This window comes from Bos javanicus, chromosome 7, assembly GCF_032452875.1.
Source record: "Bos javanicus breed banteng chromosome 7, ARS-OSU_banteng_1.0, whole genome shotgun sequence".
Classification (NCBI taxonomy): Eukaryota; Metazoa; Chordata; class Mammalia; order Artiodactyla; family Bovidae; genus Bos; species Bos javanicus.
In genome coordinates, this window is record NC_083874.1 from 18,311,774 (window position 1) to 18,454,151 (window position 142,378).

The 142,378-nt window shown below is 47.8% G+C and overlaps 3 protein-coding genes, 2 long non-coding RNA genes and 2 other non-coding genes across 9 annotated transcripts; 6 read left to right on the forward strand and 1 right to left on the reverse strand.

Annotated features, from left to right (window-relative positions):
• Positions 1-441: 441 nt before the first annotated feature.
• LOC133250825 (scaffold attachment factor B1-like) lies at positions 442-61,319 on the reverse strand. The gene is given in 38 exon segments (XM_061422520.1): positions 442-728; positions 909-960; positions 1,323-1,423; positions 1,712-1,830; positions 3,235-3,277; positions 3,734-3,871; positions 4,630-4,917; positions 5,923-6,029; positions 7,632-7,720; positions 7,877-8,016; positions 8,322-8,404; positions 8,483-8,632; positions 10,279-10,373; positions 11,152-11,201; positions 11,626-12,136; positions 13,087-13,114; positions 15,557-15,615; positions 16,438-16,648; positions 16,729-16,793; positions 26,515-26,599; positions 30,912-30,954; positions 31,377-31,514; positions 32,608-32,838; positions 34,538-34,644; positions 36,751-36,839; positions 36,996-37,135; positions 37,441-37,523; positions 37,602-37,751; positions 39,398-39,492; positions 40,271-40,320; positions 40,745-40,874; positions 40,877-41,254; positions 42,206-42,233; positions 44,719-44,777; positions 48,238-48,442; positions 48,523-48,587; positions 57,833-57,917; positions 60,992-61,319. Coding segments are annotated over 38 exon segments (4,782 nt in total). The 5' UTR covers positions 61,181-61,319; the 3' UTR covers positions 442-625.
• LOC133250834 (uncharacterized) lies at positions 4,917-7,417 on the forward strand. Its single transcript, XR_009737434.1, has 2 exons — positions 4,917-5,397; positions 5,649-7,417. It is a non-coding gene; the product is annotated as an uncharacterized LOC133250834 (long non-coding RNA).
• Positions 24,269-24,341, forward strand: TRNAE-CUC (transfer RNA glutamic acid (anticodon CUC)). Its single transcript has one exon. It is a non-coding gene; the product is annotated as a tRNA-Glu (tRNA).
• LOC133250833 (uncharacterized) lies at positions 30,389-32,480 on the forward strand. The gene is made up of 2 exons (XR_009737433.1): positions 30,389-30,672; positions 30,964-32,480. It is a non-coding gene; the product is annotated as an uncharacterized LOC133250833 (long non-coding RNA).
• On the forward strand, positions 55,395-55,467 carry TRNAK-UUU (transfer RNA lysine (anticodon UUU)). Its single transcript has one exon. It is a non-coding gene; the product is annotated as a tRNA-Lys (tRNA).
• A 235-nt stretch (positions 61,320-61,554) lies between the features above and the next one.
• SAFB2 (scaffold attachment factor B2) lies at positions 61,555-91,245 on the forward strand. The gene is made up of 21 exons (XM_061422522.1): positions 61,555-61,850; positions 62,960-63,044; positions 67,011-67,075; positions 67,164-67,367; positions 69,601-69,663; positions 70,363-70,390; positions 71,306-71,816; positions 72,244-72,293; positions 72,801-72,901; positions 75,473-75,622; positions 75,711-75,823; positions 80,144-80,274; positions 81,565-81,656; positions 84,287-84,423; positions 85,427-85,717; positions 86,634-86,774; positions 87,874-87,916; positions 88,788-88,918; positions 90,336-90,448; positions 90,570-90,636; positions 90,866-91,245. Exons 1-21 carry the CDS (start codon positions 61,665-61,667, stop codon positions 91,008-91,010), a joined length of 2,847 nt encoding a protein of 948 aa, XP_061278506.1. The 5' UTR covers positions 61,555-61,664; the 3' UTR covers positions 91,011-91,245.
• Positions 91,246-112,642: 21,397 nt separating this feature from the next.
• Positions 112,643-121,505, forward strand: TINCR (TINCR ubiquitin domain containing). 3 transcript variants are annotated; one of them, XM_061422552.1, is made up of 3 exons: positions 112,673-112,980; positions 116,601-117,025; positions 118,494-121,505. In XM_061422552.1, the coding sequence occupies exons 1-2, from the start codon at positions 112,721-112,723 to the stop codon at positions 116,671-116,673; spliced, it is 333 nt and encodes a 110-aa protein (XP_061278536.1). In that variant the 5' UTR covers positions 112,673-112,720; the 3' UTR covers positions 116,674-117,025; positions 118,494-121,505. The 3 variants fall into 3 exon arrangements, with proteins under 3 accessions (XP_061278535.1, XP_061278536.1, XP_061278537.1); XM_061422553.1 differs by lacking the exon at positions 118,494-121,505 and adding an exon at positions 115,964-116,075 and having other exon boundaries at positions 116,601-117,769; XM_061422551.1 differs by lacking the exon at positions 118,494-121,505 and having other exon boundaries at positions 112,643-112,980; positions 116,601-117,769.
• Positions 121,506-142,378: the final 20,873 nt, after the last annotated feature.

Here is a 142,378-nt window from a genome sequence, read left to right on the forward strand (position 1 = left end):
CTTGATGGGGACAGAGTTGTAGTTTGGGAAGAAGTTCTAGAGATAGACAGTGAGAACAGATGTATGACACAGAGAATATACACAATGCCACTGAATTATACCCTTAAATAGTTAAAATAGTAAATTTCATGTGTATTTTTACCACACGAAACCCACATGGGGCAAGCATCTCATATATGGCGGCAGAATGTGGGCGATGGGATAAACACTAGACCCCCAAGGAGAGACAGATGGCTGAGATGCACAGCCCAGACAGTCCTCTGAACTCTGGGCCTGGGCTCATGTTGGGTGTGCTGCTGGCAAAGTGCTTCTGGAAAATCCAACAGTCCCTGAAAGCTGCCCCCTTCCAGCCTCTTTCCCTGAAAGAAGAGCTGTGGCTTAACATCGATGAGTGCAATTTCATTTTACTTGAGGTAAAAAAAACACACACAATGCTTTAAATAAAGGGTACTGGAACAGAAACACATTTATTACAAAAAACCAAAAAAAAAACAAACAATTTCACATTGTATTGAGCTACAATATGGCAGGAGATTAAAAAAAAATTATTGTACACAGTTTAAGGGAACTCTTAACAGAACATATTCTTGTTGCCACGTGACGTGTAACACAGGAGCCCAAGCACTTAATAGCGGCGAGTGAAGTGGGCGTCGGTGGGTCTGCTCCCAAAGCCACCTCGCGGGATCACGTGGCCCCGAGAGGCCCCCCCAGGGGCAAAGCTGCCGCGCCTGGAACAAAGGCAGATTGTGTTTGTTTCCCCTCAGTGGGCTCTGCCCTGTGCCCAGTCTCTTTGGGGCTTTCTTCCCTCCAGGGTGGCACCACCAAGGGTCAAAGGTATACCCTGTGAGCAGCAGTGACACCCGCCAGAGCCTACAGGCAGAAACGAGACCAATGATGACAATCCTTACCCGGACATGCCTCCCCGGTTCATCATGTGACCAGACATACTCCTCTCACCACCTACAGAACAAGAAACACTCTTCACACAGTGCCCTGGGGCACAGGACACAGAGATCAGAGGACACAGGGCTCAGACTCAGGGCTCCAGTCCCTGTCTTAAGACCCAGGTTCCTGGTGCATACGTGAGCACATGGGTCACACATACCCACGGTCCTCGCTAAGTCGAGGCAGAGAGAGAGGCGCTATGGCACCCACAGCACCCCTCCCACCCACTCAGGAGCCCCCAGGCCCGCCCACCCACCCACCCAGTGCAGAAAGAGGTGGGAAAAACAGAGTGCTGCTCCCACCCTCAGGAGCAGGGGTGCCTCTAGCTGCCTGGTGCTTCTGCACAGACGCTGCAACTGCTGAGAACCGGCCCTCACCTTGCCACCTCCTGTGGTCCCTGTCCATCAGGCCTCCGTCAGCAGCGCCCTGCCACGCACGGTCCTCCTCTATTCTGCGGCCGTGGTCCCCCCACTCTCGTCTGCCCCTTGGAGAAAGACACCTCTGATTTGGATTGCCCCCACCTTGGCCTTCCAGGTCAGCAACAACACTAAGTTTGGCATTTTGTGATCCCAGCCCTCTGAGCAATGGAGGGCTGCAGGGAATGGAACTGGCACTTGGTCCAAGGCTCTCCAGAGACTGGAAACAGCCTGGGCTGCAGAGCGTACACTCAGCTTATCTCCAAGACCAGGAGTCCTCAGCTGGATACATCAATTAGGCCAGCTGAATGTGAGGCCCTGGTGGGGACCATGGGACATGGGTCACAAACCTGGGTGGAGGAGGGAGCCCCCGGCCTTCACTCATCCTCTTGTCGGAGCCGTAGCCGCCCCAGCCGTCACGGGAGTCGCGACCATGCCGCTCTGGTCCTCCGTGGCGTTCAGGGTAATGCTGGATGTGAATGGGCCAAGATGAAAGATTTTAGTACAACCCTGGATCCCACGGCCTCTGGGCAACAAGTTAATAATAACAAGGACGGTAACTCAGACAGAAGCCCCTGTAGGTCTGAGACAGTGCGAACAGGCACTGTATACACCTTCTGGGGTCTAGAGGCCTTCAGCTGGCATGACACAGCTGCACCCTGGAAATCTGCTCACATCCTGGGCAGAAGTGCTCGTGGAGCCCAAGACTGAATTAGATGCTCCCTAACCAGCAGGCAGAGATTCAGGCACCCATGGACCAAAGGGTGGAGGGGTCAAGTGGCTGACCCACAGCAGGAAATGATCACGATGTGCCAGGTGCCTGCATGCAGAACATAATCATGGAGTCACCAGGGATAAACAGCCTTTTGATTTCAGGAGGGCACTGTCTAATCAGATGACAGAAGCCATCCATGTTCAAGAGCAGCATGGCAGGACTGGATAGACACACGCAAGTCATCTTATTTAACACCCCCTGCTCCCTTACACAGCTGGAGAAACAGGTTCAGGAGGAGTGGGAGCACCAGGACGTGACCCTGCTCTGGATCCCAGAGAGGGACATGTAACTACCATGATGCTGCTCAACGTGTCCATCACAGGAAACCCAGGACACCAGGGGCACATTCAGCTGTGTGTGAGATGTACCTCTGGGAGGAGAGAAACAGGAATCGGGAGAGGGTCATGAACTGCTCCTGAGGCGGCAGGAAAGGCCTCAGGAGCTTGGCCACTCCCAGCCACGTTCTCAGGCTCAGAGGGAGGTGGACAGTATAGCAAGATGCTGGGGTCAGACAGCACCAACCCCCAGGGTGGCGACTCTGTCTGCCTAGTAACGCCTTGACCATACCTTCCCTCATATTTTCCATTCTCCAAGGAACCCACTAAAAAGTCAAGGCTCTTTGGAGAAAGTTTCTCAAGCTAAATATAAGAGGAAAAAAAAAAAAAAGGAAAAAACCGCACTTGTTTTCTAATGTGTTAACGCTGCTAAAGAAAAAATGCGTGGGCAACCACTGACACTCCAGGTGCACCTGGAGCCCACATGAGGCATCACATCTGGCTAGCACCGTGGGTCACACCAATGTTCCAACAGACCCTGGCAGGCTCACGCAAAGCTCTCCAGCACTTTAGTACCCATGTAGTCACAAAGATGTATAGAACCTCAGGGTCAAGGCTATACGAGGCTTCAGAATACCTGCTTGAATTCTGGGCCAGCACAAAGTACAAGCTATTCCTTCACGCTGTTGTTCCACAGGCTGCAGGTGCCACACTCCCTTACTCCTCATCACTCTAACTTGGGTGGAGGAGGAAGCAGGCATGTCAAAAAAGAGAGAATCAACTGTACAGGGAAAATAGGCTAAAATCACAGCTTCTGCCTTACCTGTCCTTCTCTTTCTCCCATGATTGACCTTGAACCTTCTCTCCTGAAAAAGGCAATTCAAATGAAATCATGAGGCGGAATATAGGTTGGACAGATCCCCAAATGGAAAACATTTCCCAAGTTGAACTCAGGTAATTCACACACACACACACACACACACACACACACTGCTGGTTCAACTGGGCTTGAGACCTAGAAGTGCCACTTGAGATCTTCATTATGAATGGACCAAAAAAACAAAAACAGGACAGGGAATGTCCCTGTGGTCCAGTGGTTAAGACTTGGGCTTTCAATCAAGAGGATGGGGGTTCCATCTTTGGTTGAGGAGCTAAGATCCCACATGCCATGGAGCAATAAAACCAAAACATAAAACAGATACACCATTTTAACAAATTCAAGACTTTAAAAATGGTCCACACACAGAACAGAATGAACCAGGGCAAAAAACAAACAAAACAACAAAACCCCATGAATTAAGCGGCCAGGGTGAGTGGCTGACCTGTCAACGGAGTGGTCAGGGTAGCGGCCCCGGTCCCTGTGGTCAAAGTCGTGGAAGCGGTCCTGACGATTGAAGTCAGAGTGGTAGCGCTCATCCAGGGCTGCCCGCTTAGCTTCCGGCCAGTAAACATCATCTCGCCTGGGGTAGGGGGGCGGGAAGCAAGAAAGGTGGGCATACATTTCTCCTCCTTAATGGATGACCTCTGTGGAAGCTGGTAAACTAAACCCTCAACAGTCCAACTGCCCCATCACTTCAAAGAATGAGAACTAACTTTATCCATAGAGTCTATTCTCTGCTACTAGAGGGGACAGTGCCTGGAGGGGTGATGTGGAATGTGACTGAAAAGCTCCATTCTCTTATCCAACATACCTGAATCCCCCAAAGAGAAAGCTCAGGTCTCCTTACAGGAGGGGATCAGTGAAGTGGATGTCAGATCCCTTCTGGGAACCGCTCATGGTCACAAGGGTTGGCAAGTCTATTAGGACAGTTAGTGCACTAATTGTCCTGCCCCGTGCAGATTTGACTCAGGAGACACCCAGTGCAGAGGACTATTAGGAGCACTTGCAGTGTAGCGGTTCAAAACCATTTATATCACTGCAATGATTTCAAAGCCTGGAAAGTGTGTGTGTGTGTCTATCTGTGCTGGTACTCAAACCTAATGATTTAATAAGAACCACTTTCACCCACTGTTTCTCAAACAATCTCAAACCACCTCAGGTTTCCATATAAAGTACAGAATATCAAGTTAAACTATAGCAAATACTCATATGCTTTTTTTTTTCCTTGTGCTTCTTTTTAAACAAAAATCACTCATTAACAGGGTTCTGGGGAACATGGCAGAGTTCTAAACGCCACGGGCCACCTTAGGGGTGGCAGTGTGCTGTGGCATGGCTTACCGCCCATAGTCATAGGGCCTGCGGACGGCGGGCCGCCGCTCCTGCTCATAACGCAGCTCCTGCTGGCGCCGCAGCTCCTCACGCTCGTGGTGGATGCGCTCCTGCTCACGACGGCGCTCATGCTCCACCCGCCGGCGCTCCCGCTCCAGCCGCTCCCGCTCCATGCGCTCCCTCTCTAGGCGGTGTCTGTGGAAGGCCAGCCTCTCTCGGGCAATGAGCAGCTTCTTACGTTCCTGCCGCTCCAGCTCTGCCTGCATGGACTGCTCACGCTCGCTATGCTCACGCAACCTGCAAGCAAAGAGTAGAGGCTGCAGGGATCCCTGAGCTGCAGCAGTGCCCCCTGGTGGGATTGGGGGTGCCCTTGAACTGCAGATAAACTTAGTAACAAGCAAGTGCCAGAGGATGGTGGAGTCAGAAGGTTGTACAGGACCCACCCTCCCTCCCGGCACTAGGCTGAGACACTGACAGCCCAACTTTTGCAGAGATACTGATGATGCCCACCATCTACTTCCCTCCAATCTCCTGTCCATTCTCTACTCTGTTTACTGACAGGGAATAGTACCAGCAGAAATGCCTTATCTAGTCTTGTTTTCTGTTTGTGTCAAGGACAAATATTTCTGTGATTTCCTTGCTTCAGGGACCATGTCTTGGACCCTGCGCATCCCCATCCAAAATAGAATAACACCAGGCTTTTGGGAAGGAGCCCATGAAGTGGAAAGGCCGAGATCACCTCTTCCAGTGCATTCATCTGCATGGTCCTGATCCTTGGTAAGACTCAAAGATGTTTTATGACCCTGCTGAGCCACTTCTGTCAACCTGGCTATCAGGCTAATTTTTGTTTATTTATGTCAAATCACCTTTATTCCTATCTGTCACATATCTTTGGTCTTTCAGTGCTCAGAAGGGAAATTTTAATTTAGTCAACTCCTTTATAAATTTTTAGTCATTTCAAAAGGTCAAACTCAAATAGATTTACTTTTGCATCACAAGATGAATTTAACTTTTATGTTTCTGTGCAGCCAGCAGTTTATGTTGACGTGGGCGTCAGTAATGTGAGCCAGAGACCCAAATGATGCTCCGAAGGCACAGACCAGTGACCTGAAGCCACTGAGGAGAGAGCCTGTCCTTCTCTCAATACTGGAAAATGTCATGATAAATATTTTTATCATGTTAAAGTAAACATGCATGAGGGTCGGTTTCATTCATCTATTTGCCAGTTACTTCACCAAAACTGTACTTCTGGCTGATATGTGTGTCGCCCAAATCAGTCAACATCCCTGGATCCCAACTCACCTGCGAGACTCCGAGTCTCTCGACTTCCTCGACTCTTTGACTTCATCAAAGGAAACAACAGACCGCTTCTCTCTGCTGGCCGATTTGCGATCCTGGCTCTTAGATACCTGGTTCACCAAGAAGCATTGACAAGTTAAAGCAGGAAGAATCAACTGTGTCCAGGTCTAAGCATCCAAGATCAGAAATGAAGCTGAACAGCAAATGAAATAATCAAGTAACACTGTATTCTCTCTGGAGAAATCTGATCTTGGCTCACCAAAATCCAGTCATAGACTCACTACCAAGTTAAACTGGAATCCATTGCCTAATTTCAGTAGTCAACATTGAAAAGAGGATTTTCTCAGAAACTTCATTTAAGATAAAAAAAAAACAAACACAAACTTTTTTTCATTTTGTCAAGTGCATCCAAAACACATTCTTTAATATTAAACACCCAGTGGTGCCTAATCAAGGCCACTTCTGCCATGTCTGAGGATTCCTTATTTGTGCCAAGGGCATTAATTTTTGATATCTATTCATCTTAGCCCTTGAATCCACACTTCGATTTTTCCATTTGACATCTTTTGTTAGAAAGAAGGGAGAAATGATCTGATACAGTAAAATATTTGAACACAGTGCAGATATGAAATGCCATACACAGAACTCGCAGCTTGTAATTGGTCCACAACATTCATGAGCTTAAATTAAATGGCTAGTCATCTGGCCAGCACAGGTTAACATGGCAGGCCTGAGGCTAGTGGTGGGAACTTTGGAATTCAGAGTACCCTCGCCAACAGTTAACTGGCAAAGATGGCTCACTGTGCCCTGACCATGCAAACGATGGTTTATGCTGAACAACTGCTTTCCTTCTGGGAGTCAGGAGAAGGTATGTATGTGACCAGCCTCAGTAAAAAGCCTGGGAACTGAGGCTGTAACGGGGCTCCCTGGGCAGAAGCATGACCCTTGTGCTGCTGCACTGTCCCTGCTTGGGGAGCCATCTTGGGAAGGAGACCACAGGGAGCCAGCAGAGTGCCCTCCAGACTCTGGGGCTTTCCCCACCTGCCTGGCTGTGTGACCTCCCTGCATCACTGCAGCCAACCTTAGGTGTAACTACAACTATGTGCTGAGCCCAGTGGACCCTGAGTGGCTCTGGAAATGTGGGTAGTCTGGGGGACCTGGGCCCACCCACATCCATCCTAGTTGTAAGGCTGTCAAGAGTTGAATTATGAACATCCAGAGCTGCCCGTGACCCTAAAACAGCAGGCAGAGTGAAATGGTAAGAACCTGAGATGGGGACTCTGTGGATTCTGTGGCTCTATGCAGCAGCGTCTGCACGGAGACAATGCACGGAATGAGTAAGATGGAGATTGGGCGCAGAGGCAGCCGGAGGGCCGGCTCTGGCAAGTGTGGGTTACGAATGCACGATGGAGAGCTGCTGAAACCTGAGACCGGCAATGAACGTGGACTGCTGTGCCCAGATGCAGGCAAATAAAGCCAATCACATCCATAAAATGAATTTCAAAATAGTTCTTTTTTTTTTTTTAAAGGGCAGTAATTCTTACCAAAACTATAAAGGAAAGCCTTTAAACCTTCTCAATTTTAAAGTTCAAAAAAACCCTCCATTTTCAGAAGACTGACAAGCTTTTCTCAAATTACACTCAAGAATCCCCTAAAACACACAGAGAACTGTCAAAGGAAATAAATAACCCAGGCAGGAAAAGAATACTCACTCGCTCTTTGGATCCCAAGGTTTTGACACTGATAACAGGCACACCTTTAGATTTATCCATCACCACTGTCCGCTCAGTTCCTCGGCTTCCTATAGGAAGAAAGGAGTCAGGTAAGAAGGGACACCTCGTATTGAGAGAAAAGTACTCAACTTCAAGGAAAACAAATGTAGTTTGTGTTGCCCATTAACCACACCAGCCAGGAACAGAAGCCAGGGTGCAGTCTCTCACACCCACTGGTCAGCTACCTGACTTTGTGGCTCGAGAGCGCTCTGAAGAGCCAGGTTTCTGATCATCCTGGTCTTCACTCTTCTCTCCACTCCCGTCTTCACCCTTTTTAGCGTCATCTTTTCTGTCAGCTTTCTCTTCCCTCTTGAGGTTGGCAGATCTGTAAATGGCATGCAGATACAGATATGTGTGAGATGAAACACTGAGGGAACAACCCAGCCAAGACTCCTGCAATGAGCACCGAGTGAGGATGGGGCTGCCTCGGAGGCAACCACAGGACGGAGAACATGCAGCCTAGGAGAGGAACTCGAGACACCTCTGAGGACTGGCGGGAAAATCCTCCAACAAGTGCACAGAAGGCAAGAGGGTAAAAGCCTCACAGCCTTTCCCACCCATGGAAAAGTGAGGAACAAGACATCAAGAGAAAGGTCATCTTGGCCATAATCCCCTCGAGAAGACTCATACCTGTCAGTATTGCTGGATTTTTCTTTTTTCCCCTCCCCTTCTCTTCTCTCAGAGCTTTTCTTCCCAGCAGGTTCATTTTTCGCCTAAAAAAAGAGAATCAGGTAGAAGTATTACCTTATTTCCTAACGTGGCTAGATCCCAGGAGGAAAATGGCCCCTTACTTTTTCCACTGAGATCATCTTCCCATGGAGCTCTGTTTTGTGCAGGTGGTTGATGCATTTTGTGGCCTCTTCTGCCGTGGACATGGTAACGAAGCCGTAACAGCGTGCTCCAGGACTCCGGGCATTGGTCACAACTTTGGCGCCCACCACCTTGAAGGAAAACACATATGTACATCTCAGACACGAAGCCCCCACATAGACCCCTACATTGTGGTTCATGCCACTTCCAAGAGATGCCAAGAACAGGTGGACAACAAGTGGCAGGTAAAGGATGTGGAGGGCAATCCACATCCAATCTGGCTGCTCCTACTCCATCATGGCTGTTTCTCTAGGGGACCAGGATGACAGTGAGGTGGAGAGAGGAGAGTGAAGCTGAAGGCAGCGTCCTGCCAGAATTCCATTAATACTATGCAAACCTTGAAGGGAAATGTTTCTAAATATGCAGCCAGCCAGTAAGAAGACATACCTATAGAAGGAGAGGGACATAGGACGGGTTTACAAAGAGCACTCTGGAACGCAGAGCCCACCCTATTACTCACAAAACAAAATTCGCGGGTATGTTTCAGGTGCTACAGATACATCCTCACGTGCTAGACGGTAGTTAATTGACCCAACAGCAGCAGCAAACTAAGGCTGGGTACGCCCATTTACGAGAGAAGGCCCATGGCTCAGGAGAAGTCCCAGTGTGTCAGGGGCCATCACTGGTATTCATCTTTATTGTGCCACATGAAATCTGAGCCCGGAAGTACGGATTCCCAGGAGTCTGGCCCCTATTCAATCCACATTAAGCCTGCAGTGTACCCAAGACACTGTAGTCTCCAGATGGACACTTCCCTGCAGAGCAGACATCTGCTCTGAGGGCCACTGGAGAATCAAGAGAAGGGTCCCACTCCGTAATGCAGATGTCCAGGAAGTTTTGAGTTACTGTGAGGAACATGTCAAGCTTTGTTTTCCTTGTTAGTTCCTGAACATCAACAGCCAAGATCAAAGATGTTGGTTTTCTCCGTTATCATTTCTGAATCCTAACTGTGAATGAGGGCCTGTGCTAAATCTTACTTGGCAAAGCAGACTGAAGACAAGGAGGTGTGGGCATGGCAGCTTATCTGGAGGTGAGTCCAGGAAGCACTGGAAGGGGCTGGGGGAGAAAGGAAGAAGAGGCAGCACTCAATGTGTATGTGTGGGGGCCCCACCTGGGCATCATGTCCACCTTTTCTGGGCGGAGGAGGGAGAGAGGGAGACAGGCAGGTGTGGCAGAGGTGGCTACAGTTACTCTGCCTAGCCGGGAAAACACGGAGCAGAGGCGGGGCTGCCACAGCTCTGAGAGCCCCAAGTGTAGAGACAAGACTCACATGGGACTGGCAACATGCCCCAGGCACACCACTCTGTGCTGCACAGCTGAGGCCTACAGCTGCTCACAGGGGTCTAGTTGAAAGATCTTTTGTTCACAACACATATCTACCGCTTCTCTAAACACTATGACTCACAACAATGGGCTGCCCTGTCCTCCCCACCTAACAGCAATCCCCCAATAGGTTTAAGGCCAGATATGGACGCATTAAGTTATCAAATGATACGGTGGATTGGAGCCAAGGAAGCACAAGATATACAAAGTGGATGCGGGCTCTGGGAACTCCCGCTGGCCTCACATCTCTTTCAGTGAGGGTGGACCGGCCACAGGCCTGCAAACCTGTGAGTTCAAAGAACCACACGGTGTCAAAGTCCTCATTGCAGGAGACAATGATCTACACGTAGAGGCCGTGTCACATGAGCTCACAAGCAGCTTTGTTGGCTCTTACCTTCCCGTACTTGCTGAAAAGATTTTTCAAATCTGTAGCTCTGGTGGTAGAAGAAAGTCCACTAACCCAGAAATTCCTTCCACAACTGCTACGACCTATTTTAAAAGAAAGTTCCGGTCAAAAACAAGATACAGACAAAATCCTGAGTCTTATGTATCTTAGAATCATTCCCAACCAGACACTCTCCCTGCTTGCTCTAGAGGCCAGCAGTACAGAGAAGGCTGGGGCTGGAGGCCAGCCTGCTGTCCTGACATGAGTTCTAGGGCTGCACACAGGGTGGATAGAACCAGTGGCAATGTCCCTTAATGACTGGTCAGGGCCCACTGGGCCCGTGGCTGGGGTAGCCATCAGCTACCAGATGGCACCACCCATCCCAGTGAGGTGACTTTGGAATGTAAGACAGAAGCTGTCACCGTGGAGCCTGAGATACATCCTCTCCCCAGCTTCTGGCCTTCTTTGAACACCGGTTAAGGATGAGTCTGGAGCAGCCAGCAAAACTACTTCTCAATCAGCAAATTAATAAAGGGCTCTGGTGTCGATAAATCTGCCACACCAGGGACCCACCAAACCCCAGTATCTGAAAACTCAAAGCATTTTCTCCATCTGCATGTGTCACTGTGTCCAAGAAGTTCACAAATCAGAGAGAAAGTCAGGATGGAGGAGCTCAAAGGACTCTGGCAAAATCAAGTGTCCAAATCAAATCGAAGTGACAATTCCGCCCTGCAACCCAGAACCCGCACAGTGAGGAAGCAGGTGGCCAGAGTGGAGAAAGGCTTTGAGACAGGCTCACAGGCCTGTGAGGGGTAAATGGGCGTGTGACGGCTAGAGCCGACTAGAACCATCGCTCCCGGGGGTGCCACCCTGCTGACTTACCCTTCTCCTCTTTGGAAAGCTTTTTTGTATCCGAGTCATCTTCGACAGAACTAGAGACAAAAGACAATGTCACTCCAGAAGGAAGAAGCAGAGAGGAAACTAACTCAAAATTATAAAATATGTGCTGAGGTTGCATACCTACCCGAAATTTAGTTCTGAAAAAAATGATACCCCTACAAACGTGTATGGGAAATCTGACCTAACCATAAGATTTCAGACCCACAGGAGTTAATTAATTCTGCTGGGCTAAAGATAATTAGGAAGAATTAGAGAAAACAACCATGATAGGTTGAGAAAAGAAAAAAAGATTATGTAATCAGCTTAAAATACACAAAGAGAAATCAAACATTCTTTAGAGGTAAACTACAATTGCATCAGTCTGGCTGGCCAATTGCAGAAAAACAGCTCATGTGTGTCATTAAACGACCAATGAAAAGGAGATAGCGTCTGGTCTAAAACTGAGAAAAAACAAACCTCATTTTCTGATCAGCGCCCTCACTGGCTGAGGACTCTTTAGGAGCCGGAGGGACTTCATTACAAGCTTCAAAAGCAAACTTCTTCACGTCTTCTTTGCTATCCCCCGGGTCCGGGCTTGAGGCTTCCGGGGGCGCTTCCGCGGCCTCCTCGCTACAGGCTTCCGTGTGCTCTGAGGCTTTACTACTCTGCTCAATTGGCTTCTCTAGCCCTACAGGCTCACAGTCCGTCCTCTCGTCATCGCCTGTCTGCTCCACGGGCTCCCTTTTCACTACCGCTAACAGGGTGTCTGCCTTGCTCGACTGAGCGTGTGCTGTTGACTCGTTGGCCAAATCTAAATCACCCTCCTCCGGATGGGCGCTGTCAAAAAGGTCCTCTTCCTCCGCAAGTTTTCTGTCTGGCCCCACGCTACTTGTTTCCTGTGCAAATGGCTGCTCCAGCTCGGAACCTTCTTCTTTTACTGGCTCAGATTTACAAGTTTCCCCCAAAATGTCGAGTATTTTCTCATTTTCTACGGATTTAACAGGAATAGAATGGCACAAGGTTTAATTACCAGGGAAATAAAGCAATCACAAATGCGGAACTGGCACGGCGGCCACACTAACACGAAGAGAACTGCTAGCTACACAGAGATTGGAAAACCCGCGGGTACACACACTCAACACTGGTTACACTACCTGCACTCCGACCGACTACAGAGTAAGCCTCTATGCTACATGGAAGAGAAATGAATGCATCCCAGAGACTTATTTAACCCCCAACACCTTCTGGCTGATTCTTGACAGTCTTCATTCTGTCGGCGTGTATATATGACTCTTCCAAATTTAGCTTCCAAAGTCCAAGTTGCTTAACTCAGTGTATCACCATTCACTGAACAGAGCTCAATTTCCAAATTTCTTTGAATTTCTTTTAACAGAACAGTCCGACATGAAAACCAGAATCTCTTCCATCGGTGCTCTGAGATATTTGTAGTCCAGAAAGTGAATAGTATTTGTTTGGAATTCTTATGAAGAAACTTTTCCTTCTTCTGGAATCCAGTTATGTCTCAATGCTTTAAAATGTTATCTCCCTACCACTGCCTGCACTGCCTGAATTAAAAGACCACAAAATTAACACACTGCCCAATATCACAAGATCTGTTTTGTGGGGTACAGAGGTATTATATTTTGAGAGGCATCCAAACTCTCTCTGTATCTGTTTCAGTGCCGCGTTCATTTAAAAAGGCATGAGATAATCTCATCTCACCAATACGTTTTACAAAATGAGAAATCAGCCACTTTCACAGATCTGGTGATATGGCTGGGTTTCCAATCTCTATGATCCTGGTATATTTTGGATCGTAAACCTTTAAAACAATGTATACTATAGTAAGATAACTTTAATATTAAAGAATTCAAACAGAGAAGGCGGAAAACTAGAATGATTCCAAACCCCATTGCTAAGTTTTTCATTTAACAGTACCTGGCTCCAAGGACGGTTCTTCAATTTCCTGCAACAAAAAACATAAATAAAATTGTGCCAGATGGATGAAACTCAGAATTTATTTATACCCCAAAGTATAACAACTAAGAAGGGAATTTTTAAAAACACAGACAAGGAACCTCACAAATGCAACAGGCGAAGAAACCTGCTTGTTTCAGGCAAGAGCCTGCAGGGGAGTTGGTACCGCACTTCATCCACCTCGGACCCAGGGAACTGTTTCCGTGTTTAATGTAGTCCTGTGCTTTGCTGCATTTCCCAGCGCCTGGCAACATTATCACTTTTAATGGTGAGGAACCCATCACATGGCTGTCTTTTTCAACTGTCTTAAATGCCTGGATAGCTGTGCTTTAGTTTTATACTTTTATTGTCTAGCAGAATACCAGACACATTATACCAGATAATCATTTCTCACTAATGCACTATTAGTTTCCAAAAATTGCAAAGATCAAAGGGAAGAAGGCATGGGTGGCTTGACCCATGTTCTACATGTGCACCGTGGACTCACAACACACACATGCCCACCTACCTGGTCAATCGAGTCCCTACAGTATCCCGTGTACCTTCTTCCTTATCTCTTCCAATCAACAATCCAGCAAGCCAGATCTAATTCTTCAACAACTTTCAAGTCCTTCCCAGGAAGCTGTTTTCAAGTCATACCACTCTTACTCCTCACCAACATCAGCGCTTGATTTTACTACCCCCATTCCTACCTCCTCCGCAACGGGCTCATCTGTACCTCACCCCACATCAGGCCAAGTCCTACACATTTACTGCAGGGACTATGTGCTCACAGAGAGCCCGCCCAACTAAAGGAAGGGACTTGCAACGTGTGGTCACTGGCCCGTGTTCTCTCTGTTCAAGGGACAACATTCTAGAATTCCAGCCAATTCTGATAAGCAATCTAGGTTCCAGGCAGAAATTTAAGCACTTTACATAAACATATATTAACCAATCATCACACAGCCCTAGCAAGTTGGTTCTATTAGTATCATCCTTCTTTTCAAAGATCAGGAGTCAGGCACACTGTGGTTCACAAACTTGCTCGAGGACATACAGCAGAGCTAAGATCTGAGCCATGGCTGTGTGACTTGAGTCCATTTATCAGTCAGGCCCACGAATCGTTCTGTTTATACACAGGGAGGATTGCAACCAACCTCTCTCCTCGTGCATGAGACACCACAGGTGCTTAGCATGCAAGTTACATGCACATGAATGGCTGGCACAGTCCACTGGGCAGTGACCTGCCATCCTGGGGAGCCCTAGAAAACGGGTCACTTTTATAACAATTTCATTTACTGGTAATCAAGTTTGTTTTTTTCTCCATTTCATGCTGGGAATTAAAGATTCTACACGGAAGGAAACAATCATTTTAGGCAGAACGATTCTCTCTTAACTTTCCCTAGACAAAAACATATACATTCCTATTTGTCTCTGAAAGGGGCCTGTATGTACTGTCCTGACCAGATAATGTACACAGGACTGTTAAACCTGAGGAGACACTCAAGAAAATAAGCCTGCTCCTCCTTTCCTTTCTGAGTCAGGAACAGGCTTTGTCTCTGCAGCTGGAGAGACATCAATCTGAATGGTGAACCAAGTTTCACCAAGTTTTCTTGCGATCTGTACCCTCCTGGAGGCTGGCTTGTGGCTCACTAGTAACACACCCGGCCTGTCTGGCAGAGAGAAATGAAGGTGGTTTCTGAAAGGTGGTTTCCAATTAATCAGCATAAGTTACATTATTAAAACAGTAAAAAAACAAGGACTGGCATAAGCCTTTTTTTCATTTCCTCAAAAACGTTCTGAAAATCAGATACTCAGGTTTATTTCAACCGTTTAAACCAACATCGGCTGACAGAAAAGGTAAAAGGAAACTTAAGATCCATATTAGTGCCAACTATACTTAAAAGTTTACCCACATCTTATTTGTTATTTAACTTTTAACACAGGTGGTAGTTTAACCTGTGTGTAATAGCCAATATGCTACAATCATCAAAAGAACTCTGTACTTTTTGAGGACAAACTTCCCAAAGGGAAAATCAGAACCCATCTTTCCCAGCTATGACGTCAGTGCTCTGGCCACTCCACCGCACCCTCCTGCACTTTTGTCCGAGCCCCATTCTTCTGTCCTGGGGAGGGGGCGCTGCCCTTGCAGTCTCATGTCTCACCTAGGAGTACTTCTGCTGCAGAGGAGGTCCTCCGGGACAGACCCCCATGGTTTGACCTGTTACTGATCAAACTAACAAGAGCCCCCCAAAAGTCCCGAGCCGAAACAATGAGCAATTCTCAACAGGCACATTCTATTCAGGAAAGTTGAAAGCAAAACTCCCTCTAGGAGGCCAAAAAAGGAAACAGACCTTGCAGTGACTTTTAGTGGGGACTGTATCAGAAGTGGATTCCAGAAACTGTAGTCTAACCTTTCATTTTAAAAATATTGAGCCATACAACAATTTACCTGTAATATTGTGAAGTCAGATGATGAAGTATCTAAATTGTTTATACTTTCTTTATCCTCTACCTGTAAAATAAACGGAGAATAAAATTTCCAATACCAATAACAGAAATGCCTTCAAAGATGTCTCACGGCTTCTATTTTTTAATCGCCTTTTCTGTCTGAGAAACATTCATCCTTTTGGAAATAACAATCCACTGAATTAATGGCACGAGAAAACGCAGGGTATGAGTTAAGTGCATAGAATCTGGAATTACCTTGGCTTTCATTCTTATTCTCATGAGCTACTGCCTGGAGATATTTACCCTGTACCTTTTTACCCTCCTATTTTCCCGACTGAAAAATGGGCATAATAGCATCTATGTATCTGTGGTTAACAGGATGAAAGGAACTAATGCCTAATGTCTGGCAGACAGAATTCAGTAACTAATACTCACCATAATTGTATTGTGCCCTGGATTTCATCCTAACACAATTAAAGCTAAGGCTTTAAAAACAAGGCCACAGTATTCGAAGACTGACTAGGCAGGGTACCAATCCAATGACAGCAAAAGACCAACTTTCCACCTGTTTTGGTATTTCAGACATCACAGCTATTACATCACAGAGTAATCTCCTATAACAAGAAGGCTAGAATAGTGTCCTCAAGATGCTTAATGCCGCACTATTCAAATGGAGAGCAGATACAATTATTCCTCACAAGACACCATTTTTCAATGAAGCAAAGTGTGCCTTTTCAGACTCATCTGTGATGTGAATGGATCAGCCAAACATTGTATTGAAATGGCATTAAAAGAACATAATTCCAAATTTAGTTACTATCTGTTACACTGTTTGAGGAATTTTTACATTTAGGGTACATCCTAGAGACCCTGCCGAGGTACCTACAGCATGTTCTTGAAGCTGCTCTGGAAGCTCTTTCATCTCCCCCTCCACAAGCTCTCTACTGTCAGACAGGGACTCCTGGAGGTTTTCAGCATCATCATCTTCCACACAGTCTGCAACACTCCCGTTATCAATCTCTGCTTCATCCAACACACTGATATCCATCATGTCGATGTCCTGTAAGTTCTCCAAACTGGTCTCAACATCCTCCTGTGACAAAGAAAAATAAAAGCATCAGATGACAAGCCCTGGTCCATGTACGGAGCTGATCACTGACGAGGTTCACATACCTGTCCATCCCCAGAATTTTCCTCTAGCCCATTATCTTCCACACCCTCTTCTTCTGGTTTGCGTCCTGGAGGAATAATTTATAGTGTGAGATCAAAGATATGTATTTTTCAGAAGTGACAACTTTCACTTTTATACACCCTAAGCACTACAGAAAGACAACCTAAAACACCTGTGGGACTTCTCCGTTTAAGAACACAGTAATCCAGGAATAGTTATATCCAATCTGGATAAGGGAGTTACCTATGACCCCTAGTAGAAGTGGTTCTGTTTTTATTAACTAGCTGTGCAAGTACGAGGCACTAGAAATGGATTCTTAATAAGGTGGAAGCAACCACACCTTTTCCAGGCCTGCCCGTCATGTTAAGTGGCTTTGGTTATGGGGAGAAGAGTATCACATACAAATGTGCTGCTGTGGGGAATTCCCTGCAACTCCAGTCGTTAGCATCTGTGTTTTACTACAGATGTTTCAGGTTCAAAACTTGGTAGGTGAACTAAGATCCCACAAGCCTGGCATTACAAAAACCAAACAAAACCCAAACTAACAAAAAGCCATACAAACCAAAACAATCAAAAAAGATCATATTTGCTGCTTTTTGGTTAAGGAATGTGGAACATCTTTACCCAGAGACAACCACATAAAAGGAAAACACAGAAAAGCAAAAAGAAAGTAAATGCCTTTCAGAATTTTACCATCTAAAAGTTAGTCCTGGAGCTATCATACAGTGGGCCAGGGATATCCTTCCATACTGTGCTACGAACATAAAATACTCTCCTTTTAAAAATTGTGCTGCCATTTTACAATCCTTTCACTTACTACCTTGTGAATAGCTTTCTATATTCTTTCATAGCATTATATGGTTTGTGTGAGTATGTGCACAGTCGTGTGCGACACTATGGACTGAGGCCACCAAGCCTCTCTATCCAAGTGATCTTCAGGGAAGGATACTTGAGTGGGTTGCCATTTCCTACTTCAGGGGATCTTCCCAACTGAGACTGAACCCGCATTTCCTGCACTGGCAGGTGGATTCTTTTTTTTTTTTTTTTAATATTTATTTTTAATTGACTGATGATTGCTTTACAATTTTGGTTTGATTTCTATCATACATTAACATGAATTAACCACAGGTGTACATATGTCCCCTCCCGTCTAGGTTATTACAGAGCCTCAGTTTGAGTTCCTTGAGTCATACAGCAAATTCGCAGTGGCAATCTATTTACATACATTAGTGTATATGCTTCCATGCTACTCTCTCCCTTCATCTCACTGTTTTCCTCTTCTCCTTTACCCTCTATGTCTGTGTCTATTGGCAAGTGGATTCTTTACCACTGAGCCACCTGGGAAGCACCATTTTTCTCCAAATTAAAGATGAATTTCTTAGGTACTAAGTGTTTATCTAGTAAGACATCACTTTGCACACGAAGGTCCAATTAGTAAAAGCTATGGTTTTTCCAGTAGTCATGTACAGAACTGAGAGTCGCACCATAAAGCAGACTGAGGGCCGAAAAAATGATGCTTTTGAACTGTGGTGCTGCAGAAGACTCTTGAGATGTCCTTGGACTGCAAGATCATCAAACCAGTCAATCCTAAAGGGAATCAAGCCTGAATAATCACTGGAAGGACTGATGCTAAAGCTCCAATACCTTTGCTACCTGATGTGAAGAGCCAACTCATTGGAAAAGCTGGTAAAGATTGAGGGTAAAAGGAGAAGAGGGTGGCAGAGCATGAGATCGTTAGACAGCATCACTGACTCACTGGACATGGACTTCAGCAAACTCTGGGAGATAGTGAAGGACAAGGAAGCCTGACTTGGTGCATTCTATAGGGTTGCAAAGAGTCAGGATGACTTAACGATTAACAACAATCATTTGTACCATAATTCAGACTTTAGAATTTTCTTATACCATGTGTTACTTGATTTTTCCATATTCTAACTTCACTCATGTTTTCTGAATTCCCCCCCCCCCCCAGAAATATTTTAATTGCAAATAGCCTTGGTAGTTGGCTGGGAACCTCAGTATCCTATGGCAAAACATGCCTCAAGCTTCAGAAATGTCTGGAACTCAACCTAGTGGTCTTTATAAATATGCTAGGAAGATATACCAGCAACACTTCCACAGACTTGTACCATTCTAGAATATGCACATTGGCTTTTGCCCAATTCCATTGAGTTAGTAGGAAAAATCTAAGTAGACTACCAGAAACTTGCCACCCTTTCTACTGTCTTTCTCCCTTTCACAAGAAAGGCAGCAGGTTTTCATCAGGCAGATCCAGATCTCACTTCAACTAGTACACATAGGTACAATGCAGCCTGAAGCCCTCCCAGGGGAGAATTCTCCCAGGTAAGAAATGCCCTAACAAGCAATGTCAAGAGGATGTGCAGTCCTAAGAACATCCAGTCTTCACTATGGAAAGCACACCCCCATCGGGATGCTAACCAACAACCACTATTTGGCAAAGATACCCTGCTTTCCAAAGATGAAAAACAATGTGTCTCAATGAATCCAAAATTAATGTGAATGAGAATTACCACTGTGGCAAAAACTAAAGCAACTGTTTTTGGTACTACTAAGAGAAAAGGCACCCCTCAAATTCTTCCTCCAAAGAGTAAAAACGCCTCCCACATTCGCAATCTCCAAACCACAGGCCCATGCAGCCTCACAGTTCTTGTCTCTGTAACTTTCCCCCATTAAGCTTCTACTTCAGGGAGAATGTCCAACTCAACTGTTAGACCTCTCTGCAGACTCCTGCTGGGAACTCCCCCAGGCCCCAGTGTGGCTGGCTGCATGTGGGCAGGTATTTTAAAAAATCTGATTACACAAATACATTCACACAAGTATACTCATTAAAAGATTCTCACCACTTCATAGTAAATTTCACTTTACTAGTAAAAGATCCAGAGAAGGCAATGGCACCCCACTCCAGTCCTCTTGCCTGGAAAATTCCATGGACGGAGGAGCCTGGAAAGCTGCAGTCTATGGGGCTGCACAGAGTCACACACGATTGAAGTGACTTAGCAGCAGCAGCAGTAAAAGATCCACCCTCATAAATACATGAAAAAGTTCTTTTTCATGTATTTCATGTAAAAAGTTCTTTTCCTTTCTCCCCGTTGCACTTCTAAGAGGTAACCATTGTCGTCAGCTTGGTGGCCCTTGAAAACATCTTGTGGATTTACACAAATACCATTCAAATGGAAATGAACTTGTTATGTAAAGGAATCACACTGTGTATATATACATATTCTGTAACTTGCTTCTGTTAATAAAGGCCTTGGAAAATTGTCTTGCCCTATACGTTGACTCACCTCCACGGTTAGTTTCACAGTTTGGTCACCCCTGTCCAGAAAGCAGCTTTATTAATTTACCATCTCCAATAACTACTCACTTCCTCACACCCTTGTCAATGTGGAATATTGAGAATTATGTACCTATTTACCAGTGTAATTGGCAAAAATGATAGTCATTATTATTTTTATTTGCTTTCCTTCAAGAATTTTTCTTTTTTGTATATAGGCCTTGTTTGTTTTTTCTTTTATCTGTGACCTGTCTATTCATGAAAATGAAGGGGAAGTGTTAGTTGCTTAGTTGTGTCTGACTGTTGTGACCTCGTGGACTGTAGACTGCCAGGCTCCTCTGTCCATGGGATTTCCCAGCAAAGAATACTGGAGTGGGTTGCCATTTCCTTCTCCAGGGATCTTCCTGACCCAGGGATTGAACCCAGGTCTCCTGCATTGCAGGCAGATTCATTACCGTCTGAGCCACCCGGGAGGTCTCTTTTCTGAACTCAATTGGCTATTTTCTTATTAATTTGTAGGAATATTGAATGCTTTCTGGATGTTTATATGCTGTAACATTTTCTCCCAATTATATCTATTTATGGTATCTTTCATTAAGAAAATCTTAATATTCTACCATTAAAATGAGAGCAAGAATGCAACAGTTTTTCAATTTGAGTTATTCTTCTGTATTTTCTTTTTGATGAATATTAGAACAGACAAATCTCAAAGGTCTTTTAGGTTACTTTGAGGGGAATTGAGAACCTTATGCTATCAAGTCATCATATCTAGGAAAACTTTCTCAAAATTAGTTATGTTACACTACTTAAATATTTCCTTGTAGCTTTACCTATTACTTGAAAATACGGTACCTATTTTTAATGTCCTCTGGCAATACCTTAAGTCTTTGACTTGAAAATGATGTTTCATTGGCACATCAAAAACAAAGCAGACAATTAAAACCAGTTAGCAAGTTTTGCAAGTGCACTGTTCATATTAGCCATTCCCACCCCCCAACATTTCTTAAGCTGTCATTGGCTCATTTTGGATTGCTTCACTAGTATTTAATTTCATGAGGTACATGAAGACTAAAGGACCTTAGAGACCCAGCAGTGGCCAAGAATTTGACACCTGCAGCAAAGTCAATGCAACAGCACCCCACTCCAGTACTCTTGCCTGGAAAATCCCATGGACGGAGGGGCCTGGTGGGCTGCAGTCCAGGGGGTTGCTAGGAGTCGGACACGACTGAGCAACTTCACTTTCACGCATTGGAGAAGGACATGGCAACCCACTCCAGTGTTCTTGCCTGGAGAATCCCAGGGACGGGGAGCCTGGTGGGCTCCCGTCTATGGGGTCGAACAGCATCGGACACAACTGAAGCGACTTAGCAGTAGGAGCAGCAAAGAGTAGGACTTCCATGGTAAAGAATTCGCCTGCAATTCAGGAGACCCCAGTTCATTTCCTGGGTTGGGAAGATCCCCTGGAGAAGGGATACGTTACCCAATCCAGTAGTCTTGGGGTTCCCTGGTGGCTCAGTCGGTAAAGAATCTGCCTGCAATGTGGGAGACCTGGGTTCAAGCCCAGGGTTGGGAAGATCCCCTGGAGGAGGGCCATGGCAACCCACTCTCTTCTATGGATTTCCCTGGTGGCTCAGATGGTAAAGAATCCGCCTGCAACACAGAAGACTTGGGTTCCATCCCTGGGTTGGGAAGATCCCTGGAGAAGGGAACAGCCACCCAGACAAGTATTCTGGCCTGGAGAATTCCATGGACGGAGGAGCCTGGCAGGCTACAGTCCATGGGACTGCAAAGAGCTGAACACGACTGAGCAACTTTCACTTCAGCAAAGAGTACACTAGCACTCTGCAAAAACGAAGAAGGGCACCTGGAAGAGATGGTTGATTCCCAGTGCAGGGCAGGGAAAGCAAACAAGACACTGAGCACCCTTTTGTGCCACAAAGTGTTCAAAGAGCGATGTGAACATGTTAAGAAGATACTGGGGCCAGCTTGCAGGAGTCTCACAGCCAGAATTTGAACATCAAAATAAATAATAATCACAAAGGCTTATCACCTACTGAATAGGAATCTCTAAATTCACACTGATAAGTGGGGGAGAAGTGCAAGTTACTACCTCTTATGGCAGAAATCCAGCACTAGAGATGGAATGATGAATTTAGAAAATCACCACTGGACAACTCAGTGGAATGCTGACACTAGTGGAGGGTGAAAGGTGGTATTTTTAAGTCTCTGAGTATCCTCCCCATAGATACAATTTCAAACTCTCCTGTGGAGAAACATCCAACCAACACCACCTTGAGTTACCTGCCCAAATTGTCAGGATGTGCCTCTAAGGAGGACACATAACAACAGAGGAAAAATAACACTTCCAGTGGTATTTCTGACAAAAGTGTGTGATTTGAACCTAATCATGAGGGGAGGAAAAACAACACCAGAAATACCCCCCAATAAACCCAAACTGAAAAACAGGCTTCAAAATAAGTGGCCTGTGCTCTTCAGAAAATGCTAATGTCACAAATACAAACAAAGGCTTGGGAACTGCTGTAAATTAAAGGAGAGCAAAAAGATGTGCCATGACAACTGAAGGCAAAAGACCCTAGAATTTCTTTCTTCTGAGTTATGAAACATTACTGGAATAAATGATTAAATAAGGTCTAAGCTTAGATAACAGCATTATTCCAATACTAATTTCTTGATTTTGGTAACTACGTACATAGTTATGTAATATCCTTGCTTTTAGAAAATACTGTAGTATGTAGGAGCAAAGAGGCACATACTTGCAACTTATTCTGAAACAGTTCAGGGAAAAAGGGAAAAATATATATGTATTACATTTGTTTTATCCTTTTCTTTCTCCCTCCTCCCCTCCCCTCCCTCTCTCGAGAAAGAAAAGGATAAAACAAATGTATTAAAATGATAGCATTTCGGGAATCTGGGTGAGAATATATGAAAATGTCTTGTATTTTTCTTGTATCTTTTCTAAGCATGAAATTATGTCTCCCAAAAAAAGATACACTGTACATTCATATTCAAAGTTTTTATGGATCCATGCTTTCATTTATCTTGGCTAAAGACACAGGAACGGAATAATTTGGGATGTATTAATATTTCAGTTGAATTTTTAAAAACTTTTATGTGCCAATTTTTCTCCCAAAATAATTGTATCATTTTATATACTCCACAGCAGTGTATGGGAAGTTTGTTTTTCTATGTCTTTGCCATTTTAATAGTCGTTTTCTAGTATTTCTCATCATTTTAATTTTCATTTCCTTGATAGCTAAACCTAACAATTTTTGATGTGGTCACTGGCCATTTACTTATATTCTCTTGTGAAGCATCTAGTCAAAATTTTGCCAATTATTAAAATGTATTTGATTGCTTAAAAACATGCTGCTGCTACTGCTAACTCGCTTCAGTCGTGTCCGACTCTGTGCGACCCCAGAGACGGCAGCCCACCAGGCTCCCCTTTCCCTGGGATTCTCCAGGCAAGAACACTGGAGTGGGCTGCCATTTCCTTCTCCAATGCAGGAAAGTGAAAAGTGAAAGTGAAGTCACTCAGTCATGTCTGACTCTTAGCAACCCCATGGACTGCAGCCTACCAGGCTCCTCTGTCCATGGGATTTTCCAGGCAAGAGTACTGGAGTGGGGTGCCATTGCTTTGCTTTTCTAGTTAAATTACTTTAAGTGATCTATTAAACAAAGTTTTGGTGTAAAACTAGTTTGGAAGCTTTCTAGGATTCTGATTAAAACCATAAGATTTCAAAGTATTTTGAGTTTGTTCAAACTGAACAGAAGAAAAAACTCTTATTTTCAGTAAAAATCTTAATAAAATTTAATAAGGCAGTTGTAAAATAATTCAAGAGAACTTATAAAGTAGTCCTATTGAATATGAAAAAGTACTGTAAAACTTCAGAATAGAATGACTGCAAGCATCTAAGAAACCAGACAGAAAAGAGTTTGTATTGGGAATTCCTGGCAGTCCAGTGGTTAGGACTCTGTAAGCTAGGGCCTAGGCTCAATCCCTGGTCAGAGAACTAAGATTCCAGAAGCCACACAGTGCAGAAACTCACGCCCAGTTTTTTTGCTTTGAATGGTTCTACTTCCCGTGAAGTTTCAGAACAGGCAAAACTAATCATCTACAGTCAAAGTAACTATTCCCCCCCCCCCCCGCTCCCCGCCTGAGGGACAAGCAGGGATTATGACTGGGCAAGAGCACTAGGAATTTAGCAGAAATGTATCACACTGGGACTTCCCTGGTGGTCCAGTGGCTAAGACTCCACACTCTCAATGTAGGGGACCCAGGTTCGATCCCTGTTCAGGGAACTAGATCCCACATGCTGCAATAAAGACCTGGTACATCCAAATAAATAAGTAATAAACATTTTAAAAATCCCATTATTCTAATCACTATTTAACGTCACATCATATACAAAAATAAATTCCAAATGAACTCAAAATAAAACTATTAAATACTACTCTGCAGTGCAGATTTCTTAAAAAAGTAATTTTAAAGCAAAGAACTGCTTTTTAAAATACAACATAAAATCTAAACCCAAATAAAACAGGTTAATGGCATTGCCTGTATTAAAGATTAAAACTTGAAAGACAAAAACATCACAAATTAGTTAAGTCAAAACAAACTAGTTAAGTCAAATGAAAGACTGGGGAAAAAAACAATCGACATTTTACAGAGAGAGCACTCTCAAAAGTGAGACAAGCATCAAAATGAGCAAAGGGCATGAAGAGACAATTGAGAAAATACAGATGGCCAATTATCAGAAATTTTCTAATCTGTGAAGAAATGTAAATGGACACTTTACCTGTGGAGAAATTCAGACAGATACAAGGAAAATAATATTTAGCATTAAGCAAGAATTTAAAGTAACAGGTACCTGCCCATGTTGCTAGTTATTAACCAGTAGAGCCTGTTGGAAAGCCACTTGCTAATAACTATTTTAAAAATAAATGTACGTATCTTTTGACACCAGAATTCTACTTCTCTCAGTTAACAAAAACATATTGCTTCAACAGAGGTAACTGGCACATGGACATGCTGAAAACCGGAACAAATAGTCTAGTGATAAAACTGAGGAGCTCAACTGTAATACAAAGGACGAATACTTAAGCCATTAAAAGAATGAGGTCTTTTTATTTTCTGCATTATTGAAAAAAGTAAATTAAAGGATGTTGTGTGTAGTATGGATTTTTTTTTTAATGGAAAGATAAAACCACACTGGGTTTCTGGTTACATCTTTCCGCATTTGTTTTTAGGTAACGGTAGACACACAGAAAAGTCTGGGAAAACATGCCTACTTTTAATAATGGATCGTCTCCTTTATTTAATGCACATTTATGTTCCTAAAAACCCTAACACAAGGATTTCTTTTTCTTAAAAACAAAAACAAACAAACTCCACAGGCTATATCCTCTGCCTGCCCGCCCCAATAAACGTTTTTCTCTGATTTTTCAGTACTCTGCCCTGGCAAAAACATCGACTTAGGCAAAGTCAAAATGTACAACAAACCGTGGGCCACACAAGTGACGTCATCCAAGTGATGACACTGACTGCTATTCTCCCAGAACTAATATACCAAAGCGTGGTCCATATTGGTGCCTGCCTCTCAGACATTTCACACCCAGGTCTTCACCACTGGCCAGGTAAAAATATTTCATTTCGGGGCCTGAGCAATAAAACTTTCAATTACCCAGAGAACTTTCAGGATGGCCCAACTGGCTGGTTTTAGCTGATTCTTTCTTAAACCATAGTTGAATGTCACTGAATTCAATTAGGAATTCAATTTATTGAGTAAATACTAGCAGGAAAGAAGACAATGAAGAAGCAAACCCTGTCCTCAACAACCTACTAAGGACACAAGGCAGGATGATGTCAGCATTGAAACTCAGGCCAGGGCAGTGCAGAGGACCTAAGGAGAGAAGACTTGCTACTGGTGAGATCAGAAGTTGCCTCTTGATGAACTAGGACTCAAATGCAGACAGATGGGGAAGAGGAGTGGGTGGAGTAAACCACACGTCTGGGACCTGATTGCAGGTGGATGTAATAGAGGAAAGGTGGTAGGGGCGGAAGCGGGAAGGGACCATCTGGGGCAATGGTGAGGGTCATTAATGCCATGTGGAATCTGGCTTTTATGCGGTAGGCAGTTTCGAAAGCAGCATCTGTAAAAGTGACAACTCTGTTTTGGCCAGGCGGTATTTAAAAGGCAAGTTATTTTCCACAAGTCAGAGCAATAGGTCTGAGACTCAAGTAATCCTAAACACTCTCTACCTCAAGAAGGTTAAGACTCTGGATAAGCAACAGCTGCCGAGAAACCTACAGAAGAAAATAAGTAAAGGTGTCAGTACCTCTTCCACGCTGAGACTTCCCAAATCCCATGGAAACACCTTCATTCAAGGTGCATCAAAGATTCACAGGGCAGTCCACAGGCACATTAGCAGAGGAAGCCAGATTGAAAGAAGTTCCTAGCATCACCCTCCATACCTTTGCTGGATCTCTTTGATGTCTTCTTATTTCCTTCAGAGGTAATTTCAATTTCATCAGGATTACCTCCCTCATCTTCAATTGCCTAAAGGGAAGGGAAAAGAAAAGTTCACCCAAAAAGGCAGCACACAGACTTGACTTCCACAGAAGCTTCAGGGGCTGATCTGGAAAGGGTCTCTCCCCACCTATTCATTCCATCTTTCTGCTGCAGCAAGGGCCCCAGAGGCAGACCGATTCTACCGTACTTTGGCTGCCTGGTCTCAGGCAGGCTTACTTAATTGTTCCGAGTTTGTTTTTCACTCTGGCATGAGGGACTAATTAAAGTTCTTACCCTGGAAAGCTGTCATGAAAATTCTTGTTAGTCACATAAAGCAAGCACTTATCAGACATCTGACTTATTTTTAATATTATCACCACAATCTGACAAATCCTAATCCTGGGTCCAAAAGAACTCAGAAAGGGAGAAGCAAACTCACTAATTACCTATGACGTCACTCGGCAATGTGTTATTAGACCCTCCCTGATCCCCTCTCAATTCCACGCCTGAATTAGCACCATCTGGACAGAATATGGGATGTGCAACGGATGGGACATTGCACTACCTCATCCTTCACAAATCTGACTCCTAAGGTCTTTCTCTCAACCACTAGGGGACCTGCTTCATTGGACACAGAACCCTAAGGATTTTTGAGTGAGTGCCGCCTCCCATCCCAAGACTGTGTTGCTCAGTTAAGCAGCTCCCAGGCTCGCTCAGCACCGTGAAGGCCACTAAGGAGGCACTCAGGAGGAAAAGAAACAAAAAACCCCCAACCCCCACAAAACAAACAAACAAAAGAAGATGTACTGAGCCTGTCAATGCTGATATCCCCAGACACCAGGCCTCAGATTTTAACTTTTGGAAACCTTTTCTGAATAGTCTTGGGAACCCATGTTCTATTTTTAAATCAGTTTCAAATGCTGTTTTGTTTGTAAGTAGTTTCAGAAGTCTTAAAGATTCTCAGGAGTATTCTAGCTTGGTAAAGTCTAAGTTCAGAATGAAGCTTGGGGGCTCCACAACTAACCTGTACCAGGAACAAAGAAAACCTCTTCTCTGAAGCCAGAGCCAGAAGAAAGATTTGGAGTTATGCCCTGGCATGAAGAAGGGCTCAAACAGAAAGTGCCTTACCCTCTGCCTGGAGACAAAAGATTCCGGACCACCAGCAGCAGAAAACAACTACCTCGGACAGAAAGTGGACCAGTCTGCCTCTCAGATGGTCTCTAGGTGTAGTGTTTACAGGGTCGTCCCCAGGGAGGGACCGCAGGCTATGAGTCATCGTTATAGGCCTTGCCAAATTAGACTGTTGTCTCCACCTTTCCCTGTTTTGCTTTTCTACAAAAATAAATAAAACAGAAAAGAGACAAAACACTCTGTGACAGAAGCAGAAGAGAAGAATTCCGGTTACTTCCAGACTTGCTCGGGCAGAGTGGCAGATGGGTGTATACACTGATGGTGTTTGTGTATTTTGAGCACATCCCTAATAGAAGAGCAAGAAGGAATGGATTTCTCCTCTCAGAGATCCTAGTGGAGATCATACGAGCGTCAACCACCAACCTGACAGGGAGGTTCAATGCTCTATCAACATCAAAGGCCTGTGGATTATCTGGGGGAATAATGGCTAAAGCCCTCCAATTTGGCTTTGTTGACAGGAGGCCCTGAAGCTAGTAACACGGATCACAGGTCCCTGGGTGCCAACCATCCCCTCCTTGCATACTCTCCAGGTAAACACTTCAGTGGTGAACTGCCTGCCCTGTCGTCTTAGACGGGAGTCAGTATCCATAGTTAAAGAAATATACACTAGAGTTACAAATGCCCCACTGACTCGGGGCAATAATAACTCGTCACTCTCAAGCCTGAACTTCCTCAACCGGATAATAGAAAATTACCCTCACTTCCTCTAAACAGAAATTAATAAATAAAACCCGGATCCTCTGTTTGTGAGGCAAGAGAGGGTGGAATGAGTCACAAACTGTACTGCTTGGGGAAGTAAGGTGGGGGGAGGATAGGTGACAAGGCTTAGAGATCACAGAGGAGAAGTCCTGGAACAAGAGTTGAGAGACGGTGAAACAAAGAATTCACCAGAATCAGACAGCACAAGGCAAGCGGAAGAGCACAAACTCTTAACTCCCTACTTTTCAAATGCATCCCTCAGAATCCCACCTGGCAAGAAGGCGTCAGAATCCCCAGTTTGCAAATACCAAACAGTGGTACCTCCGGTTGTTACAAGAGTTTAGGGCTTTCCTCATAGCTCAGTTGTTAAATCATGTGCCTGCAATGCAGGAGTCCCAGGTTCCATTCCTGGGTAGGGAAGATCCCCTGGAGAAGGAAATGGCAACCCACTCCAATATTCTTGCCTGGAGAATCCCATGGACATACGAGCTTGGCGGGCACAGTCCATGGGATCGCAAGAGTCGTACACGATTTACCGACTAAACCACCCCCACCAAACAGTGATACAGAGAGAACAGTCAATTGTGGCAGCGATTGCCCCTCAAGCGTTCACATGTATCAGGCAGCGCGCCAAGCCCATTTCATGCCATCTTACTTAAGCCGAACGCGAAAGAATTCTCTTTTGGACACAAGGAGAAACAGGCCTAGAGAGAGTTAAAATGTCTTCCACGCTCAAGATCGAGTCACGGAGACTGGCAGAGTCCTTAGGTTCTGAAGTCTAACTGTAGGTTTCATTTCTAGTCTTTATTACAAACAGCACTTTCCCTGCCAGGCTGAGCCCCCGAGCCCGTGCTGGCAAATCCCTAAGCCATTCCCCCCAACCCCGCTCCCAATAAAATACCCTTTTAATACGGTTACTTCGTAAAGTACCCCCCTATTCTCGGCTTCTAGGCCCTAATGGATTAGGCAGCATCTCTAGCTCCAGAGGAGGCCCCGCAACCAGCACACGCTCAGAAAATCGCCCGGCCTGGGTTCAAATCTCGACCTCCCCTCCCCGGCCGAGTGACCTTGGCCGAGTCCCCTGACTACCCGGGCGGAGCGAGGATTTCAGGTTCCGCGTCCACTTTTAGACACTGGGATAAAAGCAGCCAAAGGAAACCCTAAAAAGCAGGGGCTGATGCGGATAACACAAGCCCTCGGCCCATGTCACCCGCCACCTCGAACTTCCCCCGTTCGCGTCGAGATTTTCTTGTTCTCGCTCCGATGCAGCGCTGGGCTTTGAACTTGGGCCCGCCGGGGTCGGCGATCTCGCTCGGGCCTCAGAGAAGCGGGGACAGGCCCGGGGCAGGCCGCAAACGGACCCCGAGGCCAGGAGGCCCCCCGAAGCGGCCGCCGGGGTTCCCCGGGCCACCTCCCACACACCCCAGGGTCCCAGCTCTACCTTTCTAAGCCGTTCCATCAAAGCGCTCTTGTTGCCGCTCGAATCCAGGTTCCGTTTTTTCAGCTCCGCTCGCAGATCGATCACCCTAAGGTCGGTGAGGCGCCGCGTCCCGGTCTCCGACGAGGCGGAGCTCAGAGCCGCTGCGCCCGCCGCACCAGAATCGCCTAAGCCGGACAGAGACTCCGCCATTCCAGGGACCCTGGCTCCACCGACTACTTCACAGAGAACCCGGCCGGGTTTACCTCGGCTTTCAGCACAAAATGGCGCCGCCTGCGAGAGAACCGCTCCGGCCGCCCCTGTGCGACTCGCTTCTGCGCAGGCGTATCCGGCGCGGGTTCGACGCTCCCGGCCGCGTCTGCCCATGCGCGGTGGCAGCCCTGGGAGGGACGCACGCCGGCGCACTACTTCTCGCCGGCCTCCCGCCGAGAACGGCCGAGGCGCATGCGTACCGCGGTCACACCGCCTGCCGGCTGCGGCCTGGCGCCAGAGCTGTTCAGCTTGATCAGGCCCGTCGCGCAGGCGCGGCCGGAAAAAGGGGGCGGGAGGAATGGAGTGCCTTTTCCTCTCAGGCGGCGCCATTTTGTGCTAGAGCCGCTACAGCTGCTGGCGGTGGGGAGTAGTTGGTGGAGACAAGACACCTAGGATAGTACTCTGGAAGGGGCCGCCGACTTTGGAATGGCCGCTTTCGTCTCGGAAATCGGGACGCGACGGCTTGGCGACCTGCGGGCGGAGCTGAAGCGGAACCTGGACACGGGCGGCAACAGGAGTGTCCTGATAGAATGGCTGTAAGGTGAGGCGGCCCGGGGGCCCGGGGTGGCGCCAGAGGCTGAGGAACTTCCCCGGCCCTAACTGCCAGGGACTGCGGGGCCGGGCTGTGAGACCCAGGACTGACACCGCCCCTCGCTGTGGCCGGCGCCTCTCTCCAGCCGGGGGCCTCAGAGCGCTGCTCCCAGGGCCGTATGACAGATAGAGGCATACACAGAATTGAAGAATTGACTGTACTGGCTACAATCACAGCCCCTAACTTACCTGTTCTTCTCTTTCTTCCATGATTGACCTTGAACCTTCTCTCCTGAAAAAGGGAATTCAAATGGAAGCATAAGGAGAAAGACAGGGAGTCAGATTCCCGAATGGAAGACATTTCCCGAGTTGAACCCAGGTAATTCACAAACTGCTGGTTCGAGTGGGCTTGCAACTTAGAAACCTAGAACCCAGAAGGGCCGCTGGAGCTTTTCGTCATTAAGATTGAGCTTGGACCAAAAAAAGAATGAGCCAGGACTGGAATGTCCCTGTAGTCGGGTAGTCAAGGCTTAACCTTCTAATGAAGGGTTGGGGGTTCCTTGGTTGGGAAGCTAACACCCACCCCAAAAAACCCAAAAGGTAAATATTGTAAAAATTCAATAAAGACTTTGAAAATGGTCCAGGTTAAAAGAGAGAGAGAGAGAATGAACCAGGACAAAGACATGCATCAGGTGGGCAGGGTCAGTGGCTGACCTGTCAACTAAGTGATCAGGGTAGCAGCTCTGGTCCCTGTGATCAAAGTTGTGGAAGCAGTCCTGGTGGTCGAAGTCAGAATGGTAGCGCTCATCCAGGGCTGTCCGCTTAGCTTCTGGCCAGTAAACATCATCTCGCCTAGAGAAGCAAGAAAGGAGGATGTACATTTCCCCCTCCTAATGGACGACCTCTGTGGAAGCTGGTAAACTAAACCCTCAACTGTCCAAGTGCCCCATCACTTCACAAAACGAGAACTAACTGTGTCCATAGAGGCCATTCTCTGCCACTTGAGTTGCGAGTGCCTGGAAGGGTGATATGGGATGTGACTGAAGGGCTCAATTCTCTTACCCACATGCCCAAGTCCCCCACAGAGAAGTTAGGTCTCCTTACAGAAGGGGATCAGAGAAGTGGGTGTCAGATCCCCTCTGAGAACCGCTCACAGCCACAAGGGTCAGCCAGTCTACTAGGACAGTTGCCCCATGCAGACTTGACCCAGGAAACATCCAGTGCAGAGGACTAGTAGCACTTGAGATATAACTGTTCAAAAACATTCTATGATCTTCACGAACTCTCCCATCAATATTTTGTAAAATGCACAAAAATCCTAAGACATCTTAAAAACCCTTTACAGAAGTCTCAATGTTATATTACACAGGGACAGATTAAAATGAACAAACGCACACCATGCAGCCTCCCCCAAGTCACCATCCATGTGGAAAAGCTCTCATAGGATCAGCCCTAGGATTATTGCCCCAGACTCCTCACAGCAAGGTCTGAAACAGGCCTTTCTATTTTAGTATTTGTATGTCACAACAGTATGTCTGGGGAATTAAAATAAACCTCATTAATAGAATGAACCAACACAAATCACTACAATGATTTCAAAGCATGGAAGGTTCCCAGGAGGTACATTTTGGTCCCTGATCACCTGACCAGCACCCTGTGTTATGTGCTGCTGTGGGGGTCTGAACTTCCTCGGGGGGCTGGGGGGACAGCCTGTACTGGGACTCCAACCTAATGATTTAATAAGCACAACTTTCACCGTTTCTCCATCAACATCAAACCATCTCAGGTTTCCAAATAAAGTACAGAGTATCAAGTTGAGCTGTAGCAAATACTCGTGCTTCTTTTTAAATAAAAAGCCCGTGTTAACAAGGCTCTGGAGAGCAAGGCACAGTTCTAAATTCTACGGGACACCAAAGAGGCGGCAGCGAGGTGCGGTGTGGCTTACCGCCCGTCGTCATAGGGCCTCCGCTCCTGCTCATAGTGTAGGTCTTGCTGGCGCCGCCGCAGGAGCTCCACGCGCATGCGCTTGCGCTCCAGCCGCTCCCGCTCCATGCGCTCCCTCTCCAGGAGGCGTCTCTGGAAGGCCAGCCTCTCACGGGCGAATAGGAGCTCCTCGTGCTCCTGCCGCTCCAGCTCTGCCTGTGCGTACTGCTCTCGATCACCGAGCTCTCGCACCCTGCAGGCGAAGAGTAGAGGCTGCAAGGGCTCATGAGCTGCAGCAGTGCGGGCAGCGCCCTGGAGTGGGATCAGGACGGGGAGGCGGGGGTGGGGTGGGGTGGGGGGGTGGGAGCCTAGCCCTGAAGGTACACTTGGTAACAAGTAAGGGCCAACCGCTGGTGGAGGCAGGCTGTGCAGGACCCCGCTTCAAGCGAGGGACACTTGACAGGCCTTTTGCAGGTGACACTGATGGTGCCTATCACAGTCTCCTCCTGACTCTGCACAGCTGCCAGGTCATCTGTTCATCTTTGTGTTTACAGACACAGAATTGTACCAGCAGGAATGTCTAATCTTCTCTTTATTATGTGGCTGCCTTGCTTCAGGTACCATGGCCTGAACCCCATACATCACCATTTGTTCAGGTGCACTATGCTTTTGGGAAGGAGCCCGTTGAGTGGGGAGGTGGGGGTCCACATGACCACTTGCAGATGTCAGCCTTCTGGCTGTTCCCAGCCTCAGGGACATGGCTGCCCTGCCCCCATTATCATCCACACAGGTTCAGGTAGGGGGCTGTGGTGTTACTGGGTCTGGAACACTCTCCAGGCTGACTTGCCCCTGAACACGCCTCTCCCACCACCACAAGCACCATCTCCCCTACTGTAATTCCCATCCAACCCACAGATGGAAAACCAGTCTCACCGCACTTTTCATCTGCATGTTCCTGATCCCTGGTAAGGCTGAAAAGCCCCTTCTGTCATTCTTGCTATCAGATTAATTTTTGCTTATTTATTTCAAATCATCTTTACTCCCATCTGTCACACATCTCTGGACCTTCTCTTTGGTTTCTCAGTGCACTGAAGTGAAATTTAAATTTAGTCTACTTCACCATTATAAACTGTCAGTCCTTTCAAAAGCTCAAGTTCATAAATTCACTTACTTTTGCATCATGAGGATAGCTTTAATTTTTAATTTTATGTGCAGCCAGCAGTTTATGTTGACACTGTGTCAGTGATGTAAGCCAGCCACATGACCTGAAGCCATTTTGGGGAGAGATTGTCCTTGTCTCACTATGGGAAATGTCACTTTTATCATGTTAAGTCCCCACATGCACATGATCTATTTGCCAATTACATCATTTCAGTGAACTATTTGTCAGTTTCTTTACCAAAACAGCATTTTTTCTTTGCTTGTTGCCTTTGCTTGTTCAGGAGAAAATTCTGTATCATGCCCCGTTTCTCACTCTTCTACTAGAATTTTTACTAATGGTTTTAATTTTTTTTTTACAAAAAACATTAACTGTTGCTCAATATAATTGATACGATGTGTTTAGTTTTTTAAAATTATGAGGATATTGTATTGGGCTTATTGAAGGGTGGGACCTCTCAGTTTTCTGACGGGGTCTGTGCCACTGTTTTTTCCCTATTGACGGGTTCTGCAGCAAACTTGGTATGTTGTGTTAACTAGCTCCAGGGAGGCATTCCATCTCCTTGTCATTGCTACCTCCCAGAATCTTGAGAATATCTACCTGAGAAGATAGTTTGAAAAAAAGTCACAAGAAGAAAGCCTGTACACAGGACATCTGTGAAGATAAAGCCAAGGAGCAAAGGTTTAAAGCAACATTCCGCCCTCCGGGACATGAAAAAAATCCTCCCAGGATAGAGTTATCACCAGTCTAGGGCAACACCCAAACCAGCCATCATTCCTAGATCCTGACTCACCTGCATGACTCTGATTCTCTAGACTTCTTGGATTCTTTGACTTTATCAAAGGAACCAACAGACTGCTTTTCTATGCTGCCCGATTTTCGATCCTGACTCTTGGATACCTGGTTTACCAAGAAGCATTGAATAGTTAAGGTAGGAAGAAATCAAATGTGTCCTGGCCTAAGCATACAAGATCAAAAATGAAGCTGAAGAGTGAATGAAACAATCAGGTTAACACTGTTTCTCTCCAGAGAACGTCACCTTGGCTCACTAAAATCCAGAGTCACAGACTCATTACCATTTAATTCTAAAGTGGGACCCATCGAGTACTTTCAGTAGTCAACACGCAAAACAGGATTTTCTCAGAAACAATCCATATATTAGAAACAAGCAAACTTCCTTTCACTTTCTCTTTTCCATTCAAAACACATTCAATATTAAACACGCAGTGATGCCCAACTGAGGAGGCCGCTACTGTCATGTCTAAGGATTGCTGAGTGCATTCATTTTTGAGGTTCTTCTTAGCCCCTGAATGTACATTTCTATTTTGCCATTTTACATCATTTACTATAAAGTAGTTAAAGAATTTGCCTGCATTTCAGGAGACCTGGGTGGAAATCCAGCTTCCCAGGTGTCTCAGTGGTAAACTGCCTGCCAATGCAGTGGATGCAGATTCCATCCCTGGGTCGGGAAGATCCCCTGGAAAGGAAATGGCAACCCACTCCAGTACTCCTGCCTGGAGAATCCCAAGGACAGAGGAGCCTGGTGGGCTACAACCCATGGTATCCCAAACAGCCAGACATGACTTAGAAACTAAAGAACAACAAAGGGGAAAACACTCTGACACAGTAAAACAGTGGTAGAAACACAGTGCAATAATGAAATGCCGTAACAGAACTCTCAGCTTGTAACTGGTCCACAACATTCATGAGCTTAAATTAAATGGCTGGTCATCTGGCCAGCACAGGTTAACATGGCAGGCCTGAGGCTAGTGGTGGGAACCTTGGTATTTAGAGTACCTGAAGGCAATGGCACCCCATCCAGTACTCTTGCCTGGAAAATCCCATGGATGGAGGAGCCTGGTGGGCTGCAGTCCAGGGGGTTGCTAAGAGTCGGACACAACTGAGCAACTTCACTTTCACTTTTCACTTGCATGCACTGGAGAAGGAAATGGCAACCCACTCCAGTTTCTTGCCTGGAGAATCCCAGGGACCGGGGAGCCTGGTGGGCTGCCGTCTATGGGGTCGCACACAGTCAGACACGACTGAAGCGACTTAGCAGCAGCAGCAGCCAACAGTTAACTGGCAAAGATGGCTCACTGTGCCCTGACCATGCAAACGATGGTTTATGCTGAACAACTGCTTTCCTTCTGGGAGTCAGGAGAAGGTATGTATGTGACCAGCCTCAGTAAAAAGCCTGGGAACTGAGGCTGTAACGGGGCTCCCTGGGCAGAAGCATGACCCTTGTGCTGCTGCACTGTCCCTGCTTGGGGAGCCATCTTGGGAAGGAGACCACAGGGAGCCAGCAGAGTGCCCTCCAGACTCTGGGGCTTTCCCCACCTGCCTGGCTGTGTGACCTCCCTGCATCACTGCAGCCAACCTTAGGTGTAACTACAACTATGTGCTGAGCCCAGTGGACCCTGAGTGGCTCTGGAAATGTGGGTAGTCTGGGGGACCTGGGCCCACCCACATCCATCCTAGTTGTAAGGCTGTCAAGAGTTGAATTATGAACATCCAGAGCTGCCCGTGACCCTAAAACAGCAGGCAGAGTGAAATGGTAAGAACCTGAGATGGGGACTCTGTGGATTCTGTGGCTCTATGCAGCAGCGTCTGCACGGAGACAATGCACGGAATGAGTAAGATGGAGATTGGGCGCAGAGGCAGCCGGAGGGCCGGCTCTGGCAAGTGTGGGTTACGAATGCACGATGGAGAGCTGCTGAAACCTGAGACCGGCAATGAACGTGGACTGCTGTGCCCAGATGCAGGCAAATAAAGCCAATCACATCCATAAAATGAATTTCAAAATAGTTCTTTTTTTTTTTAAAGGGCAGTAATTCTTACCAAAACTATAAAGGAAAGCCTTTAAACCTTCTCAATTTTAAAGTTCAAAAAAACCCTCCATTTTCAGAAGACTGACAAGCTTTTCTCAAATTACACTCAAGAATCCCCTAAAACACACAGAGAACTGTCAAAGGAAATAAATAACCCAGGCAGGAAAAGAATACTCACTCGCTCTTTGGATCCCAAGGTTTTGACACTGATAACAGGCACACCTTTAGATTTATCCATCACCACTGTCCGCTCAGTTCCTCGGCTTCCTATAGGAAGAAAGGAGTCAGGTAAGAAGGGACACCTCGTATTGAGAGAAAAGTACTCAACTTCAAGGAAAACAAATGTAGTTTGTGTTGCCCATTAACCACACCAGCCAGGAACAGAAGCCAGGGTGCAGTCTCTCACACCCACTGGTCAGCTACCTGACTTTGTGGCTCGAGAGCGCTCTGAAGAGCCAGGTTTCTGATCATCCTGGTCTTCACTCTTCTCTCCACTCCCGTCTTCACCCTTTTTAGCGTCATCTTTTCTGTCAGCTTTCTCTTCCCTCTTGAGGTTGGCAGATCTGTAAATGGCATGCAGATACAGATATGTGTGAGATGAAACACTGAGGGAACAACCCAGCCAAGACTCCTGCAATGAGCACCGAGTGAGGATGGGGCTGCCTCGGAGGCAACCACAGGACGGAGAACATGCAGCCTAGGAGAGGAACTCGAGACACCTCTGAGGACTGGCGGGAAAATCCTCCAACAAGTGCACAGAAGGCAAGAGGGTAAAAGCCTCACAGCCTTTCCCACCCATGGAAAAGTGAGGAACAAGACATCAAGAGAAAGGTCATCTTGGCCATAATCCCCTCGAGAAGACTCATACCTGTCAGTATTGCTGGATTTTTCTTTTTTCCCCTCCCCTTCTCTTCTCTCAGAGCTTTTCTTCCCAGCAGGTTCATTTTTCGCCTAAAAAAAGAGAATCAGGTAGAAGTATTACCTTATTTCCTAACGTGGCTAGATCCCAGGAGGAAAATGGCCCCTTACTTTTTCCACTGAGATCATCTTCCCATGGAGCTCTGTTTTGTGCAGGTGGTTGATGCATTTTGTGGCCTCTTCTGCCGTGGACATGGTAACGAAGCCGTAACAGCGTGCTCCAGGACTCCGGGCATTGGTCACAACTTTGGCGCCCACCACCTTGAAGGAAAACACATATGTACATCTCAGACACGAAGCCCCCACATAGACCCCTACATTGTGGTTCATGCCACTTCCAAGAGATGCCAAGAACAGGTGGACAACAAGTGGCAGGTAAAGGATGTGGAGGGCAATCCACATCCAATCTGGCTGCTCCTACTCCATCATGGCTGTTTCTCTAGGGGACCAGGATGACAGTGAGGTGGAGAGAGGAGAGTGAAGCTGAAGGCAGCGTCCTGCCAGAATTCCATTAATACTATGCAAACCTTGAAGGGAAATGTTTCTAAATATGCAGCCAGCCAGTAAGAAGACATACCTATAGAAGGAGAGGGACATAGGACGGGTTTACAAAGAGCACTCTGGAACGCAGAGCCCACCCTATTACTCACAAAACAAAATTCGCGGGTATGTTTCAGGTGCTACAGATACATCCTCACGTGCTAGACGGTAGTTAATTGACCCAACAGCAGCAGCAAACTAAGGCTGGGTACGCCCATTTACGAGAGAAGGCCCATGGCTCAGGAGAAGTCCCAGTGTGTCAGGGGCCATCACTGGTATTCATCTTTATTGTGCCACATGAAATCTGAGCCCGGAAGTACGGATTCCCAGGAGTCTGGCCCCTATTCAATCCACATTAAGCCTGCAGTGTACCCAAGACACTGTAGTCTCCAGATGGACACTTCCCTGCAGAGCAGACATCTGCTCTGAGGGCCACTGGAGAATCAAGAGAAGGGTCCCACTCCGTAATGCAGATGTCCAGGAAGTTTTGAGTTACTGTGAGGAACATGTCAAGCTTTGTTTTCCTTGTTAGTTCCTGAACATCAACAGCCAAGATCAAAGATGTTGGTTTTCTCCGTTATCATTTCTGAATCCTAACTGTGAATGAGGGCCTGTGCTAAATCTTACTTGGCAAAGCAGACTGAAGACAAGGAGGTGTGGGCATGGCAGCTTATCTGGAGGTGAGTCCAGGAAGCACTGGAAGGGGCTGGGGGAGAAAGGAAGAAGAGGCAGCACTCAATGTGTATGTGTGGGGGCCCCACCTGGGCATCATGTCCACCTTTTCTGGGCGGAGGAGGGAGAGAGGGAGACAGGCAGGTGTGGCAGAGGTGGCTACAGTTACTCTGCCTAGCCGGGAAAACACGGAGCAGAGGCGGGGCTGCCACAGCTCTGAGAGCCCCAAGTGTAGAGACAAGACTCACATGGGACTGGCAACATGCCCCAGGCACACCACTCTGTGCTGCACAGCTGAGGCCTACAGCTGCTCACAGGGGTCTAGTTGAAAGATCTTTTGTTCACAACACATATCTACCGCTTCTCTAAACACTATGACTCACAACAATGGGCTGCCCTGTCCTCCCCACCTAACAGCAATCCCCCAATAGGTTTAAGGCCAGATATGGACGCATTAAGTTATCAAATGATACGGTGGATTGGAGCCAAGGAAGCACAAGATATACAAAGTGGATGCGGGCTCTGGGAACTCCCGCTGGCCTCACATCTCTTTCAGTGAGGGTGGACCGGCCACAGGCCTGCAAACCTGTGAGTTCAAAGAACCACACGGTGTCAAAGTCCTCATTGCAGGAGACAATGATCTACACGTAGAGGCCGTGTCACATGAGCTCACAAGCAGCTTTGTTGGCTCTTACCTTCCCGTACTTGCTGAAAAGATTTTTCAAATCTGTAGCTCTGGTGGTAGAAGAAAGTCCACTAACCCAGAAATTCCTTCCACAACTGCTACGACCTATTTTAAAAGAAAGTTCCGGTCAAAAACAAGATACAGACAAAATCCTGAGTCTTATGTATCTTAGAATCATTCCCAACCAGACACTCTCCCTGCTTGCTCTAGAGGCCAGCAGTACAGAGAAGGCTGGGGCTGGAGGCCAGCCTGCTGTCCTGACATGAGTTCTAGGGCTGCACACAGGGTGGATAGAACCAGTGGCAATGTCCCTTAATGACTGGTCAGGGCCCACTGGGCCCGTGGCTGGGGTAGCCATCAGCTACCAGATGGCACCACCCATCCCAGTGAGGTGACTTTGGAATGTAAGACAGAAGCTGTCACCGTGGAGCCTGAGATACATCCTCTCCCCAGCTTCTGGCCTTCTTTGAACACCGGTTAAGGATGAGTCTGGAGCAGCCAGCAAAACTACTTCTCAATCAGCAAATTAATAAAGGGCTCTGGTGTCGATAAATCTGCCACACCAGGGACCCACCAAACCCCAGTATCTGAAAACTCAAAGCATTTTCTCCATCTGCATGTGTCACTGTGTCCAAGAAGTTCACAAATCAGAGAGAAAGTCAGGATGGAGGAGCTCAAAGGACTCTGGCAAAATCAAGTGTCCAAATCAAATCGAAGTGACAATTCCGCCCTGCAACCCAGAACCCGCACAGTGAGGAAGCAGGTGGCCAGAGTGGAGAAAGGCTTTGAGACAGGCTCACAGGCCTGTGAGGGGTAAATGGGCGTGTGACGGCTAGAGCCGACTAGAACCATCGCTCCCGGGGGTGCCACCCTGCTGACTTACCCTTCTCCTCTTTGGAAAGCTTTTTTGTATCCGAGTCATCTTCGACAGAACTAGAGACAAAAGACAATGTCACTCCAGAAGGAAGAAGCAGAGAGGAAACTAACTCAAAATTATAAAATATGTGCTGAGGTTGCATACCTACCCGAAATTTAGTTCTGAAAAAAATGATACCCCTACAAACGTGTATGGGAAATCTGACCTAACCATAAGATTTCAGACCCACAGGAGTTAATTAATTCTGCTGGGCTAAAGATAATTAGGAAGAATTAGAGAAAACAACCATGATAGGTTGAGAAAAGAAAAAAAGATTATGTAATCAGCTTAAAATACACAAAGAGAAATCAAACATTCTTTAGAGGTAAACTACAATTGCATCAGTCTGGCTGGCCAATTGCAGAAAAACAGCTCATGTGTGTCATTAAACGACCAATGAAAAGGAGATAGCGTCTGGTCTAAAACTGAGAAAAAACAAACCTCATTTTCTGATCAGCGCCCTCACTGGCTGAGGACTCTTTAGGAGCCGGAGGGACTTCATTACAAGCTTCAAAAGCAAACTTCTTCACGTCTTCTTTGCTATCCCCGGGGTCCGGGCTTGAGGCTTCCGGGGCGCTTCCGCGGCCTCCTCGCTACAGGCTTCCGTGTGCTCTGAGGCTTTACTACTCTGCTCAATTGGCTTCTCTAGCCCTACAGGCTCACAGTCCGTCCTCTCGTCATCGCCTGTCTGCTCCACGGGCTCCCTTTTCACTACCGCTAACAGGGTGTCTGCCTTGCTCGACTGAGCGTGTGCTGTTGACTCGTTGGCCAAATCTAAATCACCCTCCTCCGGATGGGCGCTGTCAAAAAGGTCCTCTTCCTCCGCAAGTTTTCTGTCTGGCCCCACGCTACTTGTTTCCTGTGCAAATGGCTGCTCCAGCTCGGAACCTTCTTCTTTTACTGGCTCAGATTTACAAGTTTCCCCCAAAATGTCGAGTATTTTCTCATTTTCTACGGATTTAACAGGAATAGAATGGCACAAGGTTTAATTACCAGGGAAATAAAGCAATCACAAATGCGGAACTGGCACGGCGGCCACACTAACACGAAGAGAACTGCTAGCTACACAGAGATTGGAAAACCCGCGGGTACACACACTCAACACTGGTTACACTACCTGCACTCCGACCGACTACAGAGTAAGCCTCTATGCTACATGGAAGAGAAATGAATGCATCCCAGAGACTTATTTAACCCCCAACACCTTCTGGCTGATTCTTGACAGTCTTCATTCTGTCGGCGTGTATATATGACTCTTCCAAATTTAGCTTCCAAAGTCCAAGTTGCTTAACTCAGTGTATCACCATTCACTGAACAGAGCTCAATTTCCAAATTTCTTTGAATTTCTTTTAACAGAACAGTCCGACATGAAAACCAGAATCTCTTCCATCGGTGCTCTGAGATATTTGTAGTCCAGAAAGTGAATAGTGTTTGTTTGGAATTCTCATGAAGAAACCTTTTCTTCTTCTGGAATCCAGTTATGTCTTAATGTTTTAAAAGGTATCTCCATACCACTGCCTGCACTGCCTGAATTAAAAACCACAAAATTAACACACTGCCCAGTATCACAAGATCTGCTTTGTGGGGTACAGAGGTATTGGCTTTTGAGAGGCATCCAAACTCTCTATATCTGTTTAAGTGCTGTGTTCCTTTAAAAAGGCATGAGATAATCTCATCTCACCCAATATACTTTACAAATGAGAAATCAGCCACTTTCGCAGATCTGGTGATACGGCTGGGTTTCCAATCTCTATGATCCTGGTATGTTCTGGATCGTAAACCTTTAAAACATTGTATACTACAGTAAGGTAACTTTGTAAAATTAAAGATTCCAAATTAGAGAAGGTGGAAAATTAGAATGACTCCAAACCCCAAGATGCTAAGTTTTTCATTTAACAGTACCTGGCTCCGTGGATGGCTCTTCGATTTCCTGAAACAAAAAACATAAATAAAATTGTGCCAGATGGATGAAACCTAGAGTTTATTCACACCCTAAAGTGTAGTAACTACGAAGGGAAGTTTTAAAAACACAAACAAGGAGCCTCACAAATGCAACAGGTGGAGGAACCTGCTTTTACCAGGCAAAAGCCTGCAGGAGAGCTGCCACCCCACTTCATCCACCTTAGCCCCAGGCCCCATGTCCCAGGCTGATCTCAGGGGGATTGCTCTCCATCATTACTCTCGTCTGCTTCTGCAGTTCCCAGTGCCTGGCAACAGTATCATGTTTAATGGTGATGAACCCGTCACATGCTTATCTGTCCTTCTAAACTGTCTTATATGCCTGGAGATCAGTGCTTTCATTTTTCTACATTGAGTTTCTAAAAGAATGCCTAACATATATTAGGAGATTGTTTTTCACATAATCAACATAGCATTTGTTTCCAAAAACTCAAAAGATGGAGGGAAAGAAGGCATGGGTGGCTTGACCCCTGTTCTTACTTTGCACAGTGGTCTTACCGTCACTGCCCACTTGGTCAATCAGAGCCCTACAGTATCACACATGCCTCCTTATCTCTTCCAACCACCCACCCACCAGACCAGCTCGAATTCCTCAACAACCCCCAGGAACCCCTGTGAAGTCACAGCATTGCTACTCCTCACCAACAACAGAGTTTGATTTTACTACCCCTATTCCACCTCCCTGCTAAACAGGCTCATCTGAACCTCCTTCCAAAGCAGGCCAAGTCCTACACATGCCTAAGCATTTAGTGCATGGACCACTTCCTCACAGAGAGGCTGCCCAACTACAGGAAGGGATTTTCTCTCAGTGTGGAATGTGGTTCCTGGAACCTACATTCCCTCTGCATAAGTGACAATATTCTGGAACTCTAGCACATATTGCTAAGCACTGTCTAGGTTCCAGGCAGAAATTCCACCTTACATACACATACATTAACCAATCATCACACAGCCCTAGCAGGATGGTTCTATTAGTATCATCCTTCTTTTCCCAGATTAGGAGACAGGCACACTGTGGTTGACAAATTCGCTCAAGGACACACAGCAGAGCCAAGATCTGAGCAATGAGTGTGAGAACTGAGTCTATCAGTCTGCATCTACCCACCGCTCTGTTTACACAGGGAGGATGGCAACCAAGCTTTCTCCTCATGCCTGAGACAACACAAGCTACATGCCCATGAATGGTTTGCACAGTCCGTTGGGCACTGACCTGCCAGTCTTGAGAGCCCTAGGAAATGGGTCATTTTCCTAATAGTTTTATTTGTAATCAAATTTTTTTTTTCATTTCATGCTGGGAATTAAAGATTCTACACTGAAGGAAACAACCATTTTAGGCAGAATGATTCTCTTAACTTTCCCTAGACGGAAATGTATACATTCCCATTGTCTCTGAGAGGGGCTGTGTGTACTGTCCTGACCAGACAATATACACAGGAGTCTCTGAACTGAGGAGACACTCAAGAAAATGACAAGCACCACTCCTCCTTTCCTTCCTATGTCAGGAACAGGTTGTGTCACCTGAGGAGACATCAACTCTGGAGAGACATCAACTGGGTTTTACCAAGATTTCTTGGCATTTGCACCCTCCTTGAGTCTGACTTCTGGCTCACTAATAACACACCTGGCCCCCGCCTGGAAGAAGTGAATAAATATCTTGTCTGAAAGACAGTTTCCAATTAATCAGCACAGGTGACATTATTTAAACAAAAAACAAGGACTGGAATAAGCTGACTGTATTTTCATTTCCTCACAAAGCCTTCTCCTGGAAATCAGATACTCAGGTTTATTCCAACAATTTATACCTACAAAGGCTGACAGAAAAAGTAAAAGGAAACTCAAGATCCACATTTATGCAAACTACACCTGAAAGTCAGTGCACATCTCATTTGTTCTCATCTAACATTTAACTTTTACATAGGTGGCAGTCAAACAGCCAAGACGCCATAGTCATCAAGAGAAATTTGTGTACTTTCTGAGAAGTTCCCAAATGGAGAACCAGACACCCTGAGAATCCACCTTTCCCAGCTGCGATGTCAGTGTCAGGCCTTCCTCACCCTCCTGCACCCTCATCTGTGCCCCATTCATCTCTCCTGGGGAGGGGGTGCCCCACCCTGCAGTCTCATTTCTCACCTAAGAGTATTTCTGCTGCAGAGGAGGCCCTCCAGGACAGATCCCACAGGCTGTCCTCCTAGCCATCATATTAACAAGAGTCTCCCAAATGGCCTGGGTCTTAGCTGCATGGGTCCACAGTGCTGGTGGGAGCCGAGACGACAAGCCCCTTTCACTAACACATTTTATTCGGGGAAAGTTGAAAGCAAAGCCCCCTCTTCAGAGGCCAAAAAAGGAAACAGACCTTCCAGTGACTTTTAGTTGGGATTGCCGTAAGATATCAGAAGTAGTCTCCAAAAACTGTAGTCTAACCTTTGATTCTAAAATCATTGAGACATACAATTTACCTGTAATACAGTGAAGTCAGGTGATAAAGTGTCTAAATTGTTTATACTTTCTTTGTCCTCTACCTGTAAAACAAATGGAGAACAAAACTCATGACATCAATAATATGGTAACGTAACTACATCTATACAATGAACAGTTACAGCCGTGAAAAGTCACTTAAAGTGACATTCTAAACACAGAGCACAAATCAAAACAGCATTACACTGTGATTCCACCTCAACTGAGAGAAATGTTGTACATAAACATATACCTGCAGACAGTCTAGGAGACCCACTTAAATAGTATCAGTGGGGGTTCTCAAGACACAAGTCAAACAAAGAAAAACAAAAGTCTAAGTCAAGCAAAAAAGTACAGCTGGGTAGTACATACGTTCTCCCAGTAGAACAGAACACCAGGGTTGGGGCTGCTCTTCCAGGAACAATGTCTAGAATCACATTGCAGAGGGTGTTCTTGGACTTCATGGCCAACATGACTTCCCAAAGCCAGGATGCCTCCACTGCTGGGACTGCTGCCCCTGGGGCGGCTATGGCCTGCATGGGAATGGCATCTCTGGGACCACTGCCTCCTAGCATCATCAACTTTCAAACTGAATGTAGGGGACAGGAGCACAGGACTGGCAAAGCCCAGGTGACCCATCACTGCCCCACCTGCAGGGGAAGAATCACTGGTATGAACTGGGCTCTGTCCAGTGAGGTGAGGGATTCCTCAACACAGAAAGGGGGTTCATAAAATCATTGTTGTGTGACTCAATAAATTAGACTGTTTGCTATTAAGTCCAGAATGTTAGTTTATTTTGGGGGGGGGAGGATATTTTTCAAATATTTTATGAGCATGTACTGTTATTACCTTTATATGACTAAGATTTTGCACCACTCCTTCCTTCCCCTGACACAATCATCTCAGGACATTCTATGCATGCTCCTAAGGGCATGGACACACTCGTGTCAAAGACCATCTCCCCTTCTTCTGTCTACCTGATTGATAGCACATTATTCTGGTTCCTGCCTTACTTTTGCATCCATCTTAGAGATTATCATTTTAGTTCACACAAAGAAGCTTAGTTCACTGATATGGTATACAGGAGTAGTCACTGTATTACTGGAAGTCATAATAAATATCTTAGAAATAGTAGCAAAAACCCTACTGTGTTTGCTATACACTAGACACTGCTCTAAACCGAGGTCAAGGGCCAGATAGTAAATATTTTAGGTTTTGTAAGCCAGACAGTCTCTGTCATAACTACTCTACACTGCTACTGTTGTCAGAAGTCAGCCATAGACAACTGTCACAAATAAGTGTGGCTGTGTTCCAATAACTCTTTGGCCAGCTTGATGACTTCTGCTTTAAGTTAGCAATAAACATTCATCTAATTAGACTTCCTCAAACCTATTTTTGCAAATGAGGCTCAGAGAGGTTAAGTGAATTATCCAAGGTCACATAGCAAGTTAAGTGACCAACCTCTAGTCAATGCTGTTACCGCTTAAACAACTGGGTCCACTAAACCATAGTTATTTAACCTTTCAGTTCAGTTCAGTCGCTCAGTCGTGTCCAACTCTTTGCGACCCCATGAACTGCAGCACACCAGGCCTCCCTGTCCATCACCAACTCCCAGAGTTCACTCAGACTCACGTCCATCGAGTCAGTGATGCCATCCAGCCATCTCATCCTCTGTCGTCCCCTTCTCCTCCTGCCCCCAATTCCTCCCAGCATCAGGGTCTTTTCCAATGAGTCAACTCTTCACATGAGGTGGCCAAAGTACTGGAGTTTCAGCTTTAACATCATTCCTTCCAAAGAAATCCCAGGGCTGATCTCCTTCAGAATGGACTGGTTGGATCTCCTTGCAGTCCAAGGGACTCTCAAGAGTCTTTTCCAACACCACAGTTCAAAAGCATCAATTCTTCAGCACTCAGCCTTCTTCACAGTCCAACTCTCACATCCATACATGACCACAGGAAAAACCATAGCCTTGACTAGACGGACCTTTGTTGGCAAAGTAATGTCTCTGCTTTTTAATATGCTATCTAGGTTGGTCATCTTCCCTCCAAGGAGTAAGCGGCTTTTAATTTCATGGCTGCAATCACCATCTGCAGTGATTTTGGAGCCCAAAAAATAAAGTCTGACACTGTTTCCACTGTTTCCCCATCTATTTCCCATGAAGTGATGGGACCAGATGCCATGATCTTCGTTTTCTGAATGTTGAGCTTTAAGCCAACTTTTTCACTCTCCACTTTCATTTTCATCAAGAGGTTTTTGAGTTCCTCTTCACTTTCTGCCATAAGGGTGGTGTCACCTGCATATCTGAGGTTATTGATATTTCTCCCAGCAATCTTGATTCCAGCTTGTGCCTCTTCCAGCCCAGCGTTTCTCATGATGTACTCTGCATATAAGTTAAATAAGCAGGGTGACAATATACAGCCTTGACGTACTCCTTTTCCTATTTGCAACCAGTCTGTTGTTCCATGTCCAGTTCTAACTGTTGCTTCCTGACCTGCATAGAGGTTTCTCAAGAGGCAGGTCAGGTGGTCTGGTATTCCCATCTCTTGAAGAATTTTTCACAGTTTATTGTGATCCACACAGTCAAAGGCTTTGGCATAATCAATAAAGCAGAAATAGATGTTTTTCTGGAACTCTCTTGCTTTTTTGATGATCCAGTGGATGTTGGGAATTTGATCTCTGGTTCCTCTGCCTTTTCTAAAATTTAACCTTTACTGACAGACATTTAGGAGTTTTCAGGCTTTTGTTACTGAATATATTGTTTTCTAATCACAGGGAATAAAACAGCCTTAAATAAGCAGTCACTAGGAAGGGTTTCACAGTTTCATGTTTTTGGTGTTCCTTCTTAGGAAGCTAGTGAATGAGACTCATCAAAAGATAAACAACTGCATACCCTCCCTATCTGTGTCCAAAAACCTACACCACCGCACCCCTGCCACAGCCATTCAAAGATGACAACCTGCTACTGTGAAGGGTACTGAGATCAGTTCCAAAAGAAATGCAAACACATTTCAAGGAATCCGATTCGTGGATGGATGGACTGGCGGAGCACATGGTCTCGTTTCTCCCATAGCACTCATGAAACATTCCATAAAAGAACTGAGGCAGCTATGAAAATGAGGTGCCACCTAGGACCGACCCCTAGAAATTCCTACAAAGAAGTCTCCTAGTTTCTATTTTCAATTGTCTTTTCTGTCTACCTGAGAAATATTCATCCTCACAGAAATAACATAATCCACTAAATTAACAGGTCTGACTTAATGTGGTGTATGAATTGTACATGTAGCTTAATCCTACACTATTCAGATGGAGAGCAGATACAATTACTCCTCACAAGACACCATTTTTCAATGAAGCAAAGTGTGCTTTTCAAACTCATCTAATTTTTTACATGTGAATGGATAAGTCAAATGTACTGAAATGGCATTAAAAGAACATAATTCCAAATATAAAGCTTATCATCTCTTAGGCTATTTGAGGAATTATCACACCTAGGATACATCCTGGAGACCCTGCCAAGGTACCTACAGCGTGTTCTTGAAGTTGCTCCGGAAGCTCTTGCATCTCCCCCTCTACTAGCTCTCTACTGTCAGACAGGGACTCCTGGAGGTTATCGTCATCTTCCACATAGTCTGCAATGCTCCCATTATCAATCTCTGCTTCATCCAACACATTTATATCCATCATGTCGATGACCTGTAAGTTCTCCAAACTGGTCTCAACATCCTCCTGTGACAAAGAAAAATACAAGCATCGGATGATAGTCACTGGTCCATGCACGGAGCTGATCACTGACGAAGTTCACATACCTGTCCATCCCCAGAATTTTCCTCTATCCCGTTATCTTCCAAACCTTCTTCTTCTGGTTTGCGGCCTGAAGGAATAATTTATGGCATGAGATCAATGATATGCATTTTCCAGAAGTGACAACTTTCATTTTTATATGCTTTAAGCACTGAAGAAAGATGACAACCTAAAACACCCTTCTCCATGGCCTTCTAAATGGCTCTTCTCCATTTAGAAACACAGTAATCCAGGAATGGTAGGGCCAATCTACCCCCTAGTAGAAGTTGTTGTTGCTTAGTTGCTAAGTCGTGTCTGACTCTTTAGCACCCCGTGGACTACAGCATGCCAGTCTCCCCTGTCCTTCACTATCTCCTGGAGTCTGTTCAAACTCACATCCACTGAGTCAGTGATGCTATCTAACCATCTCATCCTCTGCCACCCTCTTTTCCTCTTGACCTCAATCTTTCCCAAATCAGTCATTTCCAATGAGTTGGCTCAGCTCATCAGGTGGCCAAATATTAGAGTGGCACTGGAGCTATTAGAAGTGGTTCTGTTCTTATCAACTGGAAGTTTGAGGAGATGGAAATGGCTTCTTAATAAGGTGAAGGCAACCAGACCTTTTCCAGGCCTGCCCTTCTTGTTAAGTGGCTTTGGTTATGGGGAGAAGAGTATCTTATACAAACGTGCTGCTGTGGGGAATTCCCCAGCACTCCAGTGGTTAGCATTCTGTGCTTTCACTGCCTATGGCTCAGGTTGAAAACCTGGTCAGGGAATTAAGATCCCACAAGCTGCATGGCAAAAAACAAACAAAACCAAAACAAACAAAAAACACACAAAAATCAAAACAAAGAAAAAAACAAAACCACAAAGTGCTGCTTTTTAGTTAAGGAATGTGAAATGTGTTTTCCCAGAGACAATCACATAAAAGGAAAACACAGAAAAGCAAAAAGGAAGTAGAAGCCTTTCAGCATTTTACCATCTAGAGTGAGCAGTGGAGCTGTCATACAGTGGGGGATGGATATCTTCCCATACTGTGCTACGTACATACACACACACTGGTTTTGAAAATGGTACTGCCATTTTATAATCCTTGCACTTAGTATTTTGTGAACATGTTTCTATATTCTTTCATAGCATTATATGGAGATATCATCATTTCCCCGCAAAGTGAAGATAAATTTTTTAAGGTCACTAAGTATTTTTCAAGTAATATAAAAGTACTAGACATTAATCCACCTATATTTAATGATTAATCTTAAGTGTACACAGAATGTGTAAAATGTGGCGGGGGGGATAGAGGGAGAGAAAAAGCTCAACCCTAAATCATTTATACCAAAATTTACACTTGAGAATTTTCTTACACTATATGTACTTGATTTTTCCATATTCTATATTTCACTCATGTTTTCAGAAACATTTTATTTAGGAACACAAGGAATTGTGACACTACTACTAGTATACAATACATTATGTGTAAATAGTCTCGGTGGCTGTCTGGGAATCTCAGTACCACTGTGTAACATTCCTATGGCAAAACGCACCTTAAACTTTCAAAAATATCTGGAACTCAACCCAGTGGTCTTTATAAATATGCTAGGAAGATACACCAGCAACATTTCCACAGACTCGTACCATTCTAGAATATGCACATTGGCTTTTGCCCAATTCCATTGAGTTAGTAGGAAAAATCTAAGTAGACTACCAGAAACTTGCCACCCTTTCTACTGTCTTTCTCCCTTTCACAAGAAAGGCAGCAGGTTTTCATCAGGCAGATCCAGATCTCACTTCAACTAGTACACATAGGTACAATGCAGCCTGAAGCCCTCCCAGGGGAGAATTCTCCCAGGTAAGAAATGCCTTAACAAGCAATGTCAAGAGGATGTGCAGTCCTAAGAACATCCAGTCTTCACTATGGAAAGCACACCCCCATCGGGATGCTAACCAACAACCACTATTTGGCAAAGATACCCTGCTTTCCACAGATGAAAAACAATGTGTCTCAATGAATCCAAAATTAATGTGAATGAGAAATACCACTGTGGCAAAAACTAAAGCAACTGTTTTTGGTACTACTAAGAGAAAAGGCACCCCTCAAATTCTTCCTCCAAAGAGTAAAAATGCCTCCCACATTCACAATCTCCAAACCAAAGGATTGCATGGTTTTTGTCTCCATAACCTTCTCTCATCCACAACCTTCTCTTCTGCTGGGATTAACCCCCAGTACCCTGTGTGACTGGCTGGATGTGAGCAGGTGAATATTTTTCAAAATTTGTTTGATTACACAAATACATTCATACACACAACTCAGCAGTGGCCACAGGACTGGAAAAGGTCAGTTTTCATTCCAATTCCAAAGAAAGGCAACGCCAAAGAAGGCTCAAACTACCATACAATTGCACTCATTTCACATGCTAGCAAAGTAATGCTCAAAATTCTCCAAGCCTGGCTTCAATAATACGTTAACTGTGAACTTTCAGATGTTCAAGTTTTAGAAAAGGCAGAGGAACCAGAGATCAAATTGCCAACATCTGCTGGATCATAGAAAAAGCAGGAGAATTCCAGGAAAACATCTATTTCTGCTTTATTGATTATGCCAAAGCCTTTGACTGTGTGGATCACAATAAACTGTGAAAAATTCTTCAAGAGATGGGGAATACCAGACCACCTGACCTACCTCTTGAGAAATCTGTATGCAGGTCAGGAAGCAACAGTTAGAACTGGACATGGAACAACAGACTGGTTCTAAATAGGAAAAGGAGTACATCAAGGCTGTATACTGTCACCCTGCTTATTTAACTTATATGCAGAGTACATAATGAGAAACTCTGGGCTGGAGGAAGCACAAGCTGGAATCAAGATTGCTGGGAGAAATCCCAATAACCTCAGATATGAAGATGACACCGTCCTTATGGCAGAAAGTGAAGAAGAACTAAAGAGCCTCTTGAAGAGGAGAGTGAAAAAGTTGGCTTAAAGCCAACTTAACATTTAGAAATCTAAGATCATGGCATCCGGTCCCATCACTTCATGGCAAACAGATGGTGAAACAGGGGAAACAGTGGCAGACTTTATTTTTTTGGGCTCCAAAATCACTGCAGATGTTGACTGCAGCCATGAAATAAAAAGACGCTTACTCCTTGGAAGAAAAGTTATGACTAACCAAGACAGCATATTAAAAAGCAGAGACATTACTTTGCCAACAAAGGTCCATCTAGTCAAGGCTATGGTTTTTCCAGTAGTCATGTATGGATGTGAGAGTTGGCAGATCAAGAAAGCTGAGCGCTGAAGAATCAATGCATTTGAACTGTGGTGTTGGAGAAGACTCTTGAGAGTCCCTTGGACTGCAAGGAGATCCAACCAGTCCATTCTGAAGATCAGTTCTGAATGTTCAATGTGTGAATGTTCAGGACTGATGTTGAAGCTGAAACTCCAATACTTTGGCCACCTGATGCAAAGAGCTGACTCATTTGAAAAGACCCTGATGCTGGGAAAAACTGAAGGTAGGAGGAGAAGGGGTCAACAGAGGATGACACAGTTGGATGGCATCACCAACTCAATGGACATGAGTTTGAGTAAACTCCGGGAGTTGGTGATGGACAGGGAGGCCTGGCATGCTGCAGTCCATGGGGTCGCAAAGAGTCGGACACGACTGAGCGATTGAACTCAACTGAACTCATTAAAAGATTCATACCACTTCATGGTAAATTTTAGTTTACTAATAAAAGATCTACCCTCCTAAATAAATACATGACAAAGTTATTCTCCCTTCTCTCCGTTGCACTTCTAAGAGGTAACCATTGATAGCAGTTTGGTGGTCCTTGAAACCATTGTCTTTCAGATTTACACACATAACATTCAAAAGGAAATGAACTTGTTATGTATGGAATCATATTGTGTATACAGTCTGTTACTCAATAAAGGCCTTGGAAAAGTCTTGCTCTTATACATTGATTCAGCCCCATCATTTATTTCATGCTATAGAGTTCCTTAGTTTAGTCACCCCTGTCCCAAAAGCAGCTTTGTTAATTTACCATTTCCAATGACTTCCCATTTCCTCACCCCCTGGTCAATGTGGGATATTGAGAATTATATAAATTTTTACCAGTGTAATAGGCAAAAATTATTATCTCTTTTTATTTGCTTTCCTTTAAGGAAATTTTTTTTGAATATAGGCCTTGTTTGTTTTCCTTTCATCTGTGACCTGCCTATTCATCATCTCTGTCCTTTCTCTACTGGATTGTCTATTTTCTTTATTAATTTGTAGGAATATTTCATGCTTTCTAGATATTAGTGCATTGCAGTATTTTCTCCCAATTGTATCTATTTATGGTATGTTTTATTAGGAAAGACTTAAAACTTTAAAACTTTCAAGTAGCTAAATTTATTTTTCTTTACAGTTTCTTTTAAAAAAAAATTTGGTTGCACTGCACAGAATATGGTACTGTCCCCGCAGACACAATTACAAACTTTTCTGTGGAGAAACCCAACCAATACCCTTAAGTCACTTGTGCAAATTGTCAGGATGTGCCCCTAGGAGGGAAACAGAAAAACCACACTTCCGGTGGTATTTCTGACAAAAGAATATAATTTGAACCTAATCATGAGAGGAACCCCCCCCCCCCCCCCCCCCGCCGACAAAACCTCCCAATAAAACCCAAATTGAAAAACAGGTTTCAAAATAGGTGGTCTGTACTTAAAAATAGTACTGTTACAAACACAAAGAAAGTCTTGGGAAGTGCTGCAGATTAAAGGAGATCAAGAGGACATGATAACTGAAGACAATGCAAGACCCTAAATGACCAAATCTAAATAAGACTAGAAAACAGTATTTTATCAATATTAATTTCTTGATTTTGATAACTACATATATATTTATGCAATTTTCTTGTTTTTAGAAAATACTATAGAATGTAGGGACAAAGGGGCACATGTACTTGTAACTTATTCTCAAGTAGTTCAGCAGAAAAGGAAAAATATATATATTACACTTGTTTTATCCTTTTCTTCCTCCCTCCATCTCGCTCTTCTGTCCTCCCTCTCTCCGTTGAGAAAGAAAAGGTTAAAACAAATGTAAAAATGACAACATCTGGGGAATCTGGGTGAGGATTTATGAGAATTTCTTGTATTATTCTTACATCATTTCTAAGCATGAAATTATGTCTCCTAAAAAAAGATATACTGTACATTCATGTTCAAATTATTTTGTGGATCTACACTTCATTTATTTTAGCTAATGATACAGGAGCTGAATAATTTGGGTTGTATTAACATTTTAGATGAATTTTTAATTTTGGATGTGCCAATTTTTCTCCCAAAATAGCTGTATCATTTTACATATTCTACAGCAGTAGGGGGAAGTAGGTATGGAAGTTTGTTTTTCTATATCTTTTAAACAGTTGTTTTCTAGTATTTCAAATCACTTTAATTTTCATTTCTTTGTTAGCTAATGATAAGCAATTTTTGATGTGGTCATTGGCCATTTATTTATATTTTCTTATAAAGAATCTATTCAAAATTTTGCCAATTATTAAAATGTATTTGATAGTCATTTTTAAAAAAGAAAGAAGGGATATCATGTCAAAAGAAACAAAACAACCCAATAACCCAGTGGCTTAGAGGTAGAGTCCACCTGCAATGCAAGAGATGTAAGAGATGTGGGTTTGATCCCTGAGTCAGGAAGACACCTTGGAGGAGGGCATGGCAACCCACTTCAGTAATCCCGCCTGCAGAATCCCATGGACAGAGGAGCTTGGCAGGCTGCAGTCCACAGGATCACAAAGAGTCGAACACAAGTGAAATGACTTCTCATGCATGCTTGCAACACACAATCAGGCAATAGTTTAAAAAGCAAACATGTTGACTTTGCTCTTCTAGTTAAATTACTTTGTTGCTAATTATTTTAAAAGCATCTAAAAGAACTAAACAAAGTACTGGTGTAAAACTACTTTGGAGGAATGCTGAAATTACCTGAGGTATGCTTTCTAGTCTGCCTGATAGTGCAGGAGACTGGCGTTTGATCCCTGGGTGGGGAAGATCCCCTGGAGAAGAGAATGGCTACCCACTCCAGTATTCTTGCCTGGGAAATCCCATGGACAGAGAAGCCTGGCCAGCCACAGTCCATGGGGTTGCACCGATCAACTAACACTTCCACTTTTCATGCTTTCCAGGATTCTGATTAAAACAACCAGATTTCAAACAATTTTGAATTTGTTCAAACAGGGCAGGAAAAAAAAAAACACCTCTATTTTCAGCTAAAATCTTAACTACAAAATATAATTACTCCAAGCTAAGACACCAGACACAAAAGAGTTTGTACTGAAAATTCTCTGGCAGTCCTGTGATTAGAATTACATGTTCTCACTACTGAGGGCTTGGGTTCAATCCTTGGTCAGGAAACTAAGATTCCCACAAGTGGCATGCACCTGCCCAACTTTATATTGAATGGTTCTAGATGAAGTTTTAAAACAGGCAAAACTAATCATCTATGGTCAAAGTAATCATTTTTTTTCCCTGAGGGACAGGTAGGAAGTATGACTGATTGGGCAAGGGCACAAGAAATTTAATAGAAATCCCATATTGGAACTTCTCTGGTGGTCCAGGGGCTAACACGCCACGCTCCCAATGCAGGTTCAACTGTTGGTCAGATAACTAGATCCTACATGCTACAACTAAGACCGGTACAGCCAAATAAATACATAATATATATACTTTTAAAAATCCATGTTTTGATCCCTACTTACTTCACATCACATGCAAAAATAAATTCCGAACGAACTCAAAATAAAACGGTAAATACTACTCCATAATGCAAACTTTTTAAAAAGCAATTTTAAAGCAAAGGACAGTCTTTCAATATACAAGAAAAAATCTAGGTGCCTGGACAGCTCCTAAAATAGGAGCCTGGATAGCTCAGTAGGTAGAGTATCAGACTTTTAATCTGAGGGTCCAGGGTTCAAGTCCCTGTTCAGGCATGCTGTCCTCTATTGTGGGGCTTCCCCAATAGCTCAATTGGTAAAGAATCCACCTGCAATGCAGGAGACCCCAGTTCAATTTCTGGGTTGGGAAGATCCACTGGAGAAGGGATAGGCTACCCATTCCAGTATTCTTGGGTTTCCCTTGTGGCTCAGCTGGTAAAGAATCACCTGCAATGAGGGAGACCTGGGTTTGATCCCTGGGTTGGGAAGATGCCCTGGAGAAGGGAAAGGCTACCCACTCCAGTATCCTGGCCTAGAGAATTCCATGGACTGTATGGAGTCGCAAAGAGTCAGACATGACTGAGCGACCTTCATAAAATTTAGAAACCATATAGGTTGACTGCATTGCCTGTATTAAAGATTAAAATTCTAAAGACCAAAACACCACAAAGTGGTTAAGTCAAATAACAAACTGGGAAAAAACAATTGTAACATTTTATAGAGAGAAAGCACTATCAAAAGTCAGTAAGACTAACAACCCAGCAGAAAAATAGGCAACAGGCATGAAAAAGCAATTCAGAAAATAAAGGCAGTCGATTATCAGAAACTGTTTAACCTGTGAAGAAATATAAATAAAAACTTTAGCTGTGGAGAAATTCATACAATGAGATATTTTTCTTCTATATATGAGGCAACATTAAAAAGACATAATATTCAGCATTGAGAATTTAGAGAAACAGGCACCCTCTGCCATTCCCTGATGTTGCTAGTTATTAACCAGTATAGCCTGTTGGAGAACTATTTGTTAAGAACTATTTTTAAAATAAAATGCACATATTTTTTGACCCAAGAATTCTACTTCTCTAGTTAACAAAAACATATTCCTTCAGCAGAGGTAATTCTGGTTCACGGCCATGCTGAAAACTGGAACAAATAGTCTAATAATAAGACTGAGGAGCTCAACTGTGGTACAGTCATACAAAGAATGATTATTCACTGTTAAATAAATGAGGTTTTTATTTTCAGCACTATTGAAAATGCCATTTACAGGCTAAGTAAAAAAAGTAAAGAATACTGTGGGGAGTAGGAACAGTTTTTTAAGGAAAGACAAAGGTACACAGGTGTGTGAAAATCCTTCTGTATTTTGTTTTTAGGTGACTTTAGACACACAGAAGTCTGGGAAAATATGCCCATAATCTTAATAATGGATTGCCTCCTTTATTTAATGCTTATCTGTGTTCCTAAAAACTTTTAACACAAGGATTTCTTTTTTTGTTAGAGAAAAAGAAAGCAAAAAAGGAGCTCCACAGGCTCTATTTCTCCCCTGCCCCATAATAGTCTATCTGTTGAATTTTTTTCCCTTAATTTATTTATTCTTAATTGAAGGATAATTATAATATTGTGCTCTCTGTTGATTTTTTAAGTACTCTGCTTTGGAAAAAACATTGACTTGGGCAAATTGAAAAATGCATGATTAACTGTGGACCACACAGTGACTTCATTTCAAAGTGAGGTCACTGACTGCTCTTCTCCCAGAGCTAATACACCACACAACCTGGTCGACATTGGTGCCTGCCTCTTAGACATTTCACACCCAGGTCTTCACCACTGGCCAGGTGAAAGAATTTCATTTTGTTTTGGGGCCTGAGCAACAAAACCTCCAATTACCTAGAGAACTTTCAGGATAGCCCAAATGCCCAGTTTTAGCTGATTCTTTCCTAAAACAGTAGTTCGATGTCATTGAATTCAATTAGGAAGTAATTCATGAGCAAATACTAAGTAGGAAAACAAGGAAGACACAGCTTCTGTCCTCAACAACCTGAAACTCAGGCCAGGGCAGTACAGAGGACCTAAGGAGAGAAGACTTGCTACTGGTGAGATCAGAAGTTGTCTCTTGATGAACTAGGACTCAAATGCAGACAGATGGGGAAGAGGAGTGGGTGGAGTAAACCACACGTCTGGGACCTGATTGCAGGTGGATGTAATAGAGGAAAGGTGGTAGGGGCGGAAGCGGGAAGGGACCATCTGGGGCAATGGTGAGGGTCATTAATGCCATGTGGAATCTGGCTTTTATGCGGTAGGCAGTTTCGAAAGCAGCATCTGTAAAAGTGACAACTCTGTTTTGGCCAGGCGGTATTTAAAAGGCAAGTTATTTTCCACAAGTCAGAGCAATAGGTCTGAGACTCAAGTAATCCTAAACACTCTCTACCTCAAGAAGGTTAAGACTCTGGATAAGCAACAGCTGCCGAGAAACCTACAGAAGAAAATAAGTAAAGGTGTCAGTACCTCTTCCACGCTGAGACTTCCCAAATCCCATGGAAACACCTTCATTCAAGGTGCATCAAAGATTCACAGGGCAGTCCACAGGCACATTAGCAGAGGAAGCCAGATTGAAAGAAGTTCCTAGCATCACCCTCCATACCTTTGCTGGATCTCTTTGATGTCTTCTTATTTCCTTCAGAGGTAATTTCAATTTCATCAGGATTACCTCCCTCATCTTCAATTGCCTAAAGGGAAGGGAAAAGAAAAGTTCACCCAAAAAGGCAGCACACAGACTTGACTTCCACAGAAGCTTCAGGGACTGATCTGGAAAGGGCCTCTCCCTACTCATTCATTCGTCCTTCTTTCTGTTGCAGCAAGGGCCCCAGAGGTAGACTGATTCTACCGTACCTTGGCTGCAGGGTCTCAGGCAGGCTTACTTAATTGTTCCGAGTTTGTTTTTTCACTCTGGCATGAGGGACTAATTAAAGTTCTTACCCTGGAAAGCTGTCAGGAGAATTCCTATTAGCCACGAAAAGCAAGCACTCATCGAACAGTCAGCTTATTTTTAGAATTATCACCACAATCTGATTGACCCTATTCCTGGGCCAAACTACCTATGACATTATTCAACACTGTACTGTTCATCTCTCTCCCTGATCCCTTTTCAACACCCGCACTAGCACCATCTGGACAGAATATGGGACATGGCACGGGATGGGACATGGACTACAACATCCCTCGCTCATCTCTGTCGGATTCCTGAGGTCTTGCTGTCAACCACCAGGGAACCTGCTTCATTGAACAGAAAATTATAAGGATCTCTTGGCAAGTCCCGCTTCTCATCCCAAGAGCCTGTCCTTCACTTGACTAGCTCCCACTTATGTTTAGCACTGTGTAGGCCACCAAGGAGGCACTCAGAGGAGGGGGGAAAAAAAAATGCCACAAAACAATCAATCAAAGGAACACCGACCAACCCTGTCAATGCTGATATCCCCAGACACCAGGCTTCAAAATCAGATTTTTGAAAACCCTTTCTCTACTGCATAGTCCTGGGAGCCCACATTCTGTTTAAATCCATTTCAAATGGAGCTCTATTTGTAGTTTCAGAAGTCTCAAAGATTCTCAGGAGTATTCTAGCTTGGTAAAGTTAGGTGTGGGGGCTCCACACCTAAACTGTACTAAGAAAAAAAAAACAAACCTCTCCCTTCTCTCTGAAGTTACAGCCAGAAAGAAGATTTGGAGTTATGTCCTGGCCTGAAGAAGGGTTCAAACAGAAAGTCCCTACCCTCTTTCTAGAAACAAAAGATTCTGGACCACCAGCAGGAGAATGCAACAACTACCCCAGACAGGCGGCCCAGTCCGCCCTTCAGGTCATCTCGTCCAGGTGCAGTGTTTACAGGGTGGTCCCTGGGGGACTACAGGCTATGAGTCATCCTTACAGGCCTGGCCAAACTACTCTTTGTGTGTTGTTACCTCCACCTTTCCCTCTTTTGTTCTTCCTAAAAGAATAAATAAATACACGAACCAAAGAAGGGACAAAACAACAGGTGACAGAAGTAGAAGAGAAGAGCGCCAGTACTTCAGACTTGCTCGCGTAAGATGGCAGATGGGTATATACGCCAGTGGTGTTTGTGCATTTTTGAGCACATCCCTAAGAAACTGAAGAGGAGAGGAATAAGGAACGGGTTTTTCCCCTCAGAGATGCTGGTGGAAGATCACACCAGCTTCAACCAACAGCCTGACAGGAAGGTTCAATGCCACCCTATCAGCATCCAAGGCTTGTGGACTATCTGGGGGAACAATGGCTAAAGCCTCCCACTCCCACTCCCACCCCCCCACCAATTTTCCTTTACTGACAGGAGGCCCTATGGCTAGTAATACCATGGATCACAGGTCCCTGGGTGCCAACTCTCCCCTCCTTGCATCTTCTTCCGGTAACACTTCTATGGGTGAACTGCCTGCCCTGTTTGCTTAGAGGGTGTTAGCGTCCATAGCGAAAGACACACACACTCGAGTTACAAAGGCACTACTGACTTAGGGCAAGTAACTCACCACTCTCCAGCCTGAGTTTCCTTATCTGGGTAACAGGAAATAATCCCCACTTCCTCTAAACAGCAACTAACAAACAAAAACCCGATCCTCTGTTGTTTGGGAGGCAGGAGAGGGTAGAATGAGTCACAAACTGCACTGCTTGGGGGAGTGGGGGTGGGGGGGAATAGGTGACAAGGCATAGTTAGAGATCACAGAGAAGTCCCAAGACAAGAGTCAGTGAAAGGAAGAAGCCACCAGAATCACATAGAACAGGGAGTGCAGAAAAGCACAACTAACTCTCTGCTTTTCCAACGCATCCCTCAGAACCCCGCAAGGCAGGGATCAGTAACACCCAGACTGCAAATACCACACAGTGTATACAGAGAGAAAAGTTAATTGTGACAGCAATTGCACTTTGAATGTTTATATGCTATAGGTAGCATGCCAAGCACATTTTGGGCCATCTTCCTTAACTCTAACGATTAAGAATTAATATTTTTCTCTTTTGGACACAAAGAGAAACAGACCCTCTAGAGAGGGTTAAAAGAAATGTCGTTCACGCTCAAGATCGGGTCAAGAGACTGGCAGAGCCCTTAGGTTTTCTTCAAGTCTAACCGTAGGTTTCATTTCTGGTCTTTATTACAAGCAGCACTTTTCCTGCCAGGCTGAGTCGCCGAGCCATTCTCCCTCAACCCCGCTCCCAATACCCTCTTAATAAGGTTACTTCGTAAAGTACCCCCCTATTCTAGACTTCTAGGCCCTAACGGATCAAGCAGCATCTCTCGCCCCAGAGGAGGTCCCCGCAACCAGCACACGCTCAGAAAATCGCCCGGCCTGGGTTCAAATCTCGACCTCCCCTCCCCGGCCGAGGGACCTTGGCCGAATCCCCTGACTCCCCGGGCGGAGCGAGGATTTCAGGTTCCGAGTCCACTTTCAGAGATCGGGATGAAAGCAGCCGAAGGAAGCCCTAAAAAGCAGGGGCTGATGCGGATAACACAAGCCCTCGGTCGATGTCACCCGCTACCTCGAACTTCCCCCGTTCGCGTCGAGATTTTCTTGTTCTCGCTCCGATGCAGCGCTGGGCTTTGAACTTGGGCCCGCCGGGGCTCGGCGATCCCGCTCGGGCCTGAGAGAAGCGTGAAGAGGCCCGGAGCGCCAGGCCCCCGGCAGGCCGCGAACGGGACCGGGGCGGGGGTGGGGGGCGGGACCTCGAGGCCAGGAGGCCCCTCGTCGCGGCCGCCGGGGTTCCCCGGCCCACCTCCCACACACCCCAGGATCCCAGCTCTACCTTTCTAAGCCGTTCCATCAAAGCGCTCTTGTTGCCGCTCGAATCCAGGTTCCGTTTCTTCAGCTCCGCCCGCAAATCGATCACCCTAAGGTCAGTGAGGCGCCGCGTCCCGGTCTCCGACGAGGCGGAGCTCAGAGCCGCTGCGCCCGCCGCACCAGAATCGCCTAAGCCGGACAGAGACTCCGCCATTCTAGGGGCCCTGGCTCTGCCTACCACTTCACACAGAACTGGGCCGGGTTAACCGCAGCTCCCAGGACGAACTTGCGCCGCCAGTAAGAGAACCGTTCCGACCGCTACGGCGCTCCTCTCTTCTGCGCAGGCGTACCCGGCGCGGATTCAACGCCCGGGGCCGCTTCTGCTCATGCGCAGTGAGAGCCCTGTGAGTGAGGTACAAGGCGCCTTACGTCTCGCCGGCCTCCCGCCGCGAACTGCCAAGACGCTTACATACAGCAATTACAGCGCCTGCGCACTGTCGCCGAGGGCCTGCGGTTGGTCGATGCGCGAGCGTCCGACTGCGGCCAAGAACGCCTATTCGGGCGGCGCGCGTGCGCGGCCGGAAAAGGGGGCGGGAGGAAGCCAGTGCGTTTTCCTCTCTGGCGGCGCCATTTTGTGCTCAGAGCCGCTACAGCCGCCGGCGGTGTGGGAAGTACTTGGCGCGGACAGCGTACCCGGGATGGCGGAGACTCTAGCAGGGTCCAGCGACTCGGGTTCTGGCACGGCCGCTGTCGTCTCGGGCGTCTCAGAGGTCGGGACGCGGCGACTCAGCGACCTGCGGGTGATCGACCTGCGGGCGGAGCTGAAGAAGCGGAACCTGGACACGGGCGGCAACAAGAGCGTCCTGATGGAGCGGCTCAAGAAGGTGAGGCGGCCCGGGGCCCTGGGGTGCCGCCAGAGACCGAGTAACGCCCCCGCGCGGGCCTGTCACTGCGACTCCCTACTGCGAGGCGGCCCCGGCCTGCATCTCTCGTTGCGAACTCCGGTCCGAACTGTCAGGAACCTCGGGTCGGCTGTGTGACCTTGGCCCGACACCGCCCCTCTCTGTGCCTTGTCGCCTTCTTCCATTCAGTCATCTCAGTGTTGGGAAAGCCCGTCTTAGTCTTAGGGTAGCCCCTGGATTTTTCCCAGGGTTGTGTGACCTTGGACAGGTGCTGTTCCCTACCAGCGCCTCAGTTTTCTCCCCTACGGAACGGATGATTGAAGAACCTTTGACATTGCCCGGGAAGGGGAGATGTGTCAGTTTTTGCCCCAGGACGTTTGCGTTCACCGTGCCCTGCACCTGGCGGCTTCTCTCCCAGGTCTCCATCTGGCTGGCGCTTTGTTGTAATTTTGGGGTCTGTCTTGAGATGTCTCGTTGCCCGCCCCCCCCCCAAGTGAAGACTTGTTCCAAGTCCATGACTTCCTGTATCGCACCATCCTGTGTTCATTGTCCCATTGCTCAGCATTAAACACAGAATTGAGTATGGCGGGTGGTCATCTCTCATGGAATCAGGCTGTTGAGGGTAGGAACCTGGTGAATTCACCGGGGAGTCCCGAAGCACGGGTAAGAAGACACTGTTGGCGTGAACCACCAACCTCCCCCACTACCCAGGATGTTCTTTGTTCTTCCCTGCCCTGGGTCAAAGGTGGCCTTTTTGAGCAGTGCTCAGCCCTTTGCCCACTGCCAGACCAAGTGTAACCTGTTTGTTACATTGTTGACTTAAAGTTGAGACAGTGTGGAGGTTAGGGACCATTTTGGAACTTCATCAACCCTGACTGTGAGCCCCAGGCTCTTTTGGGTGAAGGGCCCAGAGAGAACCAAGTGGTACTGGGTTCACCTACTGCCTGGGGACCTGACAGCCCAGGTGGCAGAAACAGAGTTGCTCTTTGCAGGGAAGTGTTGCCTTTGTTGCTGGGAAATTGTTACAGAGGAAGAGCAGTGTGTGCCCCACAGCTCTTAACAGTGTTGTCAACTTTGTCTCTTCCCAACAGGCGGTTAAGGAAGAAGGGCAGGATCCTGATGAAATTGGCATTGCCTTGGAAGCCACAAGCAAGAAGACAAAGAGATTCGTGAAAGGTATCCACTTTAACTTTCTGCTGCTTGGGGTAGCTACAGCAAGAGAGCTTATATAGAGAACTGTTTTTTTAGCATTCTTCTAGCCCTTCAAGTCAGGAGAGCTCCTTTGGCCCTCACTGTCCTCCATCTAACAGGTTGCTTTTCCACCAGCTAACGTGTAAATGTCAGGGTGCTGGGGAGGATTTGTAGGTGCCAAGTAAAAGACCCGTGGCTCATCGGTAAAGAACCCGCCTGCCCAGGCAGGAGATGTGGGTTCGACCCCTGACTCAGGAAGATCCTTTGGCAGAGGGAAATGTCAACCCACTCCAGTATTCTTGCCTGGAGAATCCCATGGACAGAGGAGCCTGGCAGGCTGCATTCCATGGGATCTCAAGAATCGAACTTGTCTTCATGACTGAACAACAATTAAAAACATTACAGCTTTCGTTTCTAGGATTAAAAAAGAACTAGCGTAAGGCACAGTCTTAAAAGCTGCCCCGGCTGACCTGAGCAACCAGATGCACCTACTTGTCTTCCTGGTTCAAAAAATAGGACTTAAACCAAGGAAAATGACAGCAGGCAGAGACCCAATAGAACCCAACTTCTTTAGGGTCCAAAATAGGTTGTTGGAACATTTGCATGTTTTACTAGTGTGATATTTTGTTTTCAAATCTAAATATAATTCATGTAAAATTCACATTTTTAAAGTGTATAATGCTGTGCTTTTTAGTATACTCACAACATTATGAGGTCATCACTACTCTTAGTTCTCGAACATTTTCATCATCTCAAGAAGAATCACCTATCCCCCATTAGCAGTCAGCTCCCACATCCCCCTGCCCCCAGCAGTATCTAATTGAGGTTTTGTCTCTAAGGATTTGCGCATTCTAAACATTTCATGTAAGTAGAATCATACAGCATGTGACCTTTCATGTCTGGCATCCTTCACGGAGCATCGTGTTTTTAAGGTTTATCCATGGTATAACATGTATCAGTGCTCCTTTCCTTTTTATGGTTGACAGCAAAAGCTTGGGAACCTCACTAACAGTGGTTCTCATTTTCAGAGTTTACTGTGATAAGGATGGTATAATTTGCAACTCCCATACGATGGGCTCGTTGTCTTGAAGGGTGCTGCACGAAAGTTTTTACAGCTGTCCATGTCCCATTCACCTAAAAAAGTGCTAATTTCAGGCAGTGGGATACAGCTGCTCAGAAAGTAAAAAGAAAAGACTTTGTCTTTTCTGCAACTTCTATTTATATTTTTCACAGCTTTTTCTAACAGGATGACTTTTCCACAACTCAGTGAACTGTTTAAATCTTATGCACATGTTTTGAAAGGTTAAATTTTTGAGTTAGGTTACATTTAAAGGGGTTTACGTTTAAAACACTGGTATCTTTTCAGTGCTCGTGAAACTACCTGTATTTCAGCAGAAGACATGGACCGTTGAAACAAACCAATCATGAGGGATGGGTCTACAGCAGGAAACATACAGATAGCCTGTTTGTACTTTTCTGTTAAGTTACCCATATCTGAAAATTTGATTTTGAATAGCTGAAAGTTTAAACTTTTTTGTGTGTAGATGCTCATTTTAAACTGTGAGGTTAGGCTTATTCATCAGAATGATTTTGGCTCCTATAAGGAATCTTTGAATCGTTAGAAAAACTTAGTTGACTGCTTCCAATACATGTCTGAATGGGTTAAAGCATAGGTCAGCTCAAAGCTACTTGGAGTTAGCATTGTGTCAGGGAAGCCTTGATAATAATTACTTTTGGTGTAAAGTGAGTGTACCAGTACAGGTTGGGGTTAGAAAGGCACTGGTACCTTTCTTTTTCACAGAAGTCCCCAAAGCCCAAGATCCTGGGGCAGAGAACAGCTCCTCCAGGTTGTAGAGCTAGTGTGTTTTCCAGAGGGGTCTGGGCATGTGGTTAGTTATACGAAGTGTTAGGTCCTCATGGTGTCCTGGTTGAAAATTAGGTCCTCAAGGTTACTAGGCATCAGCCAATGGATTTCCAAAGTCCGCCACAAAGTTGGACTGATTCTGGGAATTCGTGAGTAACCACTGCCTTTCAAAAGTGAAAGGAAGCTGAACTTTGAAAGTTTCATTGCAAGTCAGAACTTGAGTCCTTTTCCCCAACTCATCTAAATGGGCAGAACTGCTGAAAACTGGGTGTGTTTTGAAAAGATCATTCTAAATTAGGTTACATTTGGGATTAAAATTGGATAGTCTGTGCCATTCCCCTGTTCTCTTCCCCCACCCTTCAGTTTTTAGTCAAGACCCATCCCTTGGGATTGGGGTGCAGCCTGTGTGCCCAGCGTTTATCTTTGTCGCTCCCACTTAGGGTGCTTTCTGGTGAGGTTTTTTTGGTCTGCCTCTCTCCTGTTTACCTTCTTCATGGGCACTTCAAGCTACTGTTTGAGGCTTGAGAAATTGGGTGCGGTTATCAAGCATTTTAAATAGTGTGTTTCAAAAGGATATGCCCAGTTCAGATATAATGGGAGGTGGGACAGCTCAGTTTTTGAGTCCCAGCTTTGGAGCAGAACCAAATTCTCCTGTCAAATGCAGATAATAAACCTGCTGGCATTGTGAGGGGTATTAAATAATGTGAAGAGCGCATCGTGTAATAAAACCACATTTCTTGAGTAATCATTGATAATAATGGGAAATGAAATACTTAGGATATTGCAGTTGGCATCTTTAATAAATGATTGAGGTTTCTTCAGACTCAACAAACATAGAGTTATGGTTGTGGAGGGTGGGGTGTGTAGGGAGAGCGATGGAGTGGTGGTTTGGGATCAGCGGATGCAAACTACCATGTATAGGTTGGATCAACAAGGTCGTACTGCGTAGTGCAGGCAGCTGTATTCAGTATCCTGTAATAAGCCATAATGGAAAGGATGTGAAAAAGAATATATATATGTGTGTGTATAACTGAATTATTTTACAGCAGAAATTAACACAACATTGTAAATCAACTAAACATCTATAAAATAAAGACTGAGGCTTCTTAAGTTGCAAAACTGGCATGCCACAGCATTTTGCAGACTCAGCAATGTTGATTGGTTGAACTTTGTGGTAGGGTGCTGTCCTTCGTGTTACTGTGTGCTGGGCAGCATCCTTTGCCGCTGCCCACTACATGCCTGTAGCACTGCCCGTCGTAACACTAAAATGTCTCCAGGCATCACCCTGTTGCAGCCCACATCCCCACTGACCCCCCCATACTGGCCTCCCACATGTAAACATACGTGCCATGGTTTGCGATTCTTGGGGATATTAGTCTGTATACGCCCTTTAGAACAGGTCACCTTTGTTTTGCACATCCTAAGGGGAATTCTAGAATATAGGTATGTACATTTTTAAAGCTGTTGATAACAGGGAGCCCAAAGATTTTACTTTCCTTCTAAGAGTTTCCACTTTCTTTTCCTTCCAGCCCCATTGGGAATACCTGGCATCGCTCTCAATAGTCCTTTTGCATTCGCAGAGCCCAGGGTGAAAATAGACTTTATGGTAGCCTTTGCCTTTTTGCCTTGAGTGGAAAAAAGCTTCTGGGCTGAAGAATGTCAGAAAGCCAGAGGCGTGATGCAATGGGGTGGAGCGAAGGGGAACTCACAGGTCTGTTGTCCAGCACACACTCTTAGGGTGCTGTATGGGTGCTGTATGGACATGACTTTTTTAATTTAATCATTGGGAAATGCCTGTTTTTATCCTTTGCTCATTTTTGTTTGAGGATGTTTGTGTTAGTTTGAAGTGGTTTGGAAACCTTTTGAAGCTTTGGCTATTTTGTTCAGAATCAAAATACTTTGATGGTATTACAGAAATTCTAGATCTTACGTTCCAGTTGAGACAAAACTGTACGTGATAGACGAACAGTCACATTCAGCTTCCTTGTATCATGTTCTCACCAAGACTGAGCTGCGTCGTCCTGCAGAAGCTAATTACAAGGCCAGAACCCAAGTGCTCTCTGACTGAACAATTTTTCTGTTATTAGAACAAAAGGCAGAAGAGGAAGGCACTGAAGACAATGGCCTAGAAGAAGATTCCAGAGATGGGCAGGTAGATGCCATGACAACAGAGGGGGCGGCAGGAGCTCTGCGTCCCGGTCCACCTGGTAGTTGATGCCTTTCGTCGTCCCTCGTTACAGGAGGATATGGAAGCAAGTTTGGAGGGTTTGCAGAGTATTGACATGATGGACGTTAATGTGTTAGAAGAAACCGAAGTTGAGAACAGCGCTGCTCCAGACTTCGGGGAGGATGGCACTGACAGCATCCTGGAATCCCTTTGTGAGAGCAAAGACTACGTGGCCACGCAGCTGAGGGAGCTCCCGGCTCAGTTCACAGGACACGCTGTAGGTAACGCAGTTGCGGTGCAGCACGCTACAGCCCTGGGGCTCCTCACTGTTTGTGTGCGCTTCAGCCAAGACGGAACACGCTGATGGTTGGTTAAATAACACGCAGCTAAATCACCATTTGGTGTCTAAATCTTGGCGTTAAATTGCATCCATTTAAACTCAACACAGATCAGATGTTAACTAATGGATAACTTCTCTGTAATGCTGGAGAATATTTCTGTAATTGGGTAGGGGATACATTCTTAGCATAAGTCAAAAGTCTGACACTGTTGTTAAAAGTATTTTCTTTGAAAAGAAAAGAAGTTTAAAAAAACTATAGAAAGATAAGAAAACAGAAACAGTTCATAATCTCACCATGCAGATAATCCTGTTGATAGTTTAAATATGTATTCCATGTGTGAGTTGACAGTTGTTAATTAAAGGATGTGAACTACAGTGAAGAAAAGTCTTTGTCGCCTAGAAGAATCCCTCCAGTTAAAGGGATCCACTGTTAAACTTCCTGTGTATGAGGGAAGACTTCAATTGTCTTAAGCAACATCATAGTGCCAGCTTTTCACTTTGTGTTTTTGGCATAAATTTTCGTGGTGGTCCTCCTGGAACTGGTTGCCAGTTTAACCTCACCACTTTGGCATGCCCAGCTGTCTTAGTTTGGTTTTATTTAAGGCATTCTAGCTTTAAACTGGAAAAGAAGTACCCTTAAAGGACTGAGCTTTACACCTTTAAGGTCAAAAGTCACAGATTCCACACATTGCCGCAGCTTGACGTAGGCTAGCATGGAGCTTTGGTTTATTCTCTCTGTGTGATCCTATTGTGTGTTAATTATTTCCATAGCATAGACTTGACTTCTTGGTTAATGGAAACATCCTGGTCATAAGTTTCAAACCTGGGGTTTTCCTGACGGTCCATTGGTTAGGACCCTGTACTCCTAGAGCAGGGGGCATGGGTTCAGTATGTGATTGGGGAACCAAGATCCCGCATGCTGCATGACCTGCCTTTCCCACCCTGCCCCCAAAAAAGTTTCAAACCTAAGAAAAAATCTTTAGGGAGGGATATTTTTGTGTTTCACTTAAAAAGTTAGAAAGCTTTCAGATTTAATAACCTTTAAGATACTAGTTTTCCTTTAGCATGCTGTGCTGTGCTTAGTCACCCAGTCGTATCTTTGTGACCCCATGGACTGTAGCCCGCCAGGCTCCCCTGTCCATGGGGATTCTCTAGACAAGAATACTAGAGTAGGTTGCCATGCCCTCCTCCAGGGGATCTTCCCAACCCAGGGATTGAACCCAGGTCTCCCACATTGCAGGTGGATTCTTTATCATCTAAGCCACCAGAGAAGCCTAAGAATACTGGAGTGGGTAGCCTGTCTCTTCTCCACGGTATCTTCCTGACCCAGGAATTGAACCAGGGTCTCCTGCGTTGCAGGCGGATTCTATACCAGTTGAACTACCAGGGAAACCCTTTGTTTAGTGTAGTAGATGATAAAAACAAAACAAGTTAAATATTTGTTTTAAAGTACACTAGGCGAAAGTGCCAGGTTATTGTTATTTTAAAATAATTGCTACCAAGTAAAATCAGGAATGTGGAGTTCACTTTCCGTTTGAGTCAGCTTCAGAAATCTGAGGCTGGGTAGTGTATACTGACCACCAGTGTGGGGAAACTGCCTGGAGAATGAATCTGCTCACTCGTTCAGTTGGTGCTGCCAGAGTGCTATCAGAGATGCTGGGGCTGCCTGATCCTGGAGCGGGCCTAGAAACAGGGAGGCAGGTGATGAACAGAGTAACATCGTCCCCCCCTTTACCCACGGTTTTGCTTTCTGAGGTTTCAGTTACCTGTGGTCAACTGGGGTCTAAAAATATTAGATGAAATAAACAATTCTTAGTTCTGAATTACACGCCATTTGGAGTAGCATGATGAAACCTTGCGCCATCCTCACCGGGACAGAAATCATGCTTTTGTCCAATGTATCCATGGTGTGTGTACTCCCTGTCTGTTGGTATGGAAAAACATGGTGTTTAAGGCCTGATGCTGTCTGAAGTTTTAGATAGCCACTGGACTTTGGGGACATATCCCCTATGGCTAAGGGGCAGCCACTGGGATCCAGCAGTGGGTTTGCAGATGGCGTTTGGCATCGTGAAGAAAACAGATCTGTAGGTGGCCTGGAGAGTGGTGAAGTGTGGGCCTTGGCACTCATAATTCTGTCTCTGCAAAGAGGTCTTGGCGTTTTTTCTTTCAGGTTGATGGCGAAGGCTTCGAGAACACTTTGGATGCTTCATCATTGGACTTCAAAGTGCCTCCGGTAGGTTACTCTCTGGTTCTGCATGGCTAGAAACCTGACATGAGTGGTGAATTTTCCACAGTGAAAAAGAATGAGTGAGCGTGTGTGTGTGTGTGTGTAAACAACCCATTGCACTTTGGTCCTGAGGGATGCTTAGCATAAGCAGGTGAGCTAAATTGTCAGGGTCAGGGTTTGCAGCCTAGTGGGCATGGTGTTAATGACCAACGAGAATGTAACCAGAAGGAAGAAGTGCAAGTGATTGGGTTACACAAACACTAGAGGGCTTCCCAGAGGAGTTTCTCTGTCAGAGTTGAGGTCTGGCGAGCCATTCAAATTAGCCAGTTGAAAGGGTAAAAAAGACTTTGGGGCCTGTTGCAAGGATGGACAAAACAAGGTGGAAGCGAGGTGGAGGGCTGCAGAAATAGGTGGGCTGGACTCCCAAAGCGCCGGAGCTAGTGTCTTCAGTCCAGGGTGGAGTTAGGGAGAGCTGTCCAGCAGGGTGGAGAAATGGTTTTGTTGACACGTTCCAGTTACACATAAAGTTCCATGTTGGGAGAGAGATTTTTCTCAGATCTGGTGTGATGTCTAAAGCAGTCATCTGTGTGATCTCTGCCTGGACTGGGAAGTTGTTGCCAATTGCAGAGGCCTAACTACAAGGGGGGATTGGACGGGCTAACATTAAAGTGCTCTGTGAGTTTTGTCTTTTCTTTTTCTCAATAGGATATTGAAGAACCTCTGTTGGAGCCAGGTACTGATAAGAGAAACACAACAGTTATGGTTTGAAAGTCTTCCCACTTTTCTTTTAAAGCTGTTTATATATATTAAGCTTTTTTACGGTCTTATGAATTATTTTAATGGTGGACAATCCAGATCGTACAAGGATCAGAGATTGGAAACCCATTCGTATCACCAGATCTATGGAAGTGCTGTTCTGGTTTCTGGAGGTCAGATATGTTAAGTGAGATGTAGTGATGACTTTCATCTCTCTAACCATGTAGAGTGGCATTTAAGTACTTCCCCTGCCCCACCTTCCCCGGTGATTCTTCCATGTGTTTCTACACATGAAGCAGATCTTGTATTATTTCCTGCAGTCGTTTAGATTAATGCAGTGAAGGTAGGACAAAGCGATGGTCAGGGCACTGATTGCCTGAGAAGTGACTGAATTCCAGAAGAGGAACCAGAGTTTCTCCACGAAAATTCCCAACGTGTTGGTCCCCTTCTGGACTGCATTTGTCTCCTCCGGCGGAAATTTCTGGTTTTCCTATTGGACTGTTCTGTTAAAAGAAATTCAAAGAAATTTGAAGGTCGAGCTGTCCTTGAATGGTGATCGCGTTCAATTCAGCACCTTGGACACTGGAAAAATAAGGAGAAGACCCATACTTGAACAAGAACGAGACTGTCGAGAAGCTGTCACACTGTTGTAGGTGTTTAAATCTGTGGGGGCCTTTTCTCTTCCATGTAGCATAGAGGCTTACTCTGTAGTCGGTCGGAGTGCAGGTAGTGTAACCAGTGTTGAGTGTGTGTACCCGCGGGTTTTCCAATCTCTGTGTAGCTAGCAGTTCTCTTCGTGTTAGTGTGGCCGCCGTGCCAGTTCCGCATTTGTGATTGCTTTATTTCCCTGGTAATTAAACCTTGTGCCATTCTATTCCTGTTAAATCCGTAGAAAATGAGAAAATACTCGACATTTTGGGGGAAACTTGTAAATCTGAGCCAGTAAAAGAAGAAGGTTCCGAGCTGGAGCAGCCATTTGCACAGGAAACAAGTAGCGTGGGGCCAGACAGAAAACTTGCGGAGGAAGAGGACCTTTTTGACAGCGCCCATCCGGAGGAGGGTGATTTAGATTTGGCCAACGAGTCAACAGCACACGCTCAGTCGAGCAAGGCAGACACCCTGTTAGCGGTAGTGAAAAGGGAGCCCGTGGAGCAGACAGGCGATGACGAGAGGACGGACTGTGAGCCTGTAGGGCTAGAGAAGCCAATTGAGCAGAGTAGTAAAGCCTCAGAGCACACGGAAGCCTGTAGCGAGGAGGCCGCGGAAGCGCCCCCGGAAGCCTCAAGCCCGGACCCCGGGGATAGCAAAGAAGACGTGAAGAAGTTTGCTTTTGAAGCTTGTAATGAAGTCCCTCCGGCTCCTAAAGAGTCCTCAGCCAGTGAGGGCGCTGATCAGAAAATGAGGTTTGTTTTTTCTCAGTTTTAGACCAGACGCTATCTCCTTTTCATTGGTCGTTTAATGACACACATGAGCTGTTTTTCTGCAATTGGCCAGCCAGACTGATGCAATTGTAGTTTACCTCTAAAGAATGTTTGATTTCTCTTTGTGTATTTTTAATGGGTGATTTCAGTTCCTTTTGTTTTCCTCAACCTGCTATGGTTGTGCTCTTAAATTGTTAAGTGTTATCGTCAGCTAAATAGAATTGATTTTTAAGAATCTGACATTGTATTGGGGGGAGGTGAGATTTCCAATATAAGCTTGCAAAGGTGCCTGTTAAAATTTTATTTCTGACTAATTTTCTGGTAGGTATTCAGTCTTAGCACATACCATACTTTTGATTTAGTTCTCTTTTATTTTTTCTGTACGAGTAATACTAACTTTTATCTCTAGCTCTTTTAAGGAAGAAAAAGATATAAAGCCAATCGTTAAAGATGAAAAAGGTATGATTCAACTTACATGTCAGGGAGTCACCTTCGGATCTCTTATTTTGGGAGGGAGGGGTCTGCAGGAATCCACAGTTTGGATCCAGTACTTGGTTTTTTTATGGATTACGGAAATTAATGAGCTAGCTAATTGTATCTTGAGAGACTAATTTTTAAATGTTGGTGAGCTTCTGAATGTATGTTTTTGTTGAGACTCATTTATGGAATGGTGAAAGTCCTTTTATAGGACAGGTATTTTTCTACCTGTAAAATGATAGAATTTTAGAAACTGTTATCTTGGTCATGAGCTGATCATTGAATGCCATTTCAGTTTGTAACTGACATAGGTGTGATTAATCCTCGAGTAAGAAAATTCAGTTTTTGTGATCTAGATTTTTCATTTTCTGTCCCATGTGTTGGCAGTAATTAAATTCTTGAGTCAGAGGAATCAAGGTTGGATTGCGTTAGGGTTTAAGAGAGGGCTGCAGTCTCAGGAGGCCAAGCATAATCATCTCCCTCCTGCAGGTCGAATCAGCAATAGCTCTGGAAGGAATCTGTGGGTCAGTGGACTGTCTTCCACAACTCGGGCAACAGATCTGAAGAACCTCTTCAGCAAATATGGAAAGGTACGCTCCCCTAATGTGCTGCCACCCACCTGGGCTTGGCATATAGGTTCTCATTTCCAGTTGGGGGAAAAGAAATAGACAAGAACAAAACCTTGGAGGTGAGTGGAACCTAACCAGTTGTGGGTAGTAAACCTTGTCTCCTGGTTAAGAGTGGATGACAGGCAGAGCAGACAGCTTGTAGGTGCTGCTCAGAGAAGGTGTGTAAAACTACAGTCTCCGTGTCCCTGCTGTGCTTTCCAGCTTCTCTTGAACAAACTGTCTTTTAGCCAATACCAAACTGGAAACTGGGACTTCCCTGGTGGTCTAGTGGTTAGGAATCTTCCTGCCAATGCAGGGGACACAGGTTCGATCCCTGATCTGGGAAGATTCCACGTGCCGTGGAGCAACTAGAAAAAAACACTGGCAGCTGGCATGCTGAGTTTCTTCCCCTTAACAGTAAGTGAAGAGTTGGTCTCCATATATCTTCTAGCATCTTAAGTACATAGTTGGAGAATTTGAACAGGATGGTAGCTTAAAAATAAATCAACTCCTGGTCACGGTGGCAGGAGGAAAATATTACAATTCAGAAACTTCTGAGAAACATTCAAGAATGATTCTGTTGTCGTGGAATTAGCTAATGAAGCAGTCTCCTGGTCTCCTGGGGGTCCGTGGTGGGTGGGAGAAGTCAGCAGAGTACCACTCAGCAGCAGGAAGTGGCAGGGCTTCCAGGTCGCTGTGCCATCTTGGCTGCCCGGTCATCATTCCTTTGCTCAGGGCTTTGTTCCTTGATGAGAAATTAGGGACTGAAGCGGACAAGACCCTGAAGAAGCATTTGGAAGGACGTAGAATGCTACTATGCCAAAACCTATTTATTCACTTACTTACAGTCAGGCACTGGGCTTCTCTTGATGATTCAGTTGGTAAAGAATCCACCTGCAATGCAGGAGACTCTCGATTTGATTCCTGGGTTGGGAAGATCCGCTGGAGAAAGGATAGGCTACCCATTCCAGTGTTCTTGGGCTTCCTTTGTGGCTTAGCTGGTAAAGAATCCGTCTGCAATGAGGGAGACCTGGGTTCAATCCCTGTGCTGGGAAGATGCCCTGGAGAAGGGAAAGGCTACCCACTCCAGTATTCTGTCCTGGAAAATTGCATGGGGTCTCAAAGAGACATGACTGAACGACTTTCACTGATTGTAAAGCTGAAACAGATAACAAGGCATTGTTCTAGGTCTTAACATCTGCTGGAAAATAACTTACTGCAACATGTCATATGTATGCATTTTTAAGTATATTGAAGATTACTGTCTGCCATCATTGTATGGTAGAAGGACCTAATTTAGACTTGGAAGGTGGACTCAGTGATTATCACTGAGGATGTGATGTTTGGGCCAAGACCTGAGTGTTGAATGTGCCTGGCCGTTGGACCAGGGCAGCAGGACTCAGGAAGGCCCTGCAGTGGAACTGGGCCCTGGAACTGGGTGTGCAGACAGAGGCTTGATCTTCAAGAAGCTTGATGGCGGCGGAATCGGGGAAGGGGCGCCGACAGGGAACTGGGCGCTTTCTGTGCTGTCTTTTTTCACTTGGGCTTACCTGCCATCAGAAGTGATGCCTTGGCATGGCTAATTAGTTGGATGGAATGCTCAAATGACCCAACCCCTCACTTTGAGGAGAGGGGAGAAGGCAGAACTTCATCTCTGATGTGAGAACTGACATCTGTGTCCCTCTCAGCAAAGGCTCTTTCCCTTTTGGCCCTATATGGGGTGCTTTGGATATATCGGGGCTTCCCTTTGCAGGCTGGGCAGTGGTTCTCTATCCCTATGTGGAAAACCATGAATGTCAGGGTCTGCTGGGACCCTAGGAAGCATGGGTCCCCTCACCGTCTTAGAGCTGGATACAGGAGGTCCAGAGAGGAGCGAACTTGTTCTCATTGACCAGCTGAGTCAGAGGAGGTCAGAGCCAAAGCCCAGGCTCACGTGTCTCAGGCTCTCTGTGTGTCCCAACCCTCATTTCGAATGTCCTTTGGGAATATTTACATTTGACACGAGCATTGGTATAGTGGGCTTTAAGTCTGTCGTCTTGCTTTGTGCCCTGTTTTTTTTTTTTGGTGGGGGGGTGGCTTATACTTGTTTTATCTGCTTGACTTTGCATTATGTGTTTTTGATGATATATGGCTAATTAGCTGTATCTGGTATATGTGACTAGTTTGCATTCTGATTCCTTTCATTATTAGAGTTTTTTCTTGTCTTGATGTGGGCATTCATTGCAATGAACTTTCCCCTTAGAACTTCTTTTGCTGCATCTTATTGTATTTCTAGTTTCATTTGTCTCAAGGTTACTGAAGTTGTGGTTACTGACGTCTGTCTTTAGCTTTTCTTATATTGTCACTGTGAGAGTTGATTTTGTATCAAAAGCAATTGTATTTTGACAGGTCAGGATTAATTAGAAGTACTTTAATAAATCCTTGCAAGGAACAACAATTTCAGAAAAGTGCAAACAAGTAGAAATAATTCTGATGATCAATTAATTGCAGGTAATTTTTGACACATAGTGTGGTTATTTTTATGAGAAAATTAGAGTACCCTTTCTCATGAAGGTTGTTGGAGCCAAAGTGGTGACCAATGCCCGCAGTCCTGGGGCTCGGTGCTATGGGTTTGTCACCATGTCAACATCTGACGAGGCCACAAAGTGTATCAGCCATCTCCACAGAACTGAGCTTCATGGAAGGATGATCTCTGTTGAGAAGGTAAGGCCGTCCTTGCCACTGGAACTTGCAGGATTCACAGGCCAGAAGACCTGGTCCCTGAGCCATTTCTGTCTATGTTGTGTTTTAGGCCAAAAACGAACCTTCTGGGAAAAAGCTGTCTGACAGAAAAGAGTGCGAAGTGAAGAAGGAAAAATTGTCTAGTGTTGACAGACATCATTCAGTGGAGATCAAAGTTGAAAAGTAAGGTGCTTTTTAAAAACCTTTCTTTTGGGAGGATGCCAAGTGGCAGCCACAGGGTCATCAGCTCCTCATTTAAATCTCAGGTGGTTCTTGCATCTTAATATTCATGTTCAAATCACTGAGCCAGTGATTTGCTGTGATAAAGAATCCGCCTGCCAATGCAGGAGATGAGGGTTTGATCCCTGGGTCAGGAAGATCCTCTGGAGGAGGAAGTAACAAACCACGAAGTAACAAACCACTCCAGTATTCTTGCTTGGAAATTCCCATGGACGCAGGAGGCTGGCAGGCTGCATGCAGTTCATGAGGCTGCAAAGAGTCAGACACGATTGAGCACAGCATAGAGATTTATGTTCAAACAAGTTATTTATCTGTTGAAACAAATAACAGACTGAAAGACCTTTTGGCAAGGCAGATTTGAACTGAGTGGGTCCACTTACACGGGGAGCCTTTTCAGGAGTAAATAACGACAGCACTGTGGAGCCGGAGTTGATTGAAACTGCAAATGTGGAACCATGTGGATAGGAAGGGCTGATTATGAAGTTAAAAGTTGACTTTTGACTATGTGATGGATCAGCACCCCAAACCCCACATTGTTTAAGAGTCAGCTATATTTTTACTTCATTCTTGACATTCTGAGCTGTTGCACGGCCTTGCAAACCTTGAAATCTTTCCTGATCCACACTGATTTTTGTGCAGTTCTTATATTTTATCACAGTAACTGCAGAAGCCCAGCTTTCCAAAGCCAGTGTTACCCAAAGGAGTATAGCCTGATTTCATATTGAGATGAGTAACCAAAAGCTCCTAGTTCACCTAGCATCTGACATAAAGCGAATATTTGTCTTCAAAATTTAAAATATCCCAGGGCACTTGTGAGTTGACCCATCCTGGTGTGCCTTGAACTATAGTTTGGGAACTGCAGGTCTGAGGTACTATTTTTATAAAGGAGGTGATCTGCATCTTTAATCAAGATGAAAACAAGGACAGATCTTTCAAAGCAGGCATTCCCTGTTGATACTTTTTTTTTTTTTTCTTAAAAACTGAAGGCAACAAAAAAACAAATTAATAAATAATAGCAAAAACAGAAATAAAGAAAGCTGTCCTTTTTTCATACACAATCTTCTGGAAATTCTGTAAAGGACTAACAGCATCCTTAAATTATTATTAGCAATATTGGTGGATGGACCTAGAGATTGTCATACTGAGTGAAATAAGTCAAAGAAAAACAAATATCATATGATGTATCTCTTATATGTGGAATCTTAAAAAAAGGTACGAATGAATTTATTTATAAAACAGTAACAGATGCAATGGACATAAACTTGGGCAAACTCTGGGAGATGGTGAGGGACAGGGAAGCCTGGCATGCTTCAGTCCATGGGGTCATGAAGAGTTGGACAGGACTTGGCGACTGAACAACAGCAGAGTTACAGACTTTAAAAAAAAAAAATATATATACACATGAAGCTAACACAACACTGTAAATCATCTATACCCCAATAAAAATTTTTTTAATAAAATAAAATTAACACTATTGGGAATTCTCTGGCGATGCAGTGGTTAGGACTGTCACTCGAGTGTATGTTCCTTGGTTCTTTGTCTCGTCACAACAAAGAATTGGAGCGACGGACATTAAAGCCCTCGGCGCATCACAGCTCTCGGGTCTTGGACAAACCGTGTTACAGCTCTTAGGCAAATCAGTGTTACAGCTCCATTTTATTTAGAAGATAGCAGGAGAATCCAAGATTCGAAGAGAAGAGAGTGGAGGAGTGCGTGGGGAGAGAGAAAGAGAGAGAGAGAGAGCGTGCGCATGCCCGCGGGAGCGAGTCCATCCCTGTTGATACTTTTATCAAAACAGTAGGTTTATGTCTTTTGAGGAGGTAGACTGTTGACGTGCCTGACAGGGTGCCTTTCTCAGAAGGTAGAGTATCTGCCATGAGTTTGTATTGGCAGCACAATTTATGTTCATTTCTAGGTCCACTTACACTCTAAAAGTTGAATCCTTTGCTGAGAATGTTAGTCTTCTGTAATTCTTTTCTTCTCCTTTTTTTTTTTCATGTAAGAAAATTTATGGTTAAGTAAACATGCTTAGGGGCAAAATTATATTCATAAGTTAAACTTAGTTTTTAAAGATGTTCTTGTTGATCTTCATTGGAAATGAAATAGCCAAATTGGAATTCATAAACCCTGGAGAAATGCATGTCAGGTGAGCCTTTTTGTATTAGGGGTGAGATGGTAATTTTATCGGCAACTTCTCCTAAGAGACACATCCCGTCAGTGGTGCTGAAAACCAATTCTGGTAGAACACGGGAAGCCACGGGGGCAAGGAAGGGAGTGCAAGCCCCCTTAGTGAGCCCTTGTCAGGTGGATTCCACAGCCAGTGGAATGATGCTGTGAGCCCTGTGCTCTGCGTGGAAGGAGGCGCAGCTGGGAAAGGAGTGGAATGGGCCTGTGGCAAGCAGGGGCTCTTCCCCCTATATAGGGGCACTTAACTGGGTGACAAACTTAAGTTGTTTGAAACCAAACTGCTCTCACATAGGTGATGTAGGAGCATTTTATAATTTGATTTTAATCTTACTCTTTCTTCAGTGGACACCCTTGTTGACCTCTCATTTTGAAAATTTCTAGGTTTGGTAATCAGCCTAAGGGACATAGAGAAGCTTTTCCTGAAGAGGGGGCTGGTCTTGGATGAGTTTTTATGAAATTGCCATTTCAAAAGTGCACTCAGATGTCAAGTATAACCCCACTACCCAGGGCTGACACTTTTGGTGTATATATGCATCTAGTGTTTTAGAAATTGCTTTTTAGGAAATTCCTTGGTCCAGTGGGTAGGACTCGTGTGTTTTTACTGCCAATGGCCCAAGTTTAGTCCCTGGCCGGGGAACTAAGATCCCACAAGACACACAGCGCAACCAAAAAAAAATAGAAGAAAAGAAATCCCTTAACTTTGTGATACTGAGAAGTCCCTTTGTGTCTAGGAGGTGGCATGTGAGTTTGGAAGAAGTAGGAGGCATCTCCTTTCAAGATGTTTCTTAGGTCTGCTGGGAGGGAGAGGGTTCCCACACCAAGAGTGGAAGAAGCATGTCAAAGGCGCTTCCTGGGGACTTCTCTTGCAGTCACATAGTGACCAGGAAGCAATCTCTAGTCTGTCAGAGGAGAACCAGGTGAATAACAGAGGACTGGGGTGCAGCAGGTGAAAAGACCCACATCTGTGCAGTGTGTCTACACAGCTTGACGGGCAGAGCGTGGGTTGAAAGGTGTGATAGAGCAGCACAAGGACCATCCTGCTGTGTCAGTCTTAAGAAACCTAGAGCATCGCTGGAGGGCGTCATGGTTATAGGGACATGCATGTAAAGCCAGCAGAGGTGGAGCCACGTGATTGACAATAAAGGCATCCGTGGTGGCTGTCTCAGGGTGCAGACTTGAGCTGTATCTATAGTGTTTTGTGTTGTACATTACAAGCATTTACAGTGAATGGTTCCAATTAAAGATGACAGCTTCATGTGTGAAGTTTAGGAGGAGGGAAGGGTGCGCTGCGGGGCACCTGGGAGAGGACTCCTTGGGCCTCCCACACTCTGCCTGGTTGGTGGGAAGAGAGGGCAGGGGGTGCCTGTTAGCAGGTCTCATGGGGCCTGGTTTTCCCAGCCTGGACCCTAGCATGCAGCGGGCACTCAGTAAGCATGGACTGAGACGAACACCAGTAGAGGATATGGGAGACATGTTTGAATGGCAGCCGTGATGTGTTTGACTGCTTAGCGGGAAATTGCCTTCAGCTGAAATAGCACTAATGGTTTTCATGTTTGCTGGCACATCACATGGCATTGTCCCTCCCCCAGAGTGTGGTATGCAGGTGGTCTGGGTGGGAACCACTGCTCCATGCGGCAGGCACCACCCATCCTTGTGCTGAACCTCCATTCGGTTTTACACTCTACTTACTGGGAAAAGTGTTTTTTTCCTACAAAAGATAAAAATAATATTCCACAAAAACAAAAGGAAGCATTTGAAATTAGTCTTTAACAGGCTTTTTAATACAGTTGGAATGTTTCTTGTGTCTGCTTGTGGGTCTGTTGATGTACTGGTGCATTTAGCCTTTGGGAAAAACACCCTGTGAGCCTTCAGTGTCATGCAGCAGGTTTCTAGGTGTAGCAGGGAACTTCAGTGGGAAGGGGCTGTATCTGAAGAGGGTATTATCTTTCCCATGGTTTTCAAATAATTCTATCCCTTTGACTGCCAGTGGGCAGATTTGCTGTGTGTGGAAGTATGACCTGCCCCTGAGGGACTCTCAGGAGCTCAGGTATGGTAACTTTGTTTCTTTATACACAGAACCATCATTAAGAAGGAAGAGAAGATGGAGAAAAAGGAGGAAAAAGAGCCTGAAGACATTAAAAAGGAAGAGAAAGATGAAAACGAGCTGAAATCAGGACCTGAAAATCGGTCCAGAGTCACGAAATCAGGTGATGAGTCTGTTATGTGTTGACAGGACGGGAAGAGATGGCAAGGGCGGCGAGTAGGCGTGTGGAGTGAGGGCCCAGCAGGTGCCCTTTGCTGAGCTGAGCTGTGTACAGGAAGCGCTGAGAGCACCAGAGCCTCGGTGATGAAGTGGCTGAAGGGAGTTTGCAGATCAGAGATCCGGAGCTTTCCTGGTCAGGGTCTGTGTTTGTTGGTGGCTCAGTGACCTGGGTATTTGCTTTCCCTGAGTCTCTGGCAGAATAAAGTGTGGGATTTGCAAGAGCCAGGTGTCCTGGGTTCCTGTGACTGATTCCGTGAGATTCTGCTCTTCTGTCATCAAGTTTTTCCTGCATTTATGTTAACACTAGATATAGTTTTAAAAAAAAAAGAAGAAAAAAACCAGAAAACGGAAACCTCAGAGGATGTACATCCATTGCACCATTGCAGCAGCCACACTTGGGGCACTTCACCTCTGTTGTCATTTTATCAAAGTTGATTGTGCTCTGACCTTTGGGTTTGCATGAGTCCACAGAGCACTTTGTTGAAAAAATAAAACCAACGTGTGCACCCTCCCCTCCCCCCCCCCCACAAATAAACAAAACCCAGCCAGCTGGAGCCTAGGAATTTGGTACAGCACATTACAAGTTACATCTCAAGTGTTTGGGATACTTTGCCAGCAGTTTCAAGACAGGCATGTTTTTTAAGATGTTCCTCAAGTATTGTAAATCCCTAAATCAGTCATTGTTGGGGTGGTTAGAGCCTGCTAATTGTGTCATTGAGGGAAAATCAGTTTGGAAGCCTTCATTGTGGGAGATGAATGAAGGGAGCTCACCCATCTGGCAGGGCGCATGAGCCCGCAGGCAGCGTCTGACTTGGAATATGGGGCCCTGGGTTGTGCAGAGCTTCCCAAGATGTGTGGGCGGAACACACGTCCAAGTGGGTTCACCTTGAAGCTGCTGGGGTTTAGTGTGGGGGTGAAGGAAGCCCGCAGGTGGCAAATGTTTGCACCCATATTGCAGAATGCACTTTGATCCTCATTTATGCCGTAAGAATCGAACAGATCACCCCAGATGAGTAAAGGCCAGTCGGGGGACACTAGCCACCTCACACCTAATGTTGCCATGTCAGCAGCGCTTTTTATCACATCGGAGAGGCGAGTGGGGGCACCAAGGCTCCAGAGCTTAGCAGCAGTCTGTGGAAGGTGTGTCCAGAGCCCCCAGTCAGCCTGGGGCCCACCTGTGGTCGGGGAGGGAGGGTGTCGACATGCGTTCATAGACGGTGTGTTTTTCCTGAAGGAAGCAGAGGAATGGAACGAACTGTTGTGATGGATAAATCCAAAGGGGAGCCTGTCATCAGCGTGAAAACCACAAGCAGGTCAAAGGAGAGAGTGAGTATTGCCCTTGCCCTCTCGAGTCCAGCCGGTTCCAGTGACGGTTTAACAACCACATTGATTTGTGTTAGGAGAACAGCGTTGTTTCACCCTTGAAATGTTAAGGTTCTTTGAAATACTTAGGAGACATGTTGCTATTAATAACTAGACTGTGCACAGACACGGATTAAGTTCTGAAACTTAGTCTGAAACAATCCTTAACTGTGTTTGTAGCCCATAAACGTGTTGACCCTTTGCCAATCCTATTACTCTATACCTAATCTTCAGGAGAGCTGATTCATGAACTGGATAGAATGGGCAAGGCCTAGGGCTTGTCAGGCTGGAAGGCAGGTTCTGCTCATTTTCTGTAGCTGTTTTCCTAGTTTTTTATTAAATTAACCAAAAAGACAAGTTGAGCCCACCTGCCTCTCTTCCACGATCAGAGTGAGCTCCGTTGCCTATGTGTCCTGCACCACAGGACAAGCTTATTGCTTCTTGTTTTACTTTTTCTACTCTGGCAAACTGAACCCTTTGCTTCCCAGCTGAAGGTTCTAACTAAAACATGAGCGAGGAGAGCAGTTCCCTTTTAGTGATATAGAGCTAGCAGTGTTCACCCAAGAGCACTTTATGATGTTGAGGCTTAATTTTGAAATGAGCACTTGGGGTCCATAAAGCGGCAGTTCCCAATGCTGTGTTCCCCTGAGGAGAACCATAAAATACAGAGAAAAATCAAGGAAGGCCAATAATCTCACCAGCCAGATAACTCTGATGTTAAACAAAAATGTAAACTTGATGAGAAATACAACTAGTACAGAAAGAGATGAGGTAAGCAAAGCGGAAGCCTCCACTCTGCATGGGCCCCTCTCAGCGGCCAGTGCACCCGCCACTCACGTATCTACACGCACCACACCATGGGGCCTGGGCTCCTGGGACTTGGTGCTGTGCACATCGGTGCTGTCTTATGGAGCTGTATGTATGGGACAAAAAGGTCGGCTTTAAAGTTCAAGTTTCGAAGTGATTATAGATTGTTGGGAAGTTATCAGAGATAGTACAGAGGTCCCAAGAACCTGCCCGGTGGTTCTGTCCCAGTTAACTGTGTGGAGGTGGGGCAGCACCAGGATACTTTGTCACCAGTGTAGACCTGAGTCCTGCCACTTCAGTCCACACGCATACCTGGTCTCTCAGCACAAAGATGTCCTCCTGGACACCCCTGTAACGTTGCCCCACTCCACCAGTCCATCCCCAATGCTGGAAGCCTGTAAGCGGTTTTTTGTCACCAGCATGGTGTCCTGAGAATGTGTGTGAATGAAATCATACAACCATGACCTTGAGATTGGTCTTTGCCCTCAGCATAGTATCCCTGAAATCCATCCAGGTGTGTGTGCAGGGGTGTCCTTTTCCGCATAAAGCTTTATTACTGAGCTGTGGATGTACCGTGGTCATTTTGACCAAGTCCTCTGCTGGCGGACACTGGCTGTCTCCACGTCCCCTCTGGATGCAGCATTTGTGGGTATACTATTTGTCAGGGCAGGTCCAGAGCTGCAGACACATTGTTTGTTGTGGTAGATGCTCATTGAGTGCCCTTCAGAAAGGTTATGGAGGACACTGGCATTTGCCAGGCCACTAAGAAGTGACTAGGGCAGGCTGTGGACCCGGGAACCCAATGTGAGACACAGACCTCTCCCCCCGCCACTGCCATGCCACCCTCCCCAGCAGATGACGTCTGTACCTCAGGATGCAGGCCGTCTGTCCTTCCCTTCTCCAGCCTGCAGTGTGTGCTCAGACTCCCAGTTCTGCCCTCCTTGCAGATCATTGCTGTGTTTGGGGTTGTGAACCTGTCCTTGTAATGAGCGTGGACAGGTCTCTGTCCCCTCCTTTTTTTTCCCTCTTCAGTAAAATGTTTGGTTATGACCTTTGACTTTCTTTTGGATTGCTTTGTTTTTCATTGATATTTTGCCCCTCTGTGAGCCAGTTAAGACTGCTGAGGACCTTTTTAAAAAATGTGTCCCAGGCTCCTTCCCTGGGAATTGTGAGGCAGTGGGTCCACAGGAGGCCCTGGGTTCTGAGTTACACGAAACCCTCCAGGAGAGGCTGGCTTGTGGCCAGTGTGGGAGCCCAAGCCTTGGAGAGCCTCAGAATGGAAGTCATTTGTCAGTGTTTCCTGCCTTCTCCCAGAAATGGAAGAGCACAGAAGTGCCCACAGTACTCTGCTTTACTGTGCTGGTTTACACTTGTGGGCCTTTGGCTTGCTCTGTATGGAGGCCTCCTGCCTGAGCCCTGAACCAGCAGTCGAAGGGTGACCCCACCGAGCAGAGTGATTGCTGCCCTGGCTTGTGCGCCTGCCCTATGCCTCTGGGGAGCCTGGTTTTGTTGTAGATAATGCAGAGAGCTTCGCTCTGCGATTCCAGAGAAACTGCTTGCTGAGGTTTTACCCTACTCCTTCTCTTTCATTAATGCCCTTTGCAAGATTTGAAAGCAAGGCTGTAGCACCCAAACTCAGGCGGTGTGAGGCAACCCGTGCTGGGGCCTCCCTGTAAACCCCAGGGGACCCAAGGTTCTTAGTCTAGTCCAGACATGCTAATTTCACTTGCCTCGTATATTTGTCATCATCAGTTCCCTGACATTCATAAGCCAGTTTTGGTCAACAGAGCTCAAAGAGTCAGGATCGCAAGTCGGAAAGCAAAGAGAAGAGAGACATCCTGTCGTTTGATAAAATCAAAGAACAGAGGGAGCGAGAGCGCCAGAGGCAGCGGGAGCGGGAGATCCGAGAGACAGAGAGGCGGCGGTGAGTGGGGTCTCTTCTCGGGGGGATGCCCTTCCTCCCAAGCCAGCCGCCTGGGCTTGCTGGCCTCCTGCTGTCCGTGCTGCACCTGCCCATCCCATGACGTAGTCGTCCCAGCATAGTCATTCAAGGCTGTTTCTGCTCAGCAGCATCTCCTCTGGCTGAAGTTGTGCCCTGGCCCAGGTAGCACGCATACCCAGGCCACCTGTGGCTTTGACAGAGGAGGGTCTCTGGGGTCGAAGATCACCAGCTTCTCCAGTTTGCTTTTCTAAAATAGTGTGACTTTAGCTTCTGCATGTGGGCTTTAGAAAGTCAGAGTTTCTTGACCCATTTGAAGATGTTTCACTTCCAGCTGGCTTGCCCTTGGTGTAGAGCCTTCCCTGGCACCCTGGGAGCGAGTGAGGAGAGCAGGGGGGCATACCCAGCTCCCTCACCAGCTCCTATGTGTGGTGGCCAAGGGGCAAGACCTGTGATTCCTTCACTGGTGCCTGGCTTTCTCCTGTCCCCACACCGTCTTAGGTCCCTTTCAAAATGCCATATGTTAAACATACACCCTCGGAGAGGGAAGGGGTGACAAAAAGGAGCATGAGTTGCGTCTCAGGGAGAGTGGCTGTCATCCGTGTCTCCAGGGTTTTATCTGCTCAGGAACTTCAGGGTAGTGGTTATCCTTTGCTTTTTTTTACTTTTCTGCCCTTGTTTACCTGTGGTTTCATTCTGGTGCTCTTTGAGCAGGTCCTACTGGTCTGGACCTGAGGCTCTGTGTCCACTCGCCATCATCCCTCCCTCCCAGCTCACCCTGGTTTTGCTAGTTGGAGAAGGGGAAAGGATGGAGTTTGGGGTTTCTGGACGATCAGAGCCGTTCAAGGGGCAGGTTGGAGCCTGTGAGGGGGCAGCCAGGTCACATCCAGGAGCTTGATGTGTCCAGGCTCCCTCCGAGGACCTCAGTGCCACCATGGACTGGGCGCCACCATGTGGGAAAGTCAGGGTGGCCTTCCTGTGTCTGCAGAGAGCGTGAGCAGCGGGAGCGGGAGCAGCGCCTGGAGGCCTTCCACGAGGGCAAGGAGAAGGCGCGGCTGGAGCGGGAACGCGAGCAGCTTGACCGCCAGTGGCAGCGCCTGGAGCGGGAGCGCCTGGAGCGCGAACGGCTGGAGCGGGAGCGGGAGCGCGTGGAGCGGGAGCGCCGGCGTGAGCAGGAACGTATCCAGCGGGAGCGTGAGGAGCTGCGGCACCAGCAGGAGCAGCTACGCTATGAGCAGGAGCGGCGGTCGGTGGTCAGGAGGCCCTACGACATTGGGCGGTAAGGCCGCAGTCAGAGTGGGGAGTGGCTGCGGCCACCTTGGTGTGGGGAGTCGGGAATGCTGAAGATGGACACCTGGGCAGAGCTCGTAGCTGCCGCCTCCGCAGCTAGTAGAGTATCTCCAGAGCTGCCACTTGGTGGAGGCTTGGTGATGCTCTTGCCTTGGCAGTCCTTTCGTTGGCACTGTGGTTCCTGGGGGAGCTTGACACTGTCTAGTGGGGAGGAGACAGGCAGGCAGCATGTGTTAGGCTGTGTTCCCTGCCATCTCCTTCGGGCTCACATGTCCTCCTGGAGTGGGAGGCACAGAGTCGGTGCTGTGGAAAAGTAGGTTGCCTTCCTCTAAGAAAGGAGGTTTCTCTCTCTCCGCCTTCTCTGAGCTGCTTAACTGACGGTCGCCCATCACCCCACCACCTTTGAGCCTAATTTTTTAGTAAAAATCAGGAAGAAGATAATTGGAGACCATCCCAAATTGTGTGTAGTTCGCTGTCACCCGATCTAATTCCCTTTGCTTCTGAAAAGCGCGGAGGGAAGTTCGGGTTACCATAGACAACGAGTTGGAAATGTGGTAACTCAGAATGTTGTTTCTGGAGAATCAAATATTTCATTTCACTTGCATTTGAGCTCTTGTGGGAGCTCAATACCTTGGGATCAAGGTATTAACATCCTTGTGATACAATTAGTTCACAGTGGTTCTTCTTTCAGGACTGTCAAATGAGAATGCCAGGGTGCCTTTTGGTAGTTTGGGGTTTTTAATATATCAAGTCAAAACGATAATGACTGAATGTTTAGAGATTAGCCCTGCAGGACATTTTAAATGATACTGTGTCTGGAGAGAGCATTCCACCTCCACCCTCTTTTTTTTTTCTGCTCATTCTCTCATAAGTGAAATTTGCATCTTTTTAAAAATGAAAAACAGGCGAGATGACGCCTATTGGCCAGAAGGAAAGCGCATGGCCATGGAGGACAGGTACCGCCCGGACTTCCCTCGGCCTGATCACCGTTTCCACCACTTCGACTACCGTGACCGGGGCCGGTACCAGGAGCATGTAGCTGACAGGTCAGTGCCCCACCCCTCTCCAGCAGGGGTGGGTCTCCATCTCTTCTCATACTGGAGGTTCCTAGTGACCGCCACACGTGGGATTTAGAGACAGACCTTGATCGGGATGTGGGAATCAGTGGTCCCTTAGGGCATTTTCGCTTTGACTCTGGGGAAGGCCTCATGGTGTATGTTTCGTGCACTGTCCTCTTACAATGGGCGGGTCCCAGGCTCTGGGTTGCAAAGCTCCCTGGGGTCTCCGTGGCCACTCTTCCTTCTTGTCCCTCCCCCAGCAGGAGTTGCACTGGAGCACAGGTCTTTGAGGAGGGGAGGGCATGGCCCAGCCTCCTTGTTCTTAAGGATGAGGAAGTGGTTTAGAGAAAGGCCATGACCCACTGGAGCCATCTGCAGGGGTCACTGACCTACATGGGGCCCGAGCCAGCGGGCACCAAGGGGGCTGACTGCAGGGTGTGGCAGTGGCCCTCTCAGGCCTGCTTTGTGTTTTAAGGGTCTGGGGGTGTAATTTTTTTTGCCAGTGCCTCTTTAATGAAGACTATCTCATTTATTAGAAAGGCAGCCCTTGGTTTTCCAGTTTAAGCATTCTTTCTTTAAGTTTCTCATTGCGCTTGCCCAGGCTGCATATCCTTGAGCCATTTCACTGCTCATTAGCTCCTCCATGAGCGAAGGGAGATGGGGGTGAAGACAGACTGAGACACCACTCATTTATTTAATCATGGCCGGACTTGGTTTCCGATGTGTTAGTCACATGGGTCAGATCATACCAGAGGTTAAGACCACCAAGGCTTTCTTATTATCCAGTTTGTCACCAGGCCACAGATTAATTTGGCATTGGCTTCGTGGGTTGGATCTCTACTTTTGAGACCCCTGTGAGGGACTTTAGTTCAGTAAAACCTTCCTCCCCACTTTCTTAGGCTCCGACTTCACTCCTACCCCCAGGGAGCTGCCAGCCAGCTCTTTTTTCAGGCCTGTCAGTCAATTAACTGTTCTCATGTGGTGAAAGAGGATAAGTACCCCAGTTGTTGGACTCTTCCGTGTGGTCTGCAGCAGTATCAGAGAGAGCCGTCAGCTGCCACTGGAATGAGATACTTCTGTTTTGCAGGAGGGAAGGTTCAAGATCAGTGATGGGAGAGCGAGATGGGCAGGTGAGTAAAAGCCAGACCTCAGGCTGGGAGCATGGCTGCTTCTGTGCAGTGGGCAGACATGGACATTAAATACATAGGGCTTGTTCATCTTATTCAATGGGAAGTGAATAAAGAGGATTGATTGTCTGCTTATGTAGAATGCCTTCCAGTCTAGACACATGGGATGTCCCAAACAGGGGCTTAGCAGCCTGCCGGGGTCATTAAGCCTGTGTTTTAGGGCATCCCTGTCAGGTACTGGGGTGGGTGCCTCTGTCTGAGGGCCTGCAGGTACCCTAGGGTGTCAGCTCAGAGGAGAGCTGATGCCACCCCCATGAGAAAGGTGGTGGCAGTGTCAGAGTCGTGGCTGTTTAAATGGGGTCAGGGGGCAGAGGGGGTGGTGAAAGAATACATAGCGTCTCTTGCTCCCAAGATCTCTTGCTTCCAGAGCACTGACTTGGTTGGCCAGGGGCATTGAACCACTCCCAGCAGCATTGCTGGCTTCCAGGCCTCCACAGTACTGAGCTAGGGGTCTGAGGGCGCTGGCCTGCCCTAGTGGTGTAGGGGGAGCTTCCTGTCACCAGCAAGGTGCAGGTGTTTGTCGTCTTCAGGGAAGACAGGTCTGAGTGATGCCTTGGTGGACCCAGAGCCTGGGACTCTCCGTGCTCACAGGGTCAGGGGCCCTCTGCTGGTCCTTCATGTGCATCAGTGATAGAGCGTTAGGGGTCCTCAGGGTTCTCAAGTGAGGAAGGGATCAAGAAGTGTCAGAAAGGGCCTGGGCATGTCCTCTTGGGTGGCAGGGTCTGCAGGTTGACCAGACCCAGAGGGTGGGCCTGCCACAGGCCTATCCAGGAACCGTGAGGCTGGAGTCGCCCTGTCCCTCTTGGCCTTCCAGCACTACTCAGACGAGCGCCACAGCCATGGAGGACCACCAGAGCGCCACGCCCGCGACTCCCGAGACGGCTGGGGCGGCTACGGCTCCGACAAGAGGATGAGCGAGGGCCGGGGGCCGCCACCTCCACCCAGGTTAGTGGGCAGGCCATGCCAAGCCTCCCTGGGGGCATCACTGCCCTCACTTGGTCCCAGCTTGGCTTCTGTGCAAGGGATCCAGGTGTATGTGCCCGCCAGGTCACCCGGAACAGTGTCAGCCCTAGGTGTGAAGGTCCCTATGGCAGGCCCTGGCTGCTGAAGCAGGTAGCCCTGAGGCCGTCTAAGGCTTGTCCCCTGTCAACAGTAGAGAAGCTTCACTCGGCCCTGTGCTCCAGAGTTGTCTGGGTGTCTTGTCAGGCTGGTGTCACAATCACCAGAAGTCTCTGCCACATCTCTAGGGGTGTTCCGGATGTTGATCAGAGACTAGGGTGCCAGTTGGATAGATAGTGACCTGCTTAACACCGAGTTCTCTTAGGCTGTTCAGCCACAGTCTTCAGTGTAAAGGGGTGAGTTCGTGCTCTGGCAGCAGGCTGTGTGGAGCCGCGTCACCGTGGGACTGGGCGGCCATCACACAGCCTGGGGCCAGGTGGCTGCACCTGCACATGGGGACTGGGTTTGGATCGTCAGCTCCCAGGGTTTCTGTCTGAAACAGCTGTTTGAAGGTGCACTGTGCAGTTCGTTGTCGACAGCGCAGTTGGATGGCTTTCAGTTGATCCATGGAGCCATGCGTCCATCCCTACGACCCATTTCAGAGCATTTACATCACCCCCCAAAGAAGCCCCCATCAGCAGACCCTCCCCATCTCCCTGGCAACCACTAACCCACTTTCTCTCTCTCTGGATTGGTCTGTTCTAGATGTTTCCCATCAGTAGAATCACACACTGTCTGTCTGTGTCTGCTTCTCTCAGTGAGCATCATGTCCTCAAGGTGCATCCGTGTTGGAGAGAATGTCAGGGCTTTTCTCCTTTTCCAGGCTGATGAATCTCACAGTTTATGGAGGGACCACATTTTTTGTATCTGTTCATGAGTTAGTTGATGGACACTTAGGTGGTCTCCACTTTGGGGTGGTTGGTGTACAAGTTTTTGTGTAAATTCAGGTTTACCGGTCTCATACACCTTGGAGTGGAATCGCTGGGTCACATGGCCGTTCTACATTTAACGTTTCAAGGGACCACTGTGCTATTTTCCAATGGGGCTGTACTGTTTCACATTGCCAGCAGCCCGGTGTGAGGATCCCTGTGTCTGCACGTCCTCACCTGCACTTGACACCGTCGTCTGTCTTTTTGATAGTAGCCATCCTGACGGGTGAGGTGGTTGTGACATTAGCTGTGCTGAAGACCTACTCATGTGCTTACTGGCCACATGTGTTTCTCTGGGGAAGTGTCGCTTCCTGTTCTTTGCCCACTTCTCTCAGAAACTCTTGACAGGAGGGCACAATCGCCCAGCCACAGCCACAACCTCTCCCTGGAAGCATAGTGGGACCTTTGTGTGTCTGCCTTTTGTTTTGGCAAAGAGGTGGCCGTGACTGGTCGGAGCACAGCCAGAGGCTGGAGGAACATCAGGAGCACACCTGGCCGGGCACAGTGGACACGGACACAGCGGGCCGGGAGCACTCTCGGTGGCAAGGTATTGGCTGACCCCTGCCTGCAGGTCTGGTAGGGCTTCTGGGCAGGGGCGGCCAGGGTTCCGCCAGCTTTCCTAGGGCTTCTGAGAAGGGAGTGTTAGCAGACTCTTCCTTCTCTTCCAGGTGGTGAGAGGGGCCTGTCTGGACCCTCGGGCCCCGGGCACATGGCAGATCGGGGCGGAATATCGGGGTAAGTTTTATCTGCCCATAAAGCTGATTTCTTCTCGCTCCTCAGTTCCTCTCACTTTCTGCATCCTTGATCAGCTTTCTGGTTGAGTGTTTTGAAAACACTCCCATAGCAGCCCTCCCCAGAAGGCAACCTGTGGTTGTGAATTTTCTCCTCTGGAAAAAGCCAGGGGGCTCTGAGCCTGCTGTTGCGAGGTGACACGGTGAGAACACACGCGTGCCTTTGTTCCTAGGCGAGGCGGCTTTGCACACGGCGGGCACACCCAAGGTGATGTGGTGCCTGCCGGAGGCCTCGACAGCGACGGACTGGCTGGCCAGGACCGGGGCGACAGAGACCCCCACCCTCACCAGTACCCCCACTTCACCCGCAGCTACTAGACCCCACCCGTCCACGCGTCCTGGTAGGCGGACAGACGTACTGTTGAACTCTTAGCGGAGTTACCTTGAACTTGTGGAATCTTTTAAGAAGCAAAAGCAAATCCTGCCACCGTGTTGTAGCTCAATCCAATGTGAATTCACTTTTTTTTTTAATAAATGTGTTCTGCCATTTTTAAGACAAGGTTTCTGTTAATGAGGCATTCCATTTTCCATTAATAAAAGTTTATGGTTCTCACCCGTGTATATGTATCGGTGATTACAGAGCAGAGAACAGGGTCAGCCCTCAGCGGCATCACTGTTCGGAAAGCAGAGGCCGGCTCACATTCCTGAATTCTCACAGCTCCTGTCCCCATCTTACAGAGAAGGAAATGGGTGCAGGGGTCACACTGCTCACGAGAGTCCTAGAGCCCTTAGGTGGCAGAGCTGGGAAGGAATTAGGAATTCTTCACCAATGGGGAGGGAGTGTTCATCCGGGGCCCCTGGGACCAGTCACTTTACCTGACAGTTCTGTGCGATTTGTGGGTCTGGCTGAGCGGCGGGGTTGGGCAACCCTTGCTTGGCACGAGCTCAGTGGTACTGGATCCACCCGTTTTCCTGGAAATGCAGGTTCATAGGTGAAATCTCATTTGTAATTATAAATAGCAGTGATCTTAATTAAGGGCTTCCCTGGCAACGCAGTGATAAAGAATCTGCCTGGAATTCAGGAGACACAGGTTCGATCCCTGGGTTGGGAAGATCCCCTGGCGAAGGAGATGGCAACCCACTACAGTATTCTTGCGTGGGAAATCCCATGGACAGAGGAGTCTGGCGGGCTACAGTCCATGGGGTCTCAAAGAATTGGACATGACATAGCACACTCACAGCAGCAACCTTCATTGAAAACCCCTGACGCCAAAGGGGTTGTTCACGAGCTTCTCCCAGCTCCATCTAGGCCCCTGCGGTGTGACACCACAGTGAGGCGTGTCTCTGGAAGGATCGCTGGCCCTGCCCTTCTCAGGGATGAGATGACCTGGTGGCCATAAGGCTGACCCTGGGGGGCCTGTGCAGGGCTTGGGGGCAAGAGGGAGAGCTGCCTCCCTGAGTCCCAGCCCTGGACCTGTGTGGTCTGGACTGGCGAGTGATGAGTTAACCTGTGTGGACCCTGCTGGGAACATGATTCCCTCCTTCCCCTCCCCTTTCTCTAACTAGGACAGCCACCCACTGGCCCCAGAACAATTGCCAATTCTCCTGGAGTCCCCTGTGTTCCTGCTGGGTTGGTGAAGCAAGGGTTTAAAAGAGCAATCTGAAAACCCGACCCAGCTTGCCTTGAAGCCTGCATCTGGTGGTCCCTGTCTGTCTGAATTGACCAAATAAACACCTCCCTCACCACGGGGGCTTTTAGAGTCGTTTTCCAATGACAAGTTGACAGGATGCCATCTCCATGCACTGGGGCCCAGTGTGGCATATTACCTCCTGCACGGACAGCCTCATTGCACCCCACAAACTAGTCTGGAAACCAGGGTCCAGGGGGTTCAGAGTTGGCTGGGAGAAGCCAGATTGGGATTGGGACCTGGAGGTGTCACCTGTTCACAGATCTTGTTACAAGGTAGGAGCAAGTCCTAAAGTTCAGAACTGGTGCTCCCGAGGGGGCCCCAGGAAGTGTGGAGAGTGTGGGCCTGTATCACCCCACAGCCTGTGAGGAAAGACAGGCCCCTTCCTCATTACCCAGGCCTAACACCAGGCTCCATGGTACTTGGATACCCTACAGGATAGGTGATGTAATCATTTATTCTCTTCCAGTTGTAGAGGTCAGGAGTCCAAAGTCAAGGTGTCAGCGCAGCTGGTTTCTTCTAAGGCTGTTGAGGGGGTTCTGTTACAGGCCCTTTCCCAGACTCCAGTCCAGTGAAAGTGAAAGCTTTAGTCACTCAGTCACGTCTGAGTCTTGGCAATACAGTGTCCCCATCGACTGTAGCCCACCAGCCTCCTCTGTCCTTGGAATTCTCCAGGCAGTACTGGAATGTGTAACCATTCCCTTCTCTAGGGGATCTTCCTGACCGAAGGATCAAACCTGTGTCTCATGTTTTCTGAATTGGCAGACAGGTTCTTTACCGTTAGTGCCAGCTGGGAAGCCCCCTGACTCTGGTGGTCATCAGACTTTGACGGTTGCTGGCAATCTTTGGCATCTTTTTTTTTAAGTCTTTATTGAATTGATTACTGTTTTGTGTGTTTTTTTTGTAAAAGGTCTTAGTTTATTCTCTCAAGAAACATCTGCACAGTCACCACAGATACAGCCACTGCAGAATCTTTACTCCTTTTTTTTGCCAGCACCAACATCAGCCTTTGTAGTCCCCCTGACTTTCTTCATTCTGTTCTTGAGTTCCTTTGGCTGTTTTCTTGAGGTCTTTTTCTTCTCATTTAGGCCATATTTTGTCAGCCTGTGTTTGGGCTCACTCTTCGCGTAATCCAAGGAATCATAAATCATTCCAAAGCCAGTTGTCTTGCCACCACCAAAATGGATTCGCAATCCAAATACAAAGATGACATCTGGTGTGGTCTGGCACATTTTGGCCAGTTTTCCCCAAATTTCTGTTTCAAGTACTGTTGCCTTTCCAGGGTGAAGAACGTCTATGACCATTTGTTTCTGCCGAAGTAATTGGTTGGTCATGAACTTCCTGGTCCAGGTAAGTTACTATGTCATTCACAATGGCAGCTGATCTTCAAGCAGCCAGGGAGGAAAAAAAAAAACAATACTTTTTTTTATGTTTTATTTTTTTGTCCAAAGAGGCATGTGGGATCTTAGCTCCCCAACCAGGGATGGAACCCACACCCTCTGCATTGGGAGGCAAAGTCTTAACCACTGGACCACCAGGGAAGTCTGTAATCTTTGGCATCTCTTGACTTGTAAATGTCTCTCTGCCTCTTTCACGCCGCCTTCTCCCTGTGTGTGTGTGTGTGTGTGTGTGTGTGTGTGTGTGTTGTATGCGTGCTTATGTGTCCAAATTCCCCTTTTTATAAGGTCACAGTCATGTTGGATTAGCACCCACCCAAATGACCTCATTTTAACTTGATTACCTCTGTGGACATGAATTTGAGCAAACTCCAGGAGATAGTGAAGGACAGGAAAGTCTGGCATGCTGCAGTGCGTGGGGTCAGACACTACTGAGCAACTGAACAACAGCAACCTCTGTGCAGGTCTTGTCTTCAAGTACAGTCACTTCCTGAGGTCCTAGGGGCCAGGACATCAACATGTGAATTTGGCAGGGAAAAGAGGTCACAGTTTTCAAAGATACACAGATTTTTCAGAAGCGCAACTTCTGGGAAAATTGAGGAAAATGGCTTGTCATTTAGTCCAGAACCTTACAAAGAGTTGTTCACCGTTTCTGTGAACAGACCTGCAGGGTCTAAACACCCCCCCTGCTGCTTCGGCCTCAGATGAGCTGTCTCAATAGGCCCACGTGTCTGAGCACCTCATCCTGTGCTCAGTGTAACCAGGACTGGTGCCCAGCATTCACAGGCTGAATTAGTATTTATCAGACATTATTTTCTTTTTATTTCTTCTGATAGAGCATCATATGGTTGGGCTGCTGTTTTGTTGTTGTTTTTTTAACTGTATGTGGTTAAGTCATGATGGGCTTCCCAGGGGGCACTAGTGGTAAAGAACCTGCCTGCCAATGCAGGGGACAGACGCAAGACACACGGGTTCGATTCCTTGGTCAGGAAGAGCCCCTGGAGAAGGAAATGGCAACCCATGGTATTCTTGCCTGGAAAATCCCTTGGACAGAGGAGCCTGGCAGGCTACAGTCCATGGGGTTGCAAAGAGTCAGACACCACTGAAGCGATGGAGCACACAAGTCATATTAGCTCTGATTTTTATTTCTGAAGACAAAAGGGAGGTGGAAGAAAAGACTTGTTATAAAAAGAACCTGCAGGGACTTCCCTGGCAGTCCAGTGGTTAAGATCCCATGCTTCAAATGGAGGGGCTGCACATTCTAACCCTGGGTGGGGAACTAAGATCCAGCATGATATGCAGTGTGGCAAAAAAAAAAATAGAACCTGGGACACTTAGGCTGTGTCCACCTTTTGGCTGCTGTCAGTCGTGCTGCTGTGAAGATGAGTGTGCCTGGATGTCTCTGCACACCTGTTTTCTACTCTCCTGAATGTATACCTGGGAGTGAAATTCCTGGCTCCTATGGTAATTTTAGACATTTAACTTTTGAGGAACTGCCAGGTTGTTTTCCATCGCGGCTGCCTCATCTTAACATTCCCACCAGCCCTGCACGGGAGTTCCGAGTGTGTCTCCCATCTTCACCACTTGTTTTCTGAGTGCGTTTCTTGTTTTAAATAATAGCCATTCTGTTGGGTGTGTTAGGCCTTCCTTGGTGGCTTAGTGGTAAAGTATCTTTATCTTTAGTGGTAAAGTATCTGCCTGCCAATGCAGGAGCCACAGAAGATGGGAATTCGATCCCTGGGTGGGGAAGATCCCCTGGAGAAGGAAATGGGAACCCACTCCAGTATTCTTGCCTGGAGAATTCCGTGGACAGAGGAGCCTGGCAGGCTACAGTCCAGTGGGTAGCAAAGAGTTGGACACAACTGAAGTGACTGACCCCCACCACCAATGAGTGTGTTAGTAGTGTGGATAAGCAAATGGTGGTCCAGCCATACAGTGGAATGTTGTTGTTGCTTGTTGTTTAGTCGCTCAGTTATATTCTTTTCCATTGTGGTTTATCACAGGATATTGAGTGTAGTTCCCTGTGCTATAGAGTAGGACCTTGTAGTTTATCCATCTTATATATATATATATATGCTAATTTGCTAATGCCAGATTCCCAGTCCTTCCCTCCCTCATCCCCCTCCCCCTTGGCAACCATAAGTCTGCTCTCTACTTCTGTGAATCTATTTCTGTTATATAGATACATTCATGTCATATTTTAGATTCCATATATAAGTGATATGATATTTTCATTTTTTGTCTGACTTAGTATAATAATTTCTTCTTCTGCTGCTGCTAAGTCGCTTCAGTCGTGTCCGACTCTGTGCAACCCCATAGATGGCAGCCCTCCAGGGTCCCCAGTTCCTGGGATTCTCCAGGCAAGAACACCGGAGTGGGTTGCCATTTCCTTCTCCAATGCATGAAAGTGAAAAATGAAAGTGAAGTTGCTCAGTCGTGTCCGACTCTTAGCGACTTAATGGACTGCAGCCCACCAGACTCCTCCGCCCATGGGATTTTCCAAGCAAGAGTACTGGAGTGGGGTGCCATTGCCTTCTCCATAATAATCAACCTATATTGCTGCAAATGGCATTATTTCATTCTTTCATTGGCATTATTCATTCTTTTTACGGCTGAGTAATATTCCATTGTATATATGTACCACATCTTTATCCATTCCTCTGTCGATGGACTTTTAGATTGATTCTGTGTCATAGATACTGTAAATAGTGTTGCTATGAACACAGGTACATGTATAGGATGGCAAGAGTTTTTAATTAAACTGTCTATTTTTTATTGGGGTATGGCTGAGTAACTGTTTTTGATAGTTTCAGGTGAACAGCAAAAGGACGCAGCCATATGTATTTAATGGTAACCATGCATGCGTGCTAAGTCACTTCAATTGTGTCTGACTCTGCGATTCTATGGACCGTTGCCCACCAGGCTCCTCTGTCCATGGGATTTTCCAGGCAAGAATACTGGAGTGGGTTGCCATGCCCTCCTCCATTCTCCCCCAAACTCTCCTCATATTCAGGCTGCCATATAACATTGAGCAGAGTTCCCTGTGCTATACAGTAGGTCTTTGTTGGTTATCCACTTTAAATATAACACTGTGCACCTGTCCATACGAAGGCAAATTTTTGTGTTACATATATTTTGCCACGATTTTTTAAAAATGTTTTAAAGGTCAGGGTAGGGGCGGTTGGGTGTCATAGGAATGAGAACCACGGCAGTAGGCTTGGGAGACAGACTTGGAATCCAACCTACCTGTCTGCCCATAGGAGTTACTAGTTCCTCTCTGTTTTGGCTTTGTTAACTGAGAATAGGACAGTATTTGTCATAGAGGGTCTTTGCCAAGATTAAATTAGTTAATAGATGTAAAAAGCTCCTAGAAAATGTTAAGTGTTCAATAAATGTTAACAGGCACTGGGAGGCCTACAGGAATAGGGCCTAAGGTACTCATGTTCTCCGGGAGACCCATAAAATGTTTTCTGAGGCCCAGAGAGAAAGAGGGCAGAAATGATCAGCTCTGAAAATGCAAAGAGAAAACTGAAAAATCAGAATGAATACCTTATCACATGTCTCCACATTTACAAAAATGTGTCAACTCCATCAACCGCTAAATTCTGTATTCATAAAGATTTCATTACATTTCAAAACAGCTCCTAGGTTAAATTTTCTCACTTTGCAGGAATTCCCCAGCCTGCACAATGATTGCCAGTCTCAAATTGCACGCATTCCTCTTCGTTAAATATTTTCACATGCAGTGCTCTAAAAAGGACTTTTGAGTTTTTAAAAACACAGGCATAGAGTTGTCGGTTCCTGGGGATATGGTGCTTTTTCACTGGTTTGCAGATCAAGGGGCGGGGTCTCCACTGAGACCTCCCAGTGCTGCCCCTCCCCAACCCTCCAGAGGTTAGCCCATCCCTCCCTCGTTGGTCACAAGATCACAGGATGGTGAGGCCAGTGGGTTCACATCTCAGACTCTCCTTCTTTTGTCAACTGTGTGTCCTTGGAAAAGTGACTTACCCTCTCTGGAGCTCTCAGAGTTGTCATTTCTCAAATGGGCATGATGCCTCCACCCCAGGTCGCTGGGCAGATTCTGCTGGGTGACTATGTCAGGTCCAACCTTATGAGCCAGAGGCCTCATTGGCTCAGCAAGATGCCAGTTTCTCAGCATCTCCTCTCCCCAGAGTAGCGCTGATTTTTTTTTTTTAAGGGGGGCAGGGGGGGGCCGGTGCTTGGCATGCAGTTTGTGGGAATCTTAGTTCCCTGATCAGGGATCAAACCTGGGGCCTCAGCAATGAGTGTGCTGAGTTCTAAACACTCATTACCAGGGAATTCCCAGTATTGCACTGATTTTATGATTTGAGAGTTTCACACAATACCTGCAAGAGAATTAGGTGTGTGTTTCCTCTGGCTGTCATAACAAATTGACATAAACCTCTCACCTCAAAGTCTGGAGGCCTGAAGTCCTCCAATTCAAGGTGCCTGCAGAGCTGTTTCTTTCCAAGGCACTAGGAGAGCGATCTGATTCCCTGCCTTTTCCAGCTTCTCCAAGCCACCCACACTCCTTGCATCCTGGCCCCTTCCTCCAGCTTCAGAGCCAGGAATGCAGCATATTTTTCATCCTTTTTCCACAGTCACATCTCCCTCTGACTATTAGGGGACAATTTCTGAAATCATGAGCCTTGGCCAGGCCTGCTTGCCTGAATTGCCTCGCAACAGTAGGTCCTGAAAAGCAAAGTGGTGCTGCCTCTGAAAACTAACCAGAAGAATTTGAGAGGGGCCAAAAGGAGGGAGGAGATACCAGCCCATAATATGTCCTACCAACCTCCCAGAATCCTTCATGCTTGAATCCATCTTGAACAAGAGATGCACACACCACCTGGAAGAACCAGGGGTGTGTGTATGTGTGTGCATGTGTGTGTGCTCAGTCACTCAGTTGTGTCCAACTCTTTGTGACCCCCTGGACTGTAGCCTGCCAGGCCCCTCTGTCAAGAGAATTTTCCAGGCAAGAATACTGGTGTGAGATGCCAATTCGTCCTCCAGGGGATCTTCCCAATTCAGGGATCGAACCCAAGTCTCTTTCATCTCCTGAATTGGCAGGTGGATTCTTTACCACCGAGCTACCAGAGAAGCCCTAAGCCTGGTGACTCAGACTAAATGTGGGCCAAACAAGATGACTGGCCAGAGGCAACTCAGAAACCAACCTCATTACCATAAACCCTGAGCCTTCGAGCCACGTAGCAGAGCAGTTCTCCTGGGTTCCTTTATTTGCTATTTTCTACCCCTACCCGGGCGCCCCCTTCCCAACAAAGTCTCTTGCTTTGTCAGCCCGTGTGTCTCCTCAGACAATTCACTTCTGAATGTTAGACAAGAGCCCACTCTCGGGCCCTGGTAGGGTCTCCCTCCCTTCCTGGTACATGATCACAGTCAGGAAGGGATCTCTGATGTGGACTTCTTTGGGTAGGGGGAGGGGGCGTTATTTTGCCTTTCCCACTGGGATGGGAATCTGTGTTGGGGGCGGAGGTTCACAGGCGTGAGTACTGACCAAGGAAGTGAGACAGTGGCTACCTGTGGCCTCAGGCTTGTGGCCTGATGACTCAGATGGTGAAGAATCTGCCAGTGATGTGGGAGACCCAGGTTTGATTCCTGTTTCGGGAAGATCCCTTGGCAGAGGAAACCCACTCTAGTATTCTTACCTGGAGAACCCCATGAAGAGAAGAGTCTGGTAGGCTGCGGCCTAGGGTCACAAAGGGACATGACAGACGTGAGAAAAAGCTGCCTGGCACTGACCCTGGGGTGATTAGGGCAGGGGGATAGTGACACCGAGTGTGAGAGGAGCCAATTGGGATGTGAGCTCTGAGTCGACTGGTTTGCATGTGAAAGGCACCCTAGGGCAACTTGTTTGCTGTCTCTGGGAATTAGCTGGTCCTGGGAGGGGCTGAAGCCCCAGATGTCAAAGCATCAGAAACAAGAAAATAAAGACATGGGTAACACATCCATGTCTAACTAATACACCCAGAACGCGGTTGTTGTTGTTCTAAGTCGTGTCCGACTCTCTGTGACCCCATGGACTGCAGCATACCAGGCTTCCCTGTCCATCACTGTCTCCCAGAGTTTGCTCAAACTCATGTTCATTGAGTCAATTATGCCATCCAACCAACTCATTCTCTGTCATCCCCTTTTCCTCCTGCCTTCAATCTTCCCCAGCTTCAGGGTCCTTTCAAATGAGTCAGCTCTTCACGTCAGGTGGTCAAAGTATTGGCGCTTCAGCTTCAGCATCAGTCCTTCCAATGAATAATCAGGGTTGATTTTCTTTAGGATTGGCTAGTTTGATCTCCTTACTGTCTAAGGGACTCCCAAGAGTCTTCTCCAGCATCATAGTTTGAAAGTATTCATTCTTCGGTCCTTAGCCTTCTTCATGGTCGAACTCTCACATCCATACGTGACTACTGGGAAAACCATAGCTTTGACTATATAGATCTTTGTCATCACAGTGATGTCTCTCTTTTTTAACATGTTGTCTAGGTTTGTCATAACTTTTCTTCCAAGGAGCCAGCATGGTAGACACAGAGTAAATTCTTGTCGAATCTATGCAGAGGAGAAAGAGAGAAAGGACACAATAATCCTGTATCTTATGGGCTTCCCTGGTAGTCCAGTGGTTAAGACTCTGCCTTCCAATGCAGGGGTTGTGGGTGCGATCCCTGGTTAGGGAGCTGAGATCCCACATGCCTCACAGGCAAGAAACCAAAACATAAAACAAAGCAATATTGTAACAAATTCAATAAAGACTTAAAAAATGGTCTGCTGCTGCTGCTAAGTCACGTTAGTCGTGTCCGACTGTGTGCGACCCCATAGATGGCAGCCCAGCAGGCTCCCCCATCCCTGGGATTCTCCAGGCAAGAACACCAGAGTGGGTTGCCATTTCCTTCTCCAGTGAATGAAAGTGAAAAGTGAAAGTGAAGTCGCTCAGTCATGTCTGACTCTTCGCGACCCCATGGACTGTAGCCTACCAGGCTCCTCCGTCCATGGGATTTCCCAGGCAAGAGTACTGGAGTGGGTTGCCATTGCCTTCTCCAAAAATGGTCTACATTAAAAAAAATCCTTAAAATCCTCTGTCTTCATGTTTTCATTCCTGGTCTGGCCTTTTGGGTCTTCTGGGGCCCGGCAGAATGCTAGCTTAGAATGTCTGACGGGGACACCAAGCCTTGTAGTGTCTTCAGTCAACACCAGGTGGCAGACCATCTCCACTGAGATTGGGAGGGAACCTGGCATGTTCGGACACGTGCAGTAGTAAGGCTGCTGCTATTCCTGAGGAAGGTCCAAGGAACACCTCTAGTAAGAGTTACCTGGCGGTGGAGGGATGGGCTTATTTATTTTTTAGTTACACCACCACGGTGGCTTGTGGGATCTTAGTTCCCTGACCAGGGAGAACCTGGGCCATGGCAGCAAAAGCACTGAGTTCTAACCACTGGACCTCTAGGGAATTCCCAGGGAGGGGCTTCTTTAAAATGCAGGTTCCCAGCCCCAACTGACCCATTGTCCCCTGGGAAGCTGACTGTTGAGAAGTGGCTTCCAGGGGCTCCTCACCATGGTCCTGTCAGGGAGGCCCCCGTGAGGGCTGGGTGACTTACGTGAGACCAAGCCAGGCTGGAGAATGTTATCCCAGCTCTACCCTTTGCCACCTGGATGACCTGGAACCAGTTACCTTGAACGCCTGAGTTTTTTCTTGCTGTCTTTTTTTTTGGCCATGCCCCGCAGCATATAAGATCCTCCCCAACCAGAGATCGAACATGTGCCCCCTGCTTTGGGAGCACAGAGTCTTAACTACTGGATCTCCAGGGAAGTCCCTGAGTCTTCTCTTTGTAAAACGGGCTGGGGGATTTCTGAGGATGCAAGGAGCTGATGCATTTAAAGTGCTTTACAGGCTTCCCTGGTGGCTCAGTGGTACAGAATCTGCCTGCCAGTGCAGGAGACATGGGTTTGATCCTTGACCTGGGAAGATCCCACATGCTGCGGAGCAACTAAGCCCTCGCGCTACAACTGTTGAGCCCGTGCTCTAGAGCCCAGGAGAAGAAACTACAGAAGCCAGCACTCTAGAGCCTGTGCTCCACAACAAGAGAAGCCCCTGCAACGAGAAGCCCGTGCGTCACAAGTAAGGAGTAGCCCCCGCTCACCGCAACTAGCGGAAAGCCTGTGCGTCAACCAACAAAGGCCCATCAGTCAAAAATAAATAAAATTATTATTATTTTCTTTTATTAGGTTGTACCAGGTCTTGGTATATGCAAACTCTTAGCTGCGGCATGCGGGATCTGGTTCCCTGACCAGGGGGTTGAACCCGGGCCCCCTGCATTGGCAGCATGGAGTCTTAGTGACTGAACCACGAGGGAAGTCTCTAAAATAAAAGTATTTTTTTAAAGAGTCAAAAATAAAGGGCTTTGCACAGGACCCAGCATCTGTGGGTGCTTAGCCAGTGATTGTGGTTGCAGTCAATTCTTCTAGAAGAGACAGGTCTAAACTGGGGCCTTCCGCCTCCTTCCAGTCTTGGGGAGGGGGTTCGATCTGCCCCCACGCCCACCACAGCTGTGATCTATAACCCTGTGTTTGCAGTTTTTCAAAGAAGGGGCCCTGTTCGGGTATCTGAAAGCTGCACGCTGAGGGGTTAAGTGCCAGGAGCCGCTGATGATGCCTCACGGCTGCCTCCAATCTCACAGTCAGACCCACCTCGTGCCAGCCAGCCGTGAAACTGCCGGGCGCCCCACATAGCCAGCCACAGAAACTTCGCGCTGGGCCCCATGGGGAGGCTCGTAAAACACACTGAAGCTTCCCCTGCCGGCCCCGGCAGACCGAATATTTACAGACTTGGCTGAAATGAGACCCAGCAGGGCAAATTTCACAGGCAGCCCAGAAAAAGTCTCCTCGCCCCCTGTCCCTGGGAAAACAGGACATAGGGTGAAATGTAGTCTGTTAGGTCAAGGCCCACACCCTCAGCAAGACAAGATGTGACCTGGGCTTGACATAGTTGCTCAGTCGTGTCCGACTCTCTGCAACCCCAAGGACTGTAGCCTGCCAGGCTCCTCTGTCCATGGGATTTCCTAGGCAAAAATATTGGAGTGGGTTGCTATTTCCTTCTCCAGGGGATCTTCTGGACACAGGGATGGAACCTAGGTCTCCTGGCATTGGCAGGCAGATTCTTTACCACCGAGCCACCAGGGAAGCCGGAGAGAGCTCTTCTGTTTAGCAGCAGCTTCCAGGGCATTTCCTGTGTGCCAGGCTCTGTGCTAGGGACACAGCAGTGACCATGACCGAGACAGATTTGCTCTGTGGAGCCCATGGGGAGTGTTTTAAGCAGGAGGTGGAGTGAGCCTGGCTTCCTGAAGGAGCTGACTGGAAGGATATCCCAGGAGAGGGAACAGAATGTGCAGGAGCCCCTGGGAAGGAATGGGTGTGGCAATCTGGGAGGAACCTAGCAAGCAGGAATGTGTGTGAGTTGGGTTCAGAGTGACCTGTGAGGTCCCAGTGGGGTCAGGGATCAGGCCAGCAGACACAGGCAATTTGAGGGCACTGGGGTTGGGGATGGCAGGCTTTAGCAGATGAAGGGATCCTCAGGCTCCTAGTAGGGATAAAGGTGTCTGTTATCCCAGAAAGGCAACCAGCACTTTCTGTCTCTAGGGAACTGGCAGCAGCCAGTCCTGGGGAAGGGACAAGCCAAGGTAGGCTCATGGCCAAGTTATCTGGACAAAGGTAACAGCAGGGGGAGCCTCCTGCAGACTCCAGGCATGAGGTCCCCCACCCCCACTCCAAAGACCTGAACGTAGGTGGTAGGAGCACGCTGGCTAGCAGAGCTGATAAGGTTGGTAGTTCATGCCCAACCTGGACTGAGTCACAGCTGCAGGCTAATGAGAGAGGCGGCTAATTCATGGAAGAGCAGTTGGGGGAGAGGGGAGCGGGAAGAGTGGGAGAGAGAAAAAAAGATGGAGAGATGAAGAAGGAACAGAGCTTCAGAGAAACAGAGACAGACAGACTCAGAAGGAAAAAGAGACAGCAACGCATAGAGAAGACAAGAGACTGAGATGCAGAGAGAGACACAGATCCAGACAGAGACAAAAGCAGACGCAGAGGGACTCGGAGACGCAAAGATATTGAACCTCAGGGGCTGCTGCGACCCCTGCGCCCCCACCACATAGCCACTGGATGGTGCCAGAGAGCCACACTCTGCCCCACGGTTGTCCCTACCTGGCCTCTTGGCAAGCCCCAGTCCTTTTCTCTCCGCCTGCGGTTCCCCTACTGGTCCACTGGCACGTTAGCGGGAGGCCCGACCCCAGCAGGGAGATGGAGATGGAGATGAAGGCTGCAGCAGAGTTTCGCAGGAATCAAGGATGTCCAGAATCCCTGTAACCTTGCCACCCCCGTGCCAAGGCCCTGAGCATATCTCCTGTGCATAGCACTGCTTGTCCCAGGGTGTGTTTTCATTGGTCTGGGGGTGTGTGTGTGCACAAGTGTTTTGAAATGGGTGTGTCTGGTTTTATCTTGGGAGTGTGTATCCAGCCAGTCTCGGTCTCATTTTGTCTCAAGGTATGTGGTGTGTGTGTGTATGTGTATGTGTCAGAGGCTGGGGGGCGGTGTCTCTGTGTGTCTGATATTTCCAGGAACCCAGAAACTTGCCACACTCTCCTCTCCCCTCACCTTTCCCAGCAGTTCTGCATGGAGTCACCCAAGAAACTGGAGAACCAAAACATTCAGGAAAATTTCCTGGAATGCCAGAGGCAATGCTCTCTGGAGAGACAAGAATGGGTGTCCACAGAGGGGACTGAGCAAATTTTAGGTTCTGCTAAACCCAAGCACTTACTTGGTGCTGCTTTTCATGCTGTGGACCCGGTCTCCTCATCTGTATAATGGGTCTGATATGATAGCAGCCTCATAGATTTGTTGTTCAGTGATTAAGTGAGTTACAGTTTGTAAGGCTCTTTGAACCCTGCCTGGCACACAGCCTAAGGACTCAGTAAGTTTCAGAAACCATCTCTTTGATCCTTATAACTACAAGCACATCCATTAACCTGTGGGTCAGTGGGATCCTCTGAGAATTCTCCACTCACCACTAGGGATCTGAGGGTCATCTTAAAGACTCAAATAAAGCTGCGTTGGCTCTTACTGCAGCACATGAAGATCTTTGGGATCTTCAATCTTTGTTGCATCATGTGGAATCTTCTGTTGTAGCATGTGGGATCTAGTTCCCTGACCATGGATCAAACCCCAGCCCTTGGCATTGGGAGAAAGGAGTCTCAGCCACTGGACCACCTGGGAAGTCCTTAGAGTGTCTTTTTTTTTTTTTTCTTCATTTTTAATCAAAGTATAGTTGATTTATAATGTTGTGTTAATTTCTGCAGTACAGCGAAGTGACTCAGTTATACATGTTTCTTTTTAATATTCTTTTCCATTATGGTTTATTGCAGGATATACTTGAATATGGGCTTCCCAGGTGACTCAGAGGTAAAGAATCTGCCTGCCCAATGAGAGGAGATGCAGGACACATGGGTTTGTTTCCTGGAGTGGGAAGATCTCCTAGAGGAGGAAATGGCAACCCACTCCAGTATTCTTGCCTGGAAAATCCCATGGACAGAGGCGCCTGGGAGGCTATAGTCCATGGAGTCCCAAAGAGTCAGACATGACTTCGCAACTGAGCATGTTCATGCATAGTTGAATATGGTTCCCTGTGCTGTTCAGTAGAGCCTTGTCATTTATCCATTCTCTATAATAACTTGCATCTGATCAATAACCTCAGATATGCAGATGACACCACCCTTATAGCAGAAAGTGAAGAGGAATTAAAAAGCCTCTTGATGAAAGTGAAAGTGGAGAGTGAAAAAGTTGGCTTAAAGCTCAACATTCAGAAAACGAAGATCATGGCATCCGGTCCCATCACTTCATGGGAAATAGATGGGGAAACAGTGGAAACAGTGTCAGACTTTATTTTTCTGGGCTCCAAAATCACTGCAGATGGTGATTGCAGCCATGAAATTAAAAGATGCTTACTCCTTGGAAGGAAAGTTATGACCAACCTAGATAGCATATTGAAAAGCAGAGACATTACTTTACCAACAAAGGTCCGTCTAGTCCAGGCTATGGTTTTTCCTGTGGTCATGTATGGATGTGAAAGTTGGACTGTGAAGAAGGCTGAGCGCCGAAGAATTGATGCTTTTGAACTGTGGTATTGGAGAAGACTCTTGAGAGTCCCTTGAACTGCAAGGAGATCCAACCAGTCCATTCTAAAGGAGATCAGCCCTGGAATTTCTTTGGGAGGAATGATGTTAAAGCTAAAACTCCAGTACTTTGGCTACCTCATGTGAAGAGTTGACTCATTGGAAAAGACTCTGATGCTGGGAGGAATTGGGGGCAGGAGGAGAACGGGAAGACAGAGGATGAGATGGCTGGATGGCATCACTGACTCCATGGACGTGAGTCTGGGTGAACTCCGGGAGTTGGTGATGGACAGGGAGGCCTGGCGTGCTGCGATTCATGGGGTCGCAGAGTCGGACACGACTGAGCGACTGAACTGAACTGAATCCCAAACTCCCATTCCATCCCTCCTGTATCCCCTCTCCCCCTTGGCAGCCATAGATCTGTGCTCTATGTCTGTGAGTCTCTTTCTATTTTATAGATAGGTTCACTTGTGGCATAGTTTAGATTCCACATATAAGTGAAACCATGTGGTATTTGTCTTTGACTTACATCACCACTTAGTATATAATCATCTCTAGGTCCATCCATTGTTGCTGCAAAATGGCATAATTTCATTCCTTTTATGGCTGAGTAGTATTCCGCTGTATGCACTGGAGCTCTTATATGGAAAAAATTCATTCACCAGTTCTTGTAAACATTATGTGGGCCAAAATAACCAAACAACAACAGAAACAGCAGAAAAAACAGATTCAGCCCCTGGGCTTCCAGTTTGAGAGACCCTCTGACCCAGGGGAAAAGTTTCACCAAGAAATCTGTGTCACTAGAGGCCAAGGATTTGTGATTCCATAAGTTGGCCATGCCAAGTTCAGTGACTATGTCACAGGCTGGGGCAAGCTAGCACAGCATTCTCCCTCCCTATCTGCCTGCAGAACTGGTGGGGTGCAGGCCTCCACCTACACTCAGGCCTTCTGCCTCTGACTGCCCACGTATTCCTCTCCCTGCCAAGACAGCCAGAGTGATGTGTTGATTGCCACTCAGGATCCTGGCTCTAGGATTCTATTTTTTTGTCCACATGGTGCAGCTTGGGAGATCTTAGTTCCCTGACCAGGGATTGAACCCAGGCTCTGGGAGTGAAAAAAATGTGGAGTTCTAACCACTGGACCGCCAGAGAATTCCCACTAGGATTCTAGAACGTTCAGGAAGAGGGGAGATTATTCTGAAGATCTAGAATGCCGGGCACTCTTAGATTCTGGGTGTCCATGATTTCAGAGATTCCACAATTCAGATCTGCCCAGGTTCTAGAACTCAGGAATTCACCAGGCTTGGCACTGCCTGCCCGGGTCTCCCATAATTACCCGTGACAGATAATACAGTGTCTCGAGGCAGAAACCATGATCCCTCTAATCCAGCGGCCGAGGCCGAGGGCCTACCGCCTGAGGCCACCTGGCTTTTCCTAACGGCTTAATGAGAAAGTCAGAATTAATTGGAACTGGCACCCAGCACTTGCAGGGCTCGGCATGGCCGGCTCGGCCTCCATATGTTGAAGCTGAGCGTCTCTGGTTCTGCTCTGACCTGTTCTGCACACCAACAGGTGTGTTGCCTGAAACTTGGAGGCTGGCCTGACAAGGGAGGTGGCTGGGGCTGTGGTGGCCAGCACCACAGGTGAAGTGAACCCCACCCCACCCCTGCCTGAGACAGTGCGACCAGCATTCTGGACCCTCATTCTCTTCCTCCTCTGGGCCTCAGTTTCCCTCCTTTGCTCAGTGAGACCAGCCTCAGGATTCTTTGTGGATTACATGTAAATTGCTCAGCCTGTGTGCTGTGCTATAATCTGTCCTTGGGCACCTGGATAGATTCCCAGAAGGGATACAGCAGTTTCTCATTTTAATAGCTATTATCAGAGAGATTAGAACATTTCACACATATAATCAGAGAGATTAGAACATGCACCCCCAGTGCATGAGACTGCTCTTTTCCCCAAACCCCAGCAACATGGTGAATTATCAAACTTTTTCATCATTAGCAACCTGATAGATTTTTTTTAAGTATTTTGTGGTAGTTTTATTTTATATTTAGCTTATGACAAGTGAGAATGAACTCCCTTTTATATGCTTAGAAGACATTTGTATTCCCTTTTCAGAAACTGTTCATATCACTTGCCTCTTTTATTGGATTTTTGGTCCTCATTGACTTCTGAAAGCTCTTTACATATTAAGGAAATCGTTCTGTTGTCTATCATGTCTTGGAAAAGTTTCTCTGACTTAATCTATTGACCCTTCTAGTATTTGTGTGTGTGTATAGGAATTCTATATTTGTATGTAGTCAGTTACTAATCTTTTAAATCATTAAAGGTGTAATGTCGTGCTTCAACACACTGTGATTATTATTAACCTTCCATGTTTTCTTCTAATAGTTTAATAGTTTCTTTGTCTCTCTCTCTCGTTTTTTGCTGGGTGGGGGATGATCCATCTGGAATTAAATTTCCTCTTCTTGTTGTTGTTCAGTTGCCCAGTTGTGTACAACTCTTTGCGACCCCATGGACCGCAGCATGCTAGGCTTCCCCGACTTTCCCTGTCTCCCAGTGATGCCATCTTCCCATCTCATCCTCTAACACCCTCTTCTCCTCTTGCCCTCAATCTCTCCTAGCATGAGGGACTTTTCCAATGAGTCGGCTGTTCACATCAGATGACCGAAATACCGGAGCTTCAGCTTCAGCCCTTCCAGCCCTGAGTATTCAGGGTTGATTTCCTTAAGATTGACTGATTTGATCTCCTTCCTGTCCAAGGGACTTTCAGGAGTCTTCTGCAGCACCACAGTTCAAAAGCATCAATTCTTTGGCATTCTGCCTTCTTTACGGTCCAGCTCTCACAACCATACATGACCACTGGGAAAACCATAGCCTTGATTATACGCACCTTTGTCAGCAGATGCTGACACAACACACTGCTGCTTTTCAACACACTGTCTAGGTTTGTCATAGATTTCCTGCCGCGAAGCAATCGTCTTCTGATTTCATGGCTGTGGTCACCATCCACAGTGCTTTTAGAGCCCAAGAAGAGGAAATCTGTCACTCAGTTCAGTTCAGTTCAGTCGTTCAGTCATGTCCGACTCTTTTCAACCCCATGAATCGCAGCACACCAGGCCTCCCTGTCCATCACCAACTCCCAGAGTTCACTCAGACTCACGTCCATGGAGTCAGTGATGCCATCCAGCCATCTCATCCTCTGTCTTCCCCTTCTCTTCCTGCCCCCAATCCCTCCCAGCATCAGAGTCTTTTCCAACGAGTCAACTCTTTGCATGAGGTGGCCAAAGTACTGGAGTTTCAGCTTCAGCATCATTCCTTCCAAAGAAATCCCAGGGCTGATCTCCTTCAGAATGGACTGGTTGGATCTCCTTGCAGTTCAAGGGACTCTCAAGAGTCTTCTCCAACACCACAGTTCAAAAGCATCGATTCTTCGGCGCTCAGCCTTCTTCACAGTCCAACTCTCACATCCATACATGACCACAGGAAAAACCATAGCCTTGACTAGACGGACCTTTGTTGGCAAAGTAATGTCTCTGCTTTTGAATATGCTATCTAGGTTGGTTATAACTTTCCTTCCAAGGAGTAAGCATCTTTTAATTTCTGAAAAAGATGGGAATACAAGACCACCTGACCTGCCTCTTGAGAAACCTATATGCAGGTCAGGAAGCAACAGTTAGAACTGGACATGGAACAACAGACTGGTTCCAAATAGGAAAAGGAGTAGGTCAAGGCTGTATATTGTCACCCTGCTTATTTAACTTATTTAATCTGTCACTACTTCCACCTTTTCCCCTTCTGTTTGCCACGAAGTAACAGGGCTGGATGCCATGATCTTATTTTTTTTAATATTTAGTTTTAAGCCAGTTCTTTCACGCTCCTCCTTCACCCTCATCAAGAGGCTCTTTAGTTCCTCTTCACCTTCTGCCATTAGAGTGGTATCATTCGCATATCTGAGGTTGTTGATGTTTCTCCCACCTATCTCGATTCCAGCTTATAACTCATCCAGCCCAGCATTTTTCATGATGTGCTCAGCGTATAGGTTAAACAAACAGGGTGACAGCAGACAGCCCTGTCGTACTCCTTTATCAATTTTGAACCAATCAGTTGTTCCATACAGGGTTCTGACTGTTGCTTCTTACCCCCATACAGGTTTCTCAGGAGACAGGTAAGATGCTCTGGTAGTCCCATTGCTTTAAGAGCTTTCCACAGTTTGTTAACACACACAGTCAAAGGCTTTAGCATGGTGCATGAAACAGAGGTAGATGTTTTCCTGGAATTTCCTAGCTTTCTCTACGATCCAGCAAATGCTGGCAATTTTATCTCTGGTTCCTCTTCTTTTTCTAAACCCAGCTTGGACATCTGGAAGTTCTTGGTTCACATAATGCTGAAGCCTAGCATGCAAGATTTTAAGCATGTCCTTCCTAGCGTGGGAGATGAGTGCAATTGTCCAATGGTTAGCACATTCTTTAGTACTGCCCTTCTTGGGAATTGGGATGAGGATTGACCTGTCCTGTGGCCACTGCTGCTTGCCCCATCCAATTAAATTTGCTCTTAGCCACCTTTAAAATCGCCATCTGAAATCTGATGGTTGTCTAAGAAGCTGCATAGAAAGCGGACAATAGCAGGATGGCTGAAGCCAGGTGGCTAGGGTTCAAATCCTGGCTCTGCCATTTTCCTCCGTGTATCCTCAAGGAAATTACCCTCTCTGAGTCTCACTTTGTTGCTGTTGTTGTTCAGTCACTGAGTCATGTCTGACTTTTTACAACCCCATGGACTGTAGAGCTCAGGCTCCTCTGTCCATGCGGTTTTCCAGGCAAGAACACTGGAGTGAGTAGCAATTTCCTTCTTCAGGGGATCTTTCCGACTCAGGGATTGAACTCGTGTCTCCCACATCTCCTGCATTAGCAGACGGGTTCTTTACCACTACCTTCACCTGGGAAGCCCAAGCCTCACTTTACTGATCTGTATAATGGGAGATAATAGTGCCATGTGAGAATTAAGGGAAGCTTTCTTTTCTTTTTTAAAATCAAGTATTTAGAAGGCCATCTGTCACTGAGCAGGGTTTTTTTTTTTTTTTTTCCTCTCTCTTTCCTGTTTGCTATTTTTGTTTTTATTTGCTTTTCCTTGAGGAGTTTAATTGCACTTGACGATTCTTTCCGCATAGCCAATTAGCCAGTGACTATGTTTCAGGAACATTTCAAAGTGCTTACGTGCAGTAATTCACTCCTTGTAACAATCCCATTGGACAGATGGCAACATTGAGGCCCAGAGAGGTTAAGTTCCTTCCTAAGAAACATACAAGGGTCAGGGTCGGGCTCAGAACTCTCCATCTGTCCACTGCCCTGTTCTGATTTCAGCCTCCCTCCCCGGCTTTTGGTCACTGCTGAAAGAGGAGCCCCCAAGGGGCTCCACAGTAACTGGCTTCTAAGTACAGACAGCCTCTCTGAGGTCAAGTCAACATTCTGGACACCCAGAACTGGTCAGTCCTGTCCTGGCAGGTATGGCGATGGATGGGGGCAAGCAGCATTCAAGGAAGGCTTTCAGGAAGAGGGCGCTTGGATAAGACTGGAGAGGCTGGTGGAGCCTGAGAAAGGGGTTGCCAGGGTGGGGGAACTGTATGGAACTGGGAGTAGGTGATTTCCTGCTTACAAGCCTCCCCTGACCGTCACTGGCCACAAGCCTTGACTCTTGCTTCTCCCCACTAGGCACACAACTAAATAGTTGTTGATCATGGACAGGTAACTCCTTGTCAGGAGTGTTGAACTCCTACTCATATGCCAAAGCCCTAGTGCTCCATGCCCACCCATTTGGAAAGCCATCTATCCCTACTGGCCTTTTCCAGCTTGGGGTCTCTTCTACCACTCAAACCCTGACCGCATAGCACTGGGAATCTGTGTGTCCAGCTCTGTGTCTCTGACCTTCAGTTGGGTGACCCTTTAAGGCATAGCCCTAAATTGAGATTTCTCTGGTGCACAGCATCACTCACCCAGCCTGGACACAGAATAAATACTGGTTGAATGTATCATCAAGGAAATAAGGACTAAATGAGAGTCAGATATAAATACAAACCTCAGTCACTTCCCTCCAGGGCTCCCATCTCCCTTGGGGTAAAAGCCCAAGTCCTCCGTGTGGACCCTCAAGGCCCTGCACGACCTGCTGCATTCCGCCCCCACCGTCCCCCCGCCCCCTTAGCTCACTCTGCTCCAGCCCCACTGGCCTCCTCATTGTTCTTCCAAGACACTAGGCAGGGTCTTGCCCCAGGGCTTTTGCACGGGCTGTTCCCCAGCTCAGCATGTAGTAAGCACTCTTGATTGTGACCTTTTGCGTGGCTGGCTCACTCCTCCGTCAGATCTCCATTCAAATGCCACCTCCACAGAGGGGCCTCCCTTGACCTTGATCTCTGAAATAGCCGGCCAGTCTGGAGCTCTGGTCCCTGCCTGGCACTTCCCACGATCGGATGCAGTGTGCATTTACACAGTGATCTTGATGATGCGGCTGTTTTCTGTACATTTCATTCCCTGGTTCCCTGGGCGCCTCCATCTGCCTGGCGCGCAGTAGGCACTTAATACATCTCGGCGTAAACCGAGGGTGAGGGTGAGGGTCTGCGGGTGAGGGCTCGAGGCCGGCGAGTCTCCCGCCGCTCCCCGCCCTCGCGGGGCCTCCAGCCTGCGCGCCGGGCGTGCCCAGGAGGGCGGGGCGGGGCGCGGCCGCGGCGGGGGCGGGCGGCCTGGCCGGTCGGGTGGGTGCGGAGGGCGGGCGCGCGCGCGCGCGCGCGCGGGGCCCTGCGCCGGGTCCGAGCGCCCGGTGCGGGCCATGGAGGGGCTGCGGCGGGGCCTGTCTCGCTGGAAGCGCTACCACATCAAGGTGCACCTGGCGGACGAGGCGCTGCTGCTGCCGCTCACTGTGCGGCCGCGGGACACGCTCAGCGACCTGCGCGCCCAGCTCGTGGGCCAGGGAGTGAGCTCCTGGAAGCGCACCTTCTACTACAACGCGCGGCGGCTGGACGACCACCAGACGGTGCGCGACGTGCGCCTACAGGACGGCTCGGTGCTGCTGCTCGTCAGCGACCCCAGGTGGCCGGGGGCTGGGGCGGCGACCTGGGAACTGGGGCGGGGGCCTGGGGGCGGGGGTCAGGTGGCCCTGGCAGGAGTTCCGGGTGAGGGGTGAGTCAGGGCTCCGGGGAGACGACGGGGAACTGGAGTGATGGGTTGGGAGGTGGGTTAGGATTGATGGGGCCTGGGGGGCACTGGTGGGCCTGGTTGGGGTGGAAGATGGGAGGTGGTGGGTCAGGGCTGGGGAGGGAACAGGGGGCCTGGCTGGGTCCCAGGCGACGGGTGAGTCAGGCCTATGGGGGAGATGGCAAGGAACTGAGAGCCTGGCTGGCATCCCGGGTTGGGTGGGAGGTGGGTCAGGATGGATGGGGCCTGAGGGGGCACTGCTGGGCCTGGCTGGGGTCCTGGCTGGGGGTGCTAGAGGAAGATAGCAGGGCACCCCAGGGCCTGGCTGGCATCGCCAGTGCGGTGGGAAGTTGGGAAGTGGGTCAAGCTGGGGGGAGGCGAGGAGAGAGCTTGGCTGGGATAGGGAGGAGTGGGATGGTGGTTGCTGGGGAGGGTGACTAGGGGCCCTTCTCACCCCTGTGTTTGCCGCCCCCATTCTCCCCTCCAAGCACTGGCTATTGTGGGAACCCGCTGGGAAGGAAAGATGGAGGGAGCCAGGTGCCAAGAAAGGTCAGGAGGGCTGCTCGATCCCCCTGCGGGCTTTCTTCTTTTATCACTCTGCCTCTCTGAAGCCTCCCCTGCATTTCTCTTGATCTTTCTGTTTTCCGTCAGTCTCTCTCTGGGGGATGCTGTCCCTGTTAAATTTCATTTCCTTTCCTTCTTCCTGTCTCTGTTTCTCTGTGTCTCTATTCATTTCTGTCTCTGCTGTTTTTCTCTATGTATGTATGTATGTCTCTCTTCCTTCTCTGCTCATCCATTTCCCCCACTACTCCTGTCTTCCCGACAAACTCCTGCTGCCCTTGCTGCCCATGCTCTGATCTGGCCATCTGGGGATATCCAGAGAGGTCCCCTGGCCAAGGTGACCTGACACGAGTGGGTCTCCCAATTCAAGGAGGGTGGGGGTTGGGCAGAAGGGCCATGGGAACAGCACACGCAGACCCCTGGGGCAGCTTTGGGACATGGTGAAGGCTGATGCTTGGCTAGATGGACAATGAGATGGAGGAGATGGGCAGGGGCTGGTCCCAGAGCCCAGGATAGACATGCTGGATGGGGGAGGAACTGGAACTTTCTGTGTTATCTTGGAGTTTATGGGGGTGATGCTTGCTGGGCCCCTAGAGGCTTGATCCACCAAGCCCAGGGTGGCTTTTTAAAAATATTTATTTGACCGCACTGGGTCTTAGTTGCAGCACTTGAGATCTTTGATTTTCACTGTGACATGCGTGATCTTTCAGTTGCAGCATGCAGACTCTTAGTTGCAGCATGTGGAATCAAGTTCCCTGACCAGGGATCGAACCCAGGTCCCCTGCATTGGGAGCTCAGAGTCTTAGCCACTGGACCATCAGGAAAGTCCCTGGGGGATATATTTTGAGAGCAGTAGTCTCAGATGACAGTCCTGAAGGCTCAAGATGCCGTAGGAGGGCTTGCCTCTCCAGGACCTCTCGAGGGAGGGTCTCGGGGTAGGAGGAGATGGAGGTGCGCTGGGAGAGGATGTTCCTGGCAGTGGCCAGACAAAGCCTAGCAGCTGAATGATGCACAAATGCCCGCACAATCAATGTTCAATATACAATAAGCATTCATTAATTGCCTACTGTATGCCAGGTCATGTGCTGGGCACTGCATTCAGCAGGGACCCAGACTAGGCTTGCCCTCATGGAGCCCAGTCAGTCTAGTGGGAGAGACAGACAAGGAACCAAATAAATATGTGATTAAAACATCAGGCTGTAATAAGTGCTGTGGAAAGTTGCAGGAAGGTCAAGAGTGATGGAGGTGCTGCTGCCTTATCAACAGTGGCCAGGGGAGGTGTCTCAGAGAAGGTGACATTTCAGAGTACCATGTGAAGGACCTGATTAAACAGAGAACAAGAGTAAACAGGAGGCAGAGGGCACAACATATGCAAATGCCCTCGGGCAAGACCTGGTATGTTGGAGGAACATTGAGGAGGCCCCTGTGTCTGGGGCAAAGTGAGCGAGGGGAAGAGAGGGAGGAGGGGAGGGCAAGGAGGGGCTGGGGCAGGTCATGCAGGACCTTGTGGGCCATGGGGAGGACTTGGGCTTTGACCCCCCCAGGGAGATGGGAGCCCTGGAGGGCTATGGGCAGAGGAGGGGTGTGGCCTGACTCAGGTGCTCACAGGCACCCTCTGCAGGAAGGATAGACTGGTGGAGGGGGGAGGTCTGGTGATGGAGAATGATGGTGGCAGCTGAACTAAGACAGTCAACTTGCTGCTCCTCCAACTCTCTAGGTGTGGTCCTACCTCAGGACCTTTGCACTGCCGTTCCCTCTACCTGGAATGCTTTCCGCTTCCCTCCCTCAGCTCCTTCAGGGCTTGGTTCAGTGTAGATTATCCTCAGTGTAATCTTATCCTGTACACTTATCCTCAGTGTAATTTTCCCTGACCACCTGTTTAAAACTGCATCCCACCAACACCTGCTTTATCTTTCTCCCTGGAACTAACTTGTCTATATTTCACTGATTATTTTTGCTAATATTTTACTAATTCTTTTCACCCCATCTCCCCCACTAGACTGTAAACTCTGTGAGGGCATTGTTATCCATCCTATTCACTGCTGTCTCCCTAGTTCAGTGCCTGGCACACAGTAGGTGCTCAACAAATGTTTATTGACTGTATGATTTCTGGAGGTGAGGAAGAGGATGCTCAGAACATCTTCCTGGAGTCCTAGTGGCTCCTGGAAGCAAGAGAGAGGATCTCTAGGGTGGAAGCGAGTCATGGCAGATGCAGAAAGATGCACTGGCTGGATACCAAGCAAACCAGGAGGCCTTAAGTGCCAAGGTGAGGGCTACATTGGCCTGTAACCTGTGTCCTTCTGTATCCCTCCTGCAGGTAACCTGGGTTGGAGGACGTGGAGCCATGGCCGAGGGGACCAAGGCTGCTGGCTGAAGGAGCAGGCTGGGATGGGGAGGGGAATCTCCTGGGAGCCTTGACCTCACTCAGGGTAAGCCTCTCTAGTACTTGGGACATGGAAGGGACCCTGGAGATAATGGAGACCATAGATAGGTAAACTGAGGCCCAGAGACGAAAAGGAACTCTTCTCTCTGATGACCATCACCCCTCTCATATTCCTACACTTCTAGACCCTGGGGTAGGGTCACTGGCCTCATTCTCACTTCCCTTTGAACTAACACGTGGCCCTGAGTAATGCTGCCCTGACTTGCTGTGTGTCCTTGGGCAAATTGCTCATGTGCTCTGGGTTCTGTTACTCCTTCTCCTACCATTGAAAGAGTGGGCTTTGGTTGGCATGTTTGGTGTAGTTGCACTCTTTGCCTGCAATTCCTGTGACTGCCACCAGGTGGCTCCAAGTGCCAAGCTACTCTGGCTACCAGGATGATGGAAGGGGAGGAGCTGGTGGCAGGTATTAGGGGAAAGGTAAGAAGGAAGACTGGTCAGAGAGCTGGTCTTTCATCCTTTTATTGGGGCCTGGATTGAAATTCTCTTATTCCCTCCCTCCTGCTGTTCCAAGGTTCTGGGCTCCCAGGATAGATGCTGAAACACTGGCCTGCCCAGCTGCTGCCCACCACCTGGGACCTTTCTGACGGAGCCCTAGTCCTTGACACCGACTGAGGACATTGCTGCTCCAGGGCAGCCAGCCTTCCAGTTATGCTGTGTGATCCTGAGGCCATGGCTCCCACCTTGGAGCTTCAAGTGCCCAGGGGGATCCACAGTGTCATCTTGGGAGGCAGCCGGAGGATGTCACACATGGAAAAGCATAGAGCGGAGAGGAGGGGAGCTTGTGGGCATCACCAGCTCCTGCCTTGGACATTCTCTCAGGCATGCCTCTGCCCAAGCTGTGCCCCTTGCTGGAAGCACTTTTCACACCCCTGTCTTCAGCTCCAGTCCACCGGGGATTGCAGCCTCCTCCAGGAAGGATTTCCTTCTTCCCAGACAGTGAGCACCTTGTCTTCTTTGGGGCCCCCACAATCTCCCTCTACTGTGAACAGCCTCAGCTGGTGGGTGTGGCTGGTTACTCACGAAATCTCAAATGACTGAAGGTGGAGTACCCCAGCCCTCTCTCAGCACTCCAGTGTCGCACTGTGCCCCTCCCCCAAACCTCTCTGCATGTTGTACCCAGGCCCTTCCCTTGTCGGCGTCCTTCACTTGCAGCACAGGGTCTTCTGGTTGAATGGGTGGGGGTTGGGGGTGGGGGTCTGTGCCTGGCAGAGTGCTGAGACATTGATGATAATCATGGGGGGTGATCCGGACTATTCCAGGCAGTGCGTTATAGGAATTCTGGGTACAAGACCCTCTGGGTAGGGAACTCCCTGTGGTCCAGTGGTTAGGACTCTGCTTCTGCTGTGCTTCCAGCCAGGGTTCAATCCCTGGTTGGGGAATTAAGATCCCGCAAGCTGCAGTGTGGGGACAGAAAAAAGAAAAAAGGCCCTCCAAGAAGAACTCGGCAACTCAATTGTATTTCTGATCTTTGGCCACAGGGCATCGGGTCCTCTATGCAGTCCACCCACCGCCTGGGGTAGCCCATTCACATGCACCCTAGGGGGCTGCATTCACGCCCTGGATGCTGGCCTCACAGGGCAGAGGCTCAGGAGTCTGGGAAGAAATAATGTTTTAATTAAGAGTTTTGTTGGCTGCAGGGCCGAGAGTAGGGACAGATGGATAATAAATCATGGCCAAGGGGAGAGTAGCGCTCAGATCAGACTTTGTCTTCCACTGGTTGGGGACAGCACCAGGCCTGCGGGGCTCCACTAGGCTCCCCTCAGACAAGCCTCTCCGGGACTGGCGTTCCTCCTGCTGGGGCCAGGCAGCTCAGGCCCCTGCTCCTGCCTGCTTTCAGCCTCAGTGGGTCACGCAAACGCTGAGGGACATGCCCACTCCCCATCCCCCACCCCCACCCCCAGGACCCAGCAGGAAAGTGGGGCTTCTAATAGTCATCCCAGCTCCATTCTTTGGTTCTCACTATGTCCCAAGGTCTGTGCCTGGCCTCCACTTACTCTAGTCTGCCAACTGAAAGGATTGTCAGTGGTGGTGAGGATTATGACCCATTTTACAGATGGAGCATCCAAGGTCTGCTGCCCTGGCCATCCTTGAACTGAAGGGTCCCCAGCCCATGCACAGGTCCCTGATAGAAGAAGGGGGAGAGTTTCCTGCTTCTTGGCTGAGGTGGGGGTGGGAGAAAGCATTTTCAGGCCTTTTTTGACATTTCACAAACAGTATGCAAATTTCATGCAAATCACATGCAAATCAGCACTCATTTCTTAATCCTCGACAGCTCCACCGCGTTCTAAAATAATAATGTTGGACCTGTCTCTTGGTATTGGCCTGGAGGAGGGGTGCAAGTCTTTTTCCCTTCCATTGTTCTCTTTCTCTCTTTCTTCCTGTTATCTCTTTACTCCCTTCACAGTGTTTGTTGGAGTCCTCCCAGTCCTGAGATGAACACAAACAGCAAAAGTGGCTTCTGACATTCCCATTTTCCAGATGGGAAAACTGAGGCACAGAGAGGGCCAAGCCTGGCCTGAGATCCCAGCACCACTTGTGGAAAGCATCCCCATCAAGTGCTGCCATAGACCAAAGTGGACAGTACCTGTGACCCACGGAGGAGAGATAAGAGTGGTTGGAGCAGGCCTAATACAGCTTGGAGGAGCCAGGGGGAATTCTCCTTGGGTTTCTTGGCCTTGAGTGGCAGTCTGCTTGGATCTGGAGAAATCTGACATCTACTGATCTTACTCCTCAAGTCATTTCTCCTGCTATGCCATCATCATGTTCTTTGAATTCGGGCCACAGCCTCTCTGCTCAGTTTGCATGCCTTACTGTTTCTATTTGCAAACTCCTCTTCATCCTTCAAAGTCCCAGCTCTCATGCCCCCTTCGTCATGCAGCCATTTCTGATCCGTCTGAGGTCTGATCTTTCTCTCTGGTCCAACCCTGACCCTTTTGCGTACAGCAGCATTATTGTACACTCTGGATTGTTCCCAGCACTTTTCTGATGATTATTTTTTGTTTTTGGTTGCACTGGGTCTTAATGGCTGTGCTCAGGCTTTCTCCAGTTGTGGTGAATGGACACCACTCTTTGTTGCGGTTCACAGGCTTCTTACTGCAGTGGCTTCTCTCGCTGTGGGGCACAGGCTCTAGGCACACACGTTTCAGTAGCTGTGGCACATTGGCTTAGTTGCTCTGCAGCATGTGGAATCTTCCTGGCCCAGGGATCGAACCCATATCGCCTGCATTGCCAGGTGGATTCTTATCCACTGTACCACCAGGGAAGTCGAACATTTGTCTGATTTATACACACCTCCAGACTTGTATTTTCTGCCCAGGAAGTGCTTTCGGGTCTTTTTCACCTGACGTAGTCCTACATTTTCAAGGTCCTGGCACTAACGCCCAATCTCCATTGGGTTCAGCAGCCCTCTCCCAGTTGGCCTCTGGGTCCTAAGCCTCCAGCCCGCCTGGCTCACTCCTGACCCACAGAACAGGGAGGTCTGTTTGTCCTCCCAGTCTTAGGAGTCACCTCTAAGTCACCCAGGATCACTCAGGCTGGGACTAGGTACAGAGGGACCGAATTGAGTGTGTATAGAATAACAGATTAAGTGTTTGGACACACGGCCAAGTTCAATCTCCCTAACTTGGCCTTGAGCTTCACCTTCCATTGACAGTTCAGCCCCAAGCACGTCCTTTCCTCTTCCCTCTTTACTCATCTCCAGGAATGCTTTTCCCTTGACTCCTATTCTGGGTGACCCCAAGCCAGCCCCCTCCCATCTCTGGGCTGTGAAAATAGGGGAAGCCTGGTCCCCGCCTCAGGGCCTCTCAGGTTCCTGGCTCCACCCCAGAAGCAAGTCTGGGCTGTGAGGAGTTTCGGGTGAGACTTGGCAGTTACCATCTCTCGCTGGGGCCCGCGGCGTCCCGGGGAGGGGCCACCTCCCGCCTTGGCTGCCCGCTCACTTTGTGCTCCCAGAAATTGGAGGGGAATTTTCCTGGGTGGCAGGTAAACCCAGGTGGTTCCCAGAGGAGGCATCTGTGGCTCAGCCAGAAACTTCAGGTGCCCGGACTTCCCACTTCGGTTTTGCTCTGCCTTCCTCCCTTCCCTTCTCTCTCTGGGACTCCAGACTGGATTCTGGCATTATCTAACTTTGTCCATTACTTCAACGGGCATATGTTGAGCGTGCTCTGTGTGCCTGGTCTGGTGCTGGCTGCTGGAGATACCAACACAGAGCTTGCTTTGGCTGCCTTAGATGGCGGGGCAGGCTGTTCACTGCACAAAAATATCCAGCTGGGGTCAGAGGGCCTCAGGAAGGGGACTCTTTTTGAAATTCACACAAAGTGTCCTATACCACTGAGTGGTGGTCCTGACCCTGCTGCCTCCCTGCCTGCCCCCAACCTGTGTGTCCATCCACTCAGTCTCTTCTGCACGTATCTGCCTCCCATTTATCACTTCTTTCTCTGTGTCTCTTGATCTCTGCTTCTCCACTGTCTCATTCCAAGTCTATCTGTCTCCATTGCTGTCTCTCTCTCTCTCCATGTCTCTGGCAGTTTCTCTGTCTCTTTCTCTCTCCATATTCCTGTATCTGTCTCTCGTATCCACTCTCAGAAAGGATACCCTTTCCTGCCGATCCTCTGAGCGCAACCTCTGGGGTGTTTCCAAAAGCTGCTGGGACTGCCCATTCTGTAATTGTGGATGAAGCACCTCCTGTTTGCAGGCACTGAGGACAGCATGGTGACCGGGACACCCAGCTGTTGGCCGTCTTGGAGTTATAGATCCAGCAGAGGAGACAGAAGCCACAGGGCGGTGCTCCTGGGACCCTGGAAACCCCTCCTCTGAGCTTCCCCCCAGTCCTCTTCTGAATGACCTCGGGTGGTCCTTGTTCCTCTGTGGGCCTCAGTCTCCAAACCTGCCCAAGGAGGGAGGGAGGTGTTTAAGGTGGCTGGGCCAGACTGCACGGTCTGGGCTATCTGTAGGCAGAGAGATCCTGACTCATCCCCAAGCCAAAAAGGGTTTGAAAGAATCCTCTAACGGAAAAACAGTTCTAAGAAAAAAGAAAACAAAAAGTCACAGTCACCTGCCCAGGCTGCTGTCTGACTCACCTGGGGTGGAAGCAGCCTCACTGCCATCCCCTGGAACATCTGAGAAACTTGCCACCTCTTCCCCTGATGGCCCCTGGCTGCTGTTGGCCTCACCGTGATGGCTCCAGACCTGGCACTGACCTCACGCTTGTGCTGTGGGCTCCAGTCCCACTTAACCACCTTGCTGACCTCTGAGTGGGAGAAACTCTTTCTGGCCACAGGACCTTTGCATGTGCTGTTTCTGCATTTGGAAGACCCTCTCCCCACCTCTCCCCTTTCACTCTCCGCTTTGCGGGTTCAATATCACTTCCTTGGGGAAGCTCTGAACAACCACGTCCCCTTGGTTTTGCATTCACAAAGTATCCTGTTCTCTTCCTTTGTAGCATTAATTATTTATATTATTATTCATTCAATGTGTTATTTTCCCCACTAGCCTCTGGGCACCAAGAAGGCTGGGATGAGGTCTGGTCTGGTCACTGCTGGATTGTGCAGCATTGGGAGTGGGAGCCAAGGACACCCTCCCTTCTCAGGCTCCATAAGGGTCCCCCGCCCTGGTTTCTGCCACCACTGGGTCTAGCTCCAGGTGGCTGCAGGGCACAGAGCCTGGGGATTGGGATTCCACGCACTCTGGCTCCTGCCACTTTGATAAATGGGGGAAATTCAGAATTAATTATTGACTGCTGCACCGAGCCGGCCTGATCTGGACAGATAAAGAGTGTCCTCACTGTCGCGGCTACCCAGCACTTCTCGGAGTTTATTAGAGGTTGGGAGGCGGCTGGCCAAGGGGGAGAAGCCCAGAAGGCATGGAGCCAGATGGAGCTGGTTTGCAAAGCCTGGCTCGGCCAGGCCACTTCGGAAGGCCACAGCGGTCCGCGGATCTCATTGCCCTTTGGGAAGGTCGTGTAGAAGCCGGGGCGGAGGGGAGAACTTGGGCTTTTACACTGAGGGAGGCGGGACCCTGGAGGGCTGTGCGCAGAGGAGGGGCGAGGCCTGACTCAGGTGCTCACAGGCGCCCTCTCGTGGCTGCTTCTGGGAGGCCCGACTGTGGGGGCTGAGTTTGGGAGCCAGGACCCGAGGGTGGAGGCAACTGCGCTGGTCCAGGTGAGTGATGATGGGGGGAAGAGCGTTCCAGGCAGAGGGAACATGCAGTGCAAAGGCCCTGAGGCAGGGCCATGCCTAGTGTGGGAGGAACAGTAATGAGGCCCATGTGGCGGGAGCAGAGTGAGGGAGAGGGGAGCGGGAGGGGGGCCGGCTGGGAGGAGACAGGGCAGGACCTGGTGGGGAGGGTGTGGGCTTTTCCTCCTAGATGGATGGGATGTGGTGGGCTTAGCAAGAACAAGAGCTCTGACTGGCGAAGGCTGGTTGTACTGCCTCTGGATCCAGGCACTCCAGCTGAGTGCCTGAGGTTAATGGACTTCCCAGGTGACTCAGAGGTAAAGAATCCGATTGCCAATGGAGGAAATGCAGGTTCGATCCCTGGGTGGGGAAGATCCCTTGGAGAAGGGAATGGTAACCCATTCCAGTATGCTTGCCTGGAGAATCCCATGGACAGAGGAGCTTGGGGGGCTACAGTCCTTGGGGACGCAAAAGAGTCAGACACAACTTAGTGACTAAACAGCAGCAACAGTGAGCCTAATGACTTGCCCTTCTGGGCCTCAGTTTCTCATCCATAAACTCAGTCCAATAGTAGGACACCCTCTCATAGTTCAGTTCAGTCGCTCAGTCGTGTCCGACTCTTTGCGACCCCATGAACCGCAGCACGCCAGGCCTCTCTGTCCATCACCAACTCCCAGAGTCCACTCAAACCCATGTCCATCGAGTTGGTGATGCCATCCAACCATCTCATCCTCTGTCGTCCCCTTCTCCTCCTGCCCTCAATCTTTCCCAGCATCAGGGTCTTTTCCAATGAGTCAGCTCTTCGCATCAGGTGGCCTAAGTATTGGAGTTTCAGCTTCAACATCAGTCCTTCCAATGAACACCCAGGACTGATTTCCTTTAGGATGGACTGGTTGGATCTCCTTGCAGTCCAAGAGACTCTCAAGAGTCTTCTCCAACACCACAGTTCAAAAGCATTGATTTTTCAGTGCTCAGCTTTCTTTATAGTCCAACTCTCCCATCCGTACATGACCACTGGAAAAACCATAGCCTTGACTAGACAGACCTTTGTTGGCAAAGTAATGTCTCTGCTTTTTAATAATGCTGTCTAGGTTGATCATAACTTTCCTTCCAAGGAGTAAGCGTCTTTTAATTATAGTGGTGAGGCTCAAATGAGCTCGGGATAGGGAGGAGCTACTGGTGCCATGAAGCAGCCGTGACAGGGATTAGGGTTAAGACAGCAAGCCCCTGGCCTTCACACAAAACTTAGGAGGCTTGGAGGAAGGTAGACAAAAGGTACAAACTTCCGGTTATAAGAGAAACAAGTACCAGTGATGTAATGTACTCGATGACTGTAGCTAACACTGCTGTATGATATATAAGAAACTCGTTAAGAGAGCAAGAAATCCAGGGTCTTCCCTGTATGTCTGGTGATTGGGACTCCATGTTTCCACTTCAGGGAGTTCACGTTTGATCCCTGGTCAGGACACTATCAAGCCATAAAAATAGAACAAGAGAGAAGAAATCCTAGGAGTTCTCAGCACAAGGAGAAAAAAATGTTTCCCTTTATCCTTTTCTTTATTTTCTTTCTGTTGAATCTATATGAGAAGATGGATGTGAGTTGAACCTATTGTGATGATCATTTTGCAATATGTGTAAATCGAACCATCACGGCCTTAAACTTATGCATTGATGTATGTCAATTATTTCTCAGTAAAAGTGGGGAAAAAAACTTTAGAGGAGCTGTCAAACTCAGTCATCTGGATAAATACGATTTTAATGTAACATTGGAAAGAAAATTCGAATGCAAAAACATCTACAATGAACAAAGTATCTAAGTGTTAAATATTGACAGGCTCTGACTGCGCGCAGTGGCTCCGGCCTTCACACTCACCTCACCCATTCCAGGCGCTACAGCACTTGGGAGGCCTCCCCCCACCCAGCCTCCCCTCCCTGCAGTAAAGGCCTCTGATTAAACCTTAATTCCAGATGATTAAGCCCAGGGGTCTGGGGGCCTGGCAGTTCTGCAGGAGGGAGGCCCTGGCAGGGGTGGGCCAGCCTGGGCCTCCCTGGGGGAGAGGGAAGGCCAGGAAGGAGGCGGCTGAGTGGCTGGAGTGGCAGCTGGAACTTAATTAGCCCCTCAGGATTAATTACTAGGCCCAGGAACAGGCTGAGAAATCTATTACTCGAGTGGCTCCCGGCTCCAGGCTTCCCTCATTCGCTCCATCGTTTTTTCACTACACCTCCTTCTCATTCTTTTCCAACAAAATATATTTGTTTAAAAAATGCACCTTTATATCCTATCGTGAAAACACAGATAATATATTTTTTCAGCAGAGTAGATAGTATATAAATTTGGGGGGATATACATTGAAGGAAATATTTAACTGTTAAAAAGTGATCTACGTGGTTCTGGTTGGAACCATGGCAACCACTGTGAGCACTGAGCCTGTACTGAGAGCTTATACACCCTTCTTAGCTCACCTTCTCCTCACAATAGCTCTGGTAGGGGGGTTCCTAGAAGGAGGCGGGAGGGTAGAGAGGAGATGGTGCTGGACTTGCTATTTTCTTCTCCAGGGGTTCTTCCCAACCCAGGAATTGAACCTGCGTCTACCTGCATTGTAGGTAAATTTTTTTTTTTTTTACCACTGAGCCACCTTGGAAGTTCATTTTGCTGGAGCTTTCTAACTCTATGATCTGTGCTCTGGGCTCCATGGAATACCCTGGAGTGGGACTTGAGATCTCGTCCTGCAAAGCCCTGACAGGCTGTTCTGTGAGCCACTTCAGGTTCCACTTGAGCCCACTTCTTGCTACTTTTTGCTTTCTGCCTCCAAGCATTCGCCTCAGTTGCTCCCCACCCCAGGAATGCCCCCTCCTTCCTTTGTGTGAATCTGCCTTATCTTCAAAACTCAGGACAGGGGACTTCCCTGAGGGTCCAGTGGCTAAAACTCTGAGCTCCCAATACAGGGGGCCCGGGTTTGATCCCTGGTCAGGGAACTAGATCATGCAGCAACTGCTGAGCCTGTGAGCTCTAGAGCCCTCATGCCACAACTAGAGAAGGCTGCACATGCCCACAACAAAGACCCTGTGCAGTCAAAAGATAAAAATAACAAAAGCCAACCAAACCGAACAACCCCCACCCACAAAACCACAGGGCACTTGTCTGCAGGAGGCTTTCTTTGTGAACCCCCAAATTGAGACTTCACCCACTCTACCATGGCCCTCCCCAGTCCCTGCCCATCTGGGGATTCGCTGTATCCTCCTTTGAACCCTGCGTAGCTGAGCTCAGGTCAGATCTCAGTCATGGGGGGGACACTGGGCTCTTTGGTTCCTCCTCTCACTCCTAAGCACTAGCATCATCCTCCCGTTTTAGAGGGAAGGAAACTGAGTCTGAGAGAAAGAGCCAGTGGTCTGACTCTCACACCAGGGAGGGGACAAACTCTGACACTGTGTCATGAACTGCCTCCTATGTCCACTGTCCTGAACTGGCCAGAAGGGAAACCATCCCCAACAGGCAAACTGGCCTTCCCCAGGTCACATGGCTGGTCCTGGCGATGGAGTCAGGGATGGGTTCCTCCTCAGAATGGAAGATGAGGGCTTCCCTGGTGGCTCAGTGGTAAAGAATCCATCTGCCAGTGCAGGAGACACGGGTTCCATCCCTGATCTGGGAAGATCCCATAGGCTGTGGAGCAACTGAGCCTTGGGGGCCACAACTATTGAGCCTGCGCTCTGGAACTCAGGAGCTGGAACTACTGAGCCCATGTGACGAAGCCCATGAGCCCTAGATCTGGTGCTCTGCAGCAAGAGAAGCCATCACAATGAAAAGCTCTCACACCACAAGTGGGGAGTAGCCCGCGCTTGCTGCAACTAGAGAAAAGCCCGCACGGCAATGAAGACCCAGCACGACCATAAGTAAATAGATAAAATTATATATATATTAAGGAAAATGAGTCTGGATGGAAGGTGAGAAAGGCAAGGTCACAGCAGGGCTGGTGTGGGGAACTGGCCTGGGCAAAGGTGGGGATGCCAGAATGAGTGGTTGAGGGGTGGGGGCCGGAGAGAGGGGGCCCGGCAGGGTACAGGGAGGGCGTGCCCTCGGACTGGGGGCACTGAAGCTCCCAACTCTCCCCTCAGTCTCATCCCCATCTCCCACCTCCCTCTCCTGCTGCAGAAATATTTAAAGGAACCCATCACTTTCTGGCTGGCTTCATTTGGTGGACATTTCATCATTTCCTGGGGTCCAGGGTCTAGGGAATTAATTTAGCAGGTACAGGGCTGGGACCAGGAGAGGTGACCCTCAGAGTGAGAGCCGCCACCTGTCCCCCTACCCCAAGGCCCCCTCTGGCCACAAGAGGTCCATTACAACAGGTGAGAAGACTGAGGTCCAGAGCGGAAGGAGCAGGCGTGAGGACTCTTGACTTCATAAGCCCCCGCATCTTGGTGCCTCTCCTTGCCCCCTTCCAGAGCTCTGCCCTGGGCAGGTGTTCATGCTCACACAGGTGAGAGCGGCTGATAGAAATTTTAATGGTGGAAACTCAGGCATGTTAACAGGAAACTGGAGTAATGGGTCCCCAGAAAGATGCGATGCTGGGTGGCAGGTGTCAGACCTGACAGCTTCACCCCGTCAGCTGGGTCCCCTGAGTCCCCAGCCTTCTCAAGGCCCAAGGGGCACTGCTGTCCTCTGACTGTTGAGCGCAGGACACATGTGGGCACACGGCATGCCCTATGAACCATGCCGGTGCCTGTGGGTGGTATGTATCTCCCCACCTCCCCTCGCTTCACACAGCAGCCTTATCCTCTGCCTCTTGCCCAGGAACCATTATAGTGTCAGAACAATGATGTCGCCCAAGATGGGCTGGCCTCATGTTTAATTCATCCTGGGGCTAATTATAGCCAGGCTGGGGGAGGGGCGTGGTAACCTTGGCCTCCCCTCTTCAGCCCTTCCAGCCAGCCAGAAAGACTGGGGAAGGATGAGGGGATGGGGGCTTGTGACCTCCTGTTGGCCCCAGCTCTGGGCTGCTGGGCCAGCCCTCTGGCACCTCCTTCTAGCGTGCGGCCTCGGAGGAAGATGGAGGCAGTGCCCATGGCAGGCACGGGGCCCTGCAGGATGACGGGAAGGAGGATGGGGATTCCAGCTCAGGGCCATTGTGTGCATGCCTCAGGATAGTACTTTCCTTCCCTCCTCCCTTTGTCCCTCGGATCAGAATTGACACTAGTATTGGGGTTGATACAGGCGCTTACATCATCTTCCAGGTGGGCCCATCAAAGCCTAAGGTCCCAGGGCAGAGCCAGCCAGCACCTGACACTGGGATCACGTGATATTCCTCACTGTAGCATTCAGCCCTCCGTAAATGTTAGCCGCACTCTTTGGCGGTGTCCTTGGGTGCTCACGATGCACCCAGAACAGTTCTGAGCAACTTACATGATTGTCACCAAACAGAGATGAGCATCTCGCTCACCTCCAATGCAAAACTGAAGGAGGCACCCACAGACACAGCCAGCAAGGTAAATACCATTTTAAGCATATTTTAAAGAATCCAAAGCAGTGTTAAAAAAAAACTCACATGGAACAAGACGTCCAGATAGTAAGTATAGGTGGATTGGACCCTACACTGGATATTCTTTTCATGTTGACAGCCCCTAGGAGGTGGGGACTGTGATGGTCAACATCCCATTTTACAGATGGGGAAACTGAGGCACGGAAGATCAGGAGGCATGCTCTTGTCTACTCTCCTCCTCCCCCGCTCTGCCCCCGCTCCATGTCCTGGCCCAAGTTAGGGCTTTGTTCTCCCTTCCCCAGCTTGGACCCCTCCTTCCTGACACCCAGCCTGTCCCCATCAACTTGAACGAGTGACACGGCCCAAAATAGCTTTGGGTGTCAGTCGCTGGCAGGCTGCCCTGGGCCACATGCCCACAGTCCTCCATAAAAGCTCTTCCCAGTGGGTGGGAGAGACCCATGCTCTCTGCCTGTGCCTCAGTGTCTCCATTTGTCCCCTGAAGGAGTGAAGCCTCTCATCTCTGGCTTCCCGTCCAGCAAGGTAGGTGGTGAAAACCAGGTTCCCCCTGCTTGAGAGGCCACCATGCATGAAGCCTTCCTTGAGGGATAAGCACACGCCCCACCTCATTCCAGTTTGAATATATGTGTAGTTTGATGAGTGCTATAGTGCTGGAATTCCAGAGCCAGCTGGCCTAGGTTCAAATCCTGACTCCACCACGTGCCTGTTGTGTGACCTTAGGCAGACCACTTAACCTCTCTGTAGCAACAGCTCCATCAGTAAGAATCACAATCTGGGGAAATGCCTCTGGATTCAAGAAACAAAATGAATGCTTGGAAAGCTTAGGGCAATGTTTGGCATACACACTAGGTGCTCAGGCCTTGCTGAAGTCTCTTGAAGTACTGAGCTTCAAGATCCAGGCCTCCAGGTCTTGCAGTCATGTGAGTCACGTTTTAAAGATGAGGCTCCAATACAAGCCTAAGGTCATGCCCCAACCACTAGCTGCGAGCTCAGCAGGGATTCGAACCTGAGGCTCACCCTCCAGCTCCAACGCTGACCCCCATCACCCTCTAAGGCCCAGAGATGGCACCAAGTGTGCCTGAGTCACACAGCGGCGGTGCGAGAGGGCAGGGCGTGTCCCTCCTGGCGGCGGCGGCAATCGCCCCCGCAGCGCCCGCGTCCTGGCCCGGGGCTGGGGGGCGGGCAGCGCAGGCCGGGACCGGGGACCCAGCTCCCGGCGGCGGCGGCGCTGAGCGTTTCCATGGCAGCCTGGCGGGAGCAGGCCGTAGCGATTAGGCGTCCTGAGGAGCGGCTGCTAAAAATAGCCCGCACCGCACCGGGCTCATTAGCCGCTGGGCTTTTGACTGCCAGGTACCCTCTCCCGGCTCTCCTTCCTGCTCGCGTCCGAGTTCGCAGCGCGCGGCTGCAGGGGGATGTGACACGGGAGGCGCAGCCCGTCCTGCACCCCCTCAGGCCTGGACTGGCCTCCAGGCTTGGCCTCTCTGGGCCCTCCTCTCCGGGACCTTCATTAAAGGCAAATTTGGCCACACTCCTCCCCTGCTCTAAATCCTCCATGGCGCCCCCTTGCCCATGCTCCCACGTCCCGGGTATTTCACCCTCATTGCCTCTCTGGCTTCATCTTCCCCTGGTCTGGGTGCTCTCAGGGCTCTGAGCCTTTGCTCCTGCTGTGCCCTTCATGTGGATCCCCCTGCCTTTCCCTCCTCATTTTTCGCATCTCAGCTTACATGTCACCTCCTCCAGGAAGCCTGAGGCTCCAGCCCAGCTCAGGAGCCTCTTCTGGGCTCCTTCCTCACAGCTCGGACACTAACCCGTGAGCGCTGAGAGGGAGAGAATGAATGGGTTTTGGTCCCGATGTCTGAAATAGAACCTGGTACACAACAGTTGCCTGATAAATGTTTCTAGAATGAATGAAAGAATGAAATCAGCCAGCTTGATAGAGGCTTTACTTAGGTGGGCACTCAGTGGGTTCCCACTGTCCTCTGTTCCCAGGCCAGAAGGTCAGTGTCCATCCTCTCTCAATTAGGTTGATTCTTCTGCTCCCTTTGGACAGGATATCTGAGCTGTGTGACCTCTCCATGTTACTTACCCTCTCTGGTCTCCTTTTGCCCTACGGAAATGCCATAGACATAGGACTTAGAGGTCAAAAGTTTTGGTGGAGCTGTGATAATTTGGAAGAGAGGAGGAGATATGAAGGTGAAGAGGATGTACGGAAAAGTGGACATTCACGAATATATCTTGGAATAAAACTAAGTCTGTTGGAAAACCAGTGGGCAGCCTCAGATGCTTAGGATTTCCAGAGAAGCCAAGAAGGGCAGTTTTCAGGCTGGCCACAAGGTGGCGCATTTGTCATAGCACAGCTTGGTTGTGGGAGGCCAGGCTTCAGCAATACTGAAGTTCAGTGAACCGTGAACTTCCAGATGTTCAAGCTGGTTTTAGAAAAGGCAGAGGAACTAGAGATCAAATTGCCAACATGAGCTGGATCATCGAAAAAGCAAGAGAGTTCCAGAAAAACATCTATTTCTGCTTTATTGACTATGCCAAAGCCTTTGACTGTGTGGATCACAATAAACTGTGGAAAATCCTGAAAGAGATGGGAATACCAGACCACCTGACCTGCCTCTTGAGAAACCTCTATGCAGGTCAGGAAGCAACAGTTAGAACTGGATATGGAACAACAGACTGGTTCCAAATAGGAAAAGGACTACGTCAAGGCTGTATATTGTCACCCTGCTTATTTAACTTCTATGCAGAGTACATCATGAGAAACGCTGGGCTGGAAGAAGCACAAGCTGGAATCAAGATTGCCGGGAGAAATATCAGTAACCTCAGATATGCAGATGACACCACCCTTATGGCAGAAAGTGAAGAGGAACTAAAAAGCCTCTTGATGAAAGTGAAAGAGGAGAGTGAAAAAGTTGGCTTAAAGCTCAACATTCAGAAAACGAAGATCATGGCATCTGGTCCCATCAGTTCATGGAAAATAGATGAGGAAACGGTGGAAACAGTGTCAGACTTTATTTTGGGGGGCTCCAAAATCACTGTAGATGGTGATTGCAGCCATGAAATTAAAAGACTCTTACTCCTTGGAAGGAAAGTTATGACCAACCTAGATAGCATATTCAAAAGCAGAGACATTACTTTGCCAACAAAGGTCCGTCTAGTCAAGGCTATGGTTTTTCCAGTGGTCATGTATGGAGGCGAGAGTTGGACTGTGAAGAAAGCTGAGCACCAAAGAATTGATGCTTTTGAACTGTGGTGTTGGAGAAGACTCTTGAGAGTCCCTTGGACTGCAAGGAGATCCAACCAGTCCATCCTAAAGGAGATCAGTCCTGGGTGTTCACTGGAAGGACTCTGATGCTGAAGCTGAAACTCCAATACTTTGGGCACCTCATGTGAAGAGTTGACTCATTGGAAAAGACTCTGATGCTGGGAGGGATTGGGGGCAGGAGGAGAAGGGGATGACAGAGGATGAGATGGCTGGATGGCATCACTGATCCGATGGACATGGGTTTGAGTGAACTCCGGGAGTTGGTGATGGACAGGGAGGCCTGGTGTGCTGCGATTCGTGGGGTCGCAAAGAGTCGGACACGACTGAGCGACTGAACTGAACTGAAGAGCAGAGTCAGAGGGAAGCTGGGAGGAGGAGGGTGAGTAAAGGATGATTTGCACCAGAGCAGTGTCAGCTTTTGGCTTCCCAGGTGGTGCTAGTGGTAAAGAACCCGGCTGCCGATGCAGGAGACATAAGAGAAGTGGGTTTGATCCCTGGGTCTGGAAGATCCCGTGGAGGAGGGCACGGCTACCAGCTTTAGTATTCTTGCTGTGTAGAATCCCATGGACAGAGGAGCCTGGTGGGCTACAGTTCATGGGGCCACAAAGAGTTGGACATGACTGAGCACACGTTAAGTTTGGAAACAATATCTGTAAATCTCTAAGCACAGTGCCTGGCATATATAATTTAAGTCTTCCCTGGTGCCTCAGCAGTAAAGAATCTGCCAACACAGAAGACGTGGGTTGATCCTTGGGTCAGGAAGGTTCCCTGAAGAAGAAAATGGCAATCCACTCCAGTATTCTTGTTTGCAAAATCCCATGGATAGAGGAGCCTAGGGCTACAGTCTATGGGGTTGCAAACACTTAATCATGACTGAGCAAGACAACAACAAGTGTCAGCAAGAAGAGAGGAAGTCTGGGGAATGCAATGTGGGTAGTGACAGTGCTCAAAACTCTTGATTATGTGGGATCTATGGAACCATGACCATGACTTCAAAGAGGAAGCCATGGTTTAAATGCAGCCTGTCCTCACAGGCTGTCCTCACCTAGTCCGCATCAGCCTAGGTCATGGTGCTGGCTCTGCAATCACCGGGAGTCCAGGCTCCTACCCATGTTCTACCTCCTCAGCCAAGCTTCCGTCTTGTGGACCACAGTGGCTGCTCTAGCCCCTGCCATCACAGCCCCCTTCCAGATGAGGGCAGACAAGAGGATAGGGCTAAAGGAAGGGCTGTCCCTGTCTTTTGAAGTTACAATCTGCAAGTTACGCACATTGTTTATGCTCACACCCTATTGTCCACCACATAGTCAAATGGTCCCTTTGAGTTTCAAGGGCAGCTGGGAAATGTAGTTTTTAACCTGGGTGGGTTCTATTTCTAAAGGAGAAAGTAGAGCATGAAATGTGGGGACCAGCCCATAACCAAATGGTTTGGGAAGGAGGAGTGAACATTTGTTACTGTTGCGGCAACCCTAGCAGGGAGGTGCCCTTAACTGTCGGGACTTGCCCCATGCCTTCTCTGCTTCACCTCCTGCCTCTGTCCCCCTGGCTCATTCTGCTCCAGACACAGGTCTCTCGCTGTTCCTCCAACACACCATGCACAGTCCTGCCCCAGGGCCTTTGCACATGCTGTTCCCCCCCCCAACCCTGCTTGGAAGTCCTCTCCCCTGTTCAGCTCTCTGCTCAAGTCTCACCTTCTCAGAGGCTTTCCTTGCACATCCTGTTCCAAATTGCACCCCGCCGTCCCTCCCCAATTCTCGTTCCTTCTGGATGCCTTTCCTGCCCTAGTTTCTTCTCTAACACTTAGCACTCTGTGAAGCCAAATAGAGACTTTCCACATTTCTTTGCTCATTGTCTGTCTCCTTCATTAGGCTTTGAACTCTAAGAGCAGAGATCTCTGCCTCTTGTTCTCACAGCTGCATTCCTGATGCCCAGGACAGAGCCTGGTGCTCAGTCAGGGCTCAGGAAACATTTTGAATGACTGCATTGCATGACTAAAGCAGGTACAACGATTCCCTCTTTTAAAGCTATGGAAACTGAGGTCTCGAGGAGGAAAGGTGATTCCCCCAAGGTCACAAACTAGTGGGTGGCCAAATACGGTAGCATTACCTGCTGAGCTCCCATTTCTTCTCTCTCTGGCTGGGCCTCTTTCTCCAGCTTTCCCCTCCACACCGAGGGTTATCTGTAAATTTTGGTTCTGCTTCTGTTTCCTGGAACACATTTCTGTTGCTTGCAGCCAGGAACCCAGGATGACCAGAGGGACACCCCCATCACACTGGGCACAGTGCCCAGTCCATTAGCTGCCGTGCCACATTTAATTGCCACGCAAGAACAAAAGCATTTGCAAATTTAAAATCATGTAAAATGCTCTCAGTCCCAATTTTACAGGAGTGGAAAGACTGAGGCCCCAATAGGGGGAAGGGCTGATACTGGTTACAGCCAAAAGGCAGCAGAGAGAGGCGGTCCACACTCTCTCTTCCTGTCCCCTGTGGGATGAGGCTCACTGTCACCCATGACATTACAAAGCTAGTCTTGGGTTTGAATCCTGCCTTGTGCAGCCTTGGCATCTCCTCTCCCTCCCCAGACCTCAGTTTTCTCTACTGAGAAATGGGATCCTAATAACTGTCCTGGGTATATTCCACTGTGCCCAGAACTGGTCATACAGAATGTGCTCCCAGGAGGCAGGAAGTCAAGAGCATCCGTTAGCTGCCTGGGGGCTGCAGACGCCCCCACCCCACCCGACCTACAACTCCAGACCCTTTCCACCTTCCCAGCCTTGCTCTCTATTCCCTCGGCCGCCCCGTGCCAGGCTTCTGTTTAGTTTAATAATCTCCCGAAAGTTTAATTGTTGTTTTATTCATCCGTGACCTTTCTCTCTCATCTGGAGACGTATTATTGCTAATCTACAAATTTCAAGAACCAGATTTATTTGCAAAACCAATTACCTGCCTATGCAAATGACCTCTTTCAGCACCCGCCTCCCCGGCCAGCTGGCTGGTGGGGGGAGAGGAGGAGCTGCCTGTCCGCCCCCGTTAGAGCCACTGCTCAAACACTTGGATGCTAACTTATCTCTAATTCCTCTAAGCAGGGCAGCCCTCTCGGCCCTGGAGTTAATTAGAATCTCAGTAATCAAGGGAGGCCCTGACCCCACATCTCTCAGCTCCGACCTCCTAACAGGGCCTCTTGAAGTGGACGGAGGCTCTGATTGTCTTCCCATCTGGCCCTTCCGATGGGAATGATGCCTGTTCATTCATTCACTCATCCATTCAACATCTCACATTGACTGCTGTGTGTCTGGCACTATTTAGCCTCTGGAAGCAGAGCAGGAAATAGGAAGCCCAGAGGAAAGAAGTCCCCATCCTTATAAAGGGGACAATTGGAGACAAAGAAAATAAGCAAGATTTTTTTAAAAAATGTATAGCAAGGCACATGGTATGGATTGCAACAGAGGAGAAACAAGCCATGCCAGGGATGGATGGCCAGAGGTCATGACTCCTTTCTCTCTCTCCCTCCACTCGAGGCACAAAATGGAGCTGATTCTTAAAATGCCATGCTTGGTCCTGCCTCAGGGCCTTTGCACTTGCTATTCCTGCTGTCTGGAACATTTTTCCAAAACCCCTTGGCCAGGGACTTCCCTGGTGGTCCAGTGGTTAAAACTCCAAGCTTCCAATACAAGGGGTCTGGGGTTCGATTCCTGGTCAAGACACTAGATCCTGCTGCCACAATGAAGATGCTGCATGCTGCAACTAAGACCCGGCACAGCCAAATAAATAAATACATGTTAAAAAAATAACTTTTGGCCAGACCAACACTTCCTCCCACAGTCTCCACTAACACGTCACCTCCTCTGGGAAGCCTTCCTTGACTACTCCAGACATAAGGCATTTCCCCTGACCGTTTCTGTCCCATTCCTTCTCTGCTTAGAATTCTCACTGCCTCCTGGAATTTGGCACTGATATCTCATTCTCTGTCTTACATGACTTTTCTTTTTTTTTTTAACCAAGCTTCATGGCATGTGGGATCTTAGTTCCCCCAAGTAGGGATTGAATTCTCACTCCCTGCAGGGACAGAGTAGAGTCCTAACCACTAACCCGCCAGGGAAGCCCGACTCTTGCTCTACTTTGACGTCAGCTCCTCGAGGAGAGAGGAACTGAGTCTATCATGCTCACAGCTGTATCCTCAGCACCCAGAACAGTGTCTGGGTGCTCAATAAACATTTGTTGAATGAATGAATGAATGATGCAGGGGCCAAGAGGCCATGCTAGTTATGGTGGAGAGTAGTGGTCTTCAACTTTTTTGGCACCAGGGACCGGTTTCGTGGAAGACAATTTTTCCATGGACCAGGGAATGGGGTGGGGGGATGGTTTCTGGATGTTTCAGGTGTATTACATTTATCGTGCACTTTATTTCTATTATTATTACATCAGCTCCACCTCAGATATCAGGTATTAGGTCCTGGAGGTTGGGGACCCCTGGAGAGGACACAGTAGCTTCTTGCTGTGGTCACCTTGGCCTCAGTGTTTTCCCAGGGCCTCATGGAATGGTTGACAGTTTCCCATTTTACAGCTGAGAATGTGGAGGCTGCTAGATTAGGTGTGTGGCTTAGCCAGTGAGGGCTGGCAGGGCTGAGATCAGAAACCAGCTACCGAGGAATTCCCTGGTGGTCCAGGGCTAAGACTCCATGCTCCCAACGCAGGGGGCCTGGGTTCGATCCTGATCAGGGAACCAGATCCCACGTGCTGCAGCTAAGTGTTTACATGCTGCAATGAAGGTCAAAGGTCCTGAGTGCTGTAACCAAGACCCGGCACAGCCAAATAAATAAGAAACCAGCTACTGAAGTGCTCTGTCAGTGGTCCTCAGAGCCTCTGCAACCGTCCCGCGTGAAGAAGGGACATAGTGGTCACTGGTGGAGACTGGACTGGGGGCGGGGCCCCACCATCCCTGGACCTTAAGTTCTCCATCTGGGCAAAGCGGCTTTGACACTCACCACCCCTGGTTTCTCTCTCACTTCTCTGGCTGTACTTGCTCATCTCCTCTGCCTTCCTGTCCCCTGCTTTTGATTCCTGTCCATCTACCCAGGACATGCCCAACAGCACTCAATCTGGGGCCAGTAACTTCCCTTCCAACCCACATCTCATCCATGGTCCTTACTTTCTGTCCCAGGCCGACTTCATCTGCCCTGCCCTTGATCAAGACATTGGACACTGGCTTCTCCTTTGCTTATGCTGTTCCCTCTGCCTGTCACACTGTTCGCCCTGGGAGCCCTTCCACAGCCCCAACCTCTTATATGCCATCCTGAGGGTATCTCCAGGAACTGTCAAAATTTCCATGATGGAGTGGTTCAATTGTTTGTTTAACATCTATCTTCGCAGCTAGACACTAAGCTCCTAATTGAGCAGGGGCCTCAGCTGTCATTTTTTAAAAAACATTTATTTATTTTTGGCTGTGCTGGGTCTTCATTGCTCTGTGTCGACAGTAGAGCATGTGGGCTTCAGTAGCTGCAACTTTCGGACTCAGCAGTTGTGACGCAGGGGCTTAGTTGCCCCGAGACATGTGGAATCCTCCCGAACCAGGGATCGAACCTGTGTCCCCTGAACTGGCAGGTGGATTCTTAACCACTGGATCTCCAGGGAAGTCCTCAGCTGTCATTTTTATCCAGCACAGAAAGGACCCAGAACAGAAAGGCAGGGCTCTGCAGAAGCTTAGTAAGTGTTGGTTGAATGGTTGACCTGTGAGTGGATGGGTGGGGGAATGGATGGATGAATGGGTGGGTGAGTGAGTGGGGCATGCAGGGTGGGGGATGGAGGGTGGCTGGGTGGTTGGGTGGGTAAGAGATGGATGGAAGGATGCGTAGGGCTATGGGTGGGTGGATGGGGGATGAGGGATTATGTGGAGGAATGAATGAATGGTATTGAATCCCATGTTGATGGTGTGGGCTGCCCCTGGCACTGAACCTTGGTGAAACCACCCCCATCCCAACCTGCCAAGTGGTGTAAGGATTCAGCAGACTCTGTGTGTTGGGGGGCCGGAAGGTGGCTGGGCACAGATCTCTAGCTCTTTCAGGGCTCAGATTGTCTTGGGTGGAACGGAGTGGGTGTGGAGGTGGTTGTGGGGGAAACTGCTCTTGAGAATTCATGGCCCCTCCCCGCCAGGGCTGTGCTCCCGCTGCTCAACGCTAAGTGCACCCCCTTCCCCAGCCTCCCTGTTTCACCCCCTCACACTTGATTCAATCCTGGCCGCCCACTGATTCAATTATTCTGCTGCTGGGGTGGCCAGCAATTTTCTTTCGGGACTGAGAAGCTGTGTCAGTATCTGTGTGACTTTGAACAGCACGGGGACCCAGAAACAGAAACACAGACACAAAGAGAAAAGGAGAGAGAGAGAGAGAAATAGAGAGAGACAGACAAACTGTGTGTGAGAGAGTGAGAAAGAGAAAGTTGGTCTGGACCAACCTCACCCCCAAGGCCTCAGAAGGCTTTCCAAGTATTCAAAACAGTGACCATCCTGTAAAAATTCCAGATTTTCCACTCGTGACCTCATTTCACTCCTCCATCCCTCAACACAGACACACAGACACACACACACACACACTTCAGGGCACAAAACTCAGCCTGGATTTTGCAGAGGCCCTTGCTAATGACCAGGAATGAAAAGGGAGCCTTGGGAGGTAGTGACCTTGTCATTCAGAGAGGAATGCAAACAGAGGCTCTGGACTAGAAGTTCCTTTCAGAGTCTAGAGGCATTCCAGGTGCCCATTAGTTCTACATCGGGTTCTTTCATTGTGTGTGTGTGTGTGTGTGTGTTTCTGAGCATCTGCCAAGTGCTAGGGGGCTGGGCTGGAGGGAGTGAGGGGGGCAGAGGGAAGAGGTGAGGGTAGGTGCGGAGGACTACGTGGGTTGTGAGGAGAACTTGGGCTTTTACCCAGGGACCTGGGAGCCCTGCAGGGCTGGGGGCAGAGAGGACTTGACTCAGCTTTTGCCATGGCTGGCTATGGGGGAGTATCTTGTCTGGCTATGTCACGTTAATGGTGTGGGCTGCCCCTGGCACTGAACCTTGGTGAAACCCCCCGCCCCCATTCCAACCCTGCCAAGTGGCTCTGAGGATTCAGTAGACTCTTGTGGGGGGCAGATAGGGGGAGGTGGCTGGACTTAGACCTCTAGCTCTTTCAGGGCTCAGTTCCTGAAGGAAGGGTAGGTTCCCCCTCCTTTGGCTCCTTAGCCCCCTCCTCTGTATGAAGGTAATGGATGGGGCCATTTTCAAGCACCCTCCTGTCCTTGACACCTTGGCCAGCGATCCTTGACGACACTGGGGCCCTGTATCATAGGCGATTATCTGTAAGCACCAACCCTCCCGAGAGCTTTGCAGACAATAATGAAATCACCTAATCTTGTGATCAGAGACTTACCAGCCGGCACTTCTCTCCAGGGAGGGATTCCCGTGGCTCTCGCCAGGAAAAAAAAAAAAAACAACTTCCTTCTCATTTGGCTTCCCCGCCACCCTGCAGAAGCTTAAGCAAAATCAGCTGTTCCCTAGAGAGGGATCTTGGGGGACTGTTTCATTCATTCGGGCTCTGTTGGAGTCTCTTATGTTCTGGCTGAGCATCCTCATTGCTGTGTGGTTTTGGGCAATTCCCCACCCTCTCTGTGTCTTGGTTTCTCTAAACTGGTTCCTGCCACTGCTTCTAAGCTGACTGTGAAGGGCTGCAGGGTGGAAAGCACAGAGTGGGGATCAACCCTTGAGAGACAAAACCTTTCCTTCCCCTACCCTGCTTTTCAATTGTGGCAAAACATCCATGACGTAAAATTTACCATCTGAATCATGGTTAAGGGCACCACTGAGTGGCTCTATTGCTCTTGTTGGCTGAGTGGGCAGCCAACACCACCTTCCATCCATCCACAGAATTTCTTTTTTTATCACCCCAAACAGAAACTCTGTATCCATGACGCTTGCTTTTTTATCATCACAAAGTATCTTGGTGATCCTGTCATGGGAGACCTTAGTCTTTTACACATTTGCATAGGACTCCCGTGTGGAATGTTCATCACTCCATCCTTTTTTCTAAGCTTTCTCAGTTCAGTTCAGTTCAGTCACTCAGTTGTGTCTGACTCTTTGCGACCCCATGAATCGCAGCACACCAGGCCTCCCTGTCCATCACCAACTCTCGGAGTTCACTCAAACTCATGTCCATTGAGTCAGTGATGCCATCTAGCCATCTCATCTTCTGTTGTCCTCTTCTCCTCCTGCCCCCAATCCCTCCCAGAATCAGAGTCTTTTCCAATGAGTCAACTCTTCACATCAGGTGGCCAAAGTATTGGAGTTTCAGCATCAGCATCAGTCCTTCCAATGAACACCCAGGACTGGTCTCCTTTAGGATGGACTGGTTGGATCTCCTTGCAGTCCAAGGGACTCTCAAGAGTCTTCTCCAACACCACAGTTCAAAAGCATCAATTTTTCAGCGCTCAGCCTTCTTTACAGTCCAACTCTCACATCCATACATGACCACTGGAAAAACCATAGCCTTGACTAGATGGACCTTTGTTGGCAAAGTAATGTCTCTGCTTTTGAATATGCTGTCTAGGTTGGTCATAACTTTCCTTCCAAGGAGTAAGCATCTTTTAATTTCATGGCTGCAATCACCATCTGCAGTGATTTTGGAGCCCAAAAAAATAAAGCCTGACACTGTTCCCACTGTTTCCTCATCTATTTCCCATGAAGTGATGGGACCAGATGATCTTCATTTTCTGAATGTTGAGCTTTAAGCCAACTTTTTCACTCTCCTCTTTCACTTTCAAGAGGCTTTTTAGTTCCTCTTCACTTTCTGCCATAAGGGTTTTTTTCCTACATGGCTCTAATTCTTAAGTTTTTTTTTTTAATTTTCATATTTATTTTTGGTTGAACTATGTCTTTGTTGCTGCACACAGGCTTTCTCTAGTTGCAGAGAGCCACTCTTTGTTGCTCCATGACATGTGGAATCTTCTTGGAACTGGGATTGAACCCATGTTCCCTGCATTGGCAGGCAGATTCTTATCCACTGCGCCACCAGGGAAATCCTAATTCTAGAGTTTTTGCTCTTGGTCACTGAGCCATTCAGCTGAGAACCCTTGCTTCCTGGGGTGATATCAACCATATTTTAGCTCCAGGTATGTCTGCAGTATTGACCAATGAGAATGGATGTGCTGCAGCCAGGTCTTAGCAGTGCTGTCAGTGGCTAGATCTTGGAGGAGGTCCAGGGGACTTGGGGACGGGTCAGGGGAGTGGGCACGAGACATTATCCATTTACTGAGTGTTCCTGGACAATGACAAGCTCAAGGTCAAGGCCAAGTTTGGAACACGGTGTGTGTTTCTCTTTAACTACCAGTGCTGAGGTCTGAGGCTTCCCAAAGCCAATTCTGCCACCCTCATGCAACAGAGATTCTTCCTTCTTCTTGACAGGATCTTGGGTTTTGGAAAGAAAAGGCTAACAGATCCTTAGGAAACCTCTGTAGCAAGCAGTCAGGAGTAGGATGGCAGGGAGGGGTCCCATTAGGGCAGCCAAAGGGTCCTGAGAGCCCCTGGCCAGTCCCTGGTCCAGCCTGCAAGCCTGGAAGAGCGTCCCCTCCCTCTTGAGCCTTCCTGGGAAGGTGGATGGAAAAGGAGGGTACTGGATGCCTGGTGAGGTGGAACTTCACATTTTTCCATCAGGAAAAGCTGCCAGCCACATTTCCTTTGTAGAGTCGAGACAGCTAAACTCCGTGAAGTAGAACTTCTTTATTTAGAGAGAGTCAGTTGACTGATTTCTCCTCGTTTTGCTCGTATTTAAGTGGATGCTCACAGTCGTGGGGGAATGGTGATGACGATGCTGTAGCAGATAGGATCTGTCAAACCAGCCCCTAATCCGACAGCTGAGAGCACTAAGCGTTTATTTTGGTTCACGAGTCTGCAGATTAGCCCGGTGATTCTTCTAATCGCAACCAGGCTCATTCCTGCCTCTGCACTCATCTCAGGCTTGCAGGCAGCTCTGCAGATCTTGGCTGGGCTCTTTCGTTTGGGGATCAGCTGGCTGTTGGCTGGGACAAGTGGGCTTTCTTCCAGGGATGCTCTTCTGGCAAACCAACCTGGGGTTATGTGCATGGCAGTTGGGCTTCAAGAGAGTGAACAGCAGCGTGCAAGTCCTGTTGAACTTGGAAACAGACCCTGTTCCAGTCAAATCTAGAGATGACTGTGGCCTCAGCTGGCACCTCGATTGTAACCTTGCAAGAAACCCTGGGGTGCAGGACCAGCTAAACCATGTCAGGGCTCTTGGCCCCCAGAAACTGTAATAAATGGTTGTTGGTTTAAGCTGCTGTGTTTGGGGCAACTCGTTACACAGCAGTAGCTGACTAATAATACACCTCTTCCAAAATTCCTTCATGTGTTGAGTGGGCATGTGGGGATAAGGTGGAACTCATGGGAGCAAACGAATTGATATTCCTTTTCCTTCCCTTCTGAGTTTCTCTCTAATGGGTCGAGGTGGCCCCAAGGGAGATATAAAGGCAGGGAAGGAACACTCAGTGGTGTCCCAGTAGGGATTTTGTTATAAAGCAAGTGGGAGGGGAGCTGGGGGAAGAAGCTGGTTGGTTCTAATAAAGAGTGTGATGAGGGCTGGAAGTCCTGCTTCATTCATTCCCCCTGTCCTGCTGTCCTAGGGTCTAGCTTGGGGATGGAGGCCTGAACTCATTCATGAGTGTAAGCTATTTGGCTCTAACCTTGGGGAACCAAGTTGGGGTTCCACTGGGTCCAGTGCAAGGACATGGCTTAGCAGGGATCTGGAAAAGCTGACAAGACTGTGCAAGACCATTGTTCAGCAGCACCACCTTGTGGCAGCCACAGGACTAACAGCAGAAATGGCCACCCATCCCGCCACCTGGTCCCTTCTCTAATGTTTGACACAGAGAGAGAGAGAGAGAGAGAGAGAGAGAGAGAATCCTCTTCGCACTAATAAATGGCTCAAGGGTCTTGGAAAATTTGAGGGAAATGTCAAGAAGCAGGCAGTAGGAACATAGGAGATTAATGGGAGAATGAAGGAAAACTGGCCCCATTTAGACCATTTTTGGCTTTTCAGCCTCTTCTGCATCCTTCCTTCTTGTGGAACAGTGTCTTGGATTGTCCTGGGGGGACCTCTCCTGTCTTGCTTTTGGTTCATGAGGTTCAGGCAGGGCTCCAGGGAGGGAGGCTGTGACAGTGCCGCAGCCCCACCCATATCCTCTTGAGCTCATGCAAAGCCTGCTTACTGTGAACACCTGAAACCATGTCTCTGAAGGTGTTTTGTGGCGGTTGGAGCTAAGACGGAGAGTTATTGCAGCCCTTTGCCTTTATGGATAGGAAGTTGGTGGATAAATAC

What these genes read in the sequence shown, in the direction of transcription:
- SAFB2 (XM_061422522.1), top strand. Translation starts at nt 61,665, where the DNA reads ATGGCGGAGACTCTAGCAGGGTCCAGCGACTCGGGTTCTGGCACGGCC. An exon ending in AAGATTCCAGAGATGGGCAG is followed by an intron (nt 67,076 to 67,163) that starts GTAGATGCCATG and finishes CCCTCGTTACAG; the next exon opens with GAGGATATGGAAGCAAGTTT. An exon ending in GGGCCGCCACCTCCACCCAG is followed by an intron (nt 88,919 to 90,335) that starts GTTAGTGGGCAG and finishes GTTTTGGCAAAG; the next exon opens with AGGTGGCCGTGACTGGTCGG.
- TINCR (XM_061422551.1), top strand. Translation starts at nt 112,721, where the DNA reads ATGGAGGGGCTGCGGCGGGGCCTGTCTCGCTGGAAGCGCTACCACATC. An exon ending in CTGCTCGTCAGCGACCCCAG is followed by an intron (nt 112,981 to 116,600) that starts GTGGCCGGGGGC and finishes TGCTGTTCCAAG; the next exon opens with GTTCTGGGCTCCCAGGATAG.